The sequence below is a fragment of the Urocitellus parryii genome, chromosome 7, assembly GCF_045843805.1.
Source record: "Urocitellus parryii isolate mUroPar1 chromosome 7, mUroPar1.hap1, whole genome shotgun sequence".
Lineage (NCBI taxonomy): Eukaryota > Metazoa > Chordata > Mammalia > Rodentia > Sciuridae > Urocitellus > Urocitellus parryii.
Window position 1 is genome coordinate 73,419,405 of NC_135537.1, and position 144,179 is coordinate 73,563,583.

Consider the following 144,179-nt stretch of genomic DNA (forward strand, 5'->3'; position numbering starts at 1 on the left):
TTTCTCCCTGTTGCATGATTTAATTACTATCTTTGTTTTCCAGAGCTGTCATAACACAATACCATAGACTGGGTGATATTTATGATTTTTTTATTAATTATTATTATTTTGTGGTACTTGGAGTTGAACCCAGGGATGCACTACCACTGAGTTACAATCATAGTCCTCTTTTCCCCCTTTTTAATTTTTTTTAAAGTTACACATAATAGAATCCATTTTGATAAAATTATACAAGCATGGAATATATCTTATTTCAATTAGGCCCAGTCCTTTTTATTTTTTATTTCGAGACAGGGTCTTGCTAAATTGCTTCAGCCTCCTGAGTAACTTTGGTTACAAGTGTGTGGCCACCACTCTGGCGCTGGGTGGTTTAAGCATTAGAAATTTGTGTTCTGCAGTTCTGGAAGTTGAAAGTCCAAGATCAAGATGTCAGCAGGCTTGGTTTCTCTGTTGCCTCTCTCCTTGGCTTGTAGAGGGCCATCTTTTTCCTGTGTCTTCATGTATTTTATGTATGTTCTAATTTCCTCTCTATATAAGGACACTGGCCAACTATAAGGATTAACACCGCCCCTGCTACCCTATAACTTCATTTTACCTTAATTATCTCTTCAAAGGTCCCATATTCATGAAGAGGGGTTAGGGAAAGATGCGGGGCAAGAAACCCTTTTTAAAAAAATAGTCACATTTTGGGATACTGAATATTTGGGGGGGAGGCAGGTACACACTTGAGCCTAGAGTAGTTACCAACTAATAGCGTAGACAGGAGTTTAGACGCTATCAGGGAATTTCTTGATGGGCTGCAAAGGCACTTCCATTAGTAAGTTCAGAAAGGATGTTTTGTTCAGGGTGTAGTGGCGCACACCTGTAATCTCAGCAATCTGGGAGGCTGAGGCAGGTCAGCTGCAAATTGGAGTCCAGCCTCAGTAGTTAGTGAGACCCTATCTCAAAATAAAAAGGGGTGGGAACCGGGGCTGAGGCTGTGGCTCTGAGGTAGAGCACTCGCCTAGCACGTGCGAGGGCCTGCGTTCGATCCTCAGCACCACATAAAAATAAATAAAGATATTGTGTCCAACTACAACTAAAAATAAATATTAAAAAAAAAATAAAGGGGTGGGAATGTAGCTCGGTGGTAAAATGCCCTTCCATTCAATCTCTAGTACATCACCAAATAACAAAAATAATAAAAGAAGATTTGTTCTGTGAAACTGGGGATCAAACCCCAGGATCTCATGCATACTCATGCTCTACCACTGACTTACATACCTACCACTTTTTAGTTTTTTATTTTGGGACAGGATCTTGCTAGATTGCCCAGACTGGCCTTGAATCTTTGATTCTCCTGCCTCGGCCTCCTGGATAGCTGGGCTTACAGGCATGCATCATTATTCCTGGCTCAGAAAGGATTTACTAACACATGCAAGTATTTTTTTGGTTCTTTTGGTGGTAGTCTGCAAATTAATGCTATTTAAATAATTTACTATCTTCTAGTTAAATAAGTTCAATAAAATCCCTGGTTTACTTCTATGGCTATTGGATATTATATCAAATATTCAAATTGAATAAGAATTTGAATAATTATTTGAATAAACTACTTCTCTTATAAAAAAAGTATTCTTTTTTTTGGCAGCAAAACAGTATGTTTATTCATCTTTCCCCTCTCTTCCATTTTTTAATTTTTTAAAATGGAAAGGGCCTGCAGGTTGTAGAGATTTTTTTTTGGTGGGGGAGGGGGTTCAACCCAGGGGCCCTCAACCACCAGACTCTACCTTCCACACCCCCCCACCCCTTGTGAGACAGGGTCTCACTAGATTGCAGAGGCTGGCTTCCAACTTGTGATACTCTTGTCTCAAGATCCCTGAGTAACTGGGATTATAGGCATATGTCACTGTGCCCAGCTTGGTTGTGGAGACTTTAACTATTTTATTTATTTATTTGTTTGTTTGTTTTTATAGTGGTGGAGATTGAACCCAGGGTCTTACAATTGTTAGGCAAGCACTCTACTCTTGGGCTACAACCCAGCCCCTGTGGAGACTTTTGGCTATGATGGGCTATGTTATGTATCACCTGGTGTAGATGAGGAATGCTAAACCAAGAAGCAGGAGAGATTGAGGGAAACTTGGGGGTGAGGAACCTCATTTTAGAGGAGGTAGCTCTGAAACTGGGGACAACATATCCATAGACTCACTTCTGTCCCAATGTCATATGGCTGCAATGAGACATCTCCTCTGAGTTTTACATAGTATCACTATGACAGTTGTACGGACTTTTTCTCTATGTGGATGTACCACAATCTGTTCAGAAAGCCACTATTTTTGGACATCTAGGCCATTTTCAACTATTTACCCCAGAAAGTGTTCCAGTGAACATTTACATTATGAGTTTTATTTTACATTAAAGTTCGTAATTTTGAGACTGGGTTTCACTTTATTGTCCAGGCTGGTCTCAAGCTTCTAAGTTCAAGTGATCCTCAAACTTCAGCTTCCCAAGTAACTGGTGCATACCAGTGTACCTAGCTTTGCATTCAAATTCTGACTGTCTTGTAGTCTGACTTTTCTGATTGTAGTTGTCCCTTAGTATCCAAGGGAAATTGGTTCCAGAATCCTTTTGGATACCCAATCCACAGATGCTCAAATCCTTCATAGGAAATGGCATAGTATTTGCATATAACCTATACACATCTTCCTGTATATCTTAAATTATCTCAAGGTTTACTTATAATATCTGGTGTGCTGTAAATGTTACCTAAATAGCTGTTACACTACATTGTTTAAGGGATAATGACAAGGAAAAAGATGTGTACATTTTCAGTACAGACTTTTTTTTTCTTTTGGTACCAGGGATTGAACTCAGGGCCACTGGACCACTGAGCCACATCCCGAGCCCTATTTTGTATTTTATTTAGAGACAGGGTCTCACTGAGTTGCTTAGCGCCTCGCTTTTGCTGAGGCTAGCTTTGAACTAGTGATTCTCCTGCCTCAGCCTCCCCAGTGGCTGGGATTATAAGCATGTGCCCCCACAACTGGCCAGACATAATTTTTATTTACTTATTACTTATTGGTGCTAAAGATTGAACCTATGACCTTGAGCATGATAAATGCACTGAGTTACATCCCTGGCCCACAGATGCAATTAAAATAAACTTTTGATCCGAGTTTATTGAATCCACAGAAACAGAATCTTTGAATATGAAGGGCTGTCCATATATGCAAAGTTCTAGCTGGGTTTGGTAGTGCACGCCAGTAATTCCAGCTACTTGGGAGGCTGAGGCAGGAAGAACACAAGCTCAAGGCCAGCCTCAGCAATTTAGTGAGATCCTGTCTTAAAAAGAAAGAAAGAAAGAAAGAAAGAAAGAAAGAAAGAAGAAAGAAAGAAAAGAAAAGAAAAGAAAGAAAGGCTGAGAATATAACTCAGGGGTAAAGTGCCCCTGGATTCTATCCCTAATATGGAGGTTGAAGGGATGGGGGATGGGGACCCAAGTTCTCTGAGACCTGAGCTTTTTGGGCTAACAATGTCTTTGATAGTTTCTTCTGGTGTTTAGCTGATGGGATTATACTCAGTAGCTGAGCTCATGTGGCCATTACACACATGTTCTCACACATACACAAGCACACACAGTTAATGACTGGTGTCTTCTATGGGGTCATGGGCGGAAGGAACACCCAAGCCTGATACAGCTCAGGAGACATCCAAGGAACTGTGGATGCACCCAAGATTAGCACTGCATCAGCCTCGTGGGAAAGAAAAGCCTTTGGAATGCCATGGGTTTTGGTCTAGATAACAGCATGCCTTGTCCCAAAGTGAAACAGAATTCAGGGAATATTCAAATGACTTCTGTTAAAATCCCAAGTGTCTTACCTGACACCTTTCATCTCATTTCTCCAGTATCAAGTTCAGCTTTATGCCCATTCTAGAACAATCGTTTCTTTCCTTTTTGACTGTTTCAGAGACAGTCATGAGACAGAATGTAAATTATTATTTACAGAACAGTAATACTTTTTCTCTGTAAGTCAGCCCCTAAATGTTGACATTGAATTTTGAAAATAAATTTCAATTTATAGAATTACCAAAAAAAAAAAAATTCAGAATTTGTCAAACAAAAAAGTAGGACTCCCTATTTTTACTTTATTTATTTTTGTAAGACAAAAGTGGAAATGGACTTGCTAATCACTTTGCATTTGGGTCAGAAAAGCTGCATACAAGCTGGGCATAGCGGTGCTGGGAAGCCGAGGCAGAGGAATCACAAGTTTGAGGCCAGCCTCTGCAACTTAGTGAGACCATGTCTCAAAATAAAAACTAAAAAGGCTGGGGATGTGGCTCAGTGGTAAAAGTCCACTGGGTTCAATCCCCAGTACTGCCAAGAAAAATAAAAGCAGCTGCAGATAGTGCATTAAATGGCTGTGCTCCAATAAAACTTTATTTATAGACACTAACCTTTGAATTTCATTGAATTTTCATGTGTCATAATTAATTTTATGTATTTGTTTTTGGTACTAAGGATTAAACCCAGGGGTGCTTTATCACTGAGCTACATCCCTAGCACTTTTTATTTTTTATCTTGAGACAGGGTCTTGCTAAGTTGCCGAGACTGGCCTTGAACTTGAGATCCTCCTGCCTCAGCCTACTGAGTGAGTGGTTGGGCTTAGAGGCATGTGCCACTGTACCTCACAAATTATTATTCTTTACTTAACTTCTTATAAGTGTAAAAATCATTCTTAGTCTTCAGGCCACACCAAAAAAAAAAAAAAAAAAAAAGGGCCGGGGGGGAGGATGTAGAATAACACTTGGATCACAGGCTGTCATTTGCTAAACCCTAACCTAGAACTGAGAAACTTCAAATACTCACGCTACCCTCCAGTTAGTTACAGGAAATTGAAGAACAGCTGCTCAGTGCAAGGGAAGCTCACCAGCCAGGGGTGAAGTTTCTCATTTCGAGTGATTCTAGACACTGGCTATGGCCACAGTGAGTATGGAACTGTTGGGTCCCCTGGTTTCATGGCTCCTTGTTGCATGATGGCTTTCAACAAGGGCCACAACATGTTTTGAATGAAAAAACACCTGCTTACAATGCTAACCAGACCAAAAGGCAAAAAGCGTGGCAAATGAGATCTTTCCATTCAAGTAGGCTTTTCCGGTAGTGAAACTAAAAAAGCAGCAGCTCGATATTAATGAATCTGTTTTCACATTTCTATTTGAGGGCGTCACAGGAGAGGACACCTGGGGTCCTTCCACACTGAGTGATACAGTGGCATCCAGGAGACTTCCCCAGGTGGGAAAGCTGCCTCAGAATGATAACTGACATTACAGTGGCCTCCACACTGAGTCCCATTTCTTTCTTTCTCCCCATTTCCTTCATCCCTCCCTCCATGCCCTTCTTTCTCTCTCTTCTCTTTCGCCCCACAGGTGACTAAGGATTAAATCCAGAGGTGTTTTAGCACTGGAATACAGCATTGCCCTTTTTATTTTTTACTTTGAGACAGAGTTTTGCTAAATTGCCCAGGCTGGACTCAAACTTGTGGTCCTCCTGCCTCAGCCTCCAGAGTTGCTGGGATTCCAGGTGTGAGCCACTGTGCCTGGCTTGAGTCTTCATTTCTTGAAAGAGTTGTTTAGGAAGCAACAAAAATAATAACTCGTTTTCTTACAGCACCACTGTCATCACCGTTCTTAAAATAATAGTTCCTATGTTTTGAGGCCATCTGGGGCCTCTCTGACCAACAACAACCCTATGAAATACACTTCCCTCATCAGCTGCATCTCACAGTTTATGCAAAGCAGGTTTAGGTAGATGCTGGGTTTTAAACAAGGGCATGAATGACTCTGGAAAATTTCACCATTATACAACATCATTTCTCTCTCTCTTTTTCCCTTCAGAATTGGGGACTGAACCTGGGATCAATCTACCACTGTGCTACATTCCCTAGCCCTCTTTTTTTTTGTGGTACTGGGGACTGAACCCAGGGCTTTGTGCATGCAAAGCAAGCACTTTACAACTGAGCTATATCCCCAGCTAGACCCCCAGCTCTTTTTAAAGTGTTTTTTATTTTGAGACAGGGCCTCTCTCACTAACTCACTCAAGTTGGCCTCCAACTTTCAATCCTCCTGCTTCAGTCTCCCCAAAAGCAGGATTACAGGTATGCAACACTGTGCCTAACTACTACATACTACACTGTTGCAATTTATCTTTCTGATTGTTTTGTGAAGCAGAAATTATTAGTTCCAATTAATGAGCAAAGTGTCAGAAATATTGAGTGATTTGCCTAAAATCATGCAGCAAGTGTCCAAATTGAATCAGTTACCACCATCTTGTGTCCCCAAGTCCAATATCAATACTTCCTCCTTCCTTCTTTAAAAGGTTTTACAGTTTGTAAACCCTCTTGAAAAATTTGCACAATCACCTCAGAATGTGTACGGAACACAGTGTCACTAAGTTGCTCATGCAAGCCTTGCACAAGTGGAACGTGGCCCTCCTGCCTCTGCCCCTCCAATACCTGGGATCACAGGTGGGCTCTGCAGTGCCTGGCACTCCTGCTTTGGGCTAGCACCTTCGCTGGGGGTTGCTGTCCCCCTGATATTCCTCCTTCTGTTCTTGTATTCCTTTCAATGTGTTTTTGAGGTCTCTTTCTTCTCCTATAGGCCATGTCTTGAAAGTCTGTCTGGGTTCACTTTTAGACGATTGGCCGTCACCAAAATGGCCTCTGAGTCCAAATACAAGAATGACATTTAGTTTTGTTTTGTACAATTTGGATAGTTTTCTCTGAATTTCTGCCTTAGATTCCATTGTCTTTCTGGGGTGAAGGACATCAATGACTATTTGTTTCCTCTAAAGTCAGTTATGAACTTCCTAGTCCATCACTCATGGTGGAGGTCAATCCTCAGATATCCAGGGAAAAAAAGAGCTTAATACTTCTTTATGTGATCATAACTGGGCCTGGTAGTTCATGGCTTTAGTCCCAGGTGTTTGGGAGACTGAGGCAGGTGGATTTCTTGGGACCAAGAGTTTAGTTCCAGCCTGGGCAACATAGGGAGACCTTCTGTTAAAAAAAAAAAAAAAGAAAGAAAGAAAAAAAAATTAAACAACCAATGTGGTCAGAAATGAGAAGACAGTAATTCTAATATACAGCCCTCTGACTTCACTCATTTGCAAAATTCTTAAGAATATAATTTCATATAATGAAAAGGAAAGATTTTTCCCCCTAGCACTCTGATGACCATTTTTGATTCGTTTTCAATAAAATAATAATAATAATAATAATAATAATAATAATAATAATACATGCCTGTATCCTAGTTACTCAGAAGGCTGAAGAAGGAGGATCATAGGACAAGGCCAACCTCTGCAACTTAGCAAGACCCTATCTCAAAACAAACAAGTAAACAACAAGCAAATAAAAGGGTTGGGAATGTAGCTCAGTGGCAAAGTGTCCCCAGGATCATCGCCCAGTACCAAAGGAAAAAAAAAATAAAAAGAATGGCTAAAACTTAGTGAGTGCTTACCATGGATGAGATACACAGAACACTTTACAAACATAAACTCATGTAACCCTCAAGACCACCCTATGAGATGGATGTCATTATTACCTTCATTTTTCAGATAGGAAAACTAACGCACTGAGAAGGAAGTTTTATTTTTAAGACTCACCTCTGTATCCCCACAGATCTAGGGCATGGAAGTTTACCAGTTTGTTGTCTCATTTAGGCAGAGGAATGTAGTGATATTGAAGACAGAGGACCTGGGTTTGCATCCTGGCTACTTGGCTTACTAGCTCTTTAAACTTGGACAGACTATCTTTCAGTATTTCATTTCTTGTTTTGCAAAAATAAGATTTTCATAGAGCTCTATGTGTGTTAAGTGGGTAAACATTGAGCATTGAGAATAGTTTCTGCCTGTTGTGCATATTGCGTTATTATAGTCTCACTACAGGTACAATCTGTCTCACGGAGCTGCATTTTTCTGCCTGATGACGGTTTGAGCCAATGTTATCTATGTTCTCTAGTCGGGTCCCTGTAAGGGCTGAGTTGACAAAAGGACCTAATGAGGAAGTGATGTAGGCCAAACCAGGTTGAAAATTATAATTGTATAATTATGTAATAAATACTATATATTGATGTGTGTGGGTGGGTGTGCACAGATGCTTCTCTAGTTACCATGGGATTATATCCCAATAAATGTGTATGGAACACACCTAACCTATAGGACATCCGAGCTTAGCAACGTGATGCAGTGTAGAGTGTTGATTATTTACTTCATGACTGTGGGGCCTCCTAGTAGCTGTGAATTGCTGTCTCTGCCCAGCACTATGAAAGAGGTCACACTGTATACAGCTACCACTGGGCAAGATCAAAGCTCACAATGTGACGTTTCTATGGAATGTGCATTGCTTTCATACCACAGTAAAGTTGAGAAATTATAAGTAGAATCCCCTAAGTTGAGGACCAGATACACATATATATATACACATATACAGATATATGTGTGTGTGTATATGTGTATGTATGTTGCATTTCTATTTTGGTAAAATACAGATAAAACTTACCGTTTTTAAATACCTAATTCATTGGCAATAAGAACATTCACATGATCATGCCAACATCACCACCATCCATTTCCAGAACTTTTTTTGTCATGCCCAACATGAATGCTGTACTAGTTCAATAGTGATTCTCCGTTTCCCATTTCTCCTAGTCCTTGGCAACCCTCCGTCTCTATGAATTTGAGTATTCAAAATAATTCCTATAAGTGGAATCATTCAGTATTTTGTGTGTGTATATAAAACAAGAGTTACAAGTTATCCTCATACTCTACTCCATTTTTTCCTTTGTCCCTTTTCTTCTCTCCCCGTCTCTCTTTCTTTAATTTTTTAAAGTGTTTTCTCCACATTTTTTATTGGTGCATTAGTTGTACCTAACGATGGGGTTTGCTGTTACATATTTGTACATGCACGCACTACAATGATATGATTTGACCAATATCACTCCCCAGCACTCCCCTGCCCCTGCCTCCCAAACCTTGTCCCTTTCCTCTATGGGTCTTCCTTTGATTCCTGTGACATCTGCCCTCAACTTTCTTTTCTTTTTTCTTCTCTTTCTTCTGTGTATCTTCTTCACTTTTAAATAGACCATTTTCCTTTGCTTTTCCTGTGGGGAAAAAAGACTCCTCAAATCTGTGGGGGAGAGTGCATAGACTTTGGGGCAGGAAAGCAGTAGAAAAGGAAAGGGATAAACATTACAAGACAGGAACAATGGGAAGTCATTAAGACATAAATCATCCTTTTTTTGGTGGTACTGAAGATATAACTCAGGGACACTCTACCACTGAGCTACATCCCCAGCCCTTCTTAGTTTTGAGACAGTTCTCAGTTGCTGAGGCTGGCTTTGAACTTGTGATCCTCCTGCTTCAACTTCCCAAGTAGCTGGGATTATAGGTGTACACCATCACACTCAGTAAGACATAAGTAATCCTTAAAAAAAAAAAAAAGAGTAGTAAGGTGAAAAAGGTAGAAACCCCTTTCCTCTCTGTCGTCCCCTCCATTTCCAATGAAGTTTTTAATCTATATATTTTGGGACTTTCTCCCACATAAAATTATGGAATTATAGTCATCCCTGATAGTTGTTTTCAGTCTCCCACTGTTGACAGGCACAGTCTTAGGTACAGGAAGTTGGTTAAGGGGCCTTCACTTGCAATAAAAAAATTGAACCCAGTTGACTTCAACAATAAATAAAGGGCCTTTATTACTATTAGTAGAGTTTATCAACAGTGTGCTGTAGGTATGATTGGACTAGAGGTCTGTGGCTGTGGCTTATGCATGGTGGCAAGATGGCTGCTTCTCACCACATAGGAGTCCTGCCTTCCTGCTGACCAAAGTGACTTGGGTTGTGTGTCGACTTCCCATCCAATCCTGGTGACATGCAGATGGGATTACACTGATCTATTCGGGCTCATCACTAGAACAGAAGTCAGGGTCCACCCATCCAAATCCTATGGTAGGGAAACAGGATCCTTTAGGAAAGAGGCAAGTTGCCAACCACCTAATTATGTCCTCTATGATAGTGTGCAGATTATTTATTTACTTTTTTGGTATTGAGTATTTAATACAGGGGTGCTTTACCACTGAGCTACATCTTCAGTCCTTTTTATTTTTCATTTTGAGACAGGGTCTCACTAAGTTGCTGAGGGTCTTGCTAAATTACTGGACTTGAATTTATGGTACTCCTGCCTCAGCCTCCCAAATTGCTGGGTTTATAGGTGGGTGTGTGTGGATTATTAACACAAAATTATGTACATTGTACTTCATAGGGTAATTTAGGAAATGACAAATCAGTTTAAATGAAAATGTCCCCAAATATGACCTGTAAGTCAGTGATTTTGGGCACATTAATTCAAATGCTGATATGAGTCTTCCCTTTGCCTACAATACAAAATCTGATTCAGAAACTTAATGTTGGATGAGACCCAAACTGGGCTGGAGGTTAGCTTGGTGGTCAAGCAATTTGCTAGCATGTGCAAGGCTATGAGTTTGATCCCAGCATCATATACACACACGCCCACAAATCAATCAATAAATAAAAGATGTAAACTGCTGAGTGTGGTGGTGCACGCCTGCAATTCCAGCAGCTTGGGAGGCTGAGGCAGGAGGATTGCAAGTTCAAAGCCAGCTTTAGCAACTTAGTGAGACTCTATGCAACTAGCAAGAGACCCTGTCTGAATATAAAAAATGGTCCGGGGATGTGGCTCAGTGGTTAAGTGTCCCTGGCTTCAATTCCTAGTAAAAAAAAAAAAAAAAAAAAAAAAAAAGCCGGTATTGTGGCTCAGTGGTAGAGGGCTTGCCTAGCATGAGTGAGGCACTGGGTTCGACCCCCAGCACCACATAAACATAAACAAACAAAATAAACGTATTGTGTCCATCTACAACTTAAAGAATATTGAAAAAATGTTTTTTAAAAAAGATGTGAACTGAAGTTGTGGCTCTAGTTTCCTTTTTTATGGTGTTAGTGGCGGAAGCTACACCTTACACATGCTGAGCATGTGCTCTACTACTGAGTATACCCCTAGCCTGTTGCTCTAGCTTTTGATAACAGATCTGCTCTCAGAGCTGGCCTTTTGGCCCTGTGCTTTAGCGTGTGCCACACAGCACCCACTGGAAACACTCACTGAAAGGTATGCTGTATGTAGGTCTCCAATTGTGTTCTTGCAATTGGGCCTGATAACTTTCAGTGCCTGTGCATGTGTAAGACCTAGTGATCACAGCTTCCTGGGATCTCTGTGAGACAGCTATGTGAAGACAGATGGGGAATTGTGAAAGCACTACACAGATATTAATGGCTACAACATATAGTTGCTGCCATAAGTATTCTCTGGATGTTTATAGACTGCTTTATGCGTTTTGTGTTTTCCCATGTGATGAAATAGTCTCAATTACATAGTGTTCTCATGATTTATAGTTCAGTTCTTCAATGGGGGTAGGTCACTTTCCTCTAGAAAAAATGACAGAGAAGCAGCTTTTAACACTTTTCACAAGGCAGGCTTCTACAAATTCAAAAACTAAAAAATTACTTAAAACATAAATGAAAACTTGGGAGTTTAAGGGAGAAGGACTACAAGTTTGAGGCCAGCTTCCACAATTTAGCAAGGCCCCATCTCGAAATAAAAACTAAGGAGCACTGGGGATGTAATCCAGTAGTTAAGTGCTCCTGGGTTCCATTCCCCGTACCAATAAACAAACAAATAAGCCAATGAGTTTAATGTAAATTTTATAATAATTTCAAAAGTAGTACAGTTTGATCTTTAAAATTCTCTTTTCAGGCATGAGCAGTGAAAAATCTGATAGAACACTAGAAAGCAAGCTCAAACTGTCTCTTAAATATCAAACACACAGGGATATGAAAAACTATTTTTCAAAATCATTTTTTTCACCGATAGGAAAAGTAAAAATTGAGTTCTATGATATGAATTTTCTAAATATGGCAAAAATATTAAGACTTCCAATCAATCATATATCTGAGGCATAAGTACTGTTTTGTTTTGTTTTGGCACAGGGGATTGAACCCAGTGGCACTTTATCACTCAGCTACATCTGAGCCTTTTTTATTTTTTTAGACGGTTTTGCTAAGTTACCCAGGTTGGCCTCAAACTTGCCATCCTCCTGCCTAAGCCTCCTGAGTCACTGGGATTACAGGTGTGCACCATGGCATATGGTGTTTGTAATGCTGGGTGGTGTTGCCTTTCTCATAAGAAGAAAGGAGAAATCAATGGATAGACAAACATGAGGAGCGAGAGAAAGTGTTCCTAAGAGTTCAGGGTAGAAGGCAAAGACTAAATTAATTGTGTGGACTGTTCTTGACTTTGGAACTCACTGGTTATGTGATTGTGGGCTAACCTCAATTTCTCTAAACTGAAAAATTTAATGATGCTACAGTACTTCCATGTATTGGAGCAATCTGTAAGAAGAAAAAATTTTGCTATTTTGGTGTATTTTCGGGAAAAAAAAAGGACAACGATAACATTCCTAGTTAAACTATGAAAGGCTGTGATTAATTCAGGATTTTTATATTTTAGCTGATTTTCTACTCAGTGCTTCAGGGTGAAGCAGCAGTCCATAAACTGTCATAGGACAGTGTGGGAGGTGTTCTGGTGGGTAGTACAGGGAGCCCCAGTATCTCAGAGAAGGGACGACCCCACAGAAGTTTGAAGATGGGACAGGTACATGACAAGGAAGGTCTACTGAAGAATTGAGATGGAGCTAAGCCTTGAGTGTAGTGCCGTTCATGGCAGTGCGTTCCAGCTGAGGGGATGCAGCCTGTGCACAATTGATGGGGAACTGATGGCAGTAGATTAGCACAGGAGGAGGCCTTGCTACCTACCATGAGAGCAATCTGAAGGTGGATTCAGGAGTAATACTGAGCATTTTCACTTGGGCAGAGATGGACGGAGTAGTCATTAAAGAACTCACTTATTTTTTGGCTTGAACCTTGCATGCTAATCATATGCTCTACCACAGAGACAGACCCCCAGTTAAAAGAGTTTTAATATTCTTGCTCTGGCTGCAAAGTTGGAAGACAGTTTGACAGCAAACAGCCCAAGAACAATTAGGTGGCCATGGTGGAAATGGATGCCAAAAGCTGGGGGCAGTGGCATACGCCTGTAATCCCAGCGGCTTGGGAGGCTGAGGCAGATGATGAGAGTTCAAAGGAGCCTTAGTGACTTAGCAAGCCCCTAAGCAACTCAGGGAGACCCTGTCTCTAAATAAAATATAAAACAGGGCTTGAGATGTGGCTCAGTGGTTAAGCATCCCTGAGTTCAATCCCTGGTACCAAAAAAAAAAAAAAAAAAAAAAAGGAAATTGATGCCAGAGATAAGGGTGGCCCAAATTAAGATCTCAGTGTAAATTGGGCACCATGGTGCATGCCTGTAATCCAGTGGCTCAGGAGGCTGAGACAGAAGGATCAAAGCCAGCTTCGGCAATGTGAGGCACTAAGCAAATCAGTGAGACCCTGTCTCTAAAGAAAATACAAAATAAGTCTGAGGATGTAGCTCAGTGGTTGAGTGCCCCTGAGTTCAATCTCCAGTACCCCCCACCCCCCCAAAAAGATATAAGTGTAAATAAGAGTAAAGAAACAATGGTTCACTAATTATCTAGAAATTAGATATTCTTGATCAGACACAGATGATAAGTCCAAACTCAGATTTTGTTTTGGTCAACCAGGTGAACCTAGCAGACTCCTTAGCTTGGTTATTGTATAGTATTGCTTCTCTGCTGCTGTGTACCAATTATTCCAATCTTACTGGGTTAAAACAATATTTACATATTACCTCTGTTTCTGTGGGTCAGCTTAGCTGCCTGTCTACTCAACTGCCCCTTGTGAGTTTGCAGTTAAGCTGTTTGCTGGGGCTGAGTCTCATCTATGCTTGACTTGTGAGGGATCCACTTCAAAGCTCATGCCTATAGTTGTTTGCAGGCCTCAGTGGTTCACCAAGAGGGTCTATGTGAAAGTTGGCCTCCCCCAGGGTGAGCAATCTAAGAGAGCATATCAGTACACAAGTACTTAAAATGGCTACCCATCCTCTCGCCCTGCCCTCAGGGGGGAGCAGTTTACCTTATCACTTACCCTCAGTTTACCTTATCACTTACCCCATGTGGCCCACCAAATGCCGCAGTCTGGCTGGGCACAATTCAGGAGCCACTTGTCAAACTAAACAACTTTATTTTTAGAACCACACACGCCAAACAAAACAGCTCCTCAGGAAAACCCCTCAGAGCCCAACTGCCACCACTGGCTTCCCACAAGCCTCTCACCCACACAAGCCTCTCCACCTCCCACAATCCTCCTGCTCTTGAGGCCGATTGGCTGGGTCACATGGGCGGAGCCAAAAAGTCCCCCAATGAGCAGCTCCGTGGTCTGAAAGTGCAGGGAAACTGTTCAATGAGCATCTCCAATGAGCATCACCACAGAGGAGCCAATCAGCTAGATGTTGCTGGGGCCTCTGTGAGCCAATCATCAGCCGGCAGCTGGAAGTTTCCTGGGGCCCCTTCGCCTGTGGCTCTCAACAGAGAGCTATGGGTTTTTTATATCCTAATCTCAGAAGTGAACTACTGTGGGTTCTGCCAAAGTCTGGTAAAAAAACTCAATATCCTAGGTTTTTACTCTATTCATTAATTTTTTTTTTTTTTTTGGTGTGTGTGTATGTGAGAGTGAGAGTGAGAGTGAGAGAGAGAGAGAGAGAGAGAGAGAGAGAGAGAGAGAGATACACACACACACACAGCCCTTGGGTTTCCCCAAGTATCAAAGCCTGAAAAACTCTTACTATGATCAGGCTATAGCCAGTATTCCTCAGTTTGGAATAGGAGCCTGTGCTTCCTCTTTAGCTGCAATGTTAGCAGTTTCTCCGTGAATTCGACATTAATTGAGACCTAAATATCCTTGGGTTTCTTTTGCCATTGTGTCTTATTAAATGCTCTTTCCTTTCTTGGAAACTCTTATCCCAATCTGTTTTGGGAAATTCCTCCTCCACTTGTGTCTTCTCCTGTGATAACGTATACTGGTCAAGGGTACACAGCTTACCACCCACTCATTTCCTAAAGTGTAGAATGTAGCATTCTTTTAGGTAATGAGTGTACACTTTTTTAAAAAAAATAATTTTTAGTTGTCAATGGACCTTTATTTATTTTATTTATTATATGTGGTGCTGAGAATTGAACCCAGGGCCTTACACATGCTAGGCAAGTGCTCTTTCACTGAGCTACAGCCCCAGACCAATACACTTTTCTTTTAGTATAAAATATTAAAGGCATAATTTTTATGGTAATATTTGAAATTCCTTTACAAATCAATTTTAATTTAAAAAATATTTAGTTGAGTTAAAAAAAAATTAAGGGGTTGGGGATGTAGCTCTGTGGTAGAGCATGTACTTGGCTTGCACAAGGCCCTAGATTCAATACCTAGTACCCTCACACCCCAAATTAAACAGCAGTACGTACTATCATAAATATAGCAACATTATGGTGATAGCAGATAACTATGGGTCTATTTCTGAATAGTTTTGAGATAAATATTATCATTTGAAAACATGAATTAAATGCATACAAATATTCTTGTGGTATTTTTTCCAATTTTTTTTTGTCATAAATTATTTCAAAATGAAAAAAAGAAAGCAAACACCATGAGGTAATCTGCTAATTTTATATTAATAAGCCCAAATAATATCGAATGTATACTTCCCAGAACTATAAATTATTAAAAAAAACTTATGAAGGCATTAAAAAATTTAAATAAAAATATCATAAAAAAATCAAAGCATCTCACTCAAAAACATACCAGACCATTTTCTTGGGGTTGTACCAACAAGGCTCCAGTAAACAGATACTGTCAATGTTACTTAGTACACAGAAAAAAAGTGAAAGATTTTTCTAAAGCATTCTGCCAGAGTAGTATAATTCTGATATCCAAACCAGGCAAGGTGTACAAAAAACAAATACAAACAAATCAAACAGAGTAGACTTAACAAATGAAATCCAGTAGTGAACTAAAAGAATACATTATGATATAGTAGAATTTAATGGTAGAATTTCAGGTATGGAGCTGGATGTGGTGGTACACACCTGTCAGTGACTCCAGAGGCTGAGGATTGCAAATCTGAAACCAGTCTGGAAAACTTAGCTGGGGATATAGCTCAGTGGTAAAGCTCAGTTCATAAAAGAGAGAAAAAAGAAAAGAATTGCAGGTATGACCGAATAATTTGAAAAATTTAAAGTAATTTAGGCTTTACATTTAAATAAGAACCAAAAAGTCTGGCCAATAATAATCTTAAATTTAATCTTAATTTTAATGCAAGTTATGTAAAAATGTTTCTAACTTCTATCACAAAATAAAAAACAAGAACAAAGTGCCATTTTTACAACACTACAGGCAGTCTATGCTGTAGAAAAATAAAAATAAAAAGGCATAAATATTTGCTAAGAGAAAAACTCATATGTAGATTACTTACTACATATTTAGAAAATAAAAAAGAATCAACTGAAAAACTTAGAATAATTATCAAAAAGGGTTCAGTAAGATGATTAGATATAACAAAAAATTCAAAAGTATTACATAATCCATGCGTGGTGACACATGTCTGTAATCTCAATGGTTCAGGAGGCTGAGGCAGGAGGATCGCAGGTTCTAAGCCAGCCTCAGCAATTTAGTAAGGCTGTAAGCAACCTAGTGAGATGCTGTCTCAAATAAACAAACAATAAGCAAGCAAGCAAGCAAACAAACAAAGGCTAGGAATGTGGCTCAGAGGTTAAGCACCTTTGGATTCAATCCCTGGTACCCCAAACCAAACCAAACCAAACCACCCCCCCCCAAAACAAAGAAAGCCAAAGTATTCTCACATAGACAACACACCTATTAGAAGATGTAAAAATCAACAAAAATCCCTTTCAAAATTGGTCAAAAAAATGTGAAGTATCAAGCAATAAACTTGGCAAAAAATAATGCAAGATTTATACAATAGAGTGACTAGCTTTACTGAAATACATAAAAGATCAGAGTAACAGAAGACCATAAACAAGTCCTTGAATAAAAAATTTAATAGCTATCACTTTTCCTAAACTGAAAATTAAAAATTCCAAAGAGGACTACGGATGTAGCTCAGTGATAGAATACTGCCTAACATGTGCAAGGCCCTGGGTTCAATCCCCATTGCTGTTACAAAGAAAATTCTGAAGGATTAATAAACTCATCTAAAAAAGTAAATGCTTAGGAAGCACCAGAAAACTCTGAGATTAATAATGGTGGAATTTGCAACTGTCAACACATACAATGAAGCTACAGCAACCAAAAACATGTAACACAGGAATGGACAAATGGATCAATGGTATAAATTTCAGAAGAACCATGCCTGCATATGCACATGCACACATATACATACACAGAAGTTAGATTTCAAATTAGTGGAAAAAATTAGTAGCAATTAGTTCTTCTTTTGGCAAAAACAAGATGCCCAATGCATGCACTGGCTAATAATTATATGAAAATTTGCTCATACCACTCTAGCAATCAGGATAAATTAAAATTATTATTTATTAATCAGATTGGTAATAAATCAAAATGTAAAATTCTTTTGAGGGTGTAAGGAAAACTGGCCATTTTTATGCACAGTTGGTGGCAATGGAGGGCAACTTGATATGATACACCAAATTAAAACAAAATAAATAAAAGCAAGACCTTTGACTTAAAAAAGTTTCAATTCTAGGAAACTATTCTACTTAAATACCCAATAGTACTATCTGCAATTGCAAAAGTTGTTAATTTAAATGCTCATTATTGGGTCATATTTAAAGCAATTCTGATTTGTTCAATATGTCTGTTAAAATTGATAGTGCAGATGTACATGCTTGATATAGAAAAGTTTGCAAGACATTAAAAATAAAAATTTTAGAGGCTAGGAGTGTAGTGGCAGAGCACATGATAACCATACACTAGAACTTGAGTTCCATCCCACCATCAAAAACAAAATTTCAAAATAATATAATTCCATCCCACTCTATGGTGTTTATACAAGTTTTTATTGTTAGGGAAATGTCTTAAAGGGTACATACAGGAATGTTAGCAGTAGTTACTTTTGGGAAGGGGAATGGAAAAGTGACAGATTAGAGAGGGGAGAAAAATTGCGAATTTCATTTTTTGAATCATTCACCTTGTATCTTAAATTGTTAAAGTTATGTATTTACTTTTGTAAAAAAAATTCTTAAAAAAATGTTGCAGTTTAATAATAAAAACAAAAAGACCAAGTTGGACCAGAATAGGGGCCGTTGGCTTCTATTTAAATGTAAACAGTTCCATTAAAAAAAAAAAGTCCATTTTACATATTTGGCTTCTTGGTAAGATTTTATTTGAGCAGAAGTCACATAATAAACTAAAACATTTCAAAGTTCTTTTGAGGACTAATGATCAACAAATGTGTGTAAATTAGCTATACCACTGAGGGGACAGGAATACTTTAGGTCTTGGTTAGGCTTCTTTTTCTACTCATACATGTTCATATGTATTCAGGAATGCAAATTAGTTTTAATATTAAATACAAGTAAGAATATGCACATCAGAAAGAAGGGTATGAATGAAATTTTGTGACAAAAAAAACTAAAAAAATTGGTAATTTTGAAAATTTACTTTTACCCATCTTGTCACTCTTCCAGGTCTAGGGGTCATATACAGAACTGTTGATGACTAATGTTGGCATAATTAAAAAACACTTAGTTCTATTGCTAAGCTATACCCTCAGCAAGTTTTTTTTTGTCTAGTTTTCAGTGCTTATTGAAAATTCCTCCAATTTATTTCATTTTCTCTAACCCTATCTTATTCAAAATCATGTTTTGCTTGATGCTTCACATGCTGACATTATCCCAGCTCTAACCCTCAATGGTTAGAAGCTGTACATCACTTCTTACCTACTTATAAAAATGACTGAACACCCTGCTAAATGAATAATTAAGCAACACATTCCTTCTCCTTTCACTGCCATTTTAATAGAAAAAGAACATATATTTCTGTGTTACAAAATATATTTCACATTGATTTTGCAATGGAAATCTTAAAAATACTAACTTTATAAGCTAAAATGATGTTAAAAAAGCAAATTCAAGATGAAGAAAAGAAAAAAATTCTAGAAGAAAGTCTAAAGTCTGAAAGTTGGTTCAACTTTATCAAGACAATTTGTATCTATCAAAATTAAAATGCACAAACCCCTGGATATCTAACTTCTAGAAGTTAACCAATTTACTTAAGGACAGTGCAAAACAGTTGGTAGGTGCAAAAACCTGAAGAGTCCAAGTATCCATCAATAGGGAACTGGTTTAATTAATTATGGCATATTCATAAGATGGAATACAAAACAGCCATTAAAAAGAATAAGGTAGATCTATCTGTATGTACTGACAAGGAAAGGTCTTCAAGATAAACTGATAAGGTTTCTGCTTTTTTAAAAAAGGTACATCAAGTAAAAACAAGGAAGGTTACTGAACAGTGTATCAATGGAGTCAAGAGCACATTAGGGTACACTCTAATTCCTTTCTGTTCTCCCAAAGAAACTATATACACTGTTTGCTGTGATTATCTTTAGAGAGATAAAAAAGGACCGAGAAGGGGGTGGGAGACTTTAAATGAATAACATTATTTCGTAGCAGCTAAACAGGATATAGAATATAACTTGTTCATTGTTTTCTTTGCATTTCTGTTAAAAAATACAGCAATTATTTTTTATACACATGTATATACATACATACATACACATACACACACAAAGATATTAAACCAATATATTAAAAAAAACCCATATTTACACAGACACACAATGAAATTCAGCACAGGGGCAAGCCTATAAGCTTTTCATATCAGATGGTTACTAACTTTCTGTACAATAGACAGTACATAGTTAATATCATCCAAATGTCTCAAAACTTCATTAATATTTGTTAAACTCAGAAAGTTTCCATATCACACGGTGATTTAAGACTGTGGGTATAAAGCATCAGCGAATACAGGAAAAGACATTTTGTGTGTTTCATATGAAAAATGTTCTTATTATTACATGATCTTTATCCTTGTCCTGCTTCACAGTTTAGGTTTTAGACTCTGGTCTTCGGATTAAGTCACCAAAATAAGCAGTGATTGTCTTTAGTTTATTATTAAGAAAGTTCTGTTCTATTTCTACTTGTCCTCCAGGCCCAGCTAAGGATGCCACCTAAAAAGACAAACAAAAGAAGGTCACAAGTATATAATATGATTTCAAATAAATTCTTTCATTCACAATTCTTTATCAAATAAAGGGAAGACCCTGGCTTTTTATTTAAATCTTTCAAATAATGAGGGATCTCAAATGTTCACGTTACTTCCCAGGTAGGTACTAATGCAATATTCCATGGTAAAAATGCTTGTTGTTTCAGACCCTTCTAATCTTATGGGTAAGATCATATCTTTATGCTACTGTAAAGGACTTGACCTCAGCGATACTATAAGCTAAAGAACTCAGGAACAGAAAATCTTCCTAAATCACAGGTTTGTTTATTTACAAAGATGTTCAAAGAATAAGTCCTGAAAACCTCTGCCTTGTTTACCTTATCATTTTCATCTTCCTCTCTTAATTGTTTAACAATATTTTCTGAGTGCCTGCTACATGATACTAAGAACAGATAGCAAGATGGCTATAATCCAGGCCATGACCCCTACTCTAATGAGGAGTCTTTATCAACAAGTCTGTCTTTCTCTAATTGATCCCTTTTATTGTTCTCCCAATTTGGACCACCTCCTCCACCTGTTATTCTTTTTGTGTTATTTTTTGGCCCAGCATAGTTTTCTATTTGATCTCTCCGAGACCTATGAACTAGATCTGGTGATCAGATCACTAGTAATCAGTTTAACAGGACAACAATAAGAAAGATTAAGGATAAGGGGAATATGATGGAAAGCCTAGGCAATTAAAAAAAAAAAAATGAAACAAAAAAACCAGAAATAACTGAGTGGTAAAGGGATACATTGATTCTAAGGATGAGTTACAAACACAGGAGACATGCATTTTCTGTTACAATAATCGGCAAAACCATAACTATATATTTTGTAAAGAGAGATGTTTATTTAGTCTAGTTTGGTTGAGGGCTGAAAGAATCTGATCTCACTAGTATTTTACCTACTAAACCAGCAACTGGTAGAAGGTAAGATTTACTATGCATTACCAATGAGTATAAATTTAGAATTATTTTAACTTCCTGTTAGAAAAAGTCAGATACAGAAATAGGGAAGAACCAACAGGTCATTCTATGGTAACTTCTTAAAAAAGAAAAATAAAAAAGAGTTGCTCCACCAAGATGTTAATGATGTCACCGTCAGCCCCCCAACACTACTACCAGCAGGGCATAAAAAGAGACTGGTTGTGTTTTTATCAATAGAAAGAGATGAAAATAAAAGCCAAACACAGAAGGTCTAATAGTGATTAAAAATAAACAACCACACGCCATTGTTCATACTTGAAACTAGAAATTTTAAAACAGCCACGTATTAGGAATACTTAGTTTTCTTACAAAATGCCTGCACTGGCCTCTTTCACTTCACACTAGCAATATTTTACCCCAAGTTCTTATATAGATAAGGTTTTGGTTTGGCCCAGTATATTTTTCCATTTGACCTCTCAGAGATCTATTAACTAGATCTGGTGGTCAGATCACCAGAAATCAGTTTATCAGAACAACCGTAAGAAACATCAAGGATAAGGTGAATACAGCACAGAGGCAATTATTAGGAATACGTGTTTTATATCCTATTTCAATATCTTTATGTCAGTCTAATTTTTTATAAGGGCAAAATGATTTTGACCAGTACATCTAAAATAAACTTAAGAGCAGTATTTTTCCTGTTCCTTGCAACAGGTAATTTATTTAAAGAATGTAAAACTGGTAAGCCGAAATTTCTGCGGGAAGGTGAGATTAAGACTGTGGTAAGAGGCAAAGAGAAAGGGAAGGAGGAAAGATCAGGCTGGGTTGAGAAAATCCAAGCAGAGATGAAACAACAGCAAAAAATCTGCTAGGGTTGGTTAAGTTGGGAGAATTAGATGATAAACAAAACAAGTGTTTCTCTTAATACTGAATCTACTTATAAAAATATGATGAGAAAACTCATACCTTTTTACTATTTAGAAATAAATTTGGGAAAGAAAGTTACTTTCAAGTGTTCTGGTGAAAAATAATTTCTAGCCTTTCTGTACTTTCAATTCATTTATTTTAAAGATTAGAAATTTGGAGTTGCAAAGACTTATGTTCAAGTAAATAATACTGTGCTTCAATTTAAGCACACTTAACCTTACTATTTTCAACTTTCACTAGCAGGTTTACTGGTCAAAATGTTATTTGGTTCTTTACTCTTTCTTAAAGTTTAATAAATTGAGGGCAGGAGAAGAGAGAAAATGATAGAGGGAAGATGGGAAGGAGAAGAATAGCTAGGTATATAAAGATTAGCAGCTCTGGGTTACATATATCCAAATATGTTAGATTTATCAAAAGAAATGACAACTACTGGAATTAAAACTTAAGATTGCACTTTCATCACTAGGTATTTATTTATTTATTTGTTTAGGTATGGGGGGTTGAATCCAGGGTGCCTAACCACTGTGCCACATTCTCAGCCTTTTTTATTTTGAGACAGGGTCTCTCTAAGTTGTTTAGGGTCTTGCTAAGTTGCTGAGGCTTGGCTCTGAATTTTCAACCCACCTGCCTCAGCCTACAGAATTTCTGGGATAACAGGTGTGTGTCACCATGCCTGGCTCATCAACTAGATACTATGTGAGGCAATAAAAATGTAATTTGGGGACTTGGAAAGGAGATACCGAAAAAGGTCACAACAAAGACGACAAGTGGTAAAAATTAAGGAACAAAGATTTAAGAGTCAAACTTTCAACACTGCATTTTCCCCCCAGAGGAAAATGAATATAAAGTTAAGAGTTTCATAATCAAATGAGAGAAAATACACTCCCAACTGGATCCTATTTGGAGAATACACAATACACATTAATGACAGAAACACTTTATTTGCAATATGCAAAAACTTGGTTAGAAACCAATTAAGCCAGGTGAGCTGGGGGTATAGCTCAGTATTAAGAGTGCATGTATATTACGTGCCAGGCCCTGGGTTTGATTCTTAGCACTGCAAAACAAAACAGATGAAAATGAAGAGTATTTTACAGAACCTGCAGACCTCTGTCAAAAGCAGCAAGCACCTGAAATACTGGTTGTGAGAAACCTCAAGACAAACAGGCCAAGTAAAGGCTTGTGGTACTTTTTGCCCTCATTTTCCTTTGTTATACCCTAATAAAAACTATACAAAAACATTTTAACATATACCCATCAATAAATGTAATTCACCATATAGGAAGAATTAAGGACAAAAATCAGTCACCTTAATAGATGCAGAAAAAAGTCTTTAACAAAATTCGGCATCCATTCATGATAAAAACCTCAAAGAAATAAGGGACAGAAGGAACTTAACCCAATATCATATGAGCTATATACAACAAACCCAAAGCCCACATCATAGTAAATACGGAAAAATTCTGGAACAAGCAAGGATGTCCAGTCTCACCACTCCTGTTAATATAGCACTAGAAGGTCTAGCCAGAGCCCCAGGCAAGAGAAGGAAATAAAAGGAATAGAAATAGGAAAAGAAAAAGTCAAATTATCACCATTTGCAGATGATATGATCCTATAGTTAGAAGAGCCAAAGAACTCCATCAGAAGATTGCTAGTTAATAACAAATTCAGCAAAGTAGTAGGATATAAAATTAACATACAAAATCAATACCTTTCCTATATAGTAATAATGAATCTACTAAGATTCCCATTCACAAGAGCCTGAAACAAAAACAAAAACAAAAATTAACTAAAAAGCAAACAACAACAACAAAAAGGAATAAATCTAACCAAGAAGGTGAAAGAGCTTGATAATGAAAACTACAGGACACTTAAGAAAGAAACTGAAGAAGACACTAGAAGATGGAAAGATTTCTCATGTTTGTGGCTACATAGAATAAATATTGTAAAATGATCATATTACCCAAAGTAATATGCAGATTCAATATAATCACTATTAAAATACCAACGACATGCCTGGGCATAGTGACGCAAGCCTATAATCCCAGTAACTTGGGAGGCTGAGGCAGGAGAATCACCAGTTCAAAGCCAAAGCTAACCTCAACAATTTAGCAAGGCCCTAAGCAACTTAGCAAGATCTTGTCTCAAAATAATAATAATAATAATGGCTCGGATGTGGCTCAGGGATTAAGAGTCCCTGGGTTCAATCCCCAGTACCCACCCCCCAAAACCACAAAAACAAAACATAACAAAACAATCAAAACCAAACAGATGACATTCTTCACTGAACTAGAAAAAATAGTCTTAAAATTCATTTGGAAGAATCAAAAACCCAAGTAATCAAAAGCAATTCTAAGCCAAAAAAAAAAAAAAAAAAAGGGAAAGTATTTCTGGAGGCATCACAATCCTTGCTTTCAAATTACACCACAGAGTGCTAGTAACAAAAACTGCATAGTACTGGCATAAAAACAGACATCAACCAATGGAACAGAACAGAAGACACAAAAATAAGCTCACAGAGATACAGTAATCTGATCCAGGACAAAGGTACCAAAAGTATGCTGGCTAGAAGATAGCCATTTAAACAAATGGTGCTGGAAGACAGGTTATCCATATGTAGAAGAATGAGACTAGACCTTAATCTCTCATCCTGCACAAAAGTCAACTCAAAATGATTCAAAGACTTAGGAATTAGAATAGAACTGTTCCTAGTAACTTCCAGGAAAAAAAGTATGGCCAACATTCCAACATACAGGTGCAGGCAACGATTTCCCTCAATAGGACCCCTAAAGCTCAGGAAATAATACCAAGAATAAATAAATGGGATGACATCAAATTAAAAAGCTCTACAGAGCAAAGGAAGTAATCAAGAATGTAAAGAGAGATCCTACAGAATAGCAAAAAACCTTTGCTAGTTATTTTTCTGCAGAAGATTAATATCCAGAATATATAAAAATCTCAAAACACCACCCCAATCAAATAACCCTATAAAAAATGGGCAAATAAACTAAGTATACACTTCTCAAAAGAAACAAATGACCAATAAATATATGAAAAAATGTTCTACATCTTTAGCAATGAGGGGAATGTAAATCAAAACTACATTGAAATTTCATCTCATTCCAGTCAGAATGGCAGCCATCAAAAATACAAATAATAATAAATGCTGAAGATGATGTGGAGGGGTAGAAGGAACACTTTTGTACTGTTGGTAGGATTGTAAATTAGTACAACTACTATGGAAGTCAGTATGGAGGCTCCTCAAAAGACTAGAAATGAAACCACCAGATGACCTAGCTAAAACACTCCTTGGTATTTATCTTAAAGAATTAAAGTCATCTTACTACAGATACATGTATACCCATGTTTACAGTATAATTCATAATAGCCAAATTATGAAACCTGCCTACTTGTCCATCAATGGATGAATGGATAAAGAAAATGTGGTACATATACACCATGAAGTTTCATTCAGCCATAAAGAATGAAATTATGCCATCTATAGGAAAATGGGTGGAACTCAAAAATCTTATATTAAGCAAAATAAGCCACATTCAGAAAATCAAGGGCTGTATGTTTTGTTTTATATGAAGCTAGAAAGGAAGGAAAAAAAAGGCGTGGAGAATCTCAAGGAAAGCAAAGAGAAATCAGTGGAGTAAAGGGAAGGAGGAAGAAAACTTGGAGAGGGCTGGGGTTGTGGCTCAGTAGTAGAGCGCTCGCCTAGCACATGCGGGGCCCTGGGTTCGATCCTCAGCACCACATAAAAATAAATAAAGGTTTTTAAAAAAAAAAAAAAGAAATCCTGAGGAATGATAACTACCAAATTACATTGTTATATATCATGTGCATGTATGAATATGTAAAAAAAATCACAATATTGTGTGTAATAGCAATATATGAATAAAAATATGAAAAATCAAATAAAAACCAACAAATGAAAACCCAACCAACCAACCAACAACCAAGAAACTACACAAAAATAAAAAATAAGTAAAAACATTTATGATGGACAGTTCAGGGGCAAGGGGGGTTTGAAAATACACTACCAATGGACAAACAGGCAACATTCAAACTTTCGTCTATTTCCCTGTATGCAGTAAAGAGAAATACAATTTCTTAAATTTGTTTGCTAACAGTATTTCAGGTAATCTTTAAATGCTATTTCAGGCTCTCACAGATATTTCCTGTTTTCTTCTTCATTCAAATATTTACTTGATTAAAACAAATGTGATTTTAAAAAGCCCTCAATCATCAACGGGAGCATCTGACCAGGTCAGAAAATTCCTCCCAGGTATCAAAAGCTCACCTACATTGATTTCAGGAATCAGATCACTAAGCTTTTCCCCTTACCTATTCTCAGAAACAGATCCTGGAAACATAAGGTTGTTCTTTAATAAGTTACATAAAGCAAACAGACCAGAGTACGCCCAATAGTAAAGGATTTACAGGTAGCACCATGTGTGGCACAGAAAAGCTGGGCATTCCTCTATTTTCTATTAACATCATTTACTAAGAAAATTTACTCAAGGTAGTAAAGAAATAAAAGATATGTTCAGAATCATTTGACTAAAACTGAACTTGTGTCTTTGCAACCCAGCTCATAAGGCCTGACAGTTTCATTCCCTCTTCAGAGAATGATCATGTATGTAGCATAACACAGGATAATACTATTTTAATCATCTAGCAGCAAGCTCTCCAAAGGAAAGGCTTGCTAGTAAACATTAGGAACTATCAAATTTATCCAAATTGCAACGTGTGATTATACAGTGATTTTATTAAGAACGGAACAGACTTGGTCAACTAACTAAATAAGAGAACATACCACTAACTAAATAAGAGAACACATGTGGCAGGTCAAGTTTTGCAGTAAATGCCTTCCCCTGTTGGGAGCGGTGATTTGAATGAGTCTTTGAACTATCCTGTGACAGGAGTGCACCTGAGCTGTGAACTCCTAATGCAAAGGCACAGTTGAGACTGCCCAATTACTATGGTGATGCCCTGTTCAAAGGAGGTTCCTGGCTTACCACAGGCCTATCAGTCTTGACCGTGTGTTCAGATACCTGTTCCTGGGAGTAAAGAATTATGAGCACAAAGTTGAAATTGGACTTCGTCCTTCAGCTTGCTTGCTTTGAAGAAACTTTTTTTTTTTTTTTTTGAGAGAGAGAGAGAGAGAGAGAGAGAATTTTTAAATATTTATTTTTTTTTTTTTAGTTTTTGGCAGACAGAACATCTCTGTTTGTATGTGGTGCTGAGGATCGAACCCAGGCCGCACGCATGCCAGGCGAGCGCGCTACCGTTTGAGCCATATCCCCAGCCCTACTTTGAAGAAACTTTCTCATAGAAAACCCTTTTGATTTGGGTGCAGTGGTGCATCCCTGTAATCCCAGCAGCTCAGGAAGATGAGGAAGAAGGATCCTGAGTTCATGGCCAGCCTCAGCAAAAGCGAGGCACTAAGCAACGCAGTGAGACCCCAACTCTGAAGAAAATACAAAATAGGGTTGTAGATGTAGCTCAGTGGTTGAGTGCCCCTGAGTTAAATCCCTGCTACATGCCCCCGCCCCGCCCCCCCCCCCCAAAAAAAACCCTTTTGATGTTAAAATCTAGATAATAAATGTGCTGAGTTGGTTCTGGGTAGTTCTTCATCCCTCATCAGGGGATGAAGAGCCACCAGTCCCCAGCTTTTTCTTTCTTTGTGTGTCTGTCTTTTCTCTATTCCCCCATTGCCCCTTGCTGGTTTCTGAATTAACAGCTGGTGCAGGTCATGGCATTTCCCTTTGTTATAAATTTTTAATTCTCTGTTGTCTTTCTCACCTTTAAGAAGGAATGGACCAGAGATGATTCTGCAGAAATTCTTTTATAATTCCCCTTGCTTCTCTTGTCACCTCAAATTCTAATGACTGTCCCAATCTCTTGGTGAGCTACTCTTGTGACAAGAGATGAACCTGTTTCTTTTTAGCAATGAATACTGTGTCCGTGGGAGACAGCAAGGTATTAAGGTACTGACTATGCCATTATGTGGCAGGATAGCTAGGCAAATCACTAAATTTTCCTAGTTTATTCACCAATAAAATCAGGTTGATAAATTGGGCATTATGTAAAATTGTGGATGTGTAACCGACATGATTCTGCAATCTGCATTTGGGGTAAAATTGGGAGTTCATAACCCACTTCAATCTAATGTATGAAATATGATATGTCAAGAGCTTTGTAATGTTGTGAACAACCAATAAAAAAAAATAGAAAAAAAAATCAGGTTGATAACTTGCTATAAATACTCCAAAGTGTTATAATAAGTCAATGACATGTTCAGGAGAACTCTAATGATCTTAAGTATCCACTCACCCAAGAAGCATTCATTAAACTTCTATGCCGTAAATGTATCATGGTTCAAATATGAGGAGTTCCTGCAAAGCTTCTGTATTAATACAGGAACATTCAGAGGCCACACTATGAAACTGGAGAGCTGTAACCTAACCAGTCCATCCTAGTCTGAATGGACTGAGTGGTAACTGTAAGCAGGTGGGGGCATGGCTGGAGGAGGTGCACTGGGGGAGTGCTCTGAAATGGTTCAGAGTCCTTGTTCCTTCTCTCATCTCTCTGCTTTCTGGCTGCCATGAACGGAGCAGCTACTCTATGCCATGAGGTTCTGCCTTACCTTGAGCCCAGAGCAACTGACTATAGCGGGGCTGGCCATGGACTGATTCTCTGCATCCATGAGCAAAGTAACTTTCCCCTCCTCTAAGTTGTTATCATCAGGTATTTTGGTCACAGCAACACAAAGCTGACTAACACAATATGTATACAATGCAGTGTATTGTTAGTTTAGTAGCATGAACACATCTCTGTGTGCTCTTGAGTTGTAAAAGCAAGCTATTTTGAGGTTCACCTGTTTTAGAGACTACAATTCCTATAAGTACAAACTCAATCCAGTCTTTAGTCCTCTTCCTATTTTGTCATGCTTCTGGTTCCTAAACCTGGACTAAGGGTCCTTCATCTGTTGGAATGACTTTATAGTACTTACCTTATGGATACAGCTTTAGCTACACGAGAATGTTACCATTAGATCAGATTTCCACAGTATTAATTTCATTCAGAACATTTTGATATTAATTTTTTATTAATTCTACCTCTAAATAAAATACCATTAAGGCCTTAATTTTCCATTTATGAAATAAGCGGATATTATAGTAACTTAAAACTAAAATAATATTTGTAAATAAACCAGTGGTAAATATTTATCATATTTAGTCAAAACTATTAAAAATGCTAATGAGCTAAATTTAGTTATATTTAAAATATTTTCCAAATAACAATGTTATCTAATAAATTCTCTTATTTATAAATAGTTTGTTATTCAAATGCATACAACTCTATTCTTCCATATTTTAGATATGTTACCCATAAATGAGTACCTCATTCCTATCTATCTACCTACCTATCTATCTACAAATCAGCCAACCAATGATTGAAAATAAACGAATAGAGGCTAGAGTTTTAGCTCAGTAGTAGAATGTCCCTGGGTCTATGTACCAACTCAAAACAAACAAACTAGAAGTGTGATCAACGCTACAATTAAGAATTTTTCCCTCTTGCAGACATTATGAAATAAAATTTATGTTGGCAACTGAACCCAGGGCCTTGTACATGCTAAGCATGTGATCTACCAGTCAGCCCTCTCTGGAATAAAATCTAAAAAAGTCTAGTGAATTTTGCCAACTAGAAAGATGAGATAGATATCCTGACTAAATCTAACATCAATTTCTACACTTAAAGCTACAACTCAGACAACTGTATAATGTTCTACCTAAACATGTTAATTTGCAATTGTTTCCCCACTTTATGAGTAAATGAAATAAATGGGGTCTTGGCTCAAGTGTTAATAGAATGAATGTTTAAAGAAGCCAAGAAAGGGGGCTAGAGTTGTGGCTCAGAGGTAGAGCGCTCGCCTAGCATGCGTGAAGCACTGGGTTCGATCCTTAGCACCACAAAAAAATAAAATATTGTGTCTACCTATAACTAGAAAAAAATATATATATAAATAAAAAGAAGCCAAGGAAGGTGGGGTGTGTTAGATAAGGACCAAGAATCATTTGATGGAGGGGCTTCAGTTATTTTTTAACACACTGGATGCTGCTCAATGTTACCTTGTTCTCTGTATTGGTATGAACGGAAAAATCCAAGTGATTTAATTTCTACTGAAAAGTACAGATGACATCACTTTTATAAACTTAGGTATTTTTGTTATAAAATCAAAAAAGGATAAGAAGCTACCACATCCAATGGACCAGGGGCCCTCCTCTAATTACCCCAATGCCTAGCTAAAAGACAAGACCATAATTTATGTTAGAGATTCCACCCACAGGGATGTCACAGGAAGGTGGTGTTTGCTTCCACTGAAGCATAACCAATCTAGTCTGCCCTCAAAGGTCTTTCTCTGAATAGATTTACTATTTAAAACAGAATCTTTACATATTTGCAAAGCATAGTAGATCCAAAATTGGAAAATGGCTGGAATTCTACAGCTGTCAAAGGAATGAAATAAAAGAAAACAAAACAAGATACAAACATAGGTTCCTTGAATGCAATCTAAGATGAGCTTCTAGGTTTTAACAGCAATTGCAGAGAGTGAGATATACCTTATATCCAAAGTGCCTTTCACAAAAATATTATCTAAATTATCCAGTCTTAGGTTTAGTAGTGTGAGTTTGGCTAACAAGGGCTGTGTGACCTGTAATAGGGGACCTAGAAAAATATTTCACTGGATTCAGAGAAAAATCACCATCATCTACATGGAAAGGTTTCAAGACAAGTTGTATTATATTCAGTTCAGTTCGTATCCAGTTTAGGATAATATAATGATATGTAAAGTATAATCTCCCAATTGTTCTTTATAGACATTTCTATGGGAAAAATGCTGCAGATTCATAAACTTTGGGAACACAGTTCATTTGTAAATTCACGTTGTTTTGACGTTTTAAATGTCCCTCTAACAAAAAACGTTAACTTCTTTGTAACTCTTGATTTCCTTCAATCTTGTAGTGCTCTCTCTCTCACTTAAAGTGTCTCACTTTTTGGTGATTTTTCTGTTTTAAGAAAAAGTTCATTTCCTACTGTAATTTGATCTAAATTCAATACCAAACAAAATAGTGTACTCATAATCAGTTTCTTTTATTATTTTCTGGTGTCATTACTCCCTCTAGAGGTAGAAAGCATGAATGTGCCACAAACCCTAATTCTGGCAGGTTTTCCAAGAAAGCCAAAAACAGAATTTAAAGAAAAAAGTTAACTTTATCTTTGTGGAAATGTTCATTCAACTAGAAAAAAATTTAATCACTGAGACTTTTGTGCTAAACAGTAAGTTTACTAGTATTTATTCACATACTCAAATAAGCCTATTTTTATGTAATATAAAAATCATAGTAAAGCCCATCAAAGACCATATGGTCTTTTATGAGACAGTTATTAAACATGATGCTTACATGTGAGAAAAATAAATTGGAATCAGTAAGCTTAGCCTTATCTGGAAGTCTAGGAAGCAGCTGAGCCTTCTGAGTGGCAGATAACAGATGTAATATCAAGTGATACTAAAAAAACTCATGATCCCAAGGGATGTGCGGTCTTTTTCTTATCATTGGTCTAACATACTATTTTGGAAGGCTTAATGTTTAGGCAAAATGTATCATAAATAAATGACAGCAAGATCAAATTTCGCATCCTTCTAACTCAGAGCAAGAGCTCAGACTGTTAATTTCATTTTTTTCTTCTTTTAACCCAGAGAATCTAAACTGTTGATTGCATTATAATCACTTGGTGTGTGTGTATGTGGGGGGGCTTTAAAAGATTTATACTTAGTCTTCATCCTAGAAAATAAATAAAAAAGAACTTTTCCCAGTGGATCAGAGTATCATTGGCTTTGAAGAGCTACTTAGCTGAAACTATAAAACTCTAAGACATGACACTGAAAGCATAGATAACACATACATATAAAATAAACAGGACATATAACAAAATGCCAGAAAAATATATATAAAGAAGAAAAATGGATGGCCCAGAAAAAGGAAAAAGTGGTGGAAACACTATTGAAGAAATAATGGAAAGTTTTTCCTGACCAAATTAAAGCTTTTGTCTATCTATAACTTTGGTTATGTTATTATTTGTAGAAATATTTAAAACCTGTATTTTCAAGGCAGGTTTCAGTAAAGGTAGACCTTGGCTAGTTTAGCTGAGCAGCATATGAAACTCAAAGACATTCCACCTTTCTTTCAACACAGCTTTATGAAAAGATTGGTGTGCTTTATTTGTGTTTGACATCAGAAGTCAGGGAGATGAAGATCAAATGGACATAGACTCAACGGTTATACACTTCCATTTGTTACTTAAAGTCAGCAAGCAAAGAATTTCTCATAAATGGGTTCTCTGATAAGGAAACATTCTACATCTTTTTCTGCCCTTCTTTGTAAAAATTCAGCCAGAGGCTCAAAGAAATTCTTTAGTAATGGCTTACCTGGTCAATGTCAGCATTTCTTGGAAGAAAATAAACAATATTATTAGTGATCTTCTGGGAAAGTCTGAAAATTTCAAAGGTGGAAATCAGTTAAGGAAAAAAAGTAAAATTAACTTTTGGTCAGAAATAGATTGTCTTTACTTATAAACCAAATGTATTTTGGCATGTGACAAAATGGCACAAGTTTAAATTTCCTCTAATGGAATCTAAAAGAACACAAGATCTTATAGTTCAGCAGTATACTGTTCCTGATAAGAGAGATTACAAGTAAAACTTATAAGAAAAAAGAATACTAAATAGAAAAACACAATACCACCTCTCACCAGTAAACAAAAAGGTCAAGATACATAGCAAATTAGCTCAACTCAGGGAGTTGAAGAAAAGTTATTGGATAGTCACCCATGGACTCAAGCAATACGTTTTGAGGAAATTCTGACTTTCTAGATGATAATCTCAAAAAATTAGAATATTCTAGTTCTTATTGAAAATTGATAAAATTGGATAGTTACCAAGAGAAAAGGTATTTGCTATTACATTTAGAGTCCAACAAACATACATAATTTATATATATATTTTTGTGTCAAACTGGAATCTACTAAATGCTATTAGGTAATATCTTTCTTTACCAGTTTCCCTCTCCCTTATCTACCCCCTCATCTGCTCCAAGTACTGTCTGAATAAGCTCTCAGAACTTCCAAAGGATATCCATCGGGAGACATCATTGTCCTAATGTCAAAGGTCTCTGCAGTGGCATAGTCTGGGCCTCCCCAAGGTGGGCTAAGGAATACAACATCAGCCTTTAAACAAGGAGCCAGTAGCATGAAATCTCCACAGATGAACTCTATCTTATCTGCTATTCCATAAACTTCTGCATTATTACGAGCCAGATCAATCTTAACTGGGTCAATATCAATGGCAATCACTAAAAATGAGAAAAGAAAAGAATGAGTCAGTTGATACTGTTTATTATATGGGAGAGTTCATTTTTCTAATAGTTTGCTTCGTATAAGAACCATTCTTAAAGACTAATAGACAAGAGGCTATATAGAGATAGAGATTTTTCCAGAGATACAGATTTCAATTAAATTTTCTAATTCAAATTAGAAAGATTCAATTGCAGTTATACCAAAAAAATGTGACCAGGTTTCAAAACTACCTCACTCAGCCAGCTTCACTTAAACCAAGAGGCAATAACTATCTCAAAGTATCTACTGAATGCCAAATATGTGGCTAGTCTTTGCTGTGCTACTAGCAAAATCCTACAAAGCTCACTGCCTGCAAGTAAAGTCTTAAGTTACATTTCAGAAAAGACAAATTTCTTCAAAATGAAGCAATGCCCAAATAAAGACAAATTTTATCACTTCTCAGAAAAGTAAAAGATCTATTTTTACAAACTATACAGCCAAGTTATGAATAAGAAATAAAAAACACCTGTTGATGATGTTTTCACCAACACATTTTAGGTAGAGGGAACAAACAATATTATGTTTTCACCAATGGGCTTTCATTTAATTTATATGCAATTTCATAATCAGCAATGCAAACATAAGTTAATTTTAGCCCACTCATGTCTTCCAGTGAATTATTCCAGTGTACCTGTAAGCGTACCACTGTGTTCTACACATGAAAGGGCTAAGTGGAACCCTGGTATCTAAAGCAAGGTTATCAAGGAAATGTAGATGTTTTCCAGAAAATTTGTTACCACTTTTGAGAAATAATTAAATTATTTGAACAATGAATACAAGCACCAATTCTAATACACGTTGCAAAACTTGGCATATACAATGCTGTTTTACTATTCTAAATAAACTAATAGTCACATTTATGAGAAAAGCTTTTCAGTTATTCAATCTGCTACTTTTATAGTGGAGAGACAGATGGAAAAACATGCTGACAATACTAAAAATTCAAAAAAAAAAAAAAAAAGATGACTTTCAGTGTCAGATTTATTCAGCATACTATTTTCATCTATATTTATTTGAGGCAACCTTTGTTTTTAAGCCTAACAGAATGGAAGCACCCTTATAACATAAATGAAGTGCTGACAAATATTTGCTGATACAATATAGAATTGAACTGTCCAATAATGTCACACATTTTAAAAACTGATGAAAATAAAATGATATTAAGAATTTAGATCCTTATCACATTTCAACGGTTCAATCATCACATGTGGCTAGTGGCTGCCATATTGGATGATGTCAATATAAAAAGTTCTACTGGGTAGCACTAATGCCAAACTATTGCAATATAAAGGAAGAAGAAACATACCTTTAATAACAGAAAAATGCAAAGCTTTGTGTATTCTCAAATCATTTTTTTGGGTATATGTATAACCAACAATTATCTGAGTAGAAATATATCTGGTACAAAGTGATAATGTCATTTGTATACAAAAAGTCATATGTGTGTATACACAAACACACATACATATATTATGGTAGAGAAATCAAAACAAGTGTAATTGATTATTGCATGTTCATATGTACGTAAACACACCATCAACTACACTGTAACTGTTCTGAATTCCCTGCCATAATTTAGTGAGTTCATTTAGCCTAGGGGGAATATCTATAAGTAGCACTCACAGAGCATCTGTGAGCAATTGCTTTTGGTTTGGGGAACAGGTCATCAGATACCACCATACAGGACATGCTGGAGGGTTCCTGAATTTTGAGTTCCACATGCTGCCATAGCAAAGGTCAGGTTGTGACAGCACTGGGAAGGACCAGTGTTTGTCTCCTTTTGTTCTCAGAGACTGGCAATCTTTAAGGTAAACAATTAAATGACACCAAGGGGCTGTGAAAAGAGCTGGCCTGTGAGAACATGGAAGAAGTAGTCTCCCATTAGCTTGGGACCCACATTAGATATCTTCTTTTATCAAATGTGTCCTAAGCTACAAAAAGTCTTGTCAAGAGATCTCTGCTTGCTGAAGCACAAATCTACTATATGCAGTGTATTCATAAATTTTAAGAAAATCTCAAATCTGTTTGCTGCTTTATTGGGGAAAGACAACATAATTATTATGTTGTGATATAATGCTAAAAATTTTACAGTTTTTGACTATTTATTGATTTGAGCTCACAAGAAGGACTTATTTGGCAAAGTTTGAGAAAAATTCAGTAAAAACAAGAAAAATAATCACTATTCTGGTAAATATGAAAACAATTTTTGTTTAGGCAGTTAGACCATTTAAAATAACCAATGTTTTGCCTGAAGCATAGGAGTAACTGAATAGAGGACAGTTTGTTAGCTCTGTTCTTTTTTTTAAATATTTGTTTTTTTTAGTTGTAGTTGGACACAATACCTTTATTCCATTCATTTATTTTTATGTGGTGCTAAGGATCGAACCCAGGGCCCCACGCGTGCTAGGCGAGCACTCTATTGCAGAGCCACAATCCCAGCCCCTAGCACCGTTCTTAAACCTTATGGCAAGGTTAACCTCATCATTTTCTAACTTTCATATACATTTCCAGAATCATATTATAATGAAAACTGTCAATGACATATGTAATATGAAGATACTGAAAAATAAATATGCATCTTTAGAGCATGACCAGACAATGAATGTCTTTAAAATATGACATTATATAACATTTAAAAAAGAATTCAGAAAAAAAGGGACATCAGAGTCAAAAAATCCCCAAAACAAATAAAAACCTTTGTTTCCCCACTTAACTATGTAAGTTTGGGCAGAACATTCCATTTCTTTTCTTATACTGAGGATTGAATCTGGGGCCTCATGTATACTAGGTGAGCACTCTGTCACTTAACTACATTCCCAGCCCTTTTCATTTTATTTTGAGATAGGGTCTTACTAAGTTGCCCTGGCTGGCCTGAAACTTGCAAACCTCCTGCCTCAGCCCCTCGAGTAGCTGGGATTATAAACCTGTGCTACCAAGCTCAACTATAGATTATTAGCCACAACAGGAATTGAACCCATGACATTGGTGTTATGAGCATCATACCCTAACAAACTGAGCTAATCAGCCATTTGTACCATTTCTTAAAAGTCTTTTCTCTACTTGCCATAGTTACTGGCAGATATATAGTAAAGGAGATTTTCCTTTTGATTCCAAAGTCAAGCAACTGTGACAATGACATAATATTTAAAGGATTTTTAGTCTTAGGATGTAAAAGCTGAAAGGTCATCCCAATTCAACATCTCTTTTAATTTAAGGTGAGATAATGCCCATTATAGTTATGAAGATATTGAGTGGCAAAGTTGGGATTACCTGTCTACTGTTCTTTTCTTCTAAAGGACCATTTTGTATTTTTTTGGTTTTATAGAATGTTATGATCTTGGCTCCAACAATTAGTAGTTGTGTCTGTATAATCTTATACAATGTACTTCATCTCTGTATGTCTCAGTTTATCTACAAAATGCAAATAATGAAAGACATACTCCACAAGATTATTGACTAAATAAATTAATACATATTAAGTACCTATACCAATGTGATACAACATGAATATTTAATACATGCTAATTACTTAAAATATATGGTATTAAATTATCAATTATATATTAAATCTCAAAGATAGGTTGAAGCAAAATTGAACATTTTCTGAATGAACTGAAAATAAAGTAGTTAATTTTAGCTAATTACCTCTTTTTCCTGTTAAGGCAAACTGAATGGTATTTCCTCCAACTCCACAGAATGCATCTACTATAATGTCACTTGTGAAGGATTGACTGACGCGGCCAGCAATATGTTCAGCAATCTTCTCAGGTGTAACTGAAAACCAGCCTTCTGCAAAGGAAGAGTATTTTTATTAAGATGTCGAATTTTTAAGTAACCAAGCCAAGCATAAACACAGCAAATATTGCATACTTTTTTTTGCGTGCTAGGTATTGAACTCAGGGGCATTTGACCACAGAGCCACATCCCCAGTCCTATTTTGTATTTTATTTAGAGACAGGGTCTCACTGAGTTGCTTAGTGCCTTGCTTTTGCTGAGGCTGGCTTTAAACTCGAGATCCTCCTGCCTCAGCCTCCCAAGCTGCTGGGATTATAGGCGTGCGCCACTGCACCCAGAAACACAAATTATGTACTTTAAAAAAGCTTAGTTTCTTTTTTCAAAAAATTATAAATTATCTACTTTTAATGAAAAGTTCTATAGCTTGTAAAAAAGAAGCAATACCATTTCCAGTCCTAATTTCTACACATGCAAACACCCCAATTTTAACCCGATTCTTCAGTAATATACCCCCATCTCTCCCAAAACTGTATAAACTTCAATTTTATGTTTGAGGCATTAATTACTACTTATCAACTATGGGAAATGCAAAGTCAGGTGTTCTAATTGTCTAGCTCCCTACATTCAACTGTAATTTCCAATTATTTTATTCCTAATGAAGAAGCAGTGACCCAGATTTGTACTGGACACTTTGGAAAATTTGCATGTTTATAAGGATTAGAAAAAGCAAGGAGCTGACCAGAAGTACAGAGGAATAACAGAACCTTCATCAATTTCAGAAATTAGGTCCTGTGCCCACACTGAAATAAAGATAACATTGTTCTCTTTGCCCAGCAGAAAAAAATTGCATTTATCAGAAACATATTTATCTGAACAAAATGATCTGTCAACTTCTTGTTCCCTTTCCTTACCAAAATCTTAAGTAGATCCTCATCACTGGAAGAATAAGAATAATCCTTCTATAGAATTTCAAGATTTTTCCCAGTCTTAATTCTCCTAACAAACTCTTATATACTTTTCTCAATACACAATATTTTGTGATTTTTAGAAGTTCACAGAACCCCTGAAATTCCACCATACATCAAGAACCCCCGAGTTAATAAAGACCAATATGGGGGCTGGGGTTGTGGCTCAGGGGTACAGTGCTTGCCTAGCACCATATTAAAAAAAATAAAGACATTGTGTCCATCTACAACTAAAAATATTTAAAAAAAATAATAAAGACCAATATGTAGGAAACCCCAATATGAAACCCATCAGTTTGCCAAATCTAAGTAAATGTTAAAGATTAGAATGGAAAGCTCAAGAAGTTTTTGGTATTAATTAATTAAATCACAACTTTCTGCATTAATTATTTCATCAGATGTTCTTTTATTTTGGGGGGAAGGGGTTTAACTGGGGATTGAACCTAGGGTGCTTTACCACTGAGCTATATCACCACTCTTTTTTATTTTTAAGTTTGAGAGGATCTAAGTTGCTGAAACTGATCTTAAACTTGTTCTGCCTCAGTTTACCAAACTTCTGGGATTAAAGGAATGTACCAGTGCATTGGCTTTCATCAAATGTTCTTTGAATAAACTATCAGTTACTTTTGCCACATATCCTAAGAAAGTTACAAATACAAAATAAACCTGAATTAGAAGTGTCTCTGTGTGTATCCTCAAATTGAGGGACATTTTATAAAACAACTGGCCACCAACCCCTTTGAAAAATGTCAAAGTTGGCCAAAGTGGAGGTTAGTGTAGAGAACTTGCCTAATATTTGCAAGGCCCTGGGTTAGATCCCCAGCACTGGCGGGGAGGGGAAAAAAAAGCAATTATTCTAGAAGAAGAAAAAATTCCATAAAAATGCATAGGATGATTAATGAAATGAGGCTAAAGACTATAAAAATTTTTTAATACTGGTATTCTTAGGAAAAACAAGTTCAAAGTAAAGGGTAGTGGGGCTTGATGTGTACAACTGAATATAAAAAAGACATACAAAGAGAAAAATGTTTAATAAATGTTGAAAATAGATGATTGGGCAAAATTCTGACATGAAAATTCTGTTTATTCTTGAAACTTTTTTTGTAAATTTGAAGTGGTTTCTAAATAAAGTAAAAAAATGTATATATACTTTACCTCTGTCCAACTTAATCCCATCATCAAAACGGGAGAATAGCCTGTATCTCTGGGCCCAGTATTTTGCCAGCTTAGGAACAGCAGCTATTTCAGGAGGTAGACCATTTACCTTCCTATTCTTGTTTTTACTCTTCTTCTTCTTCTTTTTAATTTCAGCTAAAATAAAATATAAAAAATAGAGCTGCTCACTATGCACATAGAAAACTACAGGGCAACTTATCTAGAAGGGTAACCTATGAAATAATCACAATTTTTGACCACTGTCACATCATACCACAAGTGGAAAATTCCATGTCTGTCCCCATGTGACCAGTTTCAGTCAAAACTCAGTCACACTAAAAATAATAATAATAATAATTACCTTCAGGTTATGTATACAAGATGTATATGAAACAAATTCATATGGGAATTTTTGTTAGGACTTGAGTCCTATCCACCAAGATATCATTATACATATATAAATATTCTCAAATATGAAACTTGAAATACTTTTGGCTTCAAGCATTTCAGATTAGGGATACTCAATCTGTATACAAAAGCACTTTTATAAGTATAAAAGTTATTACTTCTGTTAGCCACAGTACTGCTTCAGTTGGTGAATTATAGAAATGCAAACATTTCTCTTTACTTCTTTAAAATGAGATCTTACAAAGGCTGAATAAGCTCTAGCTTTGGTCCTATCAATCTTAGAAGACATAAGACATCTGATAAATTGAAACATGAGTCACTAGTTCTATTATATAGAAAAGGATCTCATGCATTTACAGACTAATGAGAGCCTTTTCTCATACAAATGATTACTAGTTTAATTATTTGGTTTCAGTCCTGAGCAGACTAGAAGCAGAAATTCTGCAAAGTAGAAAGAAGAGAGTGCTGTCATAGTTAAGTGTAAGAACAAGAGATTATAGCTGGTGAAGAGTAAAACTAGTACATCTGAATGGCCCTCAAAGACGGGACTGTGTCTTAATGATCACTAGATCACTGAAAACAGCAAAAAGGGTCAGTAGCAAAGCATGATGCAATCTTCAACAGAAGGTGTAAGGACAATTTGGGATGGAATAATTCTTTGTTATATAAGACTATCTCATAACATGAACTTGAGTACAAAGGCCAGAATTCCAGACAGCATCAATCAACATCTTCCAAATGCCCCTGTGAAGGTGGTAACACTCACTTAAGAACTATCAGCATTATGAAAATTGTTGCTTTCATAGAAGCAGGCTAGGGTAGGCAAAAGGGATTAGGCGACAGAGAACTTGGGCACTGAGTTCTAGCTATGTTACTTACGTAGGCTGATTTCTTAATTTTTCTGAGTTTTACTTTCCAAATTTATATAATTGAAAATGAATCACCTACCTCTCTGAGCTATAACCTTGCAGATTAAGTAAGAACAAAGCATAAAAAAGCGTTTCAGAAATATGCAAGTGTCACATGGACATGAGATGTTATAACACTGGTAATCAAGAAAATTAAGAAAGAGATGATGTAGGGTCATAATAAATACAGTTGTTTTGCAAGGACAAGTCTAAAATAATTCATCGAAAAGCTGAATATTATATCAAATGAAAATGTCTACCTCATAAAAAAGTCATTCCATGGATATAATTATTTTTAATTATAAGAGAACTTTTACTACAAAAACTCAAACAATATAGAACATAAAGTAAAAATGCTACTATTTTCCATTCAGCAGAGGTTACTACCATGAATATCTTACGTCCATGTACTGGTAAGGAAACAAACAACCACCATTAACCACACTCAAAGAAAGTAAAAAAACAAAACAAACAGAAACACCAAAATATCAAAAACAAAACTTAAAGCTATTCAAGATTTCAAGAAGGATGGGCCATCTTCAGCCCATAGAACAGAGTGGTGGCAGAGACTATGGTCAATGGCAGATGTGGTCTTCAGATGCAGTTTTCCCTTTGATTTTATTGTTTTTTCTTAGGTGAGAGTGAAGAGTGTGAAGAGAATGAGAGAGTGAAGGGTGTCAAATCTTAGCCAATATATTTAATATGCTCTTTCCACTTAAAATTAAATAGCAATAGATTCTGAGGTATAAATGATTCAAAAGAATCATTTAAGAAAATACAAATTAGAGAAAAAAATGTACTTACTGAAATCTACCAGCAAGTTGAAACATATTTACTCTTACCTTCAGTTTCTACCTGGGGAGAGTCTGATATTTCTTGAGTAATGCAATCCTTCTTTTCTGGCATAGATGCTACCAAACTATCTCCTTCATTCTTTTCTGTTTCAAGTTCACTGGCTGAAGACACAGTCTGACACTTTTCAGGTTCTAGATTCTCTGGGTTATCAGCTTTACTAACAGACATGTCTTGATCCTCTGAATCAGTACTGGTGCAAGTGTCTTGCACATTATCATGTGAAGATGACTCCTGCAATGCTTCCGCATCCATTGGTTCATTAACCCATTTTAGAAATTTTTCTACCTGAAATTTTAAGATTATCACCATAAATATGAGTTAATACTAAACAGAATCTTCTCATCATTTACCATATGTGACTTGACTGACAAACTATCTCTTAATTATGAGCTCTAAGAAATTATTGGATCATGGAAGCTAATATAAGTAATTCTTGGATAACTGGAGTTTATCTTGACATTCCCTGATCTTATTAAAGATTTCTTAAAAATCAAGGAAAATACTAAACACTTTGTGCTATAAGTTGACACTAAGGGGATAAAGCCAAACTGTCTCAGTAGTAGCTTTTCATTACTGGCTCCTAACAATACAGCTGTGCTATGATATTATCATTACAAATGATACATAATGTCAAATCATTAATTTTAGTCTTTTTCAAGTTGTACAGTGTCTTCTGCAATGGCCAACCTACAATCTATGTTAACTGTTATGTGACATTAAATAAACATTCTGAAAAATTTAGTTCCAATTTGTCTTCAAAAATAAAAGCAGTGTTACAGAAAGAATGAGCACTGTCTTAATAAAACAGCAGAGCCCATAAAATAAGTAGCAATAAAGTACGGTTATTCATTGAAATGTTAACAAGGCCCAAAGTTAGATGACAGACTTCCCTATGTCTTCTGTAACAAGAATATTCTTCATATTAGGCCTTCATGACCTTCACAAGCATTAGTAAATCAGAACGACAGTGGTAGATGTATGATGGGTAAAAGCCTAGAATATTCCTGAGGGAAATCTGCCTATGCTTAATCAGAAATCCAGAGACACAGCAGCCACACTTCTGCTCTCATTTATAGACGAACATACGGGACTACTACATCCAACACACTACAAAAAGTCCTACAGGATGGACTGGACTCAGCACTCTGTTTCAGATATAACCAAGGCCACTAAACTATTCATAAAAATATCACCAGCAACCAACCAACCTGATGGATAATAAAAAATAAAACCAGCTATAGGTTTGTAGTCTGTTTGCACTCAAGCTGAAGTTAGATAGAATAATGTAGCCTAAGGGTAAAACAAAGTCAGCATGGAGTCAGAGATTATGTTCTTGTGCCCTAAAAAATTGCTGGCAATGTGACTAATACCAAGGTTCCACTGATTAGAAGGCACTTCTCCCTAGAACATAAAAGGATAAACTCATAGCACAAGCAATCTTCTAATTTCTTTTGTTTCCCAGGTATTTGGATGGCAGATAAGGTCAAGTCTGAGAGGAGGGACATTAATATTTCAGGTTACAATGTGAATCAATAAGCCAGCCTTGAGTTTCAGGCTATTGGGGTGGGCCTGTTATTACAAAGGATGATCCACTCTCTCCAGGTGAGCTCAGAATTAAGATTTACAGGAAAAGCTGCATTGGAATCTGGATTACCAGGATCTTGCTTAGCCTAGAAAGAGACATGCCCTTGTCCTTTCTGTTACTACACAGATAGGGCAATTTGATTTATTTACCTTTCTAGACACTTCAATTTTATAATTTTCGAACACTTCCTTTTCATAATACCTCAAATTCCTGTTTTTCAAATCTAGTTACACAATATATGCTTTCTGGAAGCAAGTGGAAAAGAATTTTAGGTAGTCCTGTAGCTCATAGAAATAGAGTTTCCATTTGAATACAATTTTAAGGAGTCAAGCTCATAAAATGTATTCTTTTTATAAAACAAAATGTATACTTACCTTGCTCAGAGCTTTGCTTTTCTTGAGAAATGGTTTTTCTAATTCTTCAGTAAAGAAGATGTGCTTGTTTTTCATCTTTATTTGTCTGCGCATGTCTAGGTACTTTGACTTACGTTTCACATTCTTATCTAGATACCTGACCTGTCGACGACTAAAATTTGGAATTTCGCCATACCTGCAACCAGACCAAAAGAAGAGGTTCACGCACAATTTCTACAGTATTTCGTTTTCTTTCTTTCTCCAAAATTATAAAAACCAGCAATTCACATACAAATTGCAAAAGAGTTTGTAGACTAGATTTTATATTAATTTTAAAGACAATGTGAAACACCAAAAATGGGAACATTAACATTTCTAATGTAGAGCAGAAAGTAGAAAATTTTATAGTAGATTGCAATAAAGAAATTGCAAAGACATATATCCCTTTGTTAGGAAAATTTTTCTCAATGTGGGACAATGCCAAAGCTCTTCACATTTATCTGGACATGTTCAAATTATTTTAAGAGTAGTCACTAAATTCTTAAGCTAGATCAATCTAAATTTACACAAGAAACAAACCCCTATTATAAAAAGTTATCAGAGCAAAATGATCTAAGCATTTGATTTTTTTCCAGTTCTAAAAGATATATATATATATCTGCTATGAATCTTTGACTATATCAAGCGTCACTTGACTCCCTCCTCTGACAGCTAATAAAACTTTTTTATAATAAAAATTAATCTTACCCCTCTAAGAATTGAGCGCTTTACATAGAAGGACAACAATGAAGTTAAGCCCCAGGTATCAAAATAGGATCTATTTTTTTTTTTTTTTTGGTTCAGGGGATTGAAACCAGGGGCATTTAACCACTGAGGCACATCCCCATCCCTTCTTAAAAAATTAGAGACAGGGTCTCACTGAGTTGCTCAGTGCCTAAGTTGCCAAGGCTGGCTTTGAATTTGTGATCCTCCTGCCTCAGCCTCCGAACTACTGGTGTGTGTCACCATGCCAGGCAACAAAAATAGATCTCTGTGAGTATATACTAAGAACTATACAATAGTTTCACAAATAAAATTACATGTGCATAGCATAGGAATTCAAAATTTATTGCATTGCTAAACTTCAGTTTCAAATGACTGTATGAACTACAACTGTCTTCAAGTATCTAAAGGGGACAACTTTAGACACTATTTATATAGTATTAAAATTATTAACATGTACTTTTTTCCTCCTGTGGTATTGGGAATTGAAACCATGGCCTCATAAATGCTACGTAAGTACTATACTAGTGAGTTATACCCCTAGCCCATTTTTATCTTGAGAACAGGGTCTCACTAAAATGCCCAGGTTGGTTGATCCTCCTGCCTCAGTCTCCTAAGTAGCTGGGATTACATGTGCTTGGCTAGCATGTACTTTTGAACTAGTTTGGAATCAATTTATATATCAATTGTGAGATTTTCTCCATGTTCTTTTTCTCTTTTCATAATCTGCAGGTGCCCATTTGAATTTTATAAAATAGGAAAGTAGAACATAAAGTCTCAACATTTAGAAACTCAAGGACTCTGGTCCTTGTATTAAAACACTGTGTAAACTGACATAAATAGTACATCATTGGCCTTCCTTTTCTAATCAGTTCAGTCTTCCACTCAAATAAAAGAAAACTGACCTGTTCTACTATTACCTACTCATTCATATTTCCTTGTATTTAATGCTTGGGCATTTACTCTTGGAGAAAATTTCTGTTTTCATAGACAAATGGTCATAGCTATCTTGTCTGTAATAGCAAAATATTATAAACAACCCATATACCCTTCAATAGGTGAAACCAAATCAAAAGAGCTTTGGTACATCCACAGAATGAAATATACTTCAGTAATAAATAAGAAGGAAAGAATGATTAATGCATGCAATAATCTGGAGGGGCCAAAGGCATTATACTTAGATCTGAGGAAATAACTTAGATGTTGCTGATCAGGATGGTGAATTCAACACAATTAGGTAAATGTTCTGTATATCAGCAAGGAGGCTGTCTTTGGTATTGCTGAAGGAGAAAAACAAGCTGCAGAGTATGATTAGTATGGTCTTACTTTTGTGTTTTATAAGAGGGGAAGTAACATGTAGTTAGGCATAAAACCATACACAAGTAAATTTGGAAGGAGATATGCCAAACTCTGCCTACCTCTGGGAACAATTTGGGGGGGAGGAAGACTTTAACTTTTTACTTTTTTTTTTTTTGGTACAGGAATTGAACTCAGGGGCATTTAACCACTGAGCCACATCTCCAGCCCTTTTTTGTATTTTTATTTTTTTAGAGACAGGGTCTTACTGAGTTGTTTAGGGACTCACTAAGTTGCTGAGGCTGTGAGGCTGGCTTTGAAAGTGTGATTCTCCTGCCATAGCCTCCCGAGCAGCTAGGATTACAGGCATGCAACACCTGCAATACCGAGCCTTGAGTTTTACTACTTTTATAATAAGAAAAAAGGTTAATGTAGAAATGAATTTTTCATGCCATGTTTGCTGGGTCGCCAGATGTACAGTGGAGTAGATAGGTGAGATACTATTTATATAGTATTAAAATTATTAATACTATATAAATAGTATCTATATAAATACTATATAAATAGGTAAAACCATGCTTGAAGTTACAAGAGCTGGGCTTAAATCTTCCTCCAGTAAATGATTTGATCTTGGCCAAGTCAAAACCTTTAGGAGCAGGTGTGGTGGCACATGCCTGTAATCCAACGGCTCCAGAGGCTGAGGCAGGAGAATCCTGAGTTCAAAGCCAGCCTCAGCAAAAGCCAGACACTGAGCAACTCAGCAAGAACCCTGCCTAAATAAAATACAAAAACAGGGCTGGGGATGTGGCTCAATGGTCTATTGTCCCCGAGTTTAATCACCGGTACCCACCCAAAACAAAACAAAAAAACACCTTTAAACTGCACATTTCATCTATGAAATGGAACAACAATGGATTATTAGGAAGAGCAACTGAATTAACACAGTGAATACATCAAAGGTACAGTGATATCTCTACTGCAATTCTTATCAACAAGAAAAGTTAGTGTTTTCGAATGTTATCAAATATAGTATTATTTATCATCTGTAAGACTAGTAAAGAGTTTTAAGACAGTTGAAGTGGTTAGGATTCCTGGAAGAGGGGGAATAATTATGAATAGTTACTTCTGTCCTGAGCCATGCTTGAATCCCAGAAAGGAATCATTGTCATTAAGGTCTGCATCTGGGTTTTCATCAATGTCCAGTTCATGGCTGAATAAAAAAAAAGGGGGGGAAAAAGAAAAAGAAAAAGGTAAATAGTTACAAGTCATTATACTTCCCCCTTCAGAGTTCACCAGTTTAGGGAAGTATCAATAATCAACCATAGTTCAAAAATCCCAGAGAAACAATACCTTAATCTAGATTTCCCAAATGACCTGACCCAGAAGTGTTTAGGGACTAACTAAGGAGAAAAACAAGCTGCAGAGTATGATTAGTATGGTCTTACTTTTGTGTTTTATAAGAAGGGAAGTAACATGTAGTTAGGCATAAAACCATACACAAGTAAATTTGGAAGGAGATATGCCAAACTCTGCCTACCTCTGGGAACGATGGGGGGGGGGAGACTTTAACTTTTTACTTTTTTTTTTTTTTGGTACAGGAATTGAACTGTTTTTGTAGATGCTATACAGGGCACAAAAGTCTCATACGAAGCACCTCATAACCTATAGGAGAAATGAAGTATTTCCAGCTGAAGTTCAAATTCTGCAGTGATTCATCCTTTCCTTATTATCTATACAGCAGTAACATTTACCCCATTCCACTCTATATTATACCTTACATTACATGTTATTGCCTTGGGCAGAGTTGGTCCTGGCTCTACTTTTAGAGTGGCCATGGTTACATTGAACAGAGTACTTTTCTTTGTTTCACTATTACTATTCACATTAAATGATGCCATTAGATTGAGGTCCATTTCAGCAATAAAAATCTGGGATTATATATACCCAGACTTTTGAGAAAAATTAGAAGTGCTGAGGGGAATATAAAGTTATTAGCTAAAGGTTATAATCCATTGATGGGTCATAATTAATTAATCAAGGGTCATATACACTGCAGGCTAGCTCCAGTCTACCTAATAAGCTCACCAAAAAAGGCACCACTCCCATCTCAAATGAGAAATTAAGAAATGTATTTAGTTTGTAGCAGAGTTGGGATTTGACCATGGATCTAAAACCATAGTATCTTACCATTAGATCCTGCTTGCACTCACTCATAGACACAAATGCTTATGCTAACACATTTCAGAGACAGAGGTAATGTACAACTTACCTCCTCTTGAGTTTGCTGGACTTATGCTCAGGTGGATCTTCTTCACTCTCATCTCCATCAGTCCCACTGGCGTGCAGCCTGTCTTTGCTTGTGTTTACTCTGGAACATTCCTGTGGCTCTAAAGAGGCAGAGATATTAAAGCAGATTTTCTCCTTGGTTTGGCAACTTTTTTGCCATTTACAAAGGCAATCAAAATATTTTGGTGCCTTTCCTGCAATGAACTACAGAGCTGCATCAGCAAAGTGGCAGGATACATCTATCAGTGTGTCTACATGCAGAATCCAAGGGGGGAAAAAAGGCAGGTATAAGCTTTTATGTTCTAACTATATAGTCATGTGCTACATAACAATGTTTTGGTCAATATGGACTACATATGTGCATACTAGTGGTTTCCTATGTTTATATCAAATAGTGATGTGTTAACTGTAACTACTTATTAATATACAAATTAATCTACAAAGTTAACATTGTGGTAGTTCTTGGCAATCACATTATTAAGAAACATTAATTGAAATGACTCTAAAGACAGCATGATCACTATAATTAAAAGGAAATTCCTCCATTACAAAGTAAATATAATTTTCTTTAATGTAGCTCTTAAATCGACAATGTAAGTAACTAAGATGAGTATACTTTTAAAAACAATATCTTTATCTGAGGTGGATCTGAGACATGTCTATCATTGTCCTATAAATTCCATCAGATTGGGTGAGATTAGAAGGGCAAACTTGCAAGGCAGGCAGTGGGAAGCTCTGACTGGGGTCACACTTAGAATACTTAAAGAAAATACCAACTGCACTTACACAGAAATTTAACATACATCTTATATTTTGATCTTTTTAGTTGTAGATGGACACAATGCCTTTATTTATTATCTTTATATGATGAGTGCTCCACTACTGAGCCACAACCTCAGTCCTTACATTTTGATCTTAATGAAGGTCGAAAACAAACCAAAATTTGAAGTCATTAAATTGATTCTGATGGCAGAAACACTGGAGCATATTACAGAAATAGCCAACCTGTGCACTTAACTAAGGAACAAGTAATATAAAGCAAACTTTGTGGGAAGGTGTATTGTATCTGGAAAAAGAAAAAAGAGTAGGAAGATAGGTTAAAAAAAAAATTAAAGGAAGTAATACGAGACAGTAATATAAAAGCCAACACATTGACCAATATGCGCATTATAAACTTTATGTTCAAAATAAGTATAGAAACACATCAAGAGTGTAAATAAAAAACCACCAGATAAAAAAGAATGAAAATAACACCAAGAGGAAGGAATGAGAATATTATACTAAGGTAAGTTCCATTGTTAAGAATATAGAGAAAAGAAAGCACAGTTTTTCAAAAAAACTCAACTAGATCAGCAATCTGAGATAAGCAAACTCAAATGTTAAATGAAAGGTCAAATCCTTTTGCTTCACATAATGTTGATTCATTTTGCTAACTATTGCTTAGCAGAATAAATTTGGCTAATCTTACCCTGAGCTAGTTGATTTGCGCTTCCATTCCCAGATAAGTTGCTTTTCTTGGTTCCTCCATCACATGGTTCACTTTGACCAGAAGCAGGACGCTCTCTCCCACTAACTTCACTTAGCTGTCCATCACAACTTACAGAGGAATGTAACTGGCTGAGTTCTACTTCCTCCGAACTCAGAGTCATATTACTAATTCCATCAAGTATTTCATCATGATCCTTATCATTTGAATCAGAGCTTTTTTTATCAACTGTGATAGGTGAAGATGGAAAAGATATTAAGTCCACTTTCACAATATTTTCATCTTTCTTGACAATTTCTGTTGTAGTTGCAATGGTATTTGTATCACAGCTTTGTGAAGCATCAAAAGTCCAACCTTGAGCTTCCCAATACTGAAATTGCTCCAAATAATACCAATAAAGTTCACTGTAATGTTGTTCCCATTTTTCCTTTGTATCAGGAAAGTTCCAAGGTTCAGCAGATAGTATTTGATCTGGATGTTTTTCTTGCCAGCTTTGCCATAAAAGTTCTCCTCCATATTTATTCCAATACCTTTCCCAATTCTCTGTAATTTCAAATTTTGGAGATAACGTATTTTCAACAGAAAGTTTTTCTGTTTCAATATTCCTTTTATTTTGAAGTTCACATGTTCTAGTGTTCTCATACTGTTCAACTGAAGATGGGTCATCTGAAACCAAATGGTCATCTTCTTCATATTCTTTTCTCCAAGACTCTTGCATAATTTCATCCAAGTACTTCTTTTGATGTTTCCTCCTCTTCTTTTTTACTTTAACTTTATTTTTTGTATTCATAGATATCTACATCAGATAAATAATAACTTGAATATAAAATGCTGTTCATAAGTTATAAAAGAAGGCAGAACCCAAATCTATTTTGACATTCTCACCCTGGGCTTTTAAACACATGAACAACTGACCCCTCCTAAGTTCCCAAGAGCTGGGTGCATGGAACATTCTTGTAATCCCAGTTACTTGGGAGGCTGAGGCAGGAGAATCGGAGTTCAAGGCCCATCTGGGCAATTAATGAGATCTGGTCTCAAAATAAAATAAAAAAGGGCTGGGGATGTAGTTCAACTCTCAGTACCACAAATAAAAAAATAAGTTCCCAAGAGAAGGAAAAGTCACAAAAGGGACATAACACAATTTGTAGTTTTGGTTAGCTTAAAAATCTATACATTTAAAAAGAGGGAGTCATGTACAGTGGCACATGCCTGTAATCCCAGAGACTCTGGAAGCTGAGATAAAGATAATCATAAGATGGAGGCCAGCATTGGCAACTTAGGGATGTAAAAGGAGCAAGGGATATAGCAGAGTGGTAGAGCACCCCTGCTCTACCACTTTAATTCCCAGAACCCCCCAGCGCCCCCCCACGCCCCGAATGCTCTATGAATGCATTTGATTTGGGATTTAAAAAAATATCTTGTGCTATTTTATGAAAAAAGTAAAAAGCAGAAATAATAGAAGTACATTACCTCAAAACTCTTATGTGTAGACACTCCACCAAACTGAAGTGGCAATCCCATACTTCTCATGAGTTCGGCCTCAGAATCAAGTTCACTTTCATCTAGGCCTATGTCTTTGCTGTCATGCAATTCTGCAGTGCCATGGGAATGACCATCTTCCTCCTCTTCTGTAGCTTGGTCTCCTATAGACAGCAAGACAGCATTTCTTAGTGTTTTTTGGTTGTTGTTGTTTTTGTACCAGGGAATGAACCCAGTCGTGCTTAACCAGTGAGCCACATCCCCAGCCTTTGGATCTCGCTGAGTTGCTTTAGAACCCCACTAAGTTGCTTAGGCTGGCTTTGAACTCATGATCTTCCTGCTTCAGCCTCCTGAGCTGCTGGAATCACAGGTGTGCGCCACTGTACCCAGCCATTTGTTAGTTTTAGAGTACATTTAGAGGCAAGTTTTCCTCATTTCAAAGAACACTAAATCCTTAGTAATCATATGACTTGCTCAAAGTATTAAGATGTTTTATAAAAATGAAAAGAATTGATGAAAATATTGATTAGTACCAAAAACAGTTAATGAAAAATCAAGAACCAATTTCATGGGGGCTGGGGATGAATCTCAGTAGTATAGTGTGTTACCTGGCATGCTGGAGGCCTGTGATTCAATCCCCAGTTCTGAGAAATTAAAAAAAAAAAAAAAAAAAAAAGAAGAGGGCCCAGGGAAATATAACTGTGAAGAAAGTACTTACATATTCATATTTGTTATCTGCAAAATTACTGAACAAGATCAGAGAATTTAAACTCATGATTTGTGGAGTTATGTTAGAAGCTATTAACCAGAGAGGTGAGAAGGTGAGAAGTACATTTTCTTTAGGCTCCTGGAACACTTCAATACAGCAGGGATTTAGGTCCTGGGATTGTGTGCAAGAGTTGATTTCATGAAAGGATCTGCTAAAAGTCTGAATCCACAAAACTAGAATTCTTTCAAGCTCCTTAGTTTAGCTCTTAAAGAAAAGCTATTATATATATATATTTTTTACCTTTCCTAATGTGGCTATTTAATAGATTATACCACTAATTACAAAAACGTCATTCAAGTGCTCTATTAGCTATTTAAAATGAAAGATAAAGATCACTTTATATGTTAGTTCAATTAGCGTTGAACTGTACTCCAGTGAACACATCAATGAATCTTACATAATAAACACAGGACACTGATAAAAGGGAAATCTATGTTTGCAAATTCTACTCACACAGCTTCCTAAAAGTGGAAAAAGGTACTTATCTTAACAATGGAAAGACTCCATTTATTATTTTACTCAGTGAACTTATGAAAGCACAGAAAGCAAAACGAATCAGCTAAGTGTTATCTGTCTCTCTTGGTATGCATCTTACATTCAGTAGTAACCTACTATTCACAGAAACCTTATTTGTCCAGCATAGCCCTGAAACTCAAACCACACATTTCTTTTAGTATGTGACTAAAGAAACAGTGTCTTATTCCATCATTATGAGGTTAAACTGGATGTGGTAACACATGCTTATAACTCCAGCAACTTAGGTTGCAGCAGGAGGACCACAAGTTCAAGGCCAGCCTGGCCAACTAAGTAAGACACTGTCTGAAAACAAAACAGAGTTGGGGATCTGGCTCAGAAGTAGAACACCCCTGTGTTAAATTTCTAGTACTGCTAAATAAAAAACAAAAGTTAGGTGCCACTATGAGAGTTAAAGGATTTTCAAAGATATCTGTGACAGAATGTACTTAATCTGGCTCCGGCTTCTAACTCCATGCTGCAGTTTTAATCTATATCTAGAAACATGAAATATCTACATGGAAGGGCCAATGGAGTAGGAAAGACAGACTCAAGGTATAGACCAAATTTTATGTTATTTGGAAAAGTTAAACCAGATAAGGGACGGCCTCTTTACTTCAAGTAAAGACTATGGCTAGTAATTTGGAATCTATCATGAATTGCTGGTCCACAAAATAAATTTTAATTAAGAAACTACACATTCTCTATTTTTCAAAGTTTCAAATTCCAGACTGCTCTTATCTAATGCCAACAACTCAGGAAGGAATGCTGCACAGGGTAAAAAAGGGTGCATCAAGTCCATAAAGGAGGTATAGAAAAATAAAGTGTCTGCTTTGATGAAGATTCTAGAACCATGTATGCATGTAGATATATAATATTCATAATATATATGAAATTAGATAATATATGTATATATGAAAGGACTAATTATAGGATTATTTGCTACTTTTCATATTTAAAGTTAGCAAATTTACATTAACAAACTGTACACAAATTAATACAACATTAGGGTCAATTTTAGCAAAATAAGGGCATACAATTTTATACTACATTACCTGCATTGTTGCCACTGCCTCTGACATAGTAGCCTTTTAATCCCAAGTTGCATAATTTTCGATCCCTGTGAAACAAATTAAGTAGTCCATATTAAAATAAACTGAACTATTAATTCATAAAAAGATTAAGGAACAGAAAAGCAAAATGCTAACACATTTTCCTTACCTACAAAACAGTTAAATATAAATTTCTCATACAGTTGTAAAGATTAATAGTATGGGCTGGGGATGTGGCTCAAGCAGTAGTGTGCTCGCCTGGCATGGACGGGGTGCTGGGTTCGATCCTCAGAACCACATAAAAGTAAAATAAAGATGTTGTGTCCACCGAAAACTAAAAAATAAATATTAAAAAATTATCTCTCTCTTAAAAAAAAGAGAGATTAATAGTATATACAAAATATTTAACATAGTTTCTGACACATGGCAGCATTTATAACTACTAATTATAAAAATTATGTGGTATTTCTCCTAGATATTAAGGGAAGAATCTGATCCTCTTTATGATTTATAAACAATGTAGTGTTCTCTAAATTTTGCTGTTAAGAATGGAGTATAAAATAATAGGACAAGGATTTAGCTTACACACATATAATTCAGAGGCAGACTCTATCTAGTCCGCTTGCAAATGGACTATCCCTTGTTTAGTAGACAAGGTATTCATGATCAGAGCAAAGGTTGTTTTGGGGACTAGCAAACAATGAAGTTCTTATTAAACTTTTCTTCGCATACCTACTTTCATTTTAACTGCTACCATAAGGCCTACTGGTGGTTATAGCTAACACTACTTTTCTAATGGACCTACAATAAATTGTTGTGTAGTAGATTTATTTTCATATCTTCCTGTTTCTTTTGGGGAGATACTTTATTAAACATAAAATTGATGATGACTCACAGGACAATGAATAGGCAAGTGAAAATGTTTAGCAGCAGGCCCTCAAGTCCATCAAGAACAAGTACTGGGGTGAAATAGGGGATGGGAGCTGCACACAGGGAATTAGGGGTGTACTTGATAGCTCCCAAAGATATGGGATGTCAGGTGAAGCAGAGGGCCAGTAAGGCTGCCAGACTGATTTCAATAAGCATATAAGTAAATATTTGAGACAATGTATTGATAGCCAAGACTTCGAAATCCATTGTTCTGTATTCAGATTCTGTACAAATCCAATGTATTGTACTCAAATGGATGGTTAGCCCAGATTCTTCTTGTTGAAGATGGTTAATCAAACACATGGTGGGCTCAAAACAATCATCTAAAAACGAGGAAAGCTAGAAAAATCTAAGGTGTTGGGCCAATATTGGAAGTACTGTTAAAAACTAATGTTATTTAAGTTTATATGCACACATATAAACATATTTTAGAGAGGAAGGGTACTAGGGATTGAACCCAGGTGTTCTCTACCACTGAGCTACATTTCAGCCCTTTTTTGAGATGGGTTTTCTCTCAGTTGCTGAGGCTGGTTTCAAACTTGTGATCTTCTTGCCTCAGTCTCCTGAATTGTTGAGATTATAGGCACGTGCCACCATACCCAGCTAAAAATATAATTTAAAATGTGTTATGTATGTGTGCACACATGTAGTTTTATTTATTGCTTAACTGTCTTCTGAGAGAGCATAGGAGCAACAAGTGCGAAAAGCACCCAGCTTTCAGGTTTTAACCAAGGTGGACTGGAAAAATGGCAATTCTATGGACTGTGAAAGATAAGTCTGGGTCATCTTGTGTCAGAAGCTACAAATACTCAAAGAATGGCAGAGACACACCAAAAGGACACATAAACCACTTCAAAAGGATTCCCCACTGGCAAAATATAATATGAGCAACAAAATAATGACAGTAATGGAATACAGCCTATTAATAAAATAAACCAAGAGTCTATATTAATATAAATACATAAGGAGAGAAGGAAAAGAACTCCTTATAGAAAGCTAATAAATGAAGACAGAATGAAGCAAGAATCATTCTTTGCCAACCTTCATAGAGGTAGCTGACTGAAGTGGAAGTTATTGATCAAGGAAAAGACTTGAGGAACAGGACACTGGTGTAAATTGGAATTACACTATTAATTCCAATTACATATTGGAATATGCCTCCCCAAAATACTGATTAATACAAAGGGTACCATTTTGAATTTACAGTAGAAAAAATTGGAAACCATATCACCCCTAGAGATATGGTTTCCAAAGTGCCTCCTGAAGCCATACAGAGCTAAGCATATCATTTTTCTGGAGTTCCTGTTGAGGCAAGACCTGTGTTCCTGATGACACAGTCAGATAGCCCCAGGTTAAGTAAAGTCAACCTACAGGATATAAGGTCACAAACTTTTATAAAGGAGAATACCTTTGTTTTGGGAACATACTTAATGGAATACTCAGAATGACTTCTATGACTTGTTCTTCAAAGGTTAGAAGAATATAATATGCATTTACATAGATATACATAGCTTTTGTTTGCTAGTAGCACAAGCAATTTCATAACAAAAATCGACGCCCTCACCACTTCAGCATTTTTCTCTTTTATGCTAAACTTTTTACATAAGCAAAAATTTTTTAGTTGCAGACATAGTATAGATATTTTGCACTTTCATATTTTAATACAAGTTTGTTTATTTATTTTTTGGTACTGGGGATTAAAACCAGGGATGCTTTGCCACTGAGCTACATCCTCAGCTCTTTTATTTTTTGAGATAGGATCTCACTAAGTTCCTTAGGGCCTAAGTTGTAATTCTAAGATCCTCCAAGATCCTTGAACTTGCAATCCTCCTGCTTTAGCCTCCCAAGTTGTTGGGATTACAGATGTGGACCACTATACCCAGTCAATGCCAAGGTTAGTTTAAAAATTGTTGCTACAAAGATACTGTAATGATCAAGAGCTCCATAATAATCCAATTACATCTTCCTCCTACAGATAATACATAGAAACTTGACTGTGTACATTAAATAGAAAATTTAGTGTCCATAAAACATTGTTGATATGGTACTGCTAGAAAATAAAATGTTGTTACAATATTATTTCACATTTCCTGCCTTTGAGGTGATATATTTCAATAATTTTGTATGAGAAACAGCTGTTAAGCACTGAAAAGACACATGGTACCTATGGTAATGGCTGTTTTCTGCTATATGGTAATGAACTTTTTTAATAATATATTTTAAATCTCCTTCAGCAATCAAACATATTGATTTTAAATACTAAAATGAACCTCTTGCCTCTCTTAAAAAGTCCCTGAACTCCCAGCATGTTTCCATTCCTACAGACTTCTCAATGACTATTGGAAACAATTCTAAGATCCTCCAAGATCCTATCTCTAAGTTCTTTTTGTTCTATAGGGCTAGAATTTGAGCAGTAACAGAGCTAATTTTTTTTTTAAAGTTCTCTTTACCTATTTTGAAAAAGTGAGGCAGAAATTCAAATCCAGTCATCCATTGTTTTCTAGAGGTATGATATGAAAAATATTTTTAAACTTTTAAAAATATTTTAAAACTTATATATTCCCTCTCTCGACGTTAATAAGCATACAATATTGGCCGGCACAGACTACAGACTGATTCTTCTTTCTTGGCCTACATCTAACACACAACCAGGTACTCTTTTCTGATGAACTCCTTGGTCCTACCCACAGAGCTAGGCTGCAAGCCTAGCTTAAAAGGTCTTCAAGTCCAGTGGAAGCAGAAGAAATACTTCTTTGTGAGTGAGAGTTGAAACAGTACTCCAAGATTATTACTAGTATATTCCAAGGCTACACATAATCTGAGGCAGAAAGAGCAGTAGTAAGACAATGCTAACTCTTAAAATGTGAAAACTATTTTTTCTACCTTTGACAACTTTCAAGTATCTCAAAGGGTCTTCATCTCTGGAAATAATATATTTCTGATGCCTAGTACCTAAAGAATTTCCCATTATACCTGTTAAGTACTCTCTACAAAGCAATCTAGAGGTTGGTCAGTGTAATCCAATCCACAGTGCTTAAAGATTCGGCATGAATAAACTTCTGGACGTGGTACACGTAAGAGCTAAGTAAATCTTAACTTTTGACTTGAATTATAAAATAGGAGGCCTGATGTGGGTTGTAGGAACCCCATTAAGACACTGTTCTACTAAGAGTCTTGACTAAGCAGTTACCAATTCTCATCATACTTTTTAAAAAATTATTAATGCATTCTAATTTTATATATGATGGCAGAATGCAACTGACACACTGTACACAAATGGAGCATAACTCCTCATTCCTCTGGTTGTACATGGTGTGAGTCACACAAATAGTGCAATGGTTCTAGTGGATTCTCATTTTGCTTGTTATTTTAATAGTTTTCAAATGTTAATTACTCCTTCACTGAAACACTTGATGGCAGTATACTTAGGCTTGCTGTTTCTCAGTTAATCCATCAGGTTTCTTTTCATTTTAAAAAAATGTTGGAATTCCTCCAGGATGGAATCCCCTACCCCTGAAACTAATGGCTTTTTAGGACCAGCACAGAATTCTCCAAGGCTCCAAACTAATATATCCAACTCCTTATACAACCCATCCTTATCTGCCGCAGTCCAGCTGCAGCAAAATAACCGGGGGTGACGAACAACTTGTGTAGATTGATACAGCAGGAGTGGGAGCCATTTATTGTAGGACAACAGAGGTATTTATACATTTCACACAGCTTATCTTAATTAACATAAACTAGATACAGCAGTCAACCAATAAGAAATCTCCACACTTAATGGCTCGCTGGAGTTACTTCACAAACCACTCCCTCTGGCAAAATGCCAGGCACCATCCAGACTTATTTACAGATTCTAACATTTGCCAGGCGCCATCCTGACTTGTTTACAGACTAACACTTATCTAGCTTGTAGGTACCACAGAATCAAAATATACAAAATCAAATTTATAATCTCTTCACCACTGCCCCCAAATAAAACTAATATTCTCCAGGGATTATTATCAGTGAAAGGCAGCAAGATAAGCCCCAAATCAGGAATTTACCTTTAACCTAGTCTCCTGTTTTCCATTCTTTATCTTTTCTTTATTCCCCCACATCCACTCCAATCTCCAACCCCAATAATTCCTCTCCCATCTTTCCCCATTTCTACTGCCATTTATCCTAATGCAAGCAAATATTATTTCTTGCCTGGACAACAGGCTTCAGTGGTTCTCCTGCTATCCACTGCCAGAGTAATCTTTAAAAACTGCTAATCTGGGGCTGGGGGCTCAGCAGTAGAGCACTCGCCTAGCATGTGCGAGTGAGGTGCTGGGTTCAGTCCTCAGCACCACAAAATAAATAAAATGCTAATCTGATTATGTCATTCCAAGTATAAGGTTTTCCTATATAGATGCTCCTTGATTTATGATGTGGTTATTTCCAGATAAACCTATCTTGAACTAAAAATACATCCACCAAATATCCTAGCTTAGTAACACAGTAAACTGTAGAATTGTTTTCATGGGGTCGGGACTGTGAGATGTGGCTTTTGCTTTGCCTAGCATCACAAGAGTATGGCACTGCATATTGCTGGCCCAGGAAAAGAACACAATTCAAAATCTGAATATGATTTCTCCTGAATAATTGCTTCTACACCATCATTAAATTGAGTCATTGTGAATTCAGGGACTGTATAAAGTATCCAATGTCCTGTACGTCTTTACTCTGCTGACTTTACCAACTTTATCTCCTATTTTTCCTTGACAGTCACTTTGTTTGGTTTCACAGGCTTTCTTTTGCTTTTCCTAGGGTTTGTCAAAGTTCAGCTTGCAGGGAATGCTTCCTCTCACTCAATCTTACCCCAGTTTATTACCTTTAGACCTCTTTCCAAATGTTACTTTTCCCCCAAAACCTCTGTGACCCTTGGAGAAAAGTTAGGTTATCAGTGAAGAATCAAATACTTCTCTCTCATGGCACTCATAACTATAATTAGTCAAGTAATTATATAAACAGCTTTTTTAAAATTAATATTGATCTCCTTTGCTAGAAAGAAAATTCAACGCAGGCAGGGACAGGCTTTAAGTACCCCAGTACCTTTCAGCATATCTGATACACAGGGGATCAGAAAGTATTCATCAAATAAATACATACTTGTACGTATGCCTGACTACAAAGGGGACAATACTTTTACATTAAATTTAATATGGAGTTTACTTTTTTGGGTTTAATTTTCAGATTACTTCACAAAAACACACAATGAAAAATAATTTCTTCTAACTTAAATTCTCCTACATTAAACTACATTTATAATCTATCACCTGAAAGTCACTTCCAATGACGATTTTTTTGGGTGCGTACTGGGGATTGAACTCAGAGGCATTTCGACCACTGAGCCACACCCCCAGCCCTTTTTTGTATTTTTCATTTAGGACAGGGTCTCACTGAGTTGCTTATCTACTCGCTATTGCTGAGGCTGGCTTTGAACTCACAATCCTGCTACCTCAGCCTCCCAAGCAGCTGGGATTACCGGCGTGCGTCACCGCGCCCGGCTCCAAAGGAGATTTTAATACAAGCGGCAGAATGCAATATTAGGGTAACTATACCCGTTTCAGAAATGAAAAACTCTTTAAATGGCTTAGCCTATCTATAAAGAAAACAGTCTCTAGATTACAATTTGCACCCCCCTCACTCTACTTTTCTTGCAATTTTTACCTTCAATATTTTCCCCAAACAAAGCTATCTCCAAAACACTTGTAAAAATAGTTAAGCCTTTGACCTCAAACAGCTAGACTTTCCAAGTACACGCATTTGAACAGATTTTAATGTTTGAAAAGAGATGCTAACCAAAACCAGGCTATTCAACTTTAAACCTTCACATTCATGAGGAATTTCGTTTTACATTTCCCTTTCTCCCAACTTTAAAGTGCCCTCTCAATCTGTAAACAGAAAGTGATATGTTTAAACTACCACGTTTCCCCCTACCAGCCTACGAGGTCAGCCTCAGTCGTTCACCTAATACTCGCTGTAGGCGACCACTCTGTTACCTCTCCCGGGTTTTGTTTCTCTTCAACACCGCCCTGCTGCAGGGTCGAAAAATCTGTTTATAGGGAACCATTACAAATGTATTTGCCACGCCGACATTACTGGGCAACGATAGTGGCAGAAATGAAGAGAGATCAGTTTCTACTTACTCCACAAAAGCCCGGGAGCAGAGGCAATGGATCTTACAGTCCTCCTCCCGCTCGTCAAGGAAGAGAAACATTTCGGCCACGTGGTTCCATTTCTCGCAGCACATTTTGCCCCTTCAAGGGTCTTCCTGACGCACGACACTCGGACTAAGCTTCTGGTTCGTTACCGGAGACCAAAAGGAGGCCTCCCGTGTCCGCTCGGGGTTGAGAAGCTAGGAACCGGCCCTGGCTTGGAGCAGCCTAGAGCTAGCGGAGGAGCCGCCACAGGAAGTTGCTCCGGGCGGCCACAGGAAAGGGCGGGGCGAAGGCGGTGTCACACCTAACCCGGCCCGGCCTTCCTCTTTACTGATTGCTTATGGGAAACCCGCTCTGCGAATCTGCCCGTCTCACTTCTCAGTTAAGCCACTGAGTTCCTCCTGCTGCTGGAAGGTGAAGGCGAGTTGCCCTTATCTTTCACTGTCTTAGGTGCGTCGGTCCCCCTTTGACTTCTCCAGGCTCCTCCAGCCCGGCGTCGCGTCTGTAGCGCGCGGCTGGAAGCGGCGAAGGGGGTGCCTCGGGTCTCCCCGGGCCTCTCCGGAAAGCCCCATCGGCGCGCTCGGCTTTCCGCCTTGTTGGGTGTTCGGCTCGGGCCCCTGGCTGACCGGAAGGAGAGGTCCTATTGGGTCACTATCAGTCCGTGTCCCCCGTCTTGCTCTCGAAAACCTCCGATTCAGCGCGTTTCGTCCAAATTTCGGTGGCTGGGCGAGGTGTCTTGAGCCTCATTAGAGATCTTCTTAGCTTGCCGGGTGACTTCCCAGATCCGGGAAGCCTGACCGAACCTCCTGTGTATGAAAGCTAAAGGAAAGTATGTGGCAACTGCAGGCCGCGTGGGTGCTGGCCAGGAGTGTTCGCGTCCCGAAGCAGGCTTGGAACCTTGGTTTATGCCCCTTTACTGCCCGTGTGACCTGGAACGTGCCTTAACCTTTCTGAACTTCATGTTGAAATTGGGGACTAGCAACAGTAACTACCTGATGGTCAGTTTGAAGGACTAAATGAAGCCATGTATATCAGGCTTTTTAATATGAGTCTGTCCAGACCTTATGGGCGCCACGCACGTAGTCACTGGGGTTTGTAAGCCTGTTAAGCAGGTCTCAGCCTTCAAAGCTGCTATATATCTTAACAAGAAACTGGAACAGTACTCTTTTTTTTTTTTTTCCTTAAAGAGAGAATGAGAGAGAGAGAGAGAGAGAATTTTTAACATTTATTTTTTAGTTCTCGGCAGACACAACATCTTTGTTGGTATGTGGTGCTGAGGATCGAACCCAGGCCGCACGCATGTCAGGCGAGCGCGCTACCGCTTGAGCCACATCCCCAGCCCATGGAACAGTACTCTTGACTTTGAAAAAAAGAAAGTTGAGTGTAGTGTTCCTTGAGACTTCCTAGGCAACCACCTTTCGAAGAAGAAAGTTCAAGCTTGAAAGCTGATTTTCGGGTTATGAATGCCAAAATGATATTGGTACTTCTTTAGAACTATGTATGAACTAGTTAAAATTCAGACATTTGAAATGGTTATTAGTATTTCGGTTACTCTTGTGAGTGGGTGGAAATAGAAGACTAGTTTTCAAAGGAAATGTTTATTCCTGCGTCCTTAACTGTTGCCACACTTTGAGGGCAGAGATATGCCGAATTTAACCATTTAAGAAGGCCAAAGAAGTAGCATTTTTTTAGTATACACATGTGAAAACATGTAGCATTTACCTTTCTCTGCCTAATAGTTCACTGAACATAATATCCTCCAATTTCCTCCACGTTGCTGCAAATAACAGAATTTCATTCTTTTTTTTATGACGAATTGTGTGTAGATATGCCACAATATTTTTGTCCACTCATTTGTTGATGGACATCTAGGTTGATTCCATATCTTAGCTATAGTGAACAGTGCTGCAGTTAATCATGGAGTGCAGGTGACTGACTCTTCTACATACTGATTTCATTTCTTTTGGATATATACTCAGTTGTGGGTCTGTTGAATCATAATTCTATTTCTAGATTTTTGAGGCGCCTCTATACTGTTTTCCATAATGGCTACGCTAACTTACATTACAGCTAACAGTGTATGAGAGTTCTCCTTTCTCTGCATCCCTGCCAGCATTCATTATTTGGCTTAGTTGTTCTTGCTTAGAATTGCTTTAGCTGTTGTAAGGTTTTTGGTTCCATATGAGTTTTGGGATTGTTTTTTTCTAGTTCTGTGAAGAATGCCATTGATATTTTGGTAGGGATTGCTTTGAATCTGATGATCATTTTGGGCAGAATGAACATATTAACATTGTTCTTTCCACCCATGAAGAGGGCATGTCTTTCCATGTTTTGCATCCTCTTTAATTTCTTTCATAATTGTTTTTTAATTTTTATTGTAGAGATTATTCACTTCCTTGGTTAAATTTATTCCTAGGTTTTGTTTTGTGATTGTAATTATTGTGAATGGAATTGATTTTTTTCTCAGTAGTTTCATTTTTAGTGTATTATTTAAAAAAAGCAATTGACTTTAGTGGGTTGATTTTATGTCCTGCCATCTTACTGAGTTTATCAGTTCAAAAAGATTTTTGATGTATTTTAAAGAGAGGATTGGTGCCTGTCAAGAGTGTGTCCCTGGGTTTGACCCCCAGCACCAGGGAAAGGGAGAGGAGGCAGGAGAGGTTTGGGTTTGCCAGATATCTTGACTGAAATATTAAACTATAGCTTCATTCATATAATTTCTGAAGTTTAAGAGGTTGTCTAATGGACTTACGTAAAAGATAGTGAGATAAGTATGAGAGACCTTTTTAGTAGTTATGGATGGTTTTGAATATGGAATGGGGCACCCTGTGTGTGATTTAAAAAAAAAAAATTTAAATTTTTTTAGAAACGTTAAAATCAAAATTGGGACTGGGTGACCATTTGTGGAAGGGATTCTTATATGTGGCACTGTTAAAAGTCTACTTGATTCTGTGTAGGTTTCCATATAATCCTTCTTGGAGCCCTACCTGTTCTGTTTGGCTTCCCTTTTCTGTGCTCATTATGTATGCTAAGTAAGGATGTGATTAAAAGGAGAAGAGGGATACTATAGTTCCCCTTTTCCCATGGGTTTACTTTCTGCAGTTTCAGGTCTTTGGTCATCCCCAGTCCATAAACATTAAGTGGAAGATGCCTGAAATAAACAAATTAAAATTTTTAAATTGTATACTGTTAGGAGCAGCATAATGAAATCTTGTGCTGTCCTTCTCCATTCTTCTTGGATGTGAATCATCCCTTTGTCCAGTGTATATGCTACCTGTCCATTAGTCACTCAGTAAGTACTGCCTCAGTTCTGAGATTAAGAATCACAGTATTATATCCACATGTGATGGTACACACCTATAATTCCAACTACTCTCTGGAGGCTGAGGCAAGAGGATTACAAGTTCTAGGCTGGCCTCAGCAACTTAAGGAGGCCCTGTCTCAAAATAGAAAAATAAAGAGGGCTGGGATATAGCTTGGTGGTAGAACATTCCTGGGTTCAATCTTCAGTACCACACACATACACACACACACACACACACACACACACACACACAGGTTGTGATAGTGCAATCATTGTGTTCAAATAACCCCTAATTGTCAATGACCCCCAGAATACAGTAGTGTACTGGAAATTTGGATATGCTAAAGAGAAGCTGTGACATGACTCCTTTAAATGAAAAGGTAGAAGTGCTCAATTTCATCATAGATATGTATGTATAGGAAAAAACATAGTATATAGGTTGTTTCCTTTATCTGAAATTCTTGATGCTAAGTGTTTTATATTTTGGATTTTTTTGGATTTTGGAAATTTGTATGAACATAATGAGACATCTTGCTGATGGTACCAAAGTCTGAATGCAAAATTAACTTAGGTTTCTTACACATTATACATATAGCCTTAAGGTAATTTTACACAGTATTTTAAATGCACCTGTGTTTTTACTGTGCCCTTTTACATAAGGTCAAGTATGGAATTTTCCACTTGTTGGTGCTTAAGAAGTTTGATTTTTAAAATTATATTTATTTTTATGTGGTGCTGAGGATCAAACCCAGTGCCTTACACGTGAGAGGCTGGCGTTCTACCACTGAGCCACGCTATTTTACATTCCAGTCAGCAATGTATGAAATTTCTGATTTCTCTACATTTTCATCAACACTTAATATTTCCTTTCTTTTATTGTTGCTGTATTTTTTTAATTTTATTTTTTTCTGAGTTTCTAACTCACTGCCTTGTACATGGTAGGCAAGCAGCACTCTGCTATAGCCCTAGCTCCTATCATTTTTGAAAGTATTGAATTTGATATGTTGCATTACAAATGTGCAAACACAGATGAATTATAATTATGGTGATTCAGCTCTTTAGGTGGATTGGTTAGAATATGATATACATAAAGCCCAGGTTGAGGTCTTAATGTATGTTATGTTCATCTCCTGTTAATGTAACAGGCCTAGGTTTCTCATAAGTAAATGCTATTGGTTACAAGGAAATTAGACTAAATCCTCAATAGCTGGAAAAGTCCTCAAAATATGTGTATTATTAATAAGCCAATTAGCAAGAAAATCTTTGCATAAAGACAACTATATGTTGTCTTGAGTATATGTCTGTTCTTTTCTCTGTTCCTTTCTTTCATTTATTTATTTCCTGCCTCAGCCATAATGGATATGAGATAATTTTCATTAAAGTTATGTAATATGGAATAATGGTAAAATATCACTAAGAATAGAATCAGAACGAGAGAAAATATGAATGGAGAGAGGAAATCTTGTGTAGGGATTATGATTTGTCAACTTATCTGGTAAAGTTAGTAAAGAGAGATAGTCAATTACTCATTCCGACTTTTTCAGAAGAAGTAAATCTTTTTATAGCTCCGTTAAAATAAATTCTTAGGTGGAGCTTTGTATAGTGGCACTAAACAATTGTCCATAGCAAACATCGGTAGCATGACTATAATTCTTAATTGTGACATACTATCTTGGGACTATAATCATTTTCGTTAAACATTTGTAAATATCTTGTGCTATTTGTTTTATGGAAATTCAACTCAAGGTATTAATGATTGACTTTTTATATGCATATCTATACATACTATAGATATGTACGTAACGGAGAAGATACATACATATGAGAAGATACATTTTTGGTATTAATAGAGAGAGAGATGCTAGAGATTGAACCGAAGGCATTGCTTATGAAAGGTGCTGTTCCCTCATGCTACATCCGCAGCCCAATCTTTTTCTTTAGTCACATATTTCTTCCATTTGCTTACTGTTTTTCAGAATATATACACTGAAGCTTGGGAAAAGATATTTATGTAATTTCTGGTAAGTTAAATGACCATTTTAGAGCTGAATTCATAGAATAATTGTACAGCTGTATTTTTAAGCATTTAATATTTTAAAAAAAGTAATGACTATAAGATAAAAGGCAATATTGGTGATTTTTTAATTATATAATGTCAAAAGAATAGATAGCTTTTCTGTGAACCTGTTTCTTTATAAAAGACAGTATCCAAAAATGTATGTCATCATTTTCTAAAGAATTTGGTTATTTTTTACCAAATTAACTATTAATGTTTTCTTTTGTGAAGAATATATTTAATTTCAACATAATATTGTATAATATTGTTCAATATCTGTATTTGAGATATGAGTCAAATTATGAAAAATGAATGAAATCTGAAATTTCATTCATCAGTTTTTTTCTTCTTTCACTTACAGCTTGCAAGTTATTTCAAAAGCTAAACCCAACACATTCATGAGTAAACAGTTGAAACCTTATCATTTTCACATGTAAACCTGCAACAAGGTTAAGCATTAATCATCTACTTATTTTTGGTATTAAGAAATGACTAGATATGCTACTTATGTAGACTCCAACATTTAACTTTGTATCTCTGAAGAGAATAACTATGAATTATTTTTCCTTCTAGTGTCAAAATTAAAGACCTGCTATGGCAATGAAGAAAGAGATTGAATTTGTCATTTTCACCTAAAGAAAAATGATAGACAAAAATCAAACCTGTGCTTCAGGACAGGATTCTATACCCTATATGACCTGTCTGATTCACATACTCGAAGAATGGTTTGGTGTGGAGCAATTGGAGGACTATTTGAATTTTGCAAACCATCTCTTGTGGGTTTTTACACCACTAATTCTTTTAATACTTCCTTATTTTACTATCTTTCTTCTCTATCTTACTATTATTTTCTTACACATTTATAAGAGGAAAAATGTATTAAAAGAAGCTTATTCTCATAATTTGTGGGACGGTGCAAGGAAAACAGTGGCAACTCTGTGGGATGGACATGCAGCAGTTTGGCATGGTAAGCAAGAATGTTTTGATTTCTATGTATTGCTGTCTCTGTGTGGCACTGAACCTATTCTATCATTCTGTTTTACTAATTGAGAAGATACTAATAAAAATAATGGAAGTGATATTCCTTGTTATCTGTTTGCTTGCATTGTGCACATGTATGGTTTTCTTAAAATGACTTTCCCCAAACAGGCTAAGAGAGGTTGTTTGTCATGGTACACTAGGAAGCAGAGTACAGTGTAACCTCTGATATCCGGCTCTAAGTCTTGTGCTCTGTGTCTTATAGTAAATCTGTCCAGGTTTGGGGATCCAGGGTCAAAAGTCACAGTGTACAGCAAGTTTGCAAACAGGAACTATATACCTTTGATATTTTGAGTTCTTAATGTTTCTTTATTACTATTAAAGTCCCTGCTTGTCAGTAGGAGCTCTCATACACTCTCATTGTTTTTCATAAGGCAAAATGATATTTCATCAATGTACACATGCTTGTCTACAGAGGCTACATCTGTGTGGACTGTTATCGTTCATTGAGTTTAAGAAAGTAATTAGGAAATTTAGTGGCATCATTTATACTACTTGCTGGGAAACATCCCCCTCCCACACATATAAACCCTTATATTTCAAGATCATATAGAGTAAGACATTTCAGTTTATTTATATTCCAGGAGACATGGTTTGATTTAGTAGATTTAAGCAGGAAATTTATTTTGTAGCAAAATGTATAAATTTAAGATATTTTTAGGTATTGGAGGAAATATTTAATTCTTAATCCGCTTAAATCTTTTATATTGGTAGCTTAACATTTTATTAGGAGAAGTTATACTTCTTAAAATATTGATTTTCTTTACCCTATTTTTTAGTAACATGAATAAAAGGCATTTATGTGCACATTTAGATTTTGTAAATTGCTGTCAAGTCAATTTTAATTATACTTTTAAAAGAATCTTTCATTTTTTAATAACAATATACATTGCAAAAACGTAGTGATACTGAAAAATACAAAGAAAAAGCAATCACCTAACATTTACCATGCAAATGAGTTCTATTAAAAATGTTGGTATGCCTGTCATTTTTAAAAATGTCTTTATTATTGTTATATGCATGGCAGATTAATATTTTTCATGTCACTAAGCCTTCTCATAAATATGATTTTTAATGGCTTCATGGAATTCTGTAAATCCTATAATTATTTAGTTACCTATCATTAAACAGTAACTTGTTTGTAATTATTATTATTTTAAATATTCTTATATATTAATTATTATTCATTTTAATTATCACATAAATATCTTTGTATAAAATCTTTCCATTGTTTTTTATTTTGAAGTTATATTTTTGTCCTGAGACTGAGTGTAATGTAAAATGTAGTGTAATGTAAAAATCTATGATTTTTCAAGATTTTGTGATTCTTATGTGTTGTGTAGCATATGGCTATACTATGTGGAGGAACATTAGTTTGATGTTTCTTAAATGTCTCCATTTCTAGGTAGTTTACTTGGTGATAGGCAGTGAACTCCTTTTCCTACAGTCTTATAATACTCTTTAAACTAAAAACTTTGGACCCATTTTTTAAAAAGCATTATTCCTAGAATATATGAAAAACGTTTTAAAATGCTGGACTCTTAATGTTTAATGATTTCCCCCTGAAAATTAATAAAAGAAGAGTCCTCAATAAATATCTATTTTTGAGAAAATTAAAATCTGTGTATTTTGGTACAACTGTCAAAGTAATGAGAATCATAACGTTTGCTTTAGGAAAATAAGGAACATTTTCTCTTTGAGATATTTACTCATTTGTTTAATCTTAGGTATATGTTATTGTGGTTTTCATTTTTGTTTTACAAAGGAGTTTATTCATTGTCTAAAAATAATGTTTATGCTTACTTACTTCCAGTGTAACTTATTCAATTCATTGGCAATAGAAAAATTTTGGAAAATGTAGGCATTTGACTGAAGAGGTAGTCTGACCATATGACTTGTTACTTATAATACACGAATACTGGTTTTTAAAAAATCGACCAATGTAACACAAACCCTAACTTTCTTTACTGCATATTTTGTTATTTTTAAAGAATTGGACACATTTTATTCACTAAAAGCGTCCTATAGATTAAACCATAGGCAATAAAGGTTTTTATAGGAAAATTAAATTGAGATATCAAGAAGACATCCTGTCTGTACTTCTGTTGGATAAAAATTTTGTTTCACCTGTTTGTCATTTATGCAACTAGGCTTTCCCAATTTATTGGCTGTCTAATACTTGGGAAAAATTTTGGAAAATGTAGGCATTTGACTAAAGAGGTAGTCTGACCATGTGACTTATAATTTACCTTTTTTTCCTTCTCTCCCCTTCCTTTTTTTCCCCTTTAATCTCCTCCTCTCCCCTTCTGCAATAATTATGAGTTTTAAAAATTGCATTTAAAAAATACAGAATTACAGAAAAATTGCCATAACAGTATCAGGAGTTTCCATATATATTTCACCCAGTTTCCTTGAAAGTTAGTATCTTTCTATAAGCTTCATATACTACTATTATTATTATTTACTCCTATTTTGTTTTATTTATGGTGCTGGGGGTTGTACTGAAAGCCTTATGCATCAAAGCAGGTGGTGTCCTACTAAGCTATATTTCTATCTTTACTCAAATTTTAAACTTTCTTGTAAGTGTTCCTTTTTTAGGATCTCTTGTTGCATTTAGTTGTCATATCTTCTCCAGTCTCTGGCAGTTTCTTAGGTTTTTTTTTTTTTGGTCTTTCGTGACCTTGGCACCTTGTTTATTTGTTTTGGCACTGGTTAGTTCCTTTAGACTTTCTCTCAGTTTGAATTTGATGTTTTTTATAGTTAGTTTGAGTTTGTGAATTTTTGACAAGAATACCACACAAATGATGCTGGGTACTTCTCAGCACCTTATATTATAGGAGTTATGATGTAACTGGTTATTATAACTTCAATCACTTGTTCAAGAAGATATCTGCCAGGTTTCTATATTATAAAGTTTCTTCTTTTTTCTTTGTAATTGATAAAGATTTGAGGAAGCTACTTTAACTTTTTCAAAAAGGATATTTTTCTGAATCTCAATTCTTTTATTCTAAATGAGTTGTTACAAAGATTCAGTGAAATTTCATGTAAAATGTTAGCATAATTTGTTATATACAAAATTTCAATAAACATTAACTGTCATAATTATAAAGCACCTTTCTCTGATAATTTGGAAGGCACTAGAATATGAACCCCTTGTCTCTTGATCATTATTTAGTTCAACTTAGCATATTTAATGAGTCCCTAAGATATTAAAAATACAGTTTTAGGGTATCAGATTTTTACAGTTATTCCTGGTAAGGAAGGTATTTTGCTATCCAGTATGCATACATGTGTATATACTGTTTTATGGAAAGTATATATGCTTTCTATATATAATGTATTATGTTTTCTGTTCTTTTTTAATAAGAAAAATGTTGATGATAACTCACCAGAGTTATTTCACACTGGAATAAGTTTATTTCATAAGTCATAATCAGCAATTGAAAATCATAGGTCTAGTTTATCATGTACAAACCTGTGGTATGGAGCAAGAATACAGACTTTGGAGTTGGGCAAATATAGGTTTATATCCTGGTCCCTCTGTGTGACCTTGGATAATTTATTTTCTTTTCCTGCAGGACAAAAATAAAAGGATTATTCACAGGGGAGGTAGCCTTTGAACAAGGCTTTGAAGAATGAATAGTACCAATAAAGTAACTATTTCTTACCACTGTACTTACAGACTAAATGAAATGGCCAGTGCTATAAGAAAATAGAAATGATCAAAATTGCTTCAAAAAGAAGAGAGAAACAAAATAGACCAAGAATCATAAAAGAAATTAAAACAGTATCCAAAGTTATCTTTCTCCTCCCTCCACAAAGGGCCCAGAGTACACAAGTTCCACTATTTCAAGAAATTAATCATGTCAATCTTAAAAGCAAACTGTAGTTCCAATAATAGGGAACTTTACAAGGATGCTGTTACCACTAGTGTTTAATATTGTCGAGGCGGAGGCTAGAAGTAGGAAGTGTAAACAATTAGAAAATAAGAGACACTTGAAAGAAGCAGACTTAGTATTAATAAGATAGTTAACCAAGGGATTTAGTGGCCCATAAAATTAAGTGGCCCATATGTCGTCAATAGTCATTTTAAAAATGGTTATCTTAATGGGGCTGGAGATGTGGCTCAAGCAGTAGCGAGCTCACCTGGCATGCGCGGGGCACCGGGTTCGATTCTCAGCACCACATAAAAATAAAAATAAAGATGTTGTGTCTACCGAAAAATTAAAAAAATAAATATTAAAAAATTCTCTCTCTCTTAAAAAAAAACGGTTATCTTAAACCATTAATTTTTGCTAGACAGGAAATATTCTATTTAAGGGCTAATTCTAACAAAACATTTGAGAACTGTGTGGAGAAACTGTGTATGTGGAACTCAAAAAGAACTGAATGAATAGAAAGTCTCTACATATTCCAAATTCATCTATTAATTTCTTGCAATTCCAAATGATTTTTTCATCCAACTTATAAAATTTGTATGGAAGAATAAATAGGAATAACCAAGACCAATTTGAGAAAACAAAAGTATTTTCCTCTTCATGGAAAAAACATTAACATTATTTATCCTGATTAAAATTGTGGTATTGGTACAGGGAAAGAATCATCGTTTATAAATCAAACAGATTAAAGAGTTCAGAAATGTGAATTTGGTAAGTGATAAAAATGGTATTTCAGACCAATAGGAAGAGTTACAGGAAAGTATTTGATAATTTTCAAGTAGGGAAGATCTAAGACAGAAAAGTAAAGGCTCTTTTAAAAAGAAGAGCAAGGATAGTGGAAGGAGACGGTTATCATTATACAAAATTCCTGTATGAAGATGTGAATTTGGTGTCAACATACCTTATATACAAACAGAGATTTGATAAATTGTGGTATAAAGGTGTATTAAGAATTGCAATGCAAAAAAATTATGAATGTAATGCACTCCTCTATTGTGATATATGTAAGAAACAATTAAAAAAAAGACATAGTAAGCTAAATGCAGTACAGATCATCACAACTTATTTTCAATAAGCCTTAGAAGATAAATTAGAAAAAAAAATCAACTTAAAAATAGCCTAAGGGGGGCTGGGGTTGTGACTCAGTGGTAGAGCGCTGGCCTAGCACATGTGAGGTGCTGGGTTCGATCCTCAGCACCACATAAAAATAAATATAAATAAAATGAAGGTATTGTGTTCAACTACAACTAAAAATATTTTTTAAAAAGAGTTTGAAATTTTCTTTAAAAAATAGCCATAATTGTACTCAGTAGATACCATTTGTTAAACAGACCAGCAAATAAAATGCAGAGTGTATTCAGAGCTAGAAGATGAATTATTTGTGGATGAGAAGTATACTGAATGACCAATCTGAAAAGGTAGACAAAGCTAGGGTTTTGTTTGTTTGTTTTTTAGTACCAGGGATTGAACTCAGGGGCATTCAACCACTAAGCCACATTCCCAGCCCTATTTTTTGTATTTTATTTAGAGACAGGGTCTCACTGAATTGTTTAGCAACTTGCCATTGCTGAGGCTGGCTTTGAACTCTTGATCTTCCTGAGCTGCTGGGATTACAGGTGTGCGCTACCACACCCTAGGAAGCTAGGGGTTTTGAAGGATGTTGAATCTGTGCTCAGGAATTTGGACTATTTTGTAGGAAGTTTAGTTCTAATTGCTTTTCTGAGGAAGATCCAGAAGGGCAACCTCACCATTAAATTATCATAATGTGTAGGTGTATAGGCTTAAAAATGAATTTCTGATGGCAAATTTAAAAGGGATTTATCTCTTAGGAGAAGGTTATCATTATCTGAATTCATGATACTGGTGTCTAAAGCCAAAAGGCAGTTAACTCGCTTACATAATAAAATCTTTGCCATTAGAAGATACCTGAGTTTCATACTACTGACCTTCATATCCTCTCCAGTAAGCTAATCCACATGAGAAAACCAGAAAATCAGGTTGATGCCTGGTAAGCATGGTATCAGAGCAGAGAAGAAATAAATTTGTATATAATGATAGAGAATATGGCTATTCTTATTCATGGGACCCAGATGACTCAAAATCTGCAGATTGATTGTCCCTTCTTGGAAGTGACAATAATTATCTTTGGGACTGCCTTCTCTGAGATTCCATTGCTCATCAAATCCCCCTAAGTTTGGTGTACTGCAGGTGGGAGCTTATGGAACTACGTTTTGAAACTGATATTGAGAAAGAAGGCGATAGATTTGAGTCTTTGGAGATAAAATGCCCAGAACCTGGTGACTAGGTAGAGTCTGAGCTGTACAGTTAGGGAAACAGGGGACATGAAATGCTCCAATTAAAGCAACCACAGGAACAGAAGCACAAAAGTGGGAAAGTATATTCAGGGAGCTACAGTTAGTTCATTTGATACATGAATCATCTAATGTCACTCAATAAGCTGCTGGGATCTAAAAGGCCTTGAGAAGTTTGCACTGCAGTAGTAATCCACTGATAATTTCTGGGAAGAGAATGATATGATCATATCTGTGCTTTAAAGTGACTTAATTAAATAATGTTGGGACTTAATGCTTAGTGGCACTGTGGCAAACTATTGTTTTTCATTAATTGATTATTTGAATTTGCTTTCAACTAGGTGATTTGGCAAATAGTTATGTAAATAGATCATTTATTTCATATTTTTAAATGTTCTGTAAGCTAGAGAGAACCTCAGGAATATTCTGTATAGAATATCCTTCAATAGAGTATTTTATTTCTCAGAAAATTTCTCCAGATGTATAGTTGATCCTTTTGGTAAGTTCATACAACCTCAGTAATTGAATTACTTGAATTAGAATTAAGAAATTAGGAAGAAAATAAGTGAACAATACTTGGAAAAAATGTTAAGTGAATGAATAAAAATAATCATTCCCTTCTGTGGAAAAATCATATAAGATCAAAAGTATTATAGAATATATAAGGTTCAAAATATATTCCAACTTAACATAATATTAGAATTTAAAACCAGTATAAATTTTTAATCAGCTTAAAATTGGAATCACAGCTCTGAACTATCAAACATACTTTCTTAAAAGACTTGCTTCTTTTGCTTTATGGTACTCAAAAAGTTGAGTTTGTAGACACCTGGCTTTTTCTTATAAGGGAGCTAGTGATGCTCTCTGTGATTACAGAGTTACTAATTCTCATTTTCTCCTTTTCTGTATTTTTAACCCATCTCCTATCAGTGAGAACCCTGGCTCCCCTTATACTTAATCTGTTTATTCATTTGATCAATCCCCCTCTGTGTAACCTATCTCCTGTCATTGCCACCATTCTTAACACTCTTGGATATCCTCTTATTCTGCTTCAGTCAGAAATCCCAGGCCAAGTCATGAACCACACTGCACAGTACCCTTCTTTATCTGCTCAGGCCATGTTGCCCTACACCAGGCCACCCCTCCTACACAGACACTTCCTCAGCCCACTCATCTCTGACCCCCTCATACTTTGTCACCTGGCTCTGACTTACGTGCTTGCCGCACCTTGGTTCCCCTTCTTTTTCTACTCAACCTTATCACCTTGTGCCAGGCTCTTTCTACATTAGTGTTGTCATGACTCTGCTCTGCTCCTGTCCGCTCTGTGGATGCCTCCCTCACTCTGCATTACTCCAGTCCTTGTTCTGGGCCACCTCTCCATGCCAGTGCACACTCATCCTGCCCCACTTTATGGCTCTAGAACTGGAAGCAATAAAGGGAAAGGGAAAGAGGGAATAAAAAGGAAAATGGCAAGAGAACCATTAAGAATACTAAGCTTTTGAATTATTGACTATCCTTTAGTACAGATAAACTAATAAATATATTTTAAGTATTTGCATTTTGTCTTTTGAACAGGTTATGAAGTTCATGGGATGGAAAAAATACCAAAAGAAGGACCAGCACTTATAATTTTTTATCATGGAGCTATTCCCATAGATTTTTACTACTTTATGGCTAACATTTTTATTCACAAAGGCAGAACTTGCCGAGTAGTGGCTGATCACTTTGTCTTTAAAATTCCAGGTAAATTTGTCACTGTAGAAAATTATAGAAAGATATTTAGTCATCATGATTAAATTATATGGCCGTCTATCTTTGAGGTCTTTAGTATCATTTACATGGCAGTCTATCTTTGAAGTCTGTAGTATCATTTGGAAAAGACTTTTGCCTTCTAGCCTCAAACGCCTGTTTTTAGGTGATCTTCTTGCCTTAGCCTCCCAAGTTGCTGGAACTATAGGTATGTACCACTGTGTAAGGCTTAAATCTTGAAATTTATTTTAATTTTTGGTGCTTGGGAATCAAATCCAGGGCATTGTGTGTGCTAGGCAAGTGCCTTGCCACTGAGCTGTAGCAAGGCCAAATATTGAATTTTATATTCTGATTTTTGCAAAATCAGTGTAAATTTTGATGTAGAAGGTAGTTATTTTTCGTATGATGATTTTTTTTTCATGAGATGTTGATTTTTTTGTTTAATTTTACTGTAAGGGGTTAATAGCTTTCAATTTTATAGCAGATCAAAATTATAAAAAAAAATTAGCCAAGATATATGGTGTCTTCATCATTTTGCTACCCTAAAGAATACATGTGTTTTGTCTATTACACAGTTTGCTTAGATTTAAACTCTAAGATTGAAGACTATATTCTTTTTAATGTGTTCATAAAGTCTTAGTGCCTTTTTAAAGAGATTAGTTAGCCAAATGGTTTCAAACACTAGAGTTTTAAAAAGATTCTTGAATGAATTAATTTTGATGAATCTTTTTTTCTGTTACTAAATCATTGGAAACAAGTCAGGAATGTTGATTGCTTGTTCTGAACTAATAAAAATAAAGCTTATCTATCAACCAGACAGACAAAAACTTGGTAGTGAATTAAGTAATGATCTACTTCAGTACTTTTCATAACATGTTAGTGCTTTGGGTATCATTGTATCACTAAACACTCATTTCTACTTTGTATATAAGTTAAGCTGAAGATTTTCCATTTAAAAGTAATATTGTCACCTAATAATTTTAGAAATTGGAAAACAAAGAACAGTATTATAATCTTACCCTTCCAATATAGCCAGTTATTTGATTTACTTCATTTTTAATTTACCTATTTTTATGTTTTACAAACAATTTTGTGGGTTTTCTGGAGAAGTTTTCATGTAAACATCAACATTTTGCTGACTTATAAGGAGCAGTTGATGTTATGACTAATATGTGTACTTTACTATTTTTCATTTATCAAACATTAGGTTACTTCCATTTTTTTTCCCTTTTTGTAAAGTGAATATTTTTAGCTTTGGCTTTTCAAATAATCTTCTTCTTTTTTGATCCTGTGACACCTTGACATTGATTTACTTTATGTCCGTCATTGCTTTCTGAAGGTATAAAATCATTATAATTCTTAGTACAAGAGAGATTTTCTGTCTTGTACTTTTTGAAACCTCCCTTATTCCCTGTTTTATTATGGAGAATGCATCTAGTTAAATCAGTGAGCTTTTAATGTAATGTTGGGTGGAAATTATTTAAATTTTAATGATTTATAATCTTGTTTCAGTCCTTTAAATGAGAAATTTGGTTAGTCGGCACAATTTTTAGGGACCATTCTTATTTCTGTGTCAAAAAGTGATGCATGTATATTAACAGTGATCTAAAGTTCCAACATAAGATTTTATTAAAATATTTAATTGCTGGCAGGATTATGTCCTTTATCCATAAATAATTGTAATTTGAAAAGCTGTGCAATATTAAAACTTATAATTAGTTGTTCTTGAATCAAACACCTTCACTTTATTAAAAAAACTATTAATAATGTTTACTATTATTAATTATTTAAAAATTTATTTGTAAGATCAGCCTCACCTGACTTTTAATTTCAATAGATTTGATTATAATCTTGCCTGTTTGGGTAGAGCTAAGCATAGTCAGATTCATATTGTCTCAAGTGATTTTTAAAAGAATTAACATTAACCCCTAAAGGGTTAATGAGAGATTAGATTTGTAATTGCTAGTGGGATATTATTTCTGATTGCCCTAATAAATATTTTAGAGTGTTTTGGGCATGATATGCAATGGAAGGAGTTTGAGGACAGACATACTCAGATGGGAATCTCTCTCCTGGCACTTGTTAGCTGTGTGCTACGGAATATCTGAGCTCAGATTTCCTCATCTGTAAAACAGAAGAATCCCTGTTTACCAAGATTGCTGTGAGTTTTTTAAGAGTTTGAATATGTAAAGTAGCCAGAATAGTAGGTGATCAGTAGAAAGTAATCAGTAGTTATGTTATTAGTAAGATATATCTATTACTACATAAATAATATAAATTTTATGTTAACCTTAACAATTATTAATTTTAGAAAATGAAAAAAGTTACTGATATAAATATAGATAGTCTCATACGTGTGAAGATATTTGCTCTTGGAAGAATTGAACAAGAATGTATTTAAGATCTCATCTTTCTTACAGGGTTTAGTTTATTACTTGATGTATTTTGTGCTCTACATGGACCAAGAGAAAAATGTGTTGAAATTCTGAAGAGTGGTCACTTGTTAGCTATTTCACCAGGTGGAGTTCGAGAAGCCCTATTTAGTGATGAAACTTACAACATCGTATGGGGTAATCGAAAAGGCTTTGCTCAGGTTGCAATTGATGCAAAAGTGGTGAGTTGTGCAAAATTAATTATTCAACTAAAGCTTAGTTAAATTTAAAATAAATGCTTAGTGAGCCAAAGTATATAAGAATATACCCCCCTTTTATTACATAGCTTAAAATTATTATATGTAACATTTTAAAATGTGTCAGTAGAGAAATATTCTTTGTGCATAGAAAGCCATCTTACATAAAAAATGACTCTTGAAATTTTGCAAATATCCAGCAAGGTTTTATTTTACATTTAAAATCCATCTTCTTTTCATCATATTTATAATTTTGTACAAATAATTTCATCATTCCTTTAATTATGCTTTTTTTTCCCACTAGTGTAATCAGTTCAATTCTGTGTATGTTTTAAACCTTTGGTACTTTTGATGTGACTGAATTGGTATATTTCAGGAGTGGTTGTTAGTTTGGTAATCTTATCTTTGACCATTTCTTACAAGCAGACTGAAATAATCTGTGACTTTATCATTTTTCATCAGCTCTCTTATAAAGATAAATAACAGATATTGGTCTAATTTGGATACTAATTAAAGATTTCCTATGAGAATTTGTCAGTAAAATTAAGGATTCCTCTGAGATTCAATAAATTAATCTACTTAACAGACTGAATAATGTGAATGCCATTTTGTGCTTTTCTTTTGCCTTTGGAAAGTACTCCTTAGCACTTTGAGCTCCATATTGTTATTGTATTCTTAGAAAACACTTATGTATTACTTATGAAATGTTTCTCCTTTGCTTCTGTTAATTTTTATTTTAGATTGTCAGCAAAAGAAGTCAACAATACTTTAGATAGGGTAGTAATTATTTTTCCAGGCCTATTAGAGACTGCTGCTAATAACTTTCACATTTCAGATTTTTTGTGTTCCCATTGGTGTGGCATAAAATGACCATAAAATGACCCTTAGCTTGATTGCCCATCTTGCAAATATGGACTGTTGATTAAAAAAGAGATTATAAAGGATTCATTTTTTTTGTAACCAAAGAATAATATTTGAAGAAGAATAAATGCTTTTATGTCTTAATTGCAAAGTTCCCAGTGAAATAAAATGCTTTGAGCTCTTTTCTGTATATGTAATTCCTAGAAATTACTGCTGTAATGCTTTATGAGTGTGATCTTAGTTTGGGGTGAATGTACTTGCCAAAGTATTTCAATAACACAAAAATTTAAATACTACTTCCTTACAGTAGATTATAAGCTCCTTGAGGACTAGGATTTTGTATTCAAATACTTAGTATAGAGACTAGCTTTGAGTAGGCTTTTAAGTATTTGAATTTAGAATCAGAATTAGTATTTGAATTTAGAATAGGATTTGAGTTTTTTAAAAAAGACAGTATTAAACACTACTAGTAGAAAATAGCCTTTTGAATTTAACTTTATGTTAAATAATGTCAATAATATAGAAAATTAATTTTTAGCACATAACACTATTTTCCAGAATGTTTAAAGTTCTGATGCAGGAAATAAAAACCTAGCCTGTATAAATAACTTGGAATACAAAAGATTACAAAAGTTTTACAAAAATTAAGGAAAATCAATGCAATGCATATTAAAGCAATAATAAAAGCTAAAAAGCTAATTAAACTAAAACTTAAAGATGATTGACTTTTTAAGTTTATATTTTGAAAATATATGTCTTCATATGTTTAAAGATGATACAAATCAAGTTGAAATCATAAATTCATCATGGAATTCTAATTCTTCTTTCTTAAGTTTATAATTTTAAGCAACATATTGCTTTGAAGAAGGCCTGAAAGAAATGATACAAAGAAAATAATTCTTTTTCCAATCCATAAGTTTCTAGGTAGTCAATTAAGATAATCCAGTTGATTAAGATTTTGTATAAAGATTTCAGAAATTTTATGAAAGAACTTTCTATTAGTTTAAAGACAAACAATTCTTTAATGCTTTGGATTTACAAAATAACATTGTTAGCTTAATAAATATTGTGCCATCCCAACATTTTATAGCACTTGTAAAGGCTTTTTCCTGGTACTCCTGTATGGAAGGAGGTGACGTATATAATTATTCCAATGTTACAGATGAGGAGACTCAGGCACAGACAGATGGAGGGATGGAAGGGATCTGGTCACAACAAGGCAGCAGCAGAGCAGAACACACAGTTCAGGACTCAAGGCAACGGTGCTGTTGCCATCTCTGACTACATTGCACAGTGAGTCTGCGGACATCTGAGATTGAAGGGGTCTTCCAGATCTGTGAGGGAAATCTTTCAGTAATGTATGTATGACACAAGTATCCCATCTGGAAAATCCCTTAATAGGCCTCAAAAAATTATAAACTGTGAGTAAAGACTATTGTTGCAGACTTAACTACATTTAAAATTAAATACATTATGACATACTGGCTGAGGGTGTAGCTCAGTGGTAGAACACTAGCATGTGTGAGGCCCTGGGTTTGATCCCCAGCAGTGTAAAAAATAAAAAATAAAATGTTAATTGTGACATTCTTTACAAGTCAAGAGGAAAAAATCTAGATTGTATGCAGTTCATAAAATATTAGTAGAAAATATGTAAAGTTCATTTGAAAGCAACAGACTTTTAATATGTAATATAAGTCACTTATTTTGTAAATTCTTGAGAATTATGATATTGGTAAGAATTTTTAAGTAACTTCTTAGATAAGTGGAAGAATTAGTGTGTTTAATTGGAAAATAAGTAACAGATGTAAAACAAGATAACATTTTGTTAAAATTACCCTTTGAGATAGGATAATTATTTTTACCCCATTTTATACATGAGGAAGATGAAGCTTAGATATGGTAAGTAACTTTTGTAATGGTTTTCACATTTTTGTGGCAGAAGTAAGACCCTGGACTATTCCCAAGTATAGTTTTAAAAATGCACATTCTGTCTTGTACCCATGTGTTCATACACATACATACAGAGACACGTATATATGTAAACAATTCTAGGTTACTTAGAATAACTGAATAATACCAGATATTTAAATATCTCAAACTCTACTTTGTTTACAAAGTATATTCAAGGGGAGAATTGAATGTACTACAAGCTCAATTTGCAAAACATTGTTGCTTATGGCTTTAAGGATATTAACTTCAATGTAAATTTAAAACCTTAGTCACAGACAATAGTATGAAGTACTGAAGTTACTAGGCCAGGCTTTCTTTTATTTAGTAGGTTCTAGAAATGTACAGTCTCCAGAAAGTTAAGTATTTAAGGAGTAATGTTTATCCTGAATAGTCCTTATAAAGTGCATACAGACTTCTGGGATCATGCCAGTTGGTAGATGTAAGTCCAACAGTACTTGTTAAGGGACACAAAGTGTGTATCTCTGACCTGAAAGGTCTTTTCTTTCTTTAGCATTTTGAACTGTCAACTCTGAAGACATTTTATAACTATTTAAAACATTAGGATTTTAGCCATCATTTTATTTTAGAAAACTAGTAATAATTTCCTAGAACATAATCTGATTACTTTTACAAAATAATTGAATATACTTTATCTTTTCAGTGTGTTAGCTTCATGAATTAACTCCATTAAATTTTTAAATTCTTCAACTGAAGCTTTTCTTATCTGACTTGTTTTCTCTTCCTAAATGATTTTAAGATTGCTGCTGCCTATTATTGGCCTTCGTATTCACAGAATACAAATTAATTCATTAGAAGCATTGTCTCTCTGTTCTGTTTGTCCATTTCTTGTTTAATTCCTCGATGGCTTTCTTTAGCTCCTCATTTATTCCAGGTACTGTTCTAGGTGCTAGGGATACAGCAGTGAAAAACAATTTCCCTTCAGTCTATTAGATGTCTTCCTCCCAATAAGAAGAGAGGTACAATTAGTGACTGCTTAGTTATATGTAAGGTAATACAAATAGCTGTATCTGTTTTTTTCCTTCAGCCCGTAATTTTCAAAACTGAATAAGTTTATCAGCTTATTTAAATACCACAGACCCAAGCCCTACTCATTAAGGCAGGTAGATCTGTATTAGGTTAAAGCATATATATACTATCCAGTTCTATAAATAATGTGAACCCCCACTGCACATACAGTTTATCCATTCTAAAACATTTAATTCAGCATATTAGTGTATACATTAAAATGTTTATTTGGTTTTTAATATGTTAATATTCGTAGTGGCATAACTTCCATAGAATACTTCACAATATTTTATTATTTTATGGCATATATTCTTTCATTATAAAAAGTCACACTTATTGGTATTCATAGAAATATAAAAATCATGAACTTGTGAGCATAAATCCTCTAAAATTAATGATATAAAGAATTCTTTAACATACATTTCCTGTATTTGCAGCAAATCGTATATGCTTACTTTTCATCGATGTCAAACATTTTAAATTTAATAAGCTTACAAAAAGTGGTGTTTTACTAATTCCATGATAGCATCTTGCCAAAACCTCTTAAATTTATATAAATTTCCCTTAGAATCTTTCTTATAACTTAATTGAGCATACTATTCATTATTCTCCTAAAACCAATTTATTACATACATTTTATTTAATGAAATAAATGATTACTGTAATTTCTATTTTGAGTTTCAAGGATTTGTGTGGAATACTAGGAAAACAGATAAATGAAATATTGTATGTTGCCACTGGAGGGTAGTGTTTCCAATTTATATTTTTACAAATGACCAAGTTGAATTTAGTTTGATTAATCACACTAGTCAAGTGTACCATTATTTTTAAAATCTTATTCTGATGATTTCAAACAGGCCCTCAAAAGTTAGCCTTAGTGACTCAGTGGACACATTGAATGGACTTATTTATTTACTTTTTAATTCAAATTCTTTTCTTTAGCCCATTATTCCTATGTTTACACAAAATATTCGAGAAGGATTTAGATCACTTGGAGGAACAAGTAAGTTCTGATTCGTATGGTTTTTAATTATAATGTAATATTTAAAATATTTGGAATTTTGAACACTGTAAGGAATCCTTTTGAATTATTAAATATTAGGTAATGGATAGATTGCTTAGGTGTTTTCCTATATAAAGTCTAAATAACTGATTCTAAGTAACGGCAGTTCTTAGGTATTATATTTTTGCTGGACTGTTGTATACATAACTTGAAGTTTATCGGTAATGAGTTCTTTAAAACTTGAAAGCATTTTATCTAATTTATTATGTTATACCATGGTGATGAGACACAATATAAATTTATATACTATGGTATATGTATACCATGAGGAAGTTAAAAGCTTTAACAGTGAATGGTGCTACACGTTGAAGTAAGATTAACAACCTGAAGAGATGTCGTTTGCTTTGGTTTACTTTTGTCACTTAACATTTTTTTTTAGTATTTTTAACCATCTCTATTTATATTGATGAGATTTTTTTAATCTACCTTTAATTTATTGAAATAGAAAGCAGCTTTTAGTCATAGGAATGACAGCATTTGGAAATGTTTTTTTTCTTCACAATGTCTTATTTCTTACTTTGAAATTTTGTACCCTATAGTAGCTATCTACATAAAAGTCCTCTTTTGAAGAGTTTTTTAAATTGCTGTTGTTTCTTTTATATGTAATGTTATTTTGTGTTGATATTCCATGTTTTTTAAGTCAAAATTTTTTTTTCTTTAAAAATTTTTTTTCTTCCTTTTTTTTTCAAATTTAATATGGGAAGGCAGATTGATGTGATACTTGACATTTGTTGTGGAGTTCTTTCAGCCTATTTCTTCATAATTTAAATGGCAAACCAGAAATTATTTTACAGGTTGTTTCTTTAATTGTAAATAGTTTTTAAAATCATTTTTGACTGCTTTTAAAAATTTTCCTTGACTTTGAAGCTCAATATCTCAACAATTAGTATCTAGTTTTTTCTTTTAATGATAACTTTAGGTTTGATGGTGTATTTTATATTTACAGGTGTAAATAGTGTTTTCAACTTTAATACAGTATTTAACTATTAACTGTGTAGTCCATGTGGCTAACTTTTTTTGGATTCCCTTGATGCTGTTTTTTGTTTTTTGTTTGTTTGTTTTTTAAACTTAGTCCATCTGTTTGTTTTTGCCTTTTTATTACTTCCTTATTTAATTCTGCTAAATTTCAGATTGGTCAGGTAGCATTAAAAATTCTTTACTTTGATATATTAGCTTTTTTTTCTAACTTATAATAGTGAGTTTCAGTCTTTGCATAGTTTATCAGTGTACTATAGTCTCATGTTTACACAAATTTAATTTATACTCCCATCTTTTTCTTTTTTTTTATTCATGTAAATCACTTTATTTTATGTCTTTCCACTTTTTAACTTTCATCTTTTGGTTGCAGTCTTTACCCTTTGCTTTGCAATAATAGTACTTGGTTTGTCTTCAAATTTCCTTAGTTTTACTCTTTTTTAAAATTAATAGATTTAATGTTTTTATTTTTAGGTTTACTGAAACAAATTAAGTAGACAGTATAGGGATTTTTTTTTTAAAATGTATCCCCTCACCATCCTTCAGTTTTCCCTTGTAATATATTGCATTAGTACAGTATCATTTATTACAATTGATTGAAAAGCTCATCTTTTTAAAAAATATTTTATAATTCTAAGAAGCAATACTTTCTATTACTTTACTGTGAATCTTGCATAATTAATTTGAAAGTTTACAATTGTATGCTTCGAATATTTAATCAGTAAAAATGATTTTATTTACTTTAAACAGGGCTGTTTAGATGGCTTTATGAAAAATTCCGTTATCCGTTTGCTCCAATGTATGGCGGTTTTCCAGTGAAGTTACGGACTTATTTAGGTGATCCCATTCCATATGATCCAAAGATAACAGCAGAAGAATTAGCTGAAAAGGTGAATTATTTCATCTTCCTTAGTCTTAGGACAGATTTTTTTCAATTATTATTTAAAATTTCATAACTTATTTACTTATGTATTCTACAATCGTGTTCTTTGTCAATAGTTCTCAAGAAGTGATGATTTTCCATAGGAGATGGTTGGCAATGTCTAAAGACATTTTTTTATTGTCACAGTGGGCAGAAGTTGGAGGAGGTAGTGTTACAGACATTTATGGCTAGAGGCCAAGGAAAGAATTTATGGTCAGCTGCAGGACATCTATGGATATGGATCTATGTTTAGGGTTTTGGAAATATTGGGTTGAAATTAGGGTAAGGAAATCAAAATTGGTGTTGGAGATTTGGAAGTCATTTGCTCTGAGGCAGTCGTGGAAGTCTTAAGCTTGGCAACACAGGTTGAAGAAAGAAAGAAGAGGACTGAAGACATCTTGCAAGAAATGTAGCATTTAAGGAGGAAGCCAAGGAAGGAGAACAACTGAAGCTAACTGAAAGGGAACTGGAGCAGTAAGTAAATTTGTGTGATGGAAGTCAGTAGGGGTGAGAATGATCAGTAATACTTATTGTAAAGAAATCAAGGGAATAAGAATGAGAAAAGACAATTCCTTTTGCACTTATACTTTTAGAGGGTATATAATTACAAAAAAGCAATAAATGTCATTTGTTTAATCACTTAAAATGGGATGAATGTTTTGATTATGACTTTTATAACTGTCTTTGGTACATATATTAGTCTGATTTATTTTTAAAATTTTAAATTGTGATAAAAAGCACACATATTTAACCATTTTAACAGTTCAGTACATGGATGTTGAGCAATAGATTTCCAAAAGTTTTTCACTTTGCAAAACCAATTCTATACCTGTTGAACACAAACCTCTCATTTCTCCCTCCCCGTAGTTCCTGACAATCATTGTTCTACTTTTTGCTTCTTAGAGTTTAACTATCTTAGATACTTCATATGAGAGGAATCATAATTTTTGTCTTTTGGGAATTAGCTTTTTTTTTCACTGAGCATAAAATGTTTACAAGATTTATGTGTCTTCTAGCACATGACTGAATTTTCACATTCTCTAAGGCTGACTAATATTTACCCCATTTTCTCTATACATTTATCTGTTGTTGGGCACTTAGATTGTTTATGCTTGTTTTGACTCGAGTCTTCACTACTATGAATAATGTTACAGTGAACATGTGTGTGAAAATTTATCTGTTTTGAATTTTTTTGGATGTATATCCAGAAGTAGTATTGCTAGATCATAGAGTAATTGTATTTTAATTTTTTTTTCTAGGAACCTTCATTTTCTTTTTCATATTAGCTGTTACCATTTTACATTCTCACACAGCACATGAGGGTTTTTATTTTTCTAGATCCTTGCCAATACTTGTTATTTTCTTTTTACTTTTAACTATGGCCATCCTAATGGGTGTGAGGTGATATCTCATTGTGGTTTTGATTTACATTTCTCTAATAATTAGTGATATTGAGCAGCCAACTTTTTATATGCTTGTTGTCTCTTTATATGTAAACATTTTTTGAGAAATGTTCGTTCAAATCAGTTACCCAATTTTTAGTTGAGACAATTGTTTTATTGTTGAGTTGTAAAGCTTCTTTATATATTCAGCATATTAACCTCATATCAGATATGTGCTTTGCAAATATTCTCTCCCATTCTGTAGGCTACTTTTCAATTGATGTTTATTTTTTGTGATGTGCAGAAATTGTGAGTTTGATATAGTACCATTTGTCTATTTTTACTTTCTGTGCTTTTAGTGTGCTATCTAAGAAATTATTACCAAACCCAAAGTCAGTTCTCCTCTATGTTTTCTTCTAAGAATTTCCTACATTTTATATATTGAATTTTCTAGCACCATTGCTGAAGAGCCTGTACTTTTGCAACTGTGTAGTCTTGTCACTCTTGTTGAAGATCTTTTGGCCTTTATGTGAGTCATAGATTTGTGCTTCTTTTTTACTATTACTTCTTTGTTTTTGGCTATTTAGGTCCTTTCTAGTTTCATGTGAATTTTAAGACTTTCTTCTATTTCTGCAAAAAAAAGGTCATTGGAATTTCGAATCTGTATATTGCTTTGGGCAGTATGAATTCTTTCAGTTCATGAACATGGATGTCTTTCTATTTGTGTTTTCTTGGATTTCTTTTAGCAAGTTTTGCAGTTTCAGTGTCCAAATCTTTCTCCTCTTGGAGAAATATTTTAATTTTTTGATCCTACAGTTTTATTATTTTTCATTTCTGTGGTTCATTGAGATTTTATTTTCTGTTTCTATTGTTTTATTGTTCATTGTCAGTATAGAGAAACAACTAATTTTCGTGTATTGATTCTATATTCTGCAGCTTTGTTGAATTTGTTTATTCTGTCTTTTTGTGAGATTTTTAGGGTTTTCTACATATTAGATTATATTATTTACAAAGATGATTTTATTTGTTATCCATATACAGTCTAATTTAATCCTCATATCAGCCCTAATTATTACTATTTTTATTTTATTTTAGAACTGGGTTTGAACCCAGGGATGCTTTACCATTAAGCTACATCCCCAGCTTCCCATCCCCCTTTTGTTTTAGTTGTGTCAGGGTCTCATTAAGTTGGTGAGGCTGGCCTCAAACTTGATATCTTCTTGTCTAAGCCTCCTGAGTTGTTAAAATTATAGGTTAATTATTACTGTTTTATACATGAAAAAAACTGGATATTCATTCAGCATTGCTAGGTCATGCTACAGTTACAAAAACAACAGAATCTTAGAGGCTTATGATGATAAAATTTACTTCTTGTTGATGTTGATGGGCTTTAGCTGTAGCTTTGTCCATGTCCCTATCTTCATTGTTTTGAGATTAGGCTAAAAGAAAAGCCCCATGTAGAATGTTGCCATTTGTGTGGTAAAGGGAAAAGGTCAGGAATAGACCATGAGATGGTTTTCAAAGATTCTTTTTGGAAGTGACCCATTCATTCCTACTGGTATTTTATTGCCAAAGCCAGGACGCTAGACTTCTGTGAGGTAGGACCTGAAATCCTCCCACAAGGATGGTCAAGTAAAGAGGGGCCTGACAGGGAAAAGGAATAAATTAATACACCTGCCTTCCTAGGACTCATCAAGTTAGTCACTTAGAAGAGAATATGCAGCTGAAGCAACATTAATACTGTGTTAGATGAGACTGTTCACATGAAAGGTTGATAGGAAGATTCACAAAGGTAACATTAGTGATACATTTTATGCCTTCTTGTCCTTTAAGTAATTAAAATGGTTCATTAAGTATATTCAGTTTAGCTCTGTTGACCTCAAGGTAAAATCCTGACTTTTAAGGTCAGGGCATATTCTCCACACAGCATGACTCTTCTCTCATCCTGAAATGATGCTTTTCTAAGAGCTTCATGGTCTAAGAGCTATACCAGAGCTGAGACCTAACCCTTTGATTCTACTTCTACCCCTATACAAATTGTTGTTAATATATATCTTTGCTGCTCCCTAACAAATGCATTCTTTAGAATATAATTGAATTCTGTCTTGTTCTTTTAAATTGTCTTCCCGGCTATCCATTTGGATTTAAGTGGGGTTAGAACTATGTCGGAATACTTTTTTTTTTACAGACTACTTGTCATGGTCAAAACAGAAGGTAATATAGAGAGGGAAAAAATCCTGTCCTGAAAACTTTAGGCAGCAGGGTCACTTTGTGTAAATTAACTTCAGTGAACTAAAGTATGCTTGAAATCAAGAAAATCTGAAATTCTTCTTTTGTGAATGCTTTTTATGATTTCCAAGTCTTTTTAATGCCAGTAATGGAAGCACAAACTAGCAGAACAGATTACCACACATTTGAAATGATTAGCGTTGAAATTCAAGTTTATTTGTTTGTTTGGTTTGATAGTGCTGATTGAACCCAGGGGTGCTCTACCACTGAGCTACTGTCTTAGTCCTTTTGTTGTTGTTGTTGGCAGAGAGGGTACCAGGGATTGAACTCAGGGGCACTAGACCACTGAGCCACATCCCCAGCCCTATTTAGTATTTTATTTAGAGACAGGGTTTCACTGAGTTGCTTAGCACCTTGCTTTTGCTGAGGCTGGCTTTGAACTTGAGATCCTCCTACCTCAGCCTCCCAAGCCACTGGGATTACAGGCATGCACTACCATGCTCTGCAATCTTTTTTTATATTTTATTTGTCCTTTTTGTATTTTATTTGAGACAGTCTTGCTAAATTGCCCAGGCTGGCTTCAAACTTGCTTTCTTTCTGCCTGGCCTCCTAAGTAGGTGAGATTATAGAAGTGCACTGCCACACCTGGAAGCATCCATGTTTTATAGAAATGAGAACTCAGTTTTGAAATGGTCGATAGACTTTTCAGGTATTTGATTGTGGAGAAGTCATTTTCTAAACACCATCTAAATGTAAGTTAGTATATACTATAATAATGCCAAAGAGGACACTTGAATATTTCCTTAAAGTTCTCTCAGTCTTAATCTGTTGTTCTGTTTCTGTGTCTCTTTCTCTTTCTCTCTCCCTACATTATTATATGTACACCCATATGTAAGTACAGATTTATTTACATGTACAATTATTGCTAAGGTGGAGACAATGGAAAGGAGTAGATAGATTTGAGTACTATTCAGGGGATAAAACTAACAAGTGCTGTCAGTGGATTGGCTGCTGTGAATGAGAATCAGGAATTAAGGGTGTCCCGTAAGTTTTGGCGTAAGTGGGCAGATTCATGGTATTATCATTTGCTGAGAGAGGGAAGGAATTCAAGAAAGGACAAAAAATGTTAGTCTTAAAATTAAGCATGTTGAGGGTTGGGGCTGTAGCTCAGTGGTAGAGCGCCTGCCTCGAATGTTGAGGCACAGGGTTTGATCCTCAGCATCACATAAAAATAAGTAAATAAAGGTATTGTGTCCGTCTACAACTAAAAAAAAAATTTAAATAATTAAGCATGTTGAGTCTGAGGTGCATTTAAAACATCCAAGGGAAGTCATGTTGAACATAACAATCTGAAACTAATAAGATTGAAGGTGAAAATTTGGGAATCTTCAGCAAGTGGATGGTAATTGAAACTATGGAAATGGATCATATTACTGAGTCTTTGAATAATAAATCAGTGACTGGTTTTGGGAGAATGAATCTGTAAAAGGAAATTGAAAGGGAATAGCCCAAGAAAGATCAGAAAACCAGGAAAGTGTGAGGTTCCAGAAGCAAAAGCATTATAAGAAAGGGAAGACAGTGGTAATTTAGAGGGCAAGTAAAATGAAGATTAAAAACATGTCCATTTGATGTAGTGTCAGAAAGATATCGCTGGTTATCTTTGCAAGAGTTGTGTTTTCTTAATGGATAGCCCTGATATTTCTTTACCCCCAAATCTTTCTTTGACATTTCAATTTATAGCAATTTAAACTCCCTTCATGATTTAATTGGAACCTAATTTTAAACCTTATATCTAGCTTCTGAACACACACCTCAGACTCCAACCATTTGAACAGATTGACTTGCCATTCCTTAAACTGGTGATTTCCCGTGTCTTCGATCCTCATGCTTTCCTGCTCATGTGTTGTTTCCTGATTGCTACCCACCTAGAGGGCTCTTCTAAATATTTTTCACATTTCAGGTTATATGTATCACAAATGATCTCACATTTTAATTACTTTATACTTGATTCTTCTTATTCACTTATTAGCTCTTTTTAATATTAGAGACTTGTTTCACTATCATTATAGCTTTAAAAGATCTAATATTTCCTGAGGGATAAAATTTTAGAAATATGATTCATGAAATAAAATCTGCCTGTCAGTCATTCTGCCAAGTACCTGAAAACATCATTATAAGTTCATTTAGCCTTGTTAAACTGAATGAAGTAGTTCTCATTTTACAGATGCGAAAATTGGTTTGGAGAGCTATTTTAGAAATACATCTTCGGGTTAGGATTTATTGGTTTAAAGATTAGATTATAAAACTAAAAAGTATGTGTGTATTCATGCACTATTAACATATATAAATAAAGGTTTTAAAGAACCATAAACTGATTTAAAAATAAAAATTGTTGAAATTTCTAAAGCACAGCTTGAGAAAAGTTTTTGATATATGCTAATTGGCTTTTCCATTGCAATGACTTAATTAAAATTCCTCTTAAACTGTCTAGAAATTGAGGCATTGAACTAAAGTGTATCAGCTCAAGCTCATTCTTTGTTTTCCTGTTTCATTGCTTAATATTTTGGGTTATGTATAGTGATGAAAGAAAAATATAGTAGAGTTTATTAGTGGCTAGAGAGGATTAAATCTTTTATTCACCTATTAGAAGATTTCTTGTTACTTTCTTTCTTGTAACTTTTTCTTCAATTCATTTTAGTGTTTTCTGTGTGCAAGCCATTTTTCCATATTTTTATTGGTGCATTATAATTTTACATAATGGTAGGATTCATTGTTATACATTTGCTCATACTATATGCAAGGCATTTCTGTGGAGAAATACTAAGATATATCTTACGGAGCTTACAGTCTAGTGCAGAAAATAGCCAACTAGACAACAACTATAATTCAAGACTTAATAAATACAGATAAGAAATAAGATATTGTGTACCGAGAAGGAAATCATTCATTATGATAGGAGATGGGGGCCAAATTAAGGAGTACTTCTTGAAAGTAGTAGTCATAAAAATTTTTATCATATAAACTACATAGAGAACTTAAATAATAATGACTTTTCTTTTGTTTTCTTAATAGACGAAGAATGCTCTTCAAGCTTTGATTGATAAGCACCAAAGAATTCCAGGAAACATTATGAGTGCTTTGTTAGAACGTTTTCATAAAAAACAAAAGGTCAACTAGAAGTTGATTTAATTTATGATATTAATATGCTTGTGTCTATGGTACTGTCTTCTAAATTTTATAGATCCTGTAATTAGTATTTTTAAAAAATCATGTTGATAAGCATCTTTCTCAGAACTTGTGTATTTAAATTGTCAAATTTTTTTGCAATCAGTTGTGTCAAATTTAATTAGTAACTTGTTACATGTCTAATAATTCAGAAAATGATTGTATTCCATTTGTAACTTCTTAATGATTTATGATAAATGTATGGGTTCTTGAAAGTTAAGTTTTTAATTACAGAAGTTTAAGTTAAGTAAACATTCCTGAATAATGCACCTAATTTCTTTATGTGTCTGACTGAGATAATTTTGAGACAGGGTATAAGCTATAGGTTTTTGTACAGTTGCTTAAGTTAGAAAGGAAAAGTTTTAAAATCTGTTCCTCATTTCTTTCATGACTTCGGGCAAGTCATGCAATGTTTTTGTGCCTCAATAATTTACTTTTTAAGTCATGGAAATGCTATGGTAAGGAACACTACTTTAAGTTCTTTATGATTGATGACTATTGAACTGAAATTATAACCAAATTATGTCATATCTTATCCATGGGATGTTTGAATTTTTCCTTCGGGTATGATGTCCAGTTGCCAAGCACAACGAAAGATACGTACTGTTTTTCAAATTGAATAGAAAGAAATTAGGGAAAATATAATTTCTACTTGTTACCTTTAGTATGTATTATATTTTTGACAAGATCCTGTAAATATACAATATAGGGTGCATTGTCAGCCCTATAACATTATAAATCATTGTTGTGTTCTGCATTTTGTTTTAGAAGCTGATTCTAGGCTGAGGAAAGTGGAAATAAAACTCTGCTTTGGCTCAACACTGTAGTTCTTGCAGTTTGACATTTGTACCAGTCAGATGGCTTATTGTTTCAATAAAATATACTTACTTGAATGATGAATTTATGTGAACAGAAAGCTCTCTAAGTAGTTAATGGCTTTTGATTTGCTGTCTCCTTGAAGGTCGATTTTAAATAGTATTTAAACAGAAAAGTATCCAAAATCAAATGCAGTATCTCCCTTTTGTAGATGTTAAAGTACTTGGGTTTTGTATAGATTTTTGTATTACAAGTGTATATTTATGATATGTGTAAAATATCTATTAAACAATATGAAAATAAAAGTAAAGCTGAATTGTTGTTCATTGTCTTATGAATTGCATACGTGTCATTTTCTTATTATTTTTTTATATTTATTTTTTAGTTATAGGTGGACACAATATTTTATGTGGTGCTGAGGATCCAACCCAGTGCCTCATGCATTCTAGGCGAGCGATCTACCTCTGAGCCACAACCCCAGCCCTTTTTTATCATATTAAACTGATTTTATTGTTTTACTCTATACATTTCTCATCAACAATCATTTCTTTTATCTACATTGAATAAGCCTATTTTCCAATGTAGTAAATGCATTCAATTTGAATTAAGAGCCAATTTGCAATATTTTTTTTAACTCTGCTATAGGGAACAGTGTTTGTTTCAGAATTGAATATTCAATCTTACTGCTTTACTGAAAACATTTTTAATTCTCTGATAAGCAGATTACAGGTAGGCTTCCCGTCTAGATTGATAAGATCATTATTGTGCTACTTGAATTTAAACCCCATTTATAAGAATCAGGAATATGACTAAACATAGAAATATTAGTAATAATTGAAAGGAGGTCTATTTTGGCTTGAAGTGTGTTCAAGCAGTGTTCATTCATAGTTATAAAGACCAGGAAATTTATCCCTGATATACCACTATAATCATACTACAGTCTAATTTACATATTTAAAAATTTACATATTTAAATTTTGCCAGTTTTCTCAGTAATATCATTGATACCAGTTTTTCTTCTTGACCCATTTTTATAGCAGGATCACACACTGCATTTAATTTTTCTATCTCTTTAGTCATCTAGTCTGGAGTGATTTTTCAAGAAAAAGCCCTGCTTTATCTTTAATGATAACAGATTTTTAGAAAGGTGGGGACATTTATTTGATAGACAAGTCCTGAATTTGTTTTTGCCTGAATGTTTTGCTTTGCTTCAAGTCATGTATTAATCCATAAATACAGCATAAATGATACTGTGGCTTTCTTCAAGGTGTCACATTTGGAGGCATGAGTTGGTTTGTGTCAACATGTTTGGTTAAGACATTATGTATCAGTTCCTTGTGAAGCAGTTTTTTTCTCTTTGTGATGAGTAAGTATATGGACAAACACCTTGAGATTATACACATATCTGTTCCTCATCAAACATTGACACAACTTTTAGCATCCTTTGAATCAATTTTTGTCCGAATAAAATTATTACTCTGGGGGTTCAAGTGTGTGATTTTCATACTCTTATTCTACATTTATTAGTTGGCAGCCTATAAAGAACTTTCCAATTTCTGTCCCACCCTTTCCACACTCATTACAGACTGGACTCCGGGGATTCATCTTGTATTCAGAGCTTATGTATACGTTTTAAGTGATTTAAATGTGAGACACTTGCGTGATGTTCATAGCATTTACTTATAATTCACTAAAAGTGGGATGTGTTTTTATATTTGTACGGGTATTTTTCAAAAATATTTTTTTTAAAAATATACATAACATTAAATTTACCATCTTAACCTCTTTTAAGTGTACTCTTCACTGGCATTAAGTACATTTGTTAGTTGGCAGTTAGATATGAGCAGTGGAATATAATACTTGGTACAGAACAAGTTGGTTTATCAATAGTCCTGCCTAAGTGGCACTGCAAGGTCTGAAAAGATAGCTATTTAAGGACCCTTGCCTGATCTCAGTTCTATAAACTATTCCTCTTATAATTGGAGGAAAATAGATAAATTCAGGGAGTAAGAACCAAAGGGCAAGGATATGTTTGATCAAAAGGACCTAATTGCTAAGACATCTTAAAGTCCCTAAACAAATAGTAAGTACCATAGAGATTCCTGGACCTGAGAAAGCAGGATTATTAAGACCATAAATTCTAGAACCTGTCAGCCAGGCCAAGATGACCAAGAGTTGCCCTTAGGTGGTTAGCTCATATAATGTCTCAATCTAGAACCAAAAAGTGACACTGGCATGGGACCTCCTTCCTGTCTCCCCAAAAAGCTGGGACACAAGTGAGCTTTGCTCTCTTCTCTGAGTAGCCCACTCTCTTCCTTGAGGGTGCTTCCTCATCTTTTTTCTCTTCTAATAAACTTTGCTATACTTTTACTACTAATTCTCATGTCTTGCTTGAATTCCTTTCATGCGAAGACACAAGAGTCAAGACAAAACACAGTCTCAGGTATGATCTTTATGTTCCTTATCACATTTACACTGTTGGGAGTCCATCACCAGAACTTCATCCCCAGTACACTACCCGTTTAACAATGATTTTCCATTCCTTCTCAGACCCTGATAACGTCTGTTCTGCTTTCTGTCTGAATGCATTTACCTACTCTGGGTACCTCATGTAAGTGGAGTCAACCACTATTTGCTCTTTGGTTCTAGCTTATTTTACTTAGCATTATTGTTTGATGTTTTTTTTCTGAAACAATTACATCATTTCAGCAACAATTCTCTAACACCAACTGGGGGGGCCTACAAATTAATTCAATTTTGACATTAACTCCTGAGTGTTAGACCCCGCAGAGTGAAGGCTCAGTCTCCCAAGATCGCTGTCATTTCAGATGCCAGCCTACCCCACTTCTACCTGGCTCACACCAATTTGAAGGGTTCTGATTTCCCCCCTCAGTTTTGATAATTCATTACAATAACAGAATTCAAGAAGAGGCTATTCAAATTTTATTACAAAGGACACAACTCGGGAGCAATCAAAATGGAAGAGAACAAGGTATGGGAATGCCCTGCAGAGCTTCCGTATTGTATCCATGTGCTCACTAACCCAAGAGCTTCTGGAAGCATGCAGGTATGACTCATTAAATCATTGATAGCCACTGGTTATTGAATTCAAATCTCTAGACCCTCTCTTCCACCTTAGGTCAGGGTGAGGAGGAGAGTTCTAATCCTTTAATCATGTATTTTTTTTAATAACCCGTTCCTATTCTGAAACTAGGGAGCCTTACTATGAATCTCATTAACATACAAAGGACATTTAATATTGCTCAGGAAATCACAACTGGAAATGTCACTGTGTTTTTTTTTTTTTTTTTTCCCAGAGAGAGGGACCTCCATTCTGGACAAATGGAGTCCCTAGCTTATGTGACAAAAAATAATTCCAGCATGTGCCAATCAAGACAAATCAAGGAAAGCAGACACATTCAAAGGAGAATGCAGTATCTCCAGAGAAATGTTTTATGGGATAAAGGAAAAAGTAAATATTTAAAAGAGTAGGCTATCTCCAGAGAGACAGCAGCCCCTTTTCTGGAGTGTTAATATTTATAGAGGGATAGAAGCTAGAAGCTGGATTAGAGGTGGAGTTAGAGTAGTAACCTAATTTCTTCTCCGTTTTTCTAGCACTTGCTCATTGCCTTCTCATCATATTACTTTTTGCTGGCAAGGATGTAGACCAAGGGCAAGGGCCAGGTTGTGTACAAGTTGCCTGTTTTGCATTCCAAAAATTTATGGGTATTTCTCTTTTGATAGTCAGTATATCTTTCTTTGTATCCCTAAATTCCTCTCTGCATCATTGTAATATGCTGCTTTTAAGTCCCCTGGCTATATACCAAGGAGTGGGATAACTGGGTCGAATGGTGGTTCTGTTCCAAATATTCTAAGGAATCTCCATACTGCTCTCCAGAGGGCTTGCACCAGTTTTCAGTCCCACCAGCAATGTATGAGTGTGCCTTTTTTCCCCACATCCTAGCCAACATTTATTGTTACTTGTGTTTTTGATAATTGTCGTTCCAACTGCGGTGAGGTGAACTCTTAGAGTAGTTTTGATTTACATTTCTCTAACTGTTAAAGATGTTGACTATTTTTTCATATATTTGTTGATCAATTGTATGTTTTAGGATGGATTTTTCCATGTCTGCAAAGCAAACAAAAAAGTCAGGAGGCTTTTGATAAAATGGCATTGAATCTATAGATGGCTTTGGATAGTATTGTCATCTTACCAAGATTAAATCTTCTGATCTATGAACATGAGATATTTTCCCATTTCTTGAAATCCTCTTTATTTTCGAATTTTCAAAAGATGCTTGCCAGTGCTGATGTAATGAAAAGAATTGCAAAAGTTGTGAGAATCAAAATGGAGTAATTTCTGCCAACCCTGACCAAAAAATAAATACATAACGCTGAAAGGTGATGAAAGAAGTGTTCTCATGCATGACTGCCTGATAGTAACTCACAAAGACTCTCAGAACCACATTCTTGCACAGGGGTCACTGCAACATTACACACACCACACACAAACATACACACACACACTTCTATGAGGATATCTACCCATCAACTGTCTACTCAACTTTGGGACTGGCACCACTCTTGTTATTGATCCTTGTGGCCAAGGTCTATTTTTTCAAAATACCTTGTGCAATTATTCTCATATTTGCCTTTAAAAATTTCCCCTTGCCTCAACTTCTTTGAACATGCACATAGTTTACTATGGCATGTGTATTCCCATTGTGATGACATGTTCTTCCCATGCTCCTCCCTCCTCCCTCCTGAAATGCTGTTCTACTCCCACATAAATATTATACTTTGGAGAATCTCCCTCTGATTGTTATTTAGATTGACAGCACAGATGTGAACATCTAAGTCTCTTCCATATTGCACAAATTGATTTCCACATACCAGGCTGGCTTTGGGTATTGGAATAATTTTGACAGTCTTAGAGACTTTATGGTGTTATTTTAGATTATAATTCAATATCTGTGAAATGTTTTGTTAATCTTAGTAATCCCATTTAATTCACTCTATAGCAGCTATTTGCTTATCCTATCATTTCCTCTTTTCTAACATGAGGGGGATATTTGATGAATTCTTTTAACCTGGAAGTTCATATATTCATTTCTAAGTAATTTTCTGTTTATAGTCTTTAAGATTTTAAATTGTGAAATATATAATTTATCTAAAAGTGACTGTAATATATATGTACATCTGGCTTTAATTCTTCTTTCTTATAATGTATTTGTCAGATTTTAATATCAAGGCTCTTCTGACTTGATAAGACTCATAAAAATGAGCTTTTCTATACTTTGGAAGAATTTCTATGTTATTGGTATTCCTTCCTTAAACAAAGGGAAGAATTCACCAATGAGGCCATCTGGTCTTGGAGTTTCTTTGTGGAAGGTTTTCACTTACAAGTTTACTTTCTGTAGTAGATGCAGTTTTTCTTCTTGGTAAGATTTTCTATTTCTTCTTGACAAGTTTTGATGTTTATCTTGGCATTTGTCCATTTCCCTAAAACTTCAAATTTATTGTCATGAAATTGTTCACAATGTCTTGTAGGATTTGTAGTGATATTTTCACCTTTCATACCTGCTAATAAGTCATTCTCTCATCTCTTAATGTCTCTGTTTCTTTCTTTCATTACCTTGATACCATAGAAAAAGGAAAGGTGGCCCTTAATAGTAAATATTTTACATGTTGTGAGCTGTAAACTAATACTAATAGATACAGTAAGGTTCAGTCTATAAGCTGATCACTGTTTTATTCACTTTCAATACTTTAATAAGCTGTTTGTTTTGAAGTATGTATTGTGTATGTAAACATTGTTATATGCCAAGGGTTTAAAAACTTCTTTAAATAATCAGATAAAAATATTTTAGACTTTTCAGGGAGTAAGAACCAAAGGGCAAGGATATGTTAGTCAGCATTTCATTGCTGTGACAAAATACCTGACAAAATCAACTTGAAGGAGGGAAGATTTATTTCACTCATGGTTTCAATCCATGGTCAACTGGCTCCATTGTTTCTGGGCCTGTGGTGAGGCAGTACATTTTGATGAAAGGGCATTGTGGAACAAAGTCATGGTGACGAGGGGGCTGGGGATATAGCTCAGCTAGTAGCATGCTTGCCTCTCATGCACAAGGCCCTGGATTCAATCCCCAGTACCACCAAAAAAAAAAAAAAAAAAAAAAAAAGAAGAAAAAGAAAGAAAGAAATTTAAAGTCATGGGGACCAGGAAGCCAAAAGGGAGAGAAAGGGTTAGAAGGAGGCAGGCCAGGGACAAAAGGCAGCTTTCAAGGGCGTGTCCCCAAGAACCTACTCTCTTTATTTAGCTACCATGTCCTACAGTTTCCTTAGACTTTCCTTAGAGTCATGCAAGCAAGTCCACTACCTTCAATAGTCCATTCAGCTCTGAATTAATCACTGGATTAATCCATCGATGAAGTTAGCTCACTCATGATCTAATCACTTCCCCAAAGTCCCACCTCTGAATATTGTTGCATTGGGGACCAAGTTTTCAATACATAAGCCTTTGCGGGACATTCCAGATCTAAACTATAAGGTGGGCATCTCCTCACCTCTGCCAATGTATTGTGAAACTAGTCATAGACAACATAGGAGTGATTGTGTCTAAGTTCTAGTAAAACTATAAAAATTAAATTTGAATTTTTTTGTGCCACAAAATATACTTCTTTTTCTGATCATCCCCCCAACATTAAGCAAAAAAACTTTTTTGGCTCATACACCATACAAAAAAATGACTGTTCAAGACAGATGTTGGGCTGAATTTGGTATATGAGCTATAGTTTGTTGATACTGTTATGAGGAGCTGCTTCAGAAAACAGTGTAAGTCCGAATTCAAATCAAAGAGAGCTTTGTTTACCTGGCCAGGGACTGTCACCTACCCGTAGAGACTGCAGCTCTGTGGGAGAACAGCAATTTCCTGGCCTGAGTCTTGGGGATTTAAGGACGAAGACCACAGCTCAGGGACTTTCCTTAGAGTCATGCAAGCAAGCCGAACAGCAGTTAGCAGAGCAACTCAGACAACCACATGTCGGGCTGAAGCAGGTGTTAGGTAACGGCATCCTGGGTTTGAGCTGGTGGTTAGTGGGGGGCGAGAATCTACTTCAAAGTCTTGAGTCACCAAGACCACCATATCCTGGGTTGAGTATATTTTGTGGGGTACAAAGTACAGAAGACAATATATATCTCTCTATATTTTTTAATTTAACAGAAAACAGCTTTCATTTCAGTTTCTTAGAAACAGCTCTTGTAACAATTTCTTTTTTTTTTTAATAGAAGGCAGCAAAATGGAGATTCAGGCCTGCCTATGACAGTTCTTACTTTATAATTGTCTTAGCGCACTTATCAAAATCTTATATCTATAATCTATATTTTTTACTGATCTATACCCTGTAACTCCCACTCTTACTGACTGTATTTTTCAGTTCACACCACAATAATACCAGCATAGAACATTCAGTTTCCTTGCTTATTTCAGAGTCCTCCACTTTTGTTCTTGATGGGTTTTTTTCTTACTTATTTTCTTCTTCAATAGTTTCTGCTCTCATCTCTAGTTATTTTTTTCTAACTTTCAGAGTAATTTGTTTTTGTAAATTCTTGTTTTGGACACTGGATTGTTGGGATTTTAGCTTTTCTTATACAATCATTTAAAGTCATGATTTTTTTTCATGAACTGTTAAGGTCATCTCATATATCATTTTGGGGAGCATGCTGCGGATTGAACCCAGGGCCTTGATCATGCTGAGCATACACCCTACTATTGAGCATACCTCAAGTCTCAATGTCATACTTAAACTCATTTGATTAAAATGGATATTACTTTATTATATTTTAATGTATTGTCTTTGCTAGCTACTAAGGTAACTTAGAAGTGTATTGCTTAATTTACAAGCACTAAAATTCCTCTCTCCTTTTTAAAATTTAATTCCTAACTTAATTCCACCATGATCAATGAACATAATTGGATGATTTTGATCAATTAAATTTGACAGAGTGGTCTAGCATATGGCTAATATTTGTCAAATTCTCCTTGGGTACTTAAAAAGAATTTTAACTCTGTCTTGAATGAAGTGTTCTATATGTGTTGTTTAGGTCAACTTTGTTTTTTTTTTTTTTTTTATTGGTCGTTCATAACATTACATAGTTCTTAATACATCATATTACATGGTTTGATTCAAGTGGATTATGAACTCCCGCTTTTACCCCGTATACAAATTGCTGTATCACATCAGTTACCCTTCCATTGATTGACATATTGCCTTTCTAGTGTCTGATGTATTCTGCTGTCTGTCCTATTGTCTACTATCCCCCCTCCCCTCCCCTCCCCTCCCCTCCCCTCCCCTCCCCTCCCCTCCCCTCCCCTTTTCTCTCTCTACCCCTTCTACTGTAAATCATGTCTTCCATTTGTATTCTCTTGACTTACCCCTCCTTACCTCTTATATGACATTTTGTATAACCCTGAGGATCGCCTTCCATTTCCATGCAATTTCCCTTCTCACTCCCTTTCCCTCCCACCTCTCATCCCTGTTTACTGTAAATATTCTTCTCAAGCTCTTCGTCCCTACCCTGTCCTTGTTTACACCCCTTATATCAAAGGAGTCATTTGGTATTTGTTTTTTAAAGATTGACTAGCTTCACTTAGCATAATCTGCTCTAATGCCATCCATTTCCCTCCAAATTCTATAATTTTGTCATTTTTTAATGCAGAGTAATACTCCATAGTGTATAAATGCCACATTTTTTTTTATCCATTCATCTATTGAAGGGCATCTAGGCTGGTTCCACAGTCTTGCTATCGTGAATTGAGCTGCTATGAACATCGATGTAGCAGTGTCCCTGTAGCATGCTCTTGTTAGGGCTTTAGGGAATAGACCGAGAAGGGGAATAGCTGGGTCAAATGGTGGTTCCATTCCCAGCTTTCCGAGAAATCTCCATACTGCTTTCCAAATTGGCTGCACCAATTTGCAGTCCCACCAGCAATGAACAAGAGTGCCCTTTTCCCCGCATCCTCTCCAGCACTTATTGTTGTTTGACTTCCTAATGGCTGCCAGTCTTACTGGAGTGAGATGGTATCTTAGGGTAGTTTTGATTTGCATTTCTCTGACTGCTAGCGATGGTGAGCATTTTTTCATGTACTTGTTGATTGATTGTATGTCCTCCTCTGAGAAGTGTCTGTTCAGGTCCTTGGCCCATTTATTGATTGGGTTATTTGTTATCTTATTGTCTAATTTTTTGAGTTCTTTGTATATTCTGGTTATTAGGGCTCTATCTGAAGTGTGTGGAGTAAAGATTTGTTCCCAGGATGTAGGCTCCCTATTTATCTCTCTTATTGTTTCTTTTGCTGAGAAAAAACTTTTTAGTTTGAGTAAGTCCCATTTGTTGATTCTATTTGTTAACTCTAGCGCTATGGGTGTCCTATTGAGGAATTTGGAGCCCGATCCCACAGCGTGTAGATCATAACCAACTTTTTCTTCTATCAGATGCCGTGTCTCTGATTTAATATCAAGCTCCTTGATCCATTTTGAGTTAACTTTTGTGCACAGCGAGAGATAGGGATTCAGATTCATTTTGGTGCAAATGGATTTCCAGTTTTCCCAGCACCATTTGTTGAAGATGCTATCCTTCCTCCATTGCATGCTTTTAGCCCCTTTATCAAAAATAAGATAGTTGTAGTTTTGTGGATTGGTTACTGTGTCCTCTATTCTGTACCATTGGTCCACCCGCCTGTTTTGGTACCAGTACCATGCTGTTTTTGTTACTATTGCTCTGTAGTATAGTTTGAAGTCTGGTATCGCTATACCGCCTGATTCACACTTCCTGCTTAGCATTGTTTTTGCTATTCTGGGTCTTTTATTATTCCATATGAATTTCATGATTCTTTTATCTATTTCTACAAGATATGCTGTTGGGATTTTGATTGGCATTGCATTGAACTTATAGAGAACTTTTGGTAATATCGCCATTTTGATGATGTTAGTTCTGCCTATCCATGAGCAGGGTATGTTTTTCCATCTTCTAAGGTCTTCTTCTATGTCTTTCTTTAGGGTTCTGTAATTTTCATTGTATAAATCTTTCACCTCTTTTGTTAGGTTGATTCCCAAGTATTTTATTTTTTGGGGGGATATTGTGAATGGAGTAGTTGTCCTCATTTCCGTTTCGGAGGATTTGTCGCTGATATACAGGAATGCCTTTGATTTATGCGTGTTGATCTTATATCCTGCCACTTTGCTGAATTCATTTATTAGCTCTAATAGCTTCTTTGTAGACCCTTTTGGGTCTGCTAGGTATAGAATCATATCATCTGCAAATAGTGATAATTTAAGTTCTTCTTTTCCTATTTTTATGCCTTTAATTTCTTTCGTCTGCCTTATTGCTCTGGCCAGTGTTTCGAGGACTATGTTGAACAGAAGTGGTGAGAGAGGGCATCCCTGTCTTGTACCAGATCTTAGAGGGAATGCCTTCAATTTTTCTCCATTCAGAATGATGCTAGCCTGTGGCTTATCATAGATTGCTTTTACAATGTTGAGGTATGATCCTGTTATCCCTAATTTTTCTAGCGTTTTGAACATAAAGGGATGCTGTACTTTGTCGAATGCTTTTTCTGCATCTATTGAGATGATCATATGGTTCTTATTTTTAAGTCTATTGATGTGGTGAATAACATTTATTGATTTCCGTATATTAAACCAGCCTTGCATCCCAGGGATGAATCCTACTTGATCATGATGTATAATTTTTTTGATATGTATTTGAATCCGATTCGCCAGAATTTTATTGAGGATTTTTGCGTCAAGGTTCATTAGAGATATTGGTCTGTAGTTTTCCTTCTTTGATGTGTCTTTGTCTGGTTTCGGAATCAGGGTGATGTTGGCCTCGTAGAATGAATTTGGAAGTTCTCCCTCTTTTTCTATTTCCTGAAATAGCTTGAAAAGTATTGGTGTTAGTTCCTCTTTAAAGGTTTTGTAAAACTCTGCTGTATACCCATCCGGTCCTGGGCTTTTCTTAGTTGGTAGTCTTTTGATGGTTTCTTCTATTTCCTCTATTGTTATTGGTCTGTTTAGGTTGTCTATATCCTCCTGGCTCAATCTGGGCAGATCATAGGACTCAAGGAATTTATCTATGCCTTCACTATCTTCTATCTTATTGGAGTATAAGGATTCAAAGTAATTTCTGATTATCTTCTGTATTTCTGAAGTGTCTGTTGTGATATTGCCTTTTTCATCCCGTATGCTAGTAATTTGGGTTCTCTCTCTTCTTCTCTTCGTTAGCATGGCTAAGGGTCTGTCAATTTTATTTATTTTTTCAAAGAACCAGCTTTTAGTTTTGTCAATTTTTTCAATTGTTTCTTTTGTTTCAATTTCATTAATTTCAGCTCTGATTTTAATTATTTCTTGCCTTCTACTTCTTTTGCTGTTGTTTTGCTGTTCTTTTTCTAGGATTTTGAGATGAAGTATGAGATCATTTATTTGTTGGTTTTTTCTTTTTTTGAGGAATGAACTCCAAGCAATGAATTTTCCTCTTAGAACTGCTTTCAATGTGTCCCATAGATTCCGATATGTTGTGTCTGTGTTTTCATTTAACTCTAGGAATTTTTTAATTTCCTCCTTGATGTCTTCTAAAACCCATTGATCACTCAGCAACCTATTGTTCATTCTCCAGGTGATGCTTGCTTTTTCCTTTCTTCTTTTATCATTGATTTTCAGTTTCATTCCATTATGATCAGATAAGATGCATGGTATTATCTCTACCCCTTTGTATTGTCTAAGAGTTGCCCTGTGACATAGTATATGGTCTATTTTTGAGAAGGTTCCATGTGCTGCTGAGAAAAAAGTGTAGCTACTTGATGTTGGGTGGTATAGTCTATATATGTCAATTAAGTCTAGGTTGTTAATTGTGTTATTGAGTTCTATAGTTTCCTTATTTAACTTTTGTTTGGAAGATCTGTCCAGTGGTGAGAGAGGTGTGTTGAAGTCTCCCATGATTATTGTATGTTGGTCTATTAGACTCTTGAACTTGAGAAGAGTTTGCTTGATGAATACAGCTGCACCATTATTTGGGGCATATATATTTATGATTGTTATGTCTTGTTGGTGTATGGTTCCCTTGAGCAGTATGAAGTGTCCTTCTATATCCCTTTTGATTAGCTTTGGCTTGAAATCTATTTTATTAGATATGAGTATGGACACTCCTGCTTGTTTCCGCGGTCCATATGAGTGATATGATTTTTCCCAACCTTTCACCTTCAGTCTATGTATATCTTTTCCTATCAAATGCGTCTCCTGTAGACAGCATATTGTTGGGTCTTGTTTTTTGATCCATTCTACTAGCCTGTGTCTCTTAATTGGTGAGTTTAAGCCATTAACATTTAGGGTTATTATTGAGATATGGTTTGTTCTTCTATCCATATTTGTTTATTGATGTTACTAAACCTGATTTGTTATCCTCTTTGACTACTTTCCCCCCTTTACTGTCCTACCTCCCATTGTTGGTTTTCAATGTTGTTTTCCATTTCCTCTTCCTGTAATGTTTTGCCAAGGATTTTTTGAAGAGATGGTTTTCTAGCTGCGAATTCTTTTAACTTTTGTTTATTGTGGAAGGTTTTAATTTCATCTTCTAACCTGAAGCTTAATTTCGCCGGATACACGATTCTTGGTTGGAGCCCATTGTCTTTCAGTGTTTGAAATATGTTATTCCAGGATCTTCTAGCTTTCAGAGTCTGTGTTGAGAGATCAGCTGTTATCCTGATTGGTTTACCCCTAAATGTAATCTGCTTTCTTTCTCTTGCAGCTTTTAAAATTCTCTCCTTATTCTGTATGTTGGACATCTTCATTATAATGTGTCTAGGTGTGGATCTCTTATGATTTTGCACATTCGGCGTCCTGTAGGCTTCTAGGATTTGGGATTCTGTCTCAATCTTCAATTCTGGGAAGTTTTCTCGTATTATTTCACTGAATAGACTGTTTATTCCTTTGGAATGGAGCTCTGTGCCTTCCTGTATCCCAATGACTCTTAAATTTGGTCTTTTGATATTGTCCCATAATTCTTGGATGTTCTACTCATGGTTTCTTAGCAGACTTGCTGAGCTGTCTATGTTCTTTTTCAGTTGAAATACTTTGTCTTCATTGTCTGATGTTCTCTCTTCTAAGTGATCTACTCTGCTGGTAGTATTCTCAATTGAGTTTTTAAGTTGGTTTATTGTTTCCTGCATTTCTAGAATTTCAATTTGTTTGTTTTTTATTACCTCTATCTCCCTGTGAAATTGATCTTTTACTTCCTGGATTTGTTTGTCAATGTGATCTTTCATTGTCTGATTTTGCTGTCTCATGTCTTCCTTGAGACTCCAGATCATCTGAAGCATATATATCCTGAACTCTTTATCTGATATTCCATCTGTTGCAGCTATTACCTCTTCTAAAGTTGAGTTGACCTGCATTGCTTGTGGTCCTTTCTTTCCTTGTCTTTTCATACTGCTCGCGTTTCTTTCTGCTTGGTGCAACTGTTGTGTTTTGAAATTTACCCCCTATTTATTTATGTTGCTCTTGTATACTTGAAAAGTCTCCCTTGCAGGTGCGGGCGGCGGCTGTGCCCCTACTCCAATTGGGGTGACGTGTCTACCACGCTGGCGGCTCTCTGGGCCTGTTCAGGGAGTGGAAGGCGGCTCTGCTCTGTCCCTATTCCAATTGGGGTGTCGTGACTACAATGCTGGCAGGTCGCTGGGCCTGTTCCGGGCGTGGGCGGTGGGCTTGGCTGGTGGGATTCCACCTAATTGCAGTCCCTAACCTCCCTGCTTGCTAATTAATGGCTTCACTGAGGCGCCACGCCTTCTGTAGCCGCAGGGCAGGCCACGCGAATCAGTTGGCCTGGATCTCCGGGGCCCTGCTGCAGGCTGCTAGGTCAACTTTGTTAATTGTGCTATTAGTAGATTTGTTTACTTCTCATATTTGGTCCATTTTGCCTTATGTATTTGGAAGCTCTGTTTTTAGCATACATTGATCATTGTTTTTATCTTCCTGGTGAATTGATTCTTTTAAATATCACTCATTATTCTTCTCTTATAGTTGAGTTTTCAGTTAATATAGCTGCACTAACTTTCTTTCTGTTTTTTTTTTTTTTTTTTTTTTTTTTTTTTTTTTTTTGCTGCTGCACTAACTTTCTTTGGGTTAATATTTACTTCTTTTTTTTTCACTCTTAACATTCAATTGTTCCATCTCCTTGTATTTATGATATGTTTCTTGTGAGCAACATAGTTAGGTTTTATTTTATAATCCTGACAGTTTGTCATTTTGGCAACCAGTCTATTATTTCATTTTTTTAAAAAAATAGTATAATTACTAATATATTTGGGCTTATGTCTGTGAACTTATATTTTTTTTCTTAAAATTCCCCTCCTGTTTTATTTTATTTTTTTATCTTCTCTTTTTTATTAACAAAGTATTTTTATTTGTCTATTTCACCTCTTTTCTCCTTTACTTTTTTCAAGAATAAGTTAGACCTTCTCACTTTCACTTACCCCTCCATGCTCCTTATTTTTTCTTTCAGATATTTTATCTGCTTTTCTCTCTGCTCTTCATTTCAAGTAGGTTTCTTCTTCTTCTTCTTCTTTTTTTTTTTGCAGCAAATAAAACATGCTAAGAAAGTTCTCTACTGCTGAGCTACACTCCCAGCCCATTCTTCTGAAATATAACCCAGTTGCTTAATTTTTGAATTTATCTATTTTTATTTTGCTGTTCAACATATTCATTGAGTTTATAATGTCAATATTGTATTTTGCTTTCTATTTTTTGTACATTCCATTTTTTTGGCCTTTTTCAGAAAATTCTGTTTGACCAAAGTTTACAACCTTTAGTTTCTTGATCATACTTTAAAGATTTTCTTTAATCTTTAATTAAAATTTTGTTGGTGTGTTATCATATTATTTGTAATAATATAATGTATAATTATGTCATATTCATACATGCATGTAACATAATTTTATAGCATAATTTTATCAGTCTCTTTCCCCAATATCTTCCCTTTCCCTTTCTCCTTCCCTCTCCCTGATCCACTTGCTCTACTGTACTGATCTCCCTTCTATTATTAGTATTATTATCTTTAGTTAGTGCATTTAATTATATATATAAGCAAAATTCTTGGCACTGTGTTCATGCATAGACACAGCATAATTTGGTAGATTTATTTCCCCAGTACTTCCCTATATCCTCCCCGCCTCCTTCCTGCTCAAGCCCCTTCCTCTACTTTGTTGCTATCTCTCAGGGATGAAATATATACCCCAGGTCTGGGTTTGTGGCTCAGTGGTAGAGAGCTGGCCTAGCATGTGCAAGGCCCTGGGTTTGATCCTCAACACCACATAAAAATAAATAAACTAAAGGTATTGTATCCAATTACAACTAAAAAATAATAATCATTAAAAAATATACATATTTATACCCCAAAAGCACACCCCCAGTGTTGAATGTCCTCCAACCACACCCTACTGCCTACAGTTACCACCCAGTTATAATCCTCAAGTGGATGAATGCACTGATTAGGTTAAGGGTCTCAATCCCAATGATTTCACCTCTAAACTTTCTTGCATTATCTCACCCATGAGCGTTTCGGGGACACCTTATATCTAAGCTGTAATACATATCCTGAGGGAATTTAACTCCACCAGCCAACTCCCTGCCTCTCAATTAAGACAAGATGAGTGCCCCTTTTGCATGATACATGTGTGAGGTGGTTGTCCTCTGGAGTTTTGTAGAGGAAGCTCTGTTGGCTTTTTTCCTGTGAGAGACATCTCAGATTTATGCTGTGCCCTGTGCAGTAAATAAAAAAAGAAACCAGTGGGCAGAGTTGGATGAAGAGCAGTAGGTTTCTGTCCATAAACTTACTCATGACAAAGGGAAAAACAGTAACTTCATAGGAAAGAAACTTGTGCATAGCATCTTAACCAACCAAACTCACCCAGTAAGGATGGGGGGCTAAGGGGTCGTTTCACTATTTGGAATATAAATTTGCCATTAACCCCAATTTTCAGAACCACTATCTCCTCCTCACAGGAGAGGGTGCATGAAGTGCTCCGAGGAGAGCCCCCTTGATTCAATTTCCCCAGGAATTGAATCTCATTTTTCCTTTCCAGGAGTCTGAAGAATCTTCTGGCTGCACTCCTCAAGCCTACTTCATAAGGAACTTGGAGCCCTGGGTCTGACCTCTCTGGGTTTTGTAGTTGGACTGGGCTTCCCTAGGGCATCAAAGGTCCACTTCACTCGCTGATCTCTTACCCTCTTTCCACTAAACCTACCTCCTCTGACATCTCCCATTCTCTTTGCCTTCCTTTCTGTATTTTTATAATTTTTCTTTTTTTTTTTTGGCGGTGCTGGGAATTGAACCCAGGGCCTTGTGCATGCCAGGCAAGCACTCTACCAACTGAGCTATATTCTCAGCCCCCTTTCTGTATTTTTAAAAACATTTTTGCTACTGTCATTTTCCTGGAGTTTAAGAGGCAGCAGGGATTTTGAATGAATCTGATAGATTTAAGTGCAGTTAGGGGGGGCTGAAGACTCATTCTTTCAGAAAATATCTTCAACCCACGCTTTCAGGGGACATAGAATTCCCCAAAGTACTCTCTAACATTAAATTAGGAGATTCCCAACTAAAATCATAATAATATTGAGTCTGGTGGGGAGAAATATACCTTAAACTTCTCTTTAATTTATTTAAATTTTTGGCAATCCATGTGAGAGATGCTGAGAACCTGGATTTTAACAGTTGCAGTGAGGACAGAAAGAAGAATCATGTGAGAGAGACGAAGGAGGAAGAGATGACAGAAATTACAGTGGGAGTGACAGAATGAATCTGGGTATCTGTATGCCTGCCATTCGTGGAAAAAGGCACCATGGGAGAAATAATTGATGTAGGTGTTTTATTTTATTATTATTTGGGGGGGGTACTGGGAATTGAACCCAAAGGGGCTCTATCACTGACGTATATCTCCAGCCCTTTTTACTTTTTGAGATAGGGTCTCCAAAATTGTCTAGATTGGCCTCAAACTTGCAATCCTCCTGCCTCAGCCTCCCATGCCTCCCTCCTCTTGCCTCAGTCTCCCTGCTGAGATTGCAGGTTTGAGCCACCACTTCTGGTGATGCAGGTGTTTTAAGTTTTATTATTATAAAGTTGTGGCGAGGCCAACATAGAAGATGACTGCCATTGAGAAGGTAGTTTGTTATACTTGTAGATCCCAAGAGAAGGAAGGACATCACACAATGGAAAAATTACAGAATTAAAAACCCTGAATTTTGGAATCTAAGCAGGGTCTTCACATTTCCCAATCATTATCTCTTTCTTCATTAATGAGAAAATGTATTTTCACCCCAGATTTTTTAAAAATGTTAGGAGAATGGGAGTGTTCTATAAATTTATTTTATTTTAGTATTTTATAATAAAAGAAAGCAAGAATGTCTGACTTCGACGTGTGTTTGTGTGTGTGTGTGTGCGTGTGTATCTGTGTGCATGCGTGTGCATGCACCTGAATACTGGGTTTAGTAGCTAGTACATACTAAATAAGTGCTCAAGTGCTTTCCCACTGAGCCAATATTCAATTTTAAGTGTTCAGTTTCCATGAAGTAAACCCTCTCCATTGCCACCAAATTTTAGTAAGACACTAAAGGGCCTGAGAGTGGGAATTGGGGAGATAGGAGATCTTGCTTGTTTTTCTGTGGAAAATAGGGAAAGGGGCCAGGATTTATGTTTAGGTGGATTGGGGCAGAGTTAAGGCAGTGTATGGGGTCCTTCTAGGCAATTCTTGAACTGAATTTAGCAGAAACTAGAGTCTGGAAACCATGATTACCAAATGAATGTTCCATTCCTGGACATTTGTAGAATTTGGTCTTACTTAACCTCTCCAGCAACATATGTATTTGCAACATACATATTTTCAATATTTCTAGTTTTTAGATTAAGAAGCATGGGTTATGTATTCAACTAGCTGAATGTTGGTATTAGAAACAACAAAAGACTCGGAATTGGAATCTGCCATGTCCCCACACTAAAACTGTGCTATAGTCCCACATCCTCTATGATCTATGTCTAATGTTCCTCCAAAAATGCACATCTGGAGTTGATACCAGAGTCTTGCTTGACTGTGTTGAAAACAGCAGTACTATGCTTTCTCTTGACCCAGAAGTCAATGAACTCAAGATTGTATTAACTCCCTAGCACATTTGGTTCATAGTGTGTCTGGAGTTGAGTTAAAAATCATAGGTCTTTTCACAAGAACTGGTTTAAAGCCACAGATTGGCCTGGGGGAAAGTCTACATCAGAGGAAGCCAAGTAGAGAGATTTGCAGAAAAATAGAGATAAGGCCGTTAGATTCATTCAATGCTTCATGCTATTCTACATCTGGACTTTCAGTTATATGAGTCAATTAATGTCTCTCTCTTTAAAACATAAGTAATTTTTTTTCCAATTTTCTGCCATGCACCTGGCCTGGCTGGAGGCAGATGTGGGAACCAGATGGTATAGCAGTAGTTTGTTCATTTAGTTTCCTTCCTCCTTCACATGGAAAGGTAGCATGCATAGTGGTCATGTGTGTGCACTTGTCATTTCAGGGTTCTCAGTTTCCTGACTCCATTTTCTGCCATGTGTGACCTTGAACAGGATTACTTGCCCTTGAAGCCACAGTTCACCTCTGTGAAAATCAAAGGTAAGGAAAGCTTCAGTCTTACAGGCTTGTTGAGAGGATCAATGAAAGTTAACCATATAAAGGGTTTAGAATTTATACTCCTACTTGCATAATACAGAAGGCAAAAATGAGGAACCTGGCTCATGAGCTGCATTTGCACTTAGTAACTTCCGCGATTATTGTTTAGTTTTCTGGTGTGTGTGTGTATGTGGGTACAACCGAACCATTGGACTTACATTAAATATTTCAACTTTATCCCAGTTAAGTTTATTCTTTATTTTACTCCATCATTCTAAGCTGTAAAGTGATCTGACTCTTATCATCCAACATGCTGATATTTCTTTTTTAATATAACTTATTAATGTATGTACTTATAGCTTTGTGGATATATGGGGTGTTTTTTTTTTTAAGTTTTAGTTCATTTGCACATTTAATATGTAAGTCTTCCCTCCAGGTTAATTGAAGTCGTTAGTAAACTGGTTGGTTCAGCCCCTTAATCCTGTCATTAGAGCTTTTCCTTTGGTGTTTTGATCTGATTTCAGGTCCTCATATCCTATTTCTTCCTGTTATCCTAGATACCCAATTCCCACCTGCACATTCAACACTTTCTTAGAGTCCACAAAGAAATGGGAAGGGCAAAAGAAATGAATATTTCTTAAGCATCTACTGTATATTAGAATCAGTGCTCAATACCTTTTTTTTTTTTTTAAATGTTTTATTTATTTATTTATTTATTAAAGAGAGAATGAGAGAGGAGAGAGAGAATTTTCCAACATTTATTTTCTAGTTCTCGGCGGACACAACATCTTTGTTGGTATGTGGTGCTGAGGATCGAACCCGGGCCGCACGCACACCAGGCGAGCGCGCTACCGCTGGAGCCACATCCCCAGCCCAGTGCTCAATACCTTTATGTTTTATGCCTTTTAATTCTGACCCTAAATGTTGTATAAAGATAGATGGAACCTGAAGCTCAAAGATGTTAAATTACTGCTAGCAAAGAGCTGATCTTTCTGCAAAAGCCCATGAATTCCCCAGAACTCCCAGTGCCATGTTTATTTGTGTCATGCTGGTGGTCTGAGAGTTGGAGGCAGTGTTCCTGCTGCTGTAGAGAGCTAGCCTCAAGCTGAGTCAAGTGTCTGCTGTGGCATGCAGTCCATCCCCTTCAGTGTGAGGCACTTTTCATCCCCCAGCTGCTGCAGGCTCAGAGCTGGGCATGTCCCCCACCCTCCCCTCTGCCCAGGGACTGCAACATTACCTCAGGACCCGGCCTTCCCAGGCATGATGCACTTCCAGCAACCTGCCTTTGGGGTGGGAAGGGAAACAGAGGCCTGGACCTTACCTCACTTCAAGACATCTTTGAGGTCACTGTGCTCCAGACTTCCTTTGGGATTAGCTGAGGCCTTCTGCACATGGCATCCCAGTCCAGTGTCTCCTCCTAGAGTATATTTCCTTCCCTCCTTCATGATCCAGAGACTATCACCCTCTGCATGACAATCTCCATATCAAAACCAATCATGCTGCTTGCCCAGCTCTGGGAATACACCAGGTTGATCGTCAGATCCCCTTCCCTGGGTCCCTTTGTCATCCACCATCTTCAATCTCAAGCACCTGTCTGTCCATGCTATTTTCATCCAGAAACACACTCACAGACATGCTCAGAATCATGTTTAAACAGACATTTGGGTGCCTCGTGGACCAGTCAAGTTAACACATAAAATTAACCATCACAGGGGCTGGGGTTGTGGCTCAGCGGTAGAGTGCTCGCCTGGAGCATGCAAGGCCCTGGGTTCGATCCTCAGCACCACATGAAAAAATAAAATAAATTAATTAAATAAAGGTATAAAAAAATAACCATCACAGACAATAAAAGACCCTTTTAAACAGTAAGAAGAGGACAGGGACAGATCCATGCTCAGCCTGGTGGCACAGAAATGAACAGCATGTGAAAATAAAGAGGGAGTGAGTAAGCAGAGAAAGAGAGGATCATCTGAGATACGACACTAAGCAAGTTCTTTAACCTCTGGAAGCCTAAATCTTCCTTTATAGAAATGTAACCATTTCATATATTTTCTGATGGAAGTAAAAACTTCTACCTCATAGAATTATTAGGATTAAGTCACATCTATAAAGGACTTAGCATAAGAAGGTACCTATGAAGTAAGTGGGTACCACACACAGAACAAATTCAGTAACAAAGCAAAGAACATTGAGATCTTACTGGGGCCAAGAATATTACCTGTTCCTAGGCTCCTGGACTTGAAGTATGGTTCATTTAGATCACTCTCTAATTTAATACTCGCAAAAAAACGAAACAAAGACAAAACCCCCAAGATGTGGTAAGACTTGTTCTTAGCAAGTCGATGTTGGTTTTAGCAAATCACCTCTTCCTTTCTAAATGATCACAGACCATCTGCTTGATAATAGGAATTATCAATTCTAATTATCTTAATTCTAAGCAGGATTTCTATGTTTGCTATGGTTTGGATGTTGAATGTCTCCCAACAGCCCCGTAAAGGGGGTTGTGGTTCCCCTTTGTCTCCTTCTTTTCTGCTCACTGGCCATGGGTGGAGTGGTTTTGCTCCATCACGTTGTTCTGTCATGATGTGCTCTTTACTACACACCCAAAACTAATGGGGCTAATGGATCATGAACTGAATGAAACCTCCAAGATGTGATACAGAATAACCTTTTCTCTTTATAAATGAATTATCTCAAGTATTTTGTTATACAATGGAAAGCTGACCAACATAGTCTTGAAACAATTCTTGTAGCATTCAATAATTGCATTTTCTTTAGTGGCCTGGTGTTTCAGGATCCACTTCTGCCCCTCATGGAAATTAAGACATTATTCCAAGTTCCCCTTGGAAATTTCATTCTTAGGCTGCTATCCTAATAACCTTTGGTATTATTAATTATATATTCTAATTCACTCAGACCTGAAGACTAGAAAACTAAACATAAAAACTAATTAGAAATCATCAAGTTTTGACAAGCATCTTAAGCATCAACTCCTTTGAAGAAGGTATGTTCATATTTTTGAAATTTTAAGATATTTTTCTAATGAAGATAAAATTTAAACTAAAAATGAGTGGTTTTGCTCTGTTATTCAATGTTCTTGGCTTCGTTACTGAATGTCCTGTGTGTAGCACCCACTTACTTCATAGGTACCTTCTTATGCTAAGTCCTTTATAGACGTGACTTAATCCTAAAAATTCTATGAGGTAGAAGTTTTTACTTCCATCAGAAGATATATGAAATGGTTACATTTCTATAAAGGAAGATTTAAGCTTCCAGAGGTTAAAGAACTTGCTTAGTGTCGTATCTCAGATGATCCTCTCTTTCTCTGCTTACTCACTCCCTCTTTATTTTCACATGCTGTTCATTACTGTGCCACCAGGCTGAGCATGGATCTGTCCCTGTCCTCTTCTTACTGTTTAAAAGGCTCTTTTATTGTCTGTGATGGTTATTTTTTTTATACCTTTATTTAATTTATTTATTTTACTTTTTCATGTGGTGCTGAGGATCGAACCCAGGGCCTTGCATGTGCCAGGCGAGCACTCTACCGCTGAGCCACAACCCCAGCCCCTGTGATGGTTAATTTTATGTGTTAACTTGACTGGTCCACGAGGCACCCAAATATCTGTTTAAACATAATTCTGAGTGTGTCTGTGAGTGTACTTCTGGATGAGAATAACATTTGAATGAATTGACTGAATAAAATAGATGTCTCTCTCCAGCGTGGTTGAGCATCAATTTGTTGGATGCCTGAAAAGAACAAAATGTGGGGTGTGGGAAAATTTGTTCACTGCTCAACTGCTTTCAAGCTCTTCTCCTGCACTTGGACTAGACCTAGACCTTACATTGCTGGTTCTCAGTTTTGTAGGCTTGGAGTGGAACAACACCACGGGTGATCCTGTGCGCCTAAGTTAAGGACAGCAGAACATGGGACTTCTTAGCCTCCATAAGGGTATGAGCCCGTGCCTTTTTATAAATTTCTTCATATCTCCATAGACTTATATGTCTATGCCTCCATCTATATCTACATCTACAAGACTGCCTACATCTACATGTACATCTACTTCCTGTTGGTTCTGTTTCTCTGGAGAACCCTGATTAACACATTACCCTTGGGGCCATCATCTTGTTTGATGCTGCAGCCTGGAGTATTTATCTAGAACTCAATGGTGTACCATTCTGGAACTTGTTCTAGAACGTTTGCCATTGTCTTTCACCTTTCATAAATGTCCCGTTGAATTTTGAGTTGAGGGTTACTTGTGTTAACTTTATACATCCCAACATATGCCCTTCTATTTCTTCATACTTTATGTCAATATTGTGAGAGCATTACAGAGTTACTCATTCCTCTTAGGCATTTTTTTTAGAACCTCCATCTGTAGAATTATGCCTATTTTAATAGGATTCATGAGTGTCTCTGCTCAGAATCCTCTGGCTTAGCTGTCTGCTCAAGATCTGATTGCATTTTGCCTTCCCAACCAGTTCTTATTGTTCACAATTGAGTTAGAATAACAGTTCTTTCTTTGCGTTCTCTACTGAACGGAAGGATATAATTGACTTCAAGACACATAAGAACTTTGTAAACTGCATATTTGGCTCAAATGAGCTGCTCAGCAGTATTCATATTTCATAAACTTCTATCCACTTGAAGTGGTGCTGTTTTTCTTCTCTTCCTTAAATCTTCCTGATTTATCAACTCTCTTTCATTCTCAGTTTTGTCACTCCCAAGCTCTTCCCCCACCACCCCAAATATTATGCAATTTATTTTCTGAAAGAAAGAGAGAAAATGAAGTAAGAAAGGAAAGAAAGAAGAAAAGGAAGGAAGGAAGGAAGAAAGGAAGGCAGACTATAAAACCACAGAAGTAAGGCTAACACATTAAAGACTTGGCCCTAAGGTGGTGCTATTGGGAGATGCTGTGGAACCTCTGGGAGGTGGAGTCTTGTGGGAGACCTTTAGGTTAAGCCATGTCAGGTCATGTGATCACCCCTTAGCTGCAGGAAGGCTTCCTGAGACTTCTTTAGGTCTTTGTCTTTCTTGCTTCTTTTGGGGCACCTGTTGCCTTCCACTTTTGACTTTGCTAAAATTTCACATGGATGTTGTATTTGCCTTTCTGAACAGCGGCCAGGAGCCCAGGACACTCCTTGGACGTGAGGGAGTTAATTGCCCTTGAGTTGAAGGCTGGCAATGAGGAAATAAGAGTTGAGCAGAAGCTGGATAGATACCTTCCCCTCTGTCTCTCTGCATTGACCTCTCTGAGATGTGGCTTCTCTTTGCAATCCTGGAAAATATCACATATGGTGAATAAATATGGTGCTGAGTCACCTGCTCTTCTTCTTTGTCATTGAATGACAACAGCAACTTCTGTGGTACCACTAATGTGTCCCATTACATTCCATCATCTCTCCTCCCTCCCTCCCTCCCTCTAGGGGTGCTTGACCACTAAGCCATATCCCCAGATCTTTTATTTTGAGACACAGTCACAGTAAGTTCCTTAGGGCTTTGCTAAGTTGTTGAGGCTGGCCTTGAACTTGTGATCCTCCTCACTCAGCCTCCTGAGCCACTGGGATTATAGGTGTGCCCCACTGCACCTGGCTTTTTTTTTCTTTTTCTTTTTTTTTTATATCAACTTCACTGCCCTAGGTTTGCATTTCCTAAAGAAAATTTTAGCACCTTAATCCTTATTGCATGCAGGCTTTGCATTTTTCAGTATCTGGATGAAGGCAAATTCTGATGCACTGCTTTATCTACAATGATTTTTATGAGGAATGGGCAACACATGCTCATCAACTTTCCAAATGAATCTTTTCCAATATTTTAGGAATTTGGACGTCTTTCCTTGTTAAAAGAGATGGCAATCCAATTCTAAAGCTACAGACAAAATAACTTTTCTAAAAATGTATTCATATAGTCGTTGCTAGCAAATGTCTCCATAAATAACTCAATACATAGAGGAGCCAAAGCAAGAGATGGATTTTAAGCCAACAAATCCCTGTGAACTTACTCTGGGCCCCAACTACTGAATGAGCTGGTGTGTAGTCAACTACCAAATGGGCTCAGTGGACTGAAAGAAGATTCACTTAATTCCACATCCAACCCATTCTGAAAATCCAGGAAAGAGATAGAGTACTTGGCTCCTACCTCCTATCAGGGATTTCAAGCAAATGTAGTCTTCCAGGATATATGATTTTGATGGTATAGATTTATATATCTGAGAAACAATGATTTGTAAAGCTATCCTTCTGATTCAAAAGTCAGAGGCAGGTAGAAAGTTAGCATTTTGATCTATTAAATGGATTACAAATAATATAAAGTTTAATCAGCTGAATAGATAATCCAGGGGGACAGCAGCATCTAGGGAGCCCAAGAATATGTGTGATTTTTAATCCTTTTATTGAGAAATTATTCTTATTAGGAAACTAAAGCATAGACTGTGAATCCTTTAGCAGATTCACACAGGCTTACCAAGAGTATCTCAAGAATCATCTATACAATGTTTAGGCATTCTCTTAATAATTTTATCAATCTAATTTTTTTTTTTTTATTGGTCGTTCATAACATTACATAGTTCTTAATACATCATATTACACGGTTTGATTCAAGTGGATTATGAACTCCCGCTTTTACCCCGTATACAAATTGCTGTATCACATCAGTTACCCTTCCATTGATTGACATATTGCCTTTCTAGTGTCTGATGTATTCTGCTGTCTGTCCTATTGTCTACTATCCCCCCTCCCCTCCCCTCCCCTCCCCTCCCCTTTTCTCTCTCTACCCCTTCTACTGTAAATCATGTCTTCCATTTGTATTCTCTTGACTTACCCCTCCTTACCTCTTATATGACATTTTGTATAACCCTGAGGATCGCCTTCCATTTCCATGCAATTTCCCTTCTCACTCCCTTTCCCTCCCACCTCTCATCCCTGTTTACTGTAAATATTCTTCTCAAGCTCTTCGTCCCTACCCTGTCCTTGTTTACACCCCTTATATCAAAGGAGTCATTTGGTATTTGTTTTTTAAAGATTGACTAGCTTCACTTAGCATAATCTGCTCTAATGCCATCCATTTCCCTCCAAATTCTATAATTTTGTCATTTTTTAATGCAGAGTAATACTCCATAGTGTATAAATGCCACATTTTTTTTATCCATTCATCTATTGAAGGGCATCTAGGCTGGTTCCACAGTCTTGCTATCGTGAATTGAGCTGCTATGAACATCGATGTAGCAGTGTCCCTGTAGCATGCTCTTGTTAGGGCTTTAGGGAATAGACCGAGAAGGGGAATAGCTGGGTCAAATGGTGGTTCCATTCCCAGCTTTCCGAGAAATCTCCATACTGCTTTCCAAATTGGCTGCACCAATTTGCAGTCCCACCAGCAATGAACAAGAGTGCCCTTTTCCCCGCATCCTCTCCAGCACTTATTGTTGTTTGACTTCCTAATGGCTGCCAGTCTTACTGGAGTGAGATGGTATCTTAGGGTAGTTTTGATTTGCATTTCTCTGACTGCTAGCGATGGTGAGCATTTTTTCATGTACTTGTTGATTGATTGTATGTCCTCCTCTGAGAAGTGTCTGTTCAGGTCCTTGGCCCATTTATTGATTGGGTTATTTGTTATCTTATTGTCTAATTTTTTGAGTTCTTTGTATATTCTGGTTATTAGGGCTCTATCTGAAGTGTGTGGAGTAAAGATTTGTTCCCAGGATGTAGGCTCCCTATTTATCTCTCTTATTGTTTCTTTTGCTGAGAAAAAACTTTTTAGTTTGAGTAAGTCCCATTTGTTGATTCTATTTGTTAACTCTAGCGCTATGGGTGTCCTATTGAGGAATTTGGAGCCCGATCCCACAGCGTGTAGATCATAACCAACTTTTTCTTCTATCAGATGCCGTGTCTCTGATTTAATATCAAGCTCCTTGATCCATTTTGAGTTAACTTTTGTGCACGGCGAGAGATAGGGATTCAGATTCATTTTGGTGCAAATGGATTTCCAGTTTTCCCAGCACCATTTGTTGAAGATGCTATCCTTCCTCCATTGCATGCTTTTAGCCCCTTTATCAAAAATAAGATAGTTGTAGTTTTGTGGATTGGTTACTGTGTCCTCTATTCTGTACCATTGGTCCACCCGCCTGTTTTGGTACCAGTACCATGCTGTTTTTGTTACTATTGCTCTGTAGTATAGCTTGAAGTCTGGTATCGCTATACCGCCTGATTCACACTTCCTGCTTAGTATTGTTTTTGCTATTCTGGGTCTTTTATTATTCCATATGAATTTCATGATTCTTTTATCTATTTCTACAAGATATGCTGTTGGGATTTTGATTGGCATTGCATTGAACTTATAGAGAACTTTTGGTAATATCGCCATTTTGATGATGTTAGTTCTGCCTATCCATGAGCAGGGTATGTTTTTCCATCTTCTAAGGTCTTCTTCTATGTCTTTCTTTAGGGTTCTGTAATTTTCATTGTATAAATCTTTCACCTCTTTTGTTAGGTTGATTCCCAAGTATTTTATTTTTTGGGGGGATATTGTGAATGGAGTAGTTGTCCTCATTTCCGTTTCAGAGGATTTGTCGCTCATATACAGGAACGCCTTTGATTTATGCGTGTTGATCTTATATCCTGCCACTTTGCTGAATTCATTTATTAGCTCTAATAGCTTCTTTGTAGACCCTTTTGGGTCTGCTAGGTATAGAATCATATCATCTGCAAATAGTGATAATTTAAGTTCTTCTTTTCCTATTTTTATGCCTTTAATTTCTTTTGACTGTCTAATTGCTCTGGCCAGTGTTTCGAGGACTATGTTGAACAGAAGTGGTGAGAGAGGGCATCCCTGTCTTGTACCAGATCTTAGAGGGAATGCCTTCAATTTTTCTCCATTCAGAATGATGCTGGCCTGTGGCTTATCATAGATTGCTTTTACAATGTTGAGGTATGATCCTGTTATCCCTAATTTTTCTAGCGTTTTGAACATAAAGGGATGCTGTACTTTGTCGAATGCTTTTTCTGCATCTATTGAGATGATCATATGGTTCTTATTTTTAAGTCTATTGATGTGGTGAATAACATTTATTGATTTCCGTATATTAAACCAGCCTTGCATCCCAGGGATGAATCCTACTTGATCATGATGTATAATTTTTTTGATATGTATTTGAATCCGATTCGCCAGAATTTTATTGAGGATTTTTGCGTCAAGGTTCATTAGAGATATTGGTCTGTAGTTTTCCTTCTTTGATGTGTCTTTGTCTGGTTTCGGAATCAGGGTGATGTTGGCGTCGTAGAATGAATTTGGAAGTTCTCCCTCTTTTTCTATTTCCTGAAATAGCTTGAAAAGTATTGGTGTTAGTTCCTCTTTAAAGGTTTTGTAAAACTCTGCTGTATACCCATCCGGTCCTGGGCTTTTCTTAGTTGGTAGTCTTTTGATGGTTTCTTCTATTTCCTCTATTGTTATTGGTCTGTTTAGGTTGTCTATATCCTCCTGGCTCAATCTGGGCAGATCATAGGACTCAAGGAATTTATCTATGCCTTCACTATCTTCTATTTTATTGGAGTATAAGGATTCAAAGTAATTTCTGATTATCTTCTGTATTTCTGAAGTGTCTGTTGTGATATTGCCTTTTTCATCCCGTATGCTAGTAATTTGGGTTCTCTCTCTTCTTCTCTTCGTTAGCATGGCTAAGGGTCTGTCAATTTTATTTATTTTTTCAAAGAACCAGCTTTTAGTTTTGTCAATTTTTTCAATTGTTTCTTTTGTTTCAATTTCATTAATTTCAGCTCTGATTTTAATTATTTCTTGCCTTCTACTTCTTTTGCTGTTGTTTTGCTCTTCTTTTTCTAGGATTTTGAGATGAAGTATGAGATCATTTATTTGTTGGTTTTTTCTTTTTTTGAGGAATGAACTCCAAGCAATGAATTTTCCTCTTAGAACTGCTTTCAATGTGTCCCATAGATTCCGATATGTTGTGTCTGTGTTTTCATTTAACTCTAGGAATTTTTTAATTTCCTCCTTGATGTCTTCTAAAACCCATTGATCACTCAGCAACCTATTGTTCATTCTCCAGGTGATGCTTGCTTTTTCCTTTCTTCTTTTATCATTGATTTTCAGTTTCATTCCATTATGATCAGATAAGATGCATGGTATTATCTCTACCCCTTTGTATTGTCTAAGAGTTGCCCTGTGACATAGTATATGGTCTATTTTTGAGAAGGTTCCATGTGCTGCTGAGAAAAAAGTGTAGCTACTTGATGTTGGGTGGTATAGTCTATATATGTCAATTAAGTCTAGGTTGTTAATTGTGTTATTGAGTTCTATAGTTTCCTTATTTAACTTTTGTTTGGAAGATCTGTCCAGTGGTGAGAGAGGTGTGTTGAAGTCTCCCATGATTATTGTATGTTGGTCTATTAGACTCTTGAACTTGAGAAGAGTTTGCTTGATGAATACAGCTGCACCATTATTTGGGGCATATATATTTATGATTGTTATGTCTTGTTGGTGTATGGTTCCCTTGAGCAGTATGAAGTGTCCTTCTATATCCCTTTTGATTAGCTTTGGCTTGAAATCTATTTTATTAGATATGAGTATGGACACTCCTGCTTGTTTCCGCGGTCCATATGAGTGATATGATTTTTCCCAACCTTTCACCTTCAGTCTATGTATATCTTTTCCTATCAAATGCGTCTCCTGTAGACAGCATATTGTTGGGTCTTGTTTTTTGATCCATTCTACTAGCCTGTGTCTCTTAATTGGTGAGTTTAAGCCATTAACATTTAGGGTTATTATTGAGATATGGTTTGTTCTTCTATCCATATTTGTTTATTGATGTTACTAAACCTGATTTGTTATCCTCTATGACTACTTTCCCCCCTTTACTGTCCTACCTCCCATTGTTGGTTTTCAATGTTGTTTTCCATTTCCTCTTCCTGTAATGTTTTGCCAAGGATTTTTTGAAGAGATGGTTTTCTAGCTGCGAATTCTTTTAACTTTTGTTTATTGTGGAAGGTTTTAATTTCATCTTCTAACCTGAAGCTTAATTTCGCCGGATACACGATTCTTGGTTGGAGCCCATTGTCTTTCAGTGTTTGAAATATGTTATTCCAGGATCTTCTAGCTTTCAGAGTCTGTGTTGAGAGATCAGCTGTTATCCTGATTGGTTTACCCCTAAATGTAATCTGCTTTCTTTCTCTTGCAGCTTTTAAAATTCTCTCCTTATTCTGTATGTTGGACATCTTCATTATAATGTGTCTAGGTGTGGATCTCTTATGATTTTGCACATTCGGCGTCCTGTAGGCTTCTAGGATTTGGGATTCTGTCTCAATCTTCAATTCTGGGAAGTTTTCTCGTATTATTTCACTGAATAGACTGTTTATTCCTTTGGAATGGAGCTCTGTGCCTTCCTGTATCCCAATGACTCTTAAATTTGGTCTTTTGATATTGTCCCATAATTCTTGGATGTTCTGCTCATGGTTTCTTAGCAGACTTGCTGAGCTGTCTATGTTCTTTTCCAGTTGAAATACTTTGTCTTCATTGTCTGATGTTCTCTCTTCTAAGTGATCTACTCTGCTGGTAGTATTCTCAATTGAGTTTTTAAGTTGGTTTATTGTTTCCTGCATTTCTAGAATTTCAATTTGTTTGTTTTTTATTACCTCTATCTCCCTGTGAAATTGATCTTTGACTTCCTGGATTTGTTTGTCAATGTGATCTTTCATTGTCTGATTTTGCTGTCTCATGTCTTCCTTGAGACTCCAGATCATCTGAAGCATATATATCCTGAACTCTTTATCTGATATTCCATCTGTTGCAGCTATTACCTCTTCTAAAGTTGAGTTGACCTGCATTGCTTGTGGTCCTTTCTTTCCTTGTCTTTTCATACTGCCCGCGTTTCTTTCTGCTTGGTGCAACTGTTGTGTTTTGAAATTTACCCCCTATTTATTTATGTGGCTCTTGTATACTTGAAAAGTCTCCCTTGCAGGTGCGGGCGGCGGCTGTGCCCCTACTCCAATTGGGGTGACGTGTCTATCACGCTGGCGGCTCTCTGGGCCTGTTCCGGGAGTGGAAGGCAGCTCTGCTCTGTCCCTATTCCAATTGGGGTGTCGTGACTACAATGCTGGCAGATCGCTGGGCCTCTTCCGGGCGTGGGCGGTGGGATTGGCTGGCGGGATTCCACCTAATGGCAGTCCCTAACCTCCCTGCTTGCTAATTAATGGCTTCTCTGAGGCGCCACGCCTTCTGTAGCTGCGGGGCAGGCCGCGCGAATCAGTTGGCCTGGATCTCCGGGGTCCTGCTGCTGGCTGTTTTGATGTTACAAGCTGTTGGAGAGTGGTGGTGTATTCTTCAGCTTTCCCGGATGGTGGCCACTGACTGCCTGGATGGAGTGTCCGCTGTTTTGATGTTGCACTCTGAAGGAGAGTGGCGGTGTATCCTTCAGCTTTCCCGGATGGTGGCCGCTGACTGCCTTGGTGGAGTGTCCGCTGTGGGGGATGGGACTGTACCGCTTTCTTCCCCTTCTGAGAACCCGAGCTCGGCCCAAGGGTCCGTGTGGGCTTGGCTGGTGGGATTCCACCTAATGGCCTTCCCTAACCTCCCTGCTTGCCAATTAATGGCTTCACTGAGGCGCCACGCCTTCTGTAGCCGCAGGGCAGGCCACGCGAATCAGTTGGCCTGGCTCTCCGGGCCCTGCTGCAGGCTGCTGGGATCCCTGGCACTCTATCACTTTGATTTTTTCTGCTTGCCCCTCCCCCAGCGCTGGCTAGCCAGGTTTCCTTTTGGCTGCTACTGGGAGGAGGGGTTGGAGGTCAGGTGTCTCTGGTTTCCCCCTAGCCTGTATGGAGGCTCAGCTTGATACTCCCTCTCCCGGCAAGCCTAGGAGAGATTTTATGCGAATTCCCGCTGTCTGGGGGGTGAGCTGAATGACACCGACCTGTTTTGATGTCGCACTCTGAAGGAGAGTGGCGGTGTATCCTTCAGCTTTCCCGGATGGTGGCCGCTGACTGGCTCGGCGGAGTGTCCGCTGTGGGGGATGGGACTGTACCGCTTCCTTCCCCTTCTGAGAACCCGTGCTCGGCCCAAGGGTCCGTGTGGGCTTAATCTAATTTTTTTTTGCTGTATTTCAAAGTCTAAAACGAAAGCCATCAAATGAAGAATAATAGATCTTTAGAGAAATCATCTTGCTCTGTTCACAAACAGAATTTATAAGCATTTCAAATTGAAAATACCTTCATTTAAAAAAAATGAAGACAACTCTAGTCTTTCAGAGATTCATGTCTCTAAAACCCTCTTGCACTTGTAGCTATTGTCACATAATTTAATTAAATTGTGCCAGCTTGTTCTGCTCTCTTTTTCTTGTTTTGATTTTGGCTTCCAAGGCGGAAAGTAACCTCTTTATGATTGGATACTTTCTTCATGTACTTCCAGGCATGCAGCAGTGAGCAGTGGTTAGGCACACAATCAGTGCTTACTGGCCATTTTATAGGGTGGTTGTCAGGATTTGAATGTCCCTGCAAATGTTTTGTTGAGCCTTACTTGCCACAGTGGTGGTAGTAAAAGGTGGGATCTTTAAGTTGTGATTAGGTCTTGAGGGAATGGATGAATGCTGTAATTGTGGGAATGGGCTCCTGATAAAAGGATAGGTTTGGTGTTCTTCCTCTCGTGTGCATGTTGACTTGCCATTCCACCTTCCACCATGGGATTACACAGTGCAAAAACCCTCTCCAGATGCTGGTGCCATGCTCTCCTAGCCTCTAGGACCTTGAGCCTATTATCTGTAAATTACCCAATCTCTGGTACTCTGGTACAGCATCAGAAAACAGACAGAGACAGTTGTGGGGTTTTCAAAAAGAGAATGTGTGGAGTGCTTTGAAATAGCACCTGGGACATGGTGAGTGCCTAACAGGTGTGAGCTGTTAAGCATTGGGATTGCATTGGGATCCTCAATTACTCGCTGTGCTTACAATTGAGGCTTACAAGCATGACTAGGCTAGAAGATTCCTCAGGCCTTGGAAAGGGTCCTGACACTACAAGGGATAATCTAGCTGCTGGTGACTAAGGCACTCACTGAACTGAAGGGAGACAGTTATGAATGAGTTTCATTAGCAGAACCTGTATAACTTATAGCTCTAGTGCAGCTACGCGACATCAGTGATGAGGAACCATGTGGTAGGTTGTCTTGTTAGTTATTTATGGATGATATGACTAGTAATTTTTAAATGCATCCATTTAATCTCTATCCTGGAGCTCTTGTTTTTAGATAATTTTTCTCCTCTTGACTAACAACACCAGCACTTCTATGCAGACTAAAACCACAGCATTGTCACTGTAATTAACTTAATGCTTAGTTCCAATGGGAAGATTGATGTTTACCTCAGCAGTGTGTTGTCCTCTTTGCCATTGTTGGTGAAATTCTTAGAGTTCAAAAATTTAAAAATAGTTCTGTATAGTCATATAATTAATACTTGCACATCCTTTGATGGCTTGATGGTATTCTTCTCTTTGGAGATCATCAGTGGAATACTGAATTTGTTATGACTGGTGAATTCAGGGAGACAGGAAGATTTTGATGTTTCTCAGAATGGGCATAGTAACAGGACTAGAGTTTATCAGTCTTTGTAGAAAAGAAATTTCTTAATATAGTTGACTGCTTTTAAATTTTTAAATTCTTTTTGTTCCATAGCTCATGTTTTTATTTTATTTTAATCATGAACACAGTTTAATTATCAAAAATTGATGGGTTTTACTGTGACATTTCTATATAGGCATAAATGGTGCTTTGATCACTTACATCCTCTTTCCATACCCTCTAGCCCCCTCCTTCTAGATCCCTTTCTCTTCCTCAATAGTCCCTCTTCTACTTCTAGGTCATTTTATTTTATTTTAGTTACCCCATATGAGAGAAAATACATGAGACTTTTCTTTCTATGTTTGGATTATTTTGCTGAACATGATGACCTCTAGTTCCATCTGTTTTCCTAGAAATAACATGATTTCCTTCTTATTTATGGCCGAGTATTACTCATTGTGCATATGTACCACATTTTCCATATCTTGGCGGTTGTGAATAGTGCCACAATAAACATGGGTAGGCGGTATCTCCTTTGTATGCTACTTCCTTTCCTCCAGACATATACTGGGGAGTGGGATAGCTGGATCATATGATAGATCTATTTTTTATTTTTTGAGGAACCTCTAAATTATTGTCCATAGTGATGATACTAGCTTATATTCTTACCAACAGTAAATAAAGAGTTCTTTTACCTCTACATCTTTGTCATCATTTGCTTTTTTTTTTTTTAAATAATGGTCATTCTGACTGAGTTGAGATGAAATCTCAATGTGTGTGTGTGTGTGTGTGTGGCGCTGGGGATTGAACCCAAGGCCTTGTGCATGGGACACAAGCACTCTACCACCTGAGCTATATCCCAAACCCTCAATGTACTTTTGATTTGCATTTCCATAATGGCTAAAAATGTTGAGCATATTTTTCATATAGTTATTGGCCATTTGTACCCCCCCCCTTTTTAAGAGAAGCGTCTGTTCACAATATTTGTCCATTTTTTTGATTACTTGTTCTTTTGTTTTTCTTGAATTCTTTATATATTGTGGATATTAATCCTCTGGCAGATGAAGAGCTGTCAAGGATCTTCTCTCACTCTGTAGATTGTCATTTGATGTATGGATTGATTTCTTTGCTGTGCAGAAGCTTTTAATTTGATGTAATCTGATTTGTTAATTCTTGCTTTTGTTTGCTGAGCTATTAGAGTTCTATTTAGAAAACTGTTGCCTGTGCCAACATCCAGTAATGTTTCTCCCATGTTTTCTTCTAGTAATTAAACAGTATTGGGTCTACATTTAGGTCTCTGATACACTCTGCGTTGACTTTTGTGCAGGGTGAGAAGGATCTACTTTCAGTCTTCTACCTATGGATTTCCACTTTTCCCAGCACCATTTGTTGAGGAGGCTGTCTTTTCTCCAATGTATGTTTTTGGTCACTTTGTCAAGTGTCAGTTGGCTGTAAACATGTGGGTATATTTCCAAGTCCTCTAGTCTATTCCATCAGTCCGTGTGTCTATTTTTATGGTAATACCATGTTGTTTTTGTTACTTTGGATCTGTAATACGTTTTGAGATCATGTATTATGATGTGTTCAGCATTGTTCTTTCTAGTCAGGATTGCCTTGACTATTCATTGTCTTTTGTGCATCTGTATCTATTTTAGAATTTTTTCTATTTCTTTGAAGAATGTCACTGGTATTTTATTTTATTTTATTTTTTAAAGATAGAGAGACAGAGAGAGAGAGAGAGAGAGAGAGAGAGAGAGAGAGAGAGATTTTTTTAATATTTATTTTTTAGTTTTCGGGGGGACACAACATCTTTGTTTGTATGTGGTGCTGAGGATCGAACCCAGGCCTCACACATGCCAGGCGAGCGAGCTACCACTTGAGCCACATCCCCAGCCCCTGTCACTGGTATTTTAATGGGGATTGCATCGAGTCTGTAGATCTCTCTTGGCAGTACAGTAATTTTAACATTACTAATTATTCTAATCCGTGAACACAAGATGTCTTTCCATCTTCAGTATCTCCTTCAATTTCTTTCTTCACTGTTATGTAATTTTCATCATAGTGGTCTTTTGCCTCTTTGGTTAGGTATATTCCAAAACTTACTTACTTACTTACTATATGTATGTAAGCTATTGTGAATGAGATTGCTTTCTTGATTTTTTTTTCCCCAGTGAGCTAATTGTTGGTGTAGAGAAAAGCCATTGATTTTTGTATGTTGATTTTGTATCCTGCTACCTTTCTGAATTTGTTTATCAGTTCTGAGAGTCTTTTGATCAGTTTTCTAAGTCTTTGGGGGACTTTTCTAAGTATAGAATCATATTTTCCTCAAACAGGAATAATTTGACTTCATCATTTCTATTTGTATCCCTTTTATATTTTTTTCTTGCCTAATGGCTCTTGATAAGATTTCAAGTACTATATTAAGTGCGGAGAGAGATGACAACCTTGTCTTATTTCTGATTTTAGGGGAAATGCTTTTCGTTTTTTCCCATTCACTATGATGTTGCCTATGGGTTTGTCACAGAGTTTATTATGTTGAGGTATGATCCTTTTATGCCTACTTATTTAGAGATTTTTTTATCATGAAGGGATGTTGAATTTTATCAAAGACTTGTTCTCCATCTATTGAGAAGATCATGTGATATTTATCCTGATTCCTTTTATGTGCTGTATTGTGTTTATTGATTTGCATATGGTGAAGCATCCTTGCATCCATGGAATAAAACCAACTCATGGAATTCACTTTCTTTTACCATTCCCCTGTTCTTTCCCATTTTGCTATGTGATCAGGTTGGGGCATTATATTTCACTCTCTGCTCCACTCTCCAAGGTTTCTGTTTCTCCAAGTCTCTCTCTGCCCACTATTGAAGTTCAGTGTTCTCCCACAGTCACACCTTGGCATGCAGCTGCTTTCCTGTTGCTTTGATTCAATCTCCTGGAGAAGTGGGCAAGACTTTGGCTGCCTCTAATCTATCATCTCAAATCTTCCATAGTTGACTAGTAAATGAATTTTTGTTGTCCACCAGGAAAAAGTTTGTTTAATAAATTAAAGAGTATACATTTTATGGAATATAATGCATCAGTTAGAAAGGATAAGTTAGATCTGTATCTAATCATTTGGAGGGGTTTTGGGTATGTGTATTACATATATAAAATAATATTGATAAAAAATCTTATTTTTGCGAAAAGAACCATATATCCCAAAGCCCCAGGAAATAGTAGTTCTATCCTTATGCGTGTGTATTTGAATAGGTTTGTACATACATGAACAGAGGGAGGTAAAGGTGTTTTTGACACACCAGTTGATCTGTTGATCTGCATACCTCACAGGCTTATGAAAGTTGAGATACAGGGGAATAATCAATGTTTGTATTTGTGTATTTTAGGACTAATTCAATGCAAAGGAGTATGCCTTTCTTTTGTATTTTGGAAATGTATTAAATAATGTTTAAAGGAAAAATTGTTCCTAACAACAAAAACAAAACAAAGCAAAAAGCCTGCCCTATGGATATCTATTTTTCCTTTTACTTCTATTGAAAAATCAGAAAACCTCTCTTGGCAAGGCAGATATAAACCATCCAATGTGCATGCACATTTTATCTTCTCTTTTTGAGAGATGGTTTAACTACAATTTTCATGCTGGCCTTGAACCCCTGGGCCTAAGTAATGCTCTGGCCTTAGCCCCCTGAGTGGCTGGGACTACAGGTGTGTGCCACCACCCCTGCTTGATTGTGATTCTTGTCTAGATTGGTCTGGACTCCTGAGGGATTCCCACCTCCTAGGACGATGCTTTCTTTCCAGGACCCGGTCTTTACCTTTCTAAAGAATTTCTCATGGCTCCATGTGTAGCAGTCCTCTCATTCACCCCAAATCTGTCAATGGCCTCTTGATAAATGGCCTTATCTATCTGCAAACCTCTGGGTCCTGCATTAAGAGCTGGGCTTGACTTACCCTCTTCATTCTGTTAGAGTTAGCATAGGTTAGAGTTGCAGCAGATCATGTGCTTCAGTTTATCTTTCCAGAGCAAGTAAAATTTCTCATTTCTGGGGACCTCGTTCCCTTAGAGTTTCAAAATTTGGGGCTCCTCCTCCATTCGTCTTAACATTTTCCATGAGAACTAGACTCAGGTTGTGGGGTCCACAGTCATCTAGTAAGACTTCTCACCTCATAATTTCATCAACTTGTCTATGGCAAGGGGAACTTTTTTCATTTTAGTGTCCTTCCTTCTTCCTCAGGAATACGAACCTCAACTTTTAGGACACATTGCCACCAGCCTCCTTTGCAGTTAGATGTGATCAAGTAAGTGTTGGTCTTGAGTGCTCTGTGGAAAATTCCAGAAAATGTTCTAAGTTGGGGCATCCATCTAAGCTTTCTTCCCATCCTTCTTTTCAAAGCCTGGACTGCAATATGGGCTAGATCTGCAGCCTCAGCCTGGCTTGGAGCCATGGGCAGTAAGTCATTATGATTGAAGGGTCCAGGACATAGACTTCTCGGATGTGAAATGAAGATAAACTCCTCATGTTTTGAAGCCACTCTTGTTAGGGTTTTCTGTCATAAATAGGCCCACTCCTTTAAAGTAATATATTGAGGTTTCAAATTTTGTAAAATGACTGATTGCTGGTTTATTTTACAGTGCTGGGGGTTGAACTGAGGACCTTGCACTTGCTAGGCAAGTGCTCTACCACTGAGTTCCACTCCCAGCCGCCTTCTGTAAGTTTTTAGTCAGTACAGCCAGCTGCACACCATGCTTCCTTGATGTATGTTCACTCACATGAAATTGGCAAATAGAGGCGCGACATCAGCACAATGTTCAAGACATCATGGTTCATACATGTTATTTTTTCTCCCAGCAGGTTTGGGTAAAGCAAAAGCCTGAGAAATATTTAAAACAAATCACCACTAAAGTACAAGGTCACAACTTTGGCCATAACTGCTTTAGTGGATTCAAGAACCAGAATTCTTTCTGCAAGGCTGAGCTTTCTGCGGAAGCTACAACGAAGGGACAGCAAATGTTCTCCATGTGCAAATTTCTTTCTTTTTAAAAATTGATACAAAAGTGTCTGTATCTTGTATCTGTACTATTTTTTAAATTTAAAAAAAATATTTATTTTTTTTTTAGTTGTACTTGGACACAATACCTTTATTTTATTTATTTATTTTTATGTGATGCTGAGAATCAAATCCAGGGCCTCAGACGTGCTAGGTGAGTGCTCTACCGCTAAGCCACAATCCCAGCCCCTATATTTTTAATTTTGATACAATAGTTTTCTATTAAAAACAAGTGTCTTCAAGGAACTATGTCTTGAATGTGGAATCCCAAGTACTGAGCTGCAAAGGTGGACAGACTCTTGGTCCATGTGTCATTGCCAAAAACTAGCCCTACCTTCAAAATGTGCTTTATAAAGCAGAGTAAATTCCCTTAGGTTTATAGGTCTATGCTTTTCAAATAGCGGAAAATGCATGGCTTCCCTTCCTATTCAAATATTTCTGCAAAGTCAGTTGAAACATAATTTTAAATGAAGCTTCTTCACTGAGAAGTAGAATTAGTAGTCTTTAAAGGACATTTTAATTAAAAAAGCAGTCCAATAATTGAAGTCATGGTCTCTATATAACTTAATATATATTGTCCCTAATTTATGATTGTTCTACTTAAGATTTTTGACTTTATGATAGTGTGAAAGCAATATTCATTCAGTAGAAACTGTACTTCATATTTGGAATTTTGATCTTTTTTGAGCTGGCACTATGAAGAACACTCTCTTAATACTCTTGTGATGCAGGATAGCAGTTGCTGATCACAGCTCCCGGTCAGCCTTGTGATCCTAACAGTGAACCCCTGAGGGTCTGTAGTATGTTGCTAAGTGGTGATGTCAGGTAGGTTCAGTGTATTAAATGCATTTTTTACTTGTGGTATTTTTTGATCTACGCTGGGTTTATCAGGTTATAACACCAGCATAGGTTGAGGAGCATCTTATGTTAGAAGTGGAAGAAAACCATTTCACTTGTATTCAATTTCTGATTTAAAAAATTGAGATATTCAATGAAAGCTACAAAGAACATGCAAGAAAATACAAGAATGCAGGAAAGCCATGTTTAAGGCAATAAGATTGTGTGACACTGCATCGGGATAAAGTCCTATGTGACGAACACAGTTCACAAGCAAGCCTGTGTCTTACCGCGCCTCTTTCACTAGCCAATCATGTACTTTTTTCTTTTAGTTTCTCTATACCTTTCACGTAGTCCTCTTCTACTTAGCTGCACAAACCCCTCAATTGATCCAGGTTTCCTTGGACTTAGTGAAGGAACTCTGGAGGGACAGAACAGCTAAAATATCATGTCCATGATGGTCTTCTTTATCCGCTTTCCGTAAAGGATGCTTTAGGTTTCCTTCTATTTTATTTATCACATTTGTGCTTCTTTAAGACACAGTATCTGCCAGAAACACTACAGCACTGTGGGTAGCAGCTGATGCTCTAGAGACTACCTAACTGGCGTTGAACTTTGCCTCTTGCCTCTTTCATTTCTTAGCTCTAATAATGGGAGCAACTTATATTATCCTGTGAAGTTTTAGTTTCTTGATCTGTAAATTAGAAGTAATGACAATGTTAACCAACAGATAGCGTGATCACATAAAAATGATATGACAGCACAAGGCCTGGCATATGTACCGGATGCATGATACATTAACATGATTAATTAGTAATGGTTTGCACAATAGACTACTCTGTCCTTGGTTACTTCCAGAATAATTAACAAAATGTAGCTATCAAATAAATGAATAAACAAATTCAAGTGTAGGAAAAAGTTGAAACATTTTCTCATAATAAAAATCTTTTGACTGAATCCATACCAAGAAGCAATTTAATTGACTCATTAAAATGCACCACTGTATTTCAATCTCAAGCAACAAGTCCTATTCGCTAGGAAATTAGAATCAGTTCAAAAATGCTTTTCTCTATTGATAAATCAAAACAACTTGATTCCTCTAAAGATCAATATTCAGAACTACAGTAAGCCTAGGATGTAGACATAATGAAGATCTTTTCTGTAAAATGTATTGTATCGAGTTTTCTGTAAATTGAATCAAGGAATTGTTCATTTTCATTGATTGGTACATATCATGAAATGCAATAAAGTGATATCCGCTAAGTGTCCAGGATACAATTAAATAGATCTTATGAAACCTATATGGAATAACTACTGGAAATGAACAGGATGCTAAACATTTGTATTTCATGTGTGTTCAATTCTAAAGAAGAATAATTGGCCTTAAATTTAGGTAACCATGGTATTGACTAAGCTTCTTGAATCTCAAGATGATAAAGCATTATAACAGGCTAGAGGGGGAGTTGTGAAATCAGGGGAGGAGTTAAAAAAAAGATAATACTACCTAAAAGGGATATTCTATGTATTTTCTCCCGGAAAATATTTATATTTCCTATTCAAGGGATGAGATCACATTGTTTGAATATTATTTTCCTATCTCCCTTTCCTATTAACATTAAATATGTTGTTAGTATTTTTTAATGTCTATTTTTTAGTTGTGGATGAACCTTTAATTTTATTTATTTATTTATTTTTATGTAGTGCTAAGAATCGAACCCAGTGCCTCACACATGCTGGGCAAGTGCTCAACCACTGAGCCACAACCCCAGCCCCAAATATGTTGCTAGTTTTTGTGAAAAAAAAAAAGAAGCTTATGAGTTTTTTTATTTACATTTACATTTACATTGCCCTGCTTGTTGCCACTTTGAGCCATTATAATCATCCAAACCAATGGCAAAAGCAAAAGCAAAACCTTCTTTCACAGCTCCATTGCTAGTATCCCCCTGGTGTCCTTGCTGCTTCTACCTGCTGATCTCCAGATGTGATTTACAGGTCCCTTCCCAGCATACCTCCCACCATGACCCTGGAGCCCCTACAGTGGGTGTCCTTGTGACTGAGTCCTTTCACATCCTGTGTTGCAGCTGCCTTCATGACTCTGGAGCTCTGTGCATTAGCATCAGCCATTCTGTTTTCCCCTTGCTGAAGAGCCACGTGAGATCACACAGGACTCCCAGGGAGTTCCGAAGTACTAGGGCTCTTGGTGGCCCTCTCCTTCTCTTTGTCAGTGAATTTTGACTTCTGTCTACATCACCACATGGCAAATGGCATCATTGCTATTGAACATGTGGAAGGGTTCACGTGGAAGGTAGTTTGGAAACCAGAGAGATTCAGGGATAGGCTTTCTCCTTTTATTACAGTGCATTCTTGTGGGAAAGAATTGGTAACCCATGAGGACTATGTTGATCTCTTCTAAGGGCAGGGCAGTGTCCTCCATGATGTAAGTACCTCCTATGAGGTTTCACCTCTTACTGGCTCTGCTACCTCTCAACATGGCGATATTGGGGATCAAGCTTCTAGCACATGAACTTTGGGGAACATACTTATGCCATTTCCAAATCAGAGTCTCTCTCTTGTCCATCATTAGATGTGGACATAGCACAGGAAGCACAACCACCATGTTGCCACCAACAGGGAGCTAAACCAACAAGCTAAGGATGGCAGAGTGAAGACTACAGAGACAAAGTAAGTAATGCCATGTCCATGCTGAATCAATTAAGCCCACATCTGACCTCATAGTAAAATGAGAAGTCATCCTTCTTACAAGTCAGTTGAATCAGGATTTTCCTTTTAAAATGACTGTGATTTTTAAAATTTTGATGTTTCCTTATGATGAGGTTCTGGTTATGCCGTCTTTGCAGTAGTACCTGTGATACGCTGATCTGCTTTCTTCTCCATGCAGTATATCAGGAGGCACAGGGGCTCTTTCTCATCATTTGTGAGGTGAACTTTGATCATTTGATTAAGTTGATGTCTGCCTGGTTTCTCTGCTCTAATGTTACTATTTTTCCTTTTATAATTAATCAGTGCCTTGTAGGGAGTTTCTCTGATACTGGAAGTCTCCTGTTTTTCATTAAACTTGTCCAGTAGTATTAGCATCCACTGATGATTCTTACTTGAACTGATTATTACTCTGATGGTTACCAAATTCATGTCCTAGGACTTTGTAAAAATTCTTTTTCATTGTGGTAAAATATATACAACATAAAATTTACTGTTTTAACTCATTAAATGTGCAATGGAGGGGCATTAAATACATTCACATTGCTGTGTAGCCATCCCTACTGTTCATCAATAGAACATTTCCATCATTCCAGAATGAGGTGCTGTACCCACTATATAGTAATTCTATATTCTTTCCTCTCCTTGGCCACTAAGAGTCCTTTATTTTCTTGCTCTATGAATTTAACTACTCTTGGTACCTCATGCAAGTGGAATCATGCAATATGTTTTTTTTCTGTGTGTGTGTGTCTGATTTATTTCATTTAGTATAATATTTCAATGTTGTATTGTAGCATGTATCATAATTTCATTGCTTTTGAAAGCTGAGCAATAACCCATTGTATACATATGGTACCTTTTGTTTATTCATTCATTTGTTGCCGAACACTGGGTTTTGTGTGTGTGTGTGTGTGTGTGTGTGTGTGTGTGTGTGTTGTTTGCTTTATATCTCAGCAATTGCAGAAAACAGTTTTGTAAGGATATAATGTTATTGAAGGGTAATAGCATCATCTGAACTGAAGCTGTTAATGATCTCAGGTTTGCAATTAGGGTGGTATCTGAAAGGTGTCTGTCATTACTGTGCTCACCTTAAACATGGCACCCATGAGTTTGCTGTGGCTGTGAGGTGAATCAACTCCTCTTACTTCTAGGGCTTTCACCTGTACCTCCTCCAATCAACTAACTGCTTCAATGACCACAGTGAGATCTTTGCCATCCTGGAACAGTTCCACTTCCATTCTTACATTCCACTCATGCCCTGATCACGTTGTCCTGCTGTCAATCATACACTCTCCAGAGTCCTTGCTTTACTTCATAAAGGTCCCGAGCATCTTTCAGTCTTCCATTTTCTACCATTCTATTGATTGCTTTGTGCCTTTCCCTAACTAGCCAATTGCTTGACTTCTCCCACTTATTTCTCAAGATTCCTGCTGCACTGCCCTTTGCTTCATAATTACCAACACTATAACATTTACCAAGAAAATAAAAATCACAATCTTCATTCTAAAATTCACTCACCTTCCTATCCTACCACCCACAGGTATCTCCACCTACTCAGATATTTTCCTTTCCTCTTAACTCAATAAAGGGAGGGTCTCTGTTTTCTGTCAAAGGAAAGACCAGGCTTTGACTGATGCAATTTCTCCATTTGTTCCTGAAGGTTGATACTCTTCCTTTCTCAGCTTGAACTCTCCTCTGGAAACCCCTTCTTTGTCCTCTGGCTTCTGGCAGAATTTTGACCAAAAGAATGTATCAGCCAGAGATTGGGGAGTGGGAAAAAAGGTGCGTGAGCCAAGCCATCTCCCGGGCTGAACCCTTGCCCACACTTGTCTCTGCACCTCTCTGTAAAGTCGCAGCTCTTGCTGTCTCTTAGAGCTTTCAGACACTTTTCCCTCTGGTCTCCTCAGGCCTCTAGGTGGTAGTGATTTCTGTGACTAGCCCCACACTGTTTTTCTGCCCCTCTTTGTTTACCCTTAACCCTTCCTGTGCCTTGGTTGAATAGATCTTTCATTGATCTCTCAATCACCCCTTTTGAGTGTGTCATCTGTTGGCCCCCTGGAAGGACACAGACCTCATCTCCTATAATTCCTTAAGGAAACTCTTTGTAGCTAGGGCCACCCCTGGCTAATGATAATGCTGATGATAAATTAAGAGCAGTTAAAAAAAAAAAAGAATTAACAGTAGCAATTCAACAAAAATCATGATTTATTGAGCAGTTTGGACAATAAACAGTTTAGCATGAGTGATTTTATTTAATCCTTATATTAAGACTGCTGTAGTCTGTTCACAGTCCCCTTTTATAGATGAGAGACCTGAGAATTAACAGAGGGTAAGTAACTTTCCCAAGATCACCCATGAGGAAGTGGCAGGGTTGGAAATTGAGTCTAACTCTGTTAGAGACTCACCTGTTAGACATCTAACCACGATTTTATGTTGCCTCACTTTTCATCTGGAACTCTATTCTGGAAACCAAAGAAGGACCAAGACATGGTCCAACATGGCTCTTGGTGTTCTTCGGATGATTTTTAAAAAATTTTCAGATTTTAAATTTGGTGCTTTAGTTCCTTCATTTAAAAGAAATACATACAAATCAGCTCTGAGTTGTAGCTTATTCTGTCCAAGTTCTGAAGAGCTTAAGTGCAGTGGGGACAAAATGTCTGCGGCAGAGAACAGGAAGGAGCATTAGGACTAAACCCATAAAGAGAGTCCAACACACTCCTCTGGCTCCTCATTCTAGTGGGGGAGGGAGCACTTGTGGGCCACTAAGCACTTTTCTTTTGTTTTATGTCCTGCTCTTCCCTGAAATAGAAAAAAAAAGAATATCATTGTGCTTTTGGAAAAGTATTTCCCTGATACAGGGACTAAGATATATTAGAAAAACATTAGGAAAGTTCTTTAGGAGAACAAGTATTGTTCTGTCTGATACTTTAGAGTTTCTTCTTGGAGACGTTTCTATCTGTTCTGGGGTAGAAGAAATGATAGGGTTATGTGGCAATGTGAAAGAATAAGGCAGACTTTTTTTCCCTTGATTTTCTTTTAAAAAATTTGGGACAAGAGAGAATAATCAGATGAGAGAATATGTAAGTGTAGATAACATACTCTTTATTCTTGCTGTGTCCTCTTTAGCTTTGGCCAATACCTGAATATCGAACATATATTTAATAAATGATTTCATATTTTCCCATAAGCCCTTAGGCTCTTTACATTTCCTTTCTTTTTTTTTTTTTTTTGCTACTCTGACTTAATTTCATAAGACCTGTATTAAAGTTTGCAGGTTCTTTCTTATTTTGCTTTCAACTCTGCTGTTGAAAACACTGATGATTTTTTTTTCAGTTCAGTTACTGCATTTTGCAGCTCCAGAATTTCTTTTTTATAGTTCCTATGTCTTTATTAATAGTCTCATTTGGCTCATGCATAGGTTTCCTGATTTCATTTAGTTTTACGACATCTTTTGAGGATCTTTATGATAGTTATTTTAAATTTTTTGTCAAATAGCTCATAGATTCACATTTCTTTAGGGTTGCTTTCTGGAGTTTTATTTTGTTCTTTTGATTGGGTCATGTTTTCAGGGTTCTTTGTATTGTTTGTGATTTTCTTTTCTTTTTGTTTTTTGTTGTTGAGGTTTGAATATTTAAAGAAATAACCACTTCTCCCTGTTATGGATTTCTTCATGCAGGTGAAGACATTCACCAATCAAGCTTTCTAGAGGTTATAGGAACTCAGGCCTTTCCTCAGGATGTATTTGCTCTGGACCTGTGTATACTTTTCACCATCTACAATTCCTTAGGCAGCTTATTCCTGCTCTTTTACAGAAATTGGTAATTTCTTATTTTGCCTGCTATCTGCTTATGGAACTGCAGTTTTAGCCTGCTGTGGTTACAGGTCTTTTATCAGCAGCTTCCGGAGGGCTGCTGTTCTCATCAGTGGTCCAAGTGAGGTGAATCAGGTCTTCCTTGAGGCACTCCCCACACTAGCAAAAATTTGGATGCTTGATCAATTCTTTATTTGTATCCTGAGGAAAGGTCTCTGGTGTGGGAGCTTTCTTCCAAGTTGTGCTATGTGAGGTTTGATAGAGGGATTGACAAGGATGGTGACAGAATGCCATGAATTTTCCTACCCATTTTTCTGGACATCTTTACATTTTACATTGTTTGATTGCTGTGATTTCTTAACTGGTCTCTAAGTTCTTACAAAGGTATTCTGGCCTGTTTATTGTTAACTTTGGTGTTACTGTGGGATAAGAGGCCCAGAAGTTTCCTGCTCCTTCATCTTGTTGATATCTTTATCAGCATTTTAATGCATGTTTTCCACAATTTATATATACATAAAACATTATTATACTATACATGCTGTTTTGTAATATTTTTTAAAAAAATTTTATCATGGGCATTTTCTTTACAATAAATATTAATCTCCATTACTAGTTTTAGATCTTCACAGCAACATTTCATTGTATGGCTGCACCATAATTTACTTCATGACTTCTCTATTGATAACTGAGAAAACATTCTTTCCAGTCTTTCATTATTTTGAATAACACTGTAATTAACATATTTGTGTGTGTTTGAGGCTGGAGGATCACACTTAGCAAGACTCTGTCTCAAATAAATAAATAAATAAAAGTAAAAGTTCTGGGGATGTGACTCTGTGGTTAAGCACTCCTGGGATAAACCCTCTGGGTTCAAACCATACCAAACCAAACCAAATAAAAACTCAAATATAGAATTTTCATATGATGCACATCTATCTATCTATCTATCTATCTATCTATCTTTTCCAGTTTTTTCCGTAGAATAACTTCACAGAAGTGAATTTACCAAGTAAAAAGATATACACATTAAAAATGGGTTACATATTGCTAAATTACCTCATAGAGAAGCTGAATTTATTTGCACTATTACCATCACTGCATGAAAATATGTTGCTTCACTTATTACCAATACCCGCTACTAGAAATTCTGAATTTGCTGTTAAGAAAAATTATATTTAAATTTTAATTACTTGAAGGGGAAATATTGATCAAGTTCTGAGAAAAAAATAATTTCTATTTTATCTCTGAAAGACACTAACATTCAGATTCTTGTTGGGAAGTAACAAATGACCTGAATGTGATAATGACTTTGGTGAGATTGTACTTTCTTCTTCTTTTTTTTTTTTTTTTTTGAACAGTCAGTTGTTCAGGTCTGTATAGTTAAGTCACTAAGTATTTTGATTTTCATTTACCATTTTTGTCAGATAACCAAAATTAAACTGAGATGATTTTGGAAGGATCATGAAGAAGTTATTCACCACCCTTATATCCAGCCCTCATCTCAGTGGGAAATATCTTGGACCAGATCTACCACCATAGTTCATTATTGTAATGTAGCCATAGCACTATTATTCTCATCTCCAAACATTCTGTTTGAATTTTTTTTCTCAAAAATTCTCTTTTATTCATCTATCAATGACCTCATTTCCCCCCATTTCACTGAATTTTTTAAAAGCTAAGGGAAAAGTCAAATAATACCAATGTAACCATTATCTATTTTAAAGTGTTCAATTAAGTATATTCATAATGTACTTACATTGTACTTAATGTACAATACATAATGTTGTGCAACCGTCATCTCTATTTCCAAGATAATTTCATGACTCCAAAAAAAAAAAGAAATTTTTATTTAATTCTTATTAAACAGCTATTGAGCCATTGCCCTGTGGGTGAGTTCTTTGCCAGCCCAACAGATGAGCTTACATATGTAGAAATGTACATTTAAAATACATAACAAACATCATGTGTTTTTCTTTTATGGTATTAATCACAGCCAAGAATGCAAAAATGACCTTTTAGGATAACTATTATTGAAAATTAAGCACACACATACACACACACACAAAAAAAAATCCAAAATAACAAGTGTTGGTGATGAGGTGGAGAAATTGGCACTTTTGCATAGTTGGTAAAAATATAAAATGGTGAAGTTGCTATGGGAAACAATATGGTAGTTCCTCAAAAATTTAAATATAGCCAGGCATAGTTTATATGTCCGTAGTCCCAGTGATGTGGGAGGGTGAGGCAGGAGGATCACAAGTTCAAGGCCAGCCTCAGCAACTTAGTGAGGCCCTAAACAACTTAGTGAGACCCTGTCTTAAATAAATAAGGAAATAAATAAAAATAAAAAGGGCTGGGGATATGGCTCAGTGGTTAAGCACCCCTGGGATCAACCCTCTGGGTTCAAACCATACCAAACCAAATAAAGCAAAAAACTCAAATATAGAATTTTCATATGATGCATAAGTTTCACTTTTGAATATATAACCCTAAAGGACTCAAAGGGCAATCTCAAAGAGGTGTTTCTATACCTGCCGCAGTCTGGCTGGGCACAAAATCACGAGCCACTCAAGCAGGAACAAACTTTATCTTTGAAAATGCCGTCAATACCCTGTACACGTCCGGGAAGAAGCCAATCCACCCATGTGGTGGCGTTCTCCCGGAACCCCAGAACAAGTTCCTCCCCTGGAATTCCCTCCTACTGTCCTTCCCCAACCAATGGGAACTCTCCAGGAGTCCCATAGCAGGCCGAGGTGAACAGCAGGAGTCCAATATCCATATGAATGCAAATCTTAACATAATCATATCATCTCAATGGCTAGCTGGCGTCACCTTTCAACCAAAAGTGCCATGCATCATATTACTTGGCTGTGGCTCTTAGCATATACCCATGTTCACAGCACCATCCTTCACAAATCCAAAACCCAGGGCGTTCATCAACAGATGAATGGATACAAAAAATGCGGTATATACATACAACGGAATATCCTTCAGCCTCCAAAAGGAAGGAACTTCTGACACATGCTGCAACATAGAGAAACCTGGAGGATAGTATCCAAAGTGAAATAGGCCAGTCACCAAAAGGCAAATACTATATAATTCCACTTATATTAGCAGTCTAATTCATAGAAATAGAAAGTATGTGGTGGTTACTAGGGAGTGGGGGAGGGGAGAATAGGGAGTTAGTGTTTAGTGTGCCCAGAGTTTACATTTAATAAAATGAAAAAAGTTCTGGAGATGGATAGTGGTGATAGGTACAGCAACCACATAAATGTAGTTAAAGTTACTGAACTGAATGAACACTTAAATTATTAAAATTTCAAATGTTATGTATACATTAACTCAACTTAAAAAATTACTAGTGTCATCTTCAAAGGACACAAAAGACATCTATAAAGGATAACTTGATCATGTTTATAATAAATCAATATATGTATATAAGTTATATTAAAGTTTATAATACCAAACATTTTTCACTTATTAATCATTTTTGTATACTTCCAGGGCACCAACTAGCTCATTATTCTGCAATCTTGTCAATATAGGTGAAAAAAAATTATGGAAAAAAATTGTGTGGGGTTAAATAACATTTGCAGCTAGTTTGAAGGATCTGTCCTTTGGATTATCTAGTTTGGGTATTTGCACTGAAACCTGGTTATTACCTATTGTAGGGATCCTTTGTAAGCCTAACAGATGAAATTAGTTATGGCCATTCAAGACAATAAGTTGGACATCAAACCATCAAATATTATTGAATCTTAGTCAGGAATGCAAGATGATTTTTATCTTTAATAGTTAGCTCTACCTTTTGAGACAATATTGTATATTTTTGTCTGATTTTCTGAACACAGAACTTCAAAAAAAGCTAGAAATCTCTCAAGTTAGAATTTGAGTAGTATTTGACATTCTATTATTCAAATAAACATAAAATCTCTATTTCCTTCTAGATCTCACTTATATTTGCAGCAGAACTTCACGAAAAAAAATTGACTGGATTCTTCTTCACAAACAAAATCACCTCATAAAGCAGAGAACTCTAGCAACAACTTGCATTTTATTTAATGTCTATTTTATCAGTATCACTATTTAAACAATATTCCTTCAAATATCAAGTATAAATAATGAATATTCCTTTGTGTACATACTTCTTGAAATTAATAATGCAAAAATTTATCCATTTAAATTACCCAAATGCTTCAGCACTGATTACAAACTTATTTAATCAAACTCTTCTAAATAAGAAATAAAATCACAAATCTAATCTACCTAATGTTTCTATACCTTAAAAAACAGGGAAAAAACATGGAAGTTGAGTGATAATTACAAAGCTCATTATACTTACTAACAGAGGTTATAAGTGTGCTAATTCCATAGACTCATTTATGTATTCAGAATATTTTTCCCAGAAGTTGCCTTCTTAGGACTGCAGAGATTTTTACAATACCAGAGGGGATAGGGTAGGGAAGGGACAGAGAGGGAGAGATCCTCAGATTAGTCGAGTTTGCAGGATCTTGTTAAGCAACTGATTCATGGTTAGCGCTCTGCATTCATCATGCAGGTCAAGATTGTTAAATGAGAGCCTCTATAAAGGGATGAGTCCTTTTTTGATAATTCACTTTCTCTTTGTTACCTTAACGAGACTTTTAAGTCCATGTCTTTTGTGAAGCTTTTAGTTCTTAAACATGGTGTATTTCCGAGAACTTTCACATGTCCTACCTTTCTAAGCTTATCTTCCATTGTGACCTGAATTCTTGGTATTACTGGAAATTTATGAGTGTCTTGCATTATATCTAGTGAGGTCAGCCAGAGTTCTCATCCATCAGTGAATGAGGAATTATTCTCATCTTTGGGACACTGGCTAATTGATCGTCTTGGAACAAATATATATGGCCACCAGTATTGATGAACTGCTAGATCCTGTTTTTTTTTTTTTTTTCCTGGGGAGCTTGCAGTTCCCTGAAGTACTTTTCATTTTTTAAAATATATTTTCTCTATCTTTATATTCTTGTTTATTCTGACATCTCAAATCTTCTTTTAATCTCACCCAAAGAGTTTTAAATGTCAAGTATGATGCTTTTAGATCTAGAATTTCAACTTGGTTCTTTCTTAAAAAAAAAAACAAAAAAAAACATGGTTCCTATTTTTCTGCTGAGATTTTCTCTTTTTACATTAATTATGGACATATTTTCTTTTATGTCCTAGAGTAGCTGCTTTTAAAATCTTTGTCTACTAATTTCAATCTTTGGATCATCTCGGAATTGGTATCTGCTGATTTTTTTTTTTTTTTTTGTAAAAGTATAGCAAAGTTTATTAAAGAAGAAAGCACTCTCAAGAGGGAAAGATGGTGGATCATCTCTAAAGAGAGAGGGATCTTGTGTCTCCATTTGTTTCTCAGTTTTATTAGGGGTCTTAGGGAAGTTTCTAGAGTCCAGGTATCATCCCTTAACTCTTGACTGACAGGATTGCATTAGACTTCTAAGACCCTACTGTGCCCTATCTTATCCATGGGTACCCAAGTGAAACCTACAGGGGGTAGGGGAAAAGTGACTGTCTTTTAAATGTGAGTCATGTTCTGTTTTTTTTTTTTCCTTATATGTCAAATTTTCGAATGCATCCTAGATATTGGGAATGGTATATATATTCTGGGTTCTGTTCTGTTATTACAAAAGTGTTGATGTTTTGTTCTAGCAGGCAGTTAACATCTTGAAGTTAACCTGCAAACTCTGTCTTCCTTGCTGTGCTCTGGGGTTGGGTTACACAAATGTGATTCAGAGGTGCCAAGGAATTCGGGAAGTGTTTACCCACAGATTTTGTTCCTCTCGCTCTCTCTGAGATTTCCTTTCTTGTTCTCCAGCTGTGGCTTCTTCTGATTTTCAATTCTCCTAATTTTCAAACCAGTTAGACTTTAAAAAAATAATGTTTTTAAATCCCTAATTTGGATTGAGACTTTCCTTTAAGGCTGAAACCACAGAAATGAGAACTCACCCAGTATTTTCCCTTCTTCAGTGTTAATCCCCCTTTCTATTATGTTCCGGTTTTTATCTGGCTCTTTTTACTGCCTTTAGGTAGTTGTTCTTATATTTCACCCAGAGTTTATAGTTGTTATACATGGGAATATAATAGGATCTACCCAGCCATTGGCGGAACATTCTTTTAGGGTTCAGCCTAATTTTTCCAGTTTATCATGAAATACTTTTCTTTTTTTTTTTTTCACTGCATATTCTTGTTTATTTTGACTTTAACAGTAATGGCACCCCTGTTTACATTAAGCATGTTAGCACTTGTTTGAGACGTATATTCTTTCTTTTTTTTTTTTTTATTGGTCGTTCATAACATTACATAGTTCTTAATACATCATATTACACAGTTTGATTCACGTGGATTATGAACTCCCCCTTTTACCCCATATACAAATTGCTGTATCATATTAGTTTCCCTTCCATTGCTTGACATATTGCCTTTCTAGTGTCTGATGTATTCTGCTGTCTGTCCTATTCTCTACTATCCCCCCTCCCCTCCCCTCCCCTCCCCTCCCCTTTTCTTTCTCTACCCCTTCTACTGTAAATCATGTCTTCCATTTGTATTATCTTGTCTTGCCCCTCCTTTCCTCTTATATGCCATTTTGTATAACCCTGAGGATCGCCTTCCATTTCCATGCAATTTCCCTTCTCACTCCCTTTCCCTCCCACCTCTCATCCCTGTTTAATGTAAATCTTCTTCTCAAGCTCTTCGTCCCTACCCTGTCCTTGTTTACTCCC

The 144,179-nt window shown here is 36.2% G+C and overlaps 2 protein-coding genes across 7 annotated transcripts; one reads left to right on the forward strand and one right to left on the reverse strand.

Moving 5' to 3' along the window:
* Window positions 1–18,284: 18,284 nt before the first annotated feature.
* Window positions 18,285–60,557, reverse strand: Tgs1 (trimethylguanosine synthase 1). 2 transcript variants are annotated; one of them, XM_026394421.2, is made up of 13 exons: window positions 60,286–60,557; window positions 53,186–53,250; window positions 50,840–51,012; window positions 49,352–50,165; window positions 47,867–47,984; window positions 46,721–46,807; window positions 43,561–43,735; window positions 41,589–41,886; window positions 39,431–39,586; window positions 37,221–37,364; window positions 33,316–33,532; window positions 32,611–32,689; window positions 18,285–20,215 (listed from the first exon to the last, which is right to left on the reverse strand). In XM_026394421.2, the coding sequence occupies exons 1-13, from the start codon at window positions 60,387–60,389 to the stop codon at window positions 20,093–20,095; spliced, it is 2,553 nt and encodes an 850-aa protein (XP_026250206.2). In that variant the 5' UTR covers window positions 60,390–60,557; the 3' UTR covers window positions 18,285–20,092. The 2 variants fall into 2 exon arrangements, with proteins under 2 accessions (XP_026250206.2, XP_077656695.1); XM_077800569.1 differs by lacking the exons at window positions 18,285–20,215; window positions 32,611–32,689; window positions 33,316–33,532 and adding an exon at window positions 36,941–36,986.
* Window positions 60,558–60,645: 88 nt separating this feature from the next.
* Window positions 60,646–92,032, forward strand: Tmem68 (transmembrane protein 68). 5 transcript variants are annotated; one of them, XR_013343932.1, is made up of 9 exons: window positions 60,646–60,747; window positions 65,578–65,622; window positions 66,231–66,624; window positions 74,521–74,688; window positions 77,115–77,308; window positions 79,347–79,477; window positions 82,103–82,163; window positions 83,949–84,088; window positions 90,804–90,885. XR_013343932.1 is itself a non-coding variant. In XM_026394417.2 (8 exons), the coding sequence occupies exons 3-8, from the start codon at window positions 66,300–66,302 to the stop codon at window positions 90,906–90,908; spliced, it is 993 nt and encodes a 330-aa protein (XP_026250202.1). In that variant the 5' UTR covers window positions 60,646–60,747; window positions 65,578–65,622; window positions 66,231–66,299; the 3' UTR covers window positions 90,909–92,032. The 5 variants fall into 5 exon arrangements, 4 of the variants coding, with proteins under 4 accessions (XP_026250202.1, XP_077656788.1, XP_026250204.1 ...); XM_026394417.2 differs by lacking the exon at window positions 79,347–79,477 and having other exon boundaries at window positions 90,804–92,032; XM_026394419.2 differs by lacking the exon at window positions 79,347–79,477 and having other exon boundaries at window positions 60,650–60,711; window positions 90,804–92,032.
* The last annotated feature ends 52,147 nt before the right edge of the window (window positions 92,033–144,179 follow it).

Coding starts and splice junctions, on each gene's coding strand:
- Tmem68 (XM_026394417.2), top strand. CDS start 66,300: ATGATAGACAAAAATCAAACCTGTGCTTCAGGACAGGATTCTATACCC. Junction 66,625..74,520: donor ACATGCAGCAGTTTGGCATG/GTAAGCAAGAAT, acceptor TCTTTTGAACAG/GTTATGAAGTTCATGGGATG. Junction 84,089..90,803: donor CAGAAGAATTAGCTGAAAAG/GTGAATTATTTC, acceptor TTTTCTTAATAG/ACGAAGAATGCTCTTCAAGC.
- Tgs1 (XM_026394421.2), bottom strand. CDS start 60,389: ATGTGCTGCGAGAAATGGAACCACGTGGCCGAAATGTTTCTCTTCCTT. Junction 53,251..60,285: donor TGCTCCCGGGCTTTTGTGGA/GTAAGTAGAAAC, acceptor TTTGTTTCACAG/GGATCGAAAATTATGCAACT. Junction 33,533..37,220: donor TGCCTTAACAGGAAAAAGAG/GTAATTAGCTAA, acceptor TCTCATTTTTAG/TGATTGCCATTGATATTGAC.